General features: G+C 43.0%; 1 protein-coding gene across 1 annotated transcript; it reads left to right on the top strand.

The window, feature by feature from the left end:
* The first annotated feature begins 34437 nt into the window (after nucleotides 1–34437).
* On the top strand, nucleotides 34438–125994 carry LOC120991647 (227 kDa spindle- and centromere-associated protein-like). Its single transcript, XM_040420442.1, has 16 exons — nucleotides 34438–34531; nucleotides 53187–53272; nucleotides 55880–56084; nucleotides 63867–63994; nucleotides 69461–69587; nucleotides 79440–79634; nucleotides 82512–82732; nucleotides 83945–84062; nucleotides 88672–88739; nucleotides 95784–95829; nucleotides 99888–99952; nucleotides 108214–108290; nucleotides 108377–108459; nucleotides 111825–111923; nucleotides 115363–115485; nucleotides 125663–125994. Exons 1-16 carry the CDS (start codon nucleotides 34529–34531, stop codon nucleotides 125690–125692), a joined length of 1674 nt encoding a protein of 557 aa, XP_040276376.1. The 5' UTR covers nucleotides 34438–34528; the 3' UTR covers nucleotides 125693–125994.
* The last annotated feature ends 18185 nt before the right edge of the window (nucleotides 125995–144179 follow it).

Raw genomic sequence — 144179 nt, 5'->3', positions numbered from 1 at the left:
TTCAAGTCTTCTGTGTTTTGGACCCACTCCTGGTTTTGGCGCAAAAATACTGGGTGGTTGTAGCCCCTGGATACAAGGATTTTTCAATGCAACAGGGGGCAATATGGACAATCACAATACATTAGTAAGTGCCTTGTATTAGTTTTCTCTATATAAGAAATGAAATTGCTAAAAATGAGACAACCCCTTTAAATGTCAGGTTATATTTTTATACACAGAATGCTGTCCGCTCTCAGAAGATGTAGATTTTAGCAACTCAGAATCTGTTTGCTTTCGTGGGGGATTAGCTCTTCTCCGGGGGTTATTCACACAAGTATCTTCACCAGACATCAAGTTTAAGGTCCAAACATTTGATTTGGCACCTCAGCAAAACAAACATAATACAAAACAAACACCTGCCCGGCTGGGCTCTAACTAAACATATGGTAGAATCCCTGACTCACCTATAGAGTGCTGTTTAGACACAGTGTCAGGTCTGGCTCTCTCAGCCAAGTGTATACCAGCCCCCCAGGCTGTAACACGGTCAGTCCAGGCTATGTCCCAGCCTCGTGGTTTCTCAACCTAGCCCGGCTGGATCCACACACCCAGAGCCTCACTTGGCCTCTGTTTGCAACCACGCCCCCGACTGACAGTCTGGAATGGGCTTTTACTTCCCAGTAATGATCCCAGGTGATTACACCTGGGGATCCTTCATGCTAGGGAAAATATGCCCTGGAATGGGAGGGATGGATTGGCAGCTCCCTCTATCAACCTAGCTCCCGAACCAAGTAAAATCCAGCCCTTAAATACTAAACAAAATAGCTCCAGCAACTATGCCTTGCTGAAGCCAGCACCACTCTGGAACTTTACTTATCTCCCCCAGTTGAGGAACCTGGTTGAGATATACCCCTCTTCCGGGACCCTTATTCACTTTAGCGTACACATCACCACACTGTGTACAACTTAAATTTTTAAAGAAAGTGTGTCATCAGAAAATTACCCATTGCTTAAATAATGTTTTTATGTGTAACATATTTTAAAATAATGTTTGATGATGTTATTTAAAATTTTCCATGTCAATATTGTATCTATATTTAAACAAAAAACATAAAATCATGCAGTTTTGCACCGGCCACTAAGCCTAATAATAGCCGCCACTTCTTGGTCTGTACAGATCACTTTACCTGCACTTACAGTGCTACCCATAATTATTCATACCCCTGCCAAATTTTGACTTAAAGAGGACCTTTCACTACAATAAAAAATCTAAACTAAGCATACAGACATGGAGAGCGGTGCCCAGGGATCTCCCTGCACTTACTATTATCCCTGGGCGCCGCTCCGTTCTCCCGGTATAGGCTCCGGTATCTTCAGATTTTCGGCTCAACTGAGAGGCGCCTGCCGGCGTCTCCTTCTCCCAGGCTGTAGCGCTGGCCAATCGCAGTAGTAATTTTTTGACGGGAAAAGACATAGGTGTCTCCCAAAAGATAATAAGACGATGTACAAGAGGCATTATTGTGGAAAAGAAACATTTCTCAGCTTTTATTTACATTTGAGCAAAAAATACAAGATGTTCCTCACTGTGGAAAATCTCAGAGGAAGTGGTCGGAAGCCAAAAGTGACACCTGTGTTGGTCAGGAGGATAGTTAGAGAGGTGAAAAAGAATCCAAGGATCACCACCAAGGCCATCCTGGTGAATCTGGGCTCTGCTGGTGGCAATGTCTCAAGGCAGACAATCCAACGGACACTGCACAATGCAGACCAAGGAGGACGCCACTTCACCAGATAAGGCACACAAAAGCTTGCTTGGCTTTTGCAAAAGCTCATCTGGACAAAGAAGAAGACTTCTGGTCTTCTGTGTTATGGTCAGATGAAACAAAAATTGAATTGTTTAGTCACAATGATGTTTCCTTCATTTGGCATAAAAAAGGAGAAGCCTTCAACCCAAAGAACACTATCCCCACTGTCAAACATGGTGGTGGGAACCTAATGCTTTGGGGGTGTTTTTCAGCCAATGGACCAGGGAACCTAATCACAGTAAACGGCACCATGAAAAAACAGCAATACGTTTCTACAGAGAAACTTGGCGTTGGGCACCAGTGGACATTTCAGCATGAAAATGACCCAAAACACACAGTAAAAGTGGTGAAGAAATGGTTAGCAGACAACAACATTAACATTTTGTAGTTAAGAACAGCTCAGATAAGATGGCCGCCCCATAATCATATTCAGGAAATAAAATAAAAAAATCTACGGTCAAAAAATAAAAACAGATTAGATAAATATATGAGCTTCCCACACCTCAGTATATTATTTTTACATAGTTTTTTGTTGTATATTTATTAAATGTGCATGTTAAGCCCAAATGTTTAAATAAAAGTTTTATGAAAGTCTACATGGCACTCAAAGCAACTGCAATCATCAGGTTGACTGCTTTTAGGAAATGTATAGGTTTTGGGGGTGTATTTTCCTTTAAAGAAATGTAATCCCTGTGAGGCAATATACAGGCACCGACTGTATATACTCAGTGCTGCGGACCCACTGACTTGAATGGGTCTGTGATCCACAAAATATGACAAAACATAGGACATATCTTTTGCCATGCGGAGGCACAGACCCGAAATCCCATGGATGTGCTTTGTGGTGCTTCTGTGGGCTTCCAATCCGTGTCTCCACACCGGAAAAGATGGGAGATGTCCTATCTTTGGTAGGAACTTGCGGATAGCAGACTTAGTCAAGTCAATGAGCACTGCTATGTAACACCCCCTGTGCTCTGCACACTCCCCCCTCCCTTTGATTGACAGGTCTAGACAGCAGGCTGAGGGCAGAGCTGTGTCCTAGAGCTCTAAATATCATATACACTATGTACTATAGCTTCACCACACTGAGATCTGCTCAGAAAGCTAATATACAGGGTGGGCCATTTATATGGATACACCTTAATAAAATGGGAATGGTTGATGATATTAACTTCCTGTTTGTGGCACATTAGTATATGTGAGGGGGGAAGCTTTTCAAGATGGGTGGTGACCATGGCGGCCATTTTGAAGTTGGCCATTTTGAATCCAACTTTTGTTTTTTCAATAGGAAGAGGGTCATGTGACACATCAAACTTATTGGGAATTTCACACGAAAAACAATGGTGTGCTTGGTTTTAACGTAACTTTATTCTTTCATGAGTTATTTACAAGTTTCTGACCACTTATTAAATGTGTTCAATGTGCTGCCCATTGTGTTGGATTGTCAATGCAACCCTCTTCTCCCACTCTTCACACACTGATAGCAACACCGCAGGAGAAATGCTAGCACAGGCTTCCAGTATCCGTAGTTTCAGGTGCTGCACATCTCGTATCTTCACAGCATAGACAATTGCCTTCAGATAACCCCAAAGATAAAAGTCTAAGGGGGTCAGATCAGGAGACCTTGGGGGCCATTCAACTGGCCCACGACGACCAATCCATTTTCCAGGAAACTGTTCATCTAGGAATGCTCGGACCTGACACCCATAATGTGGTGGTGCACCATCTTGCTGGGAAAACTCAGGGAATGTGCCAGCTAGATGAACAGTTTCCTGGAAAGTGGATTGATCGTCATGGGCCAGTTGAATGGCCCCCAAGGTCTCCCAATCTGACCCCCTTAGACTTTTATCTTTGGGGTCATCTGAAGGCAATTGTCTATGCTGTGAAGATACGAGATGTGCAGCACCTGAAACTACGGATACTGGAAGCCTGTGCTAGCATTTCTCCTGCGGTGTTGCTATCAGTGTGTGAAGAGTGGGAGAAGAGGGTTGCATTGACAATCCAACACAATGGGCAGCACATTGAACACATTTTATAAGTGGTCAGAAACTTGTAAATAACTCATCAAAGAATAAAGTTACATTAAAACCAAGCACACCATTGTTTTTCGTGTGAAATTCCCAATAAGTTTGATGTGTCACATGACCCTCTTCCTATTGAAAAAACAAAAGTTGGATTCAAAATGGCCAACTTCAAAATGGCCGCCATGGTCACCACCCATCTTGAAAAGTTTCCCCCCTCACATATACTAATGTGCCACAAACAGGAAGTTAATATCACCAACCATTCCCATTTTATTAAGGTGTATCCATATAAATGGCCCACCCTGTACATATTTTTTACTTTATCCACAAGCACAATATATGATTATAAAAACACCAGCAATATATGTTAGCTTATAAGAATAGAAAAAAAATGGTTTATCTATGTGAAAAATATAGGTACTTGCATTTGAATGTAGGGATCTCAGGTTTGACTATTTTGAAAGATGTAAAGGTTTTTTTCTTCCACATTTAACCCATAATAAAAGTCTACCCACTAGCTTTGATCACCGGGTTATAATGAATATATAGTGCTGAGAGCAGCCCAAACAATTCAATGTACTAACCACACCAAAAATTAGCACCAAACACATGTACAGTCTTGTGAAAAAATTAGGACACCCTTTGAAAGCATGTGGTTTTTTGTAACATTTTTAATAAATGGTTATTTCATCTCCGTTTCAACAATACAGAGAGATTAAAGTAATCCGACTAAACAAAGAAAACTGAAGAAAAGTCTTTTCAAGATCTTCTGTAAATGTCATTCTACAAAAATGCCTATTCTAACTGAGGAAAAAGATAGGACACCCTTGCCCCTAATAGCGAGTGTTACCTCCTTTGGCTGAAATAACTGCAGTGAGACGGTTCTTGTAGCCATCTACCAGTCTTCGACATCGGTCTGAGGAAATTTTACCCCACTCCTCAATGCAGAACTTTTTCAGCTGTGAGATGTTTGAGGGGTTTCTTGCACGTACAGCCCTTTTCAAGTCACCCCACAGCATCTCAATGGGATTCAAATCTGGACTTTGACTTGGCCATTCCAGGACTCTCCATTTCTTCTTTTTCAGCCAATCTTTGGTTGATTTACTAGTATGTTTTGGGTCATTGTCATGTTGCATGGTCCAGTTCCGCTTCAGCTTTAATTTTCTAACTGATGGTCTCACATGTTCTTCAAGCACCTTCTGATACACAGTAGAATTCATCGTGGATTCTATGATGGTGAGCTGACCAGGTCCTGCTGCAGCAAAGCAGCCCCAAACCATGACACTTCCACCTCCATGCTTCACAGTTGGTATGAGGTTCTTTTCTTGGAATGCTGTGTTTGGTTTACGCCAAACATGTCCTCTGCTGTTGTGTCCAAATAATTCAATTTTGGACTCATCTGTCCAAAGAACATTATTCCAGAAGTCCTGGTCTTTGTCAACTTTATCGCTGGCAAATGTCAGTCTGGCCTCGATGTTTCTCTTGGAAAGCAAAGGTTTCCTCCTTGCACACCTCCCATGCAAGTTAAACTTGTACAGTCTCTTTCTGATTGTAGAGGCATGTACTTCTACATCAACAGTAGCCAGAGCCTGCTGTAGTTCTCGAGATGACACTTTAGGGTTTTTGGATACCTCTTTTAGCATCTTGCGGTCTGCTCTTGGGGTGAACTTGCTGGGGCGACCAGTCCTGGGCATGTTGGCAGTTGTTTTGAAAGCCCTCCACTTGTAGACTATCTTCCGGACAGTGGAATGGCTGATTTCAAAATCTTTTGAGATCTTTTTAAATCCCTTCCCAGACTCATAGGCTGCTACAATCTTTTTTCTGAAGTCCTCTGACAGCTCTTTTGCTCTCACCATGGTGCTCACTCTCACTTCAACAGTCAGGAGCACACCAAACTAAATGTCTGAGGTTTAAATAGGGCAAGCCTCATTCAACATGCAGAGTAACGATCTACTAATTATGTGCACCTGGTGTGATATACCTGTGTGAGATCTGAGCCAATTTAAGAGGGAATACATGTGAGGGTGTCCTATCTTTTTCCTCAGTTAGAATAGGCATTTTTGTAGAATGACATTTACAGAAGATCTTGAAAAGACTTTTCTTCAGTTTTCTTTGTTTAGTTGGATTACTTTAATCTCTCTGTATTGTTGAAACGGAGATGAAATAACCATTTATTAAAAATGTTACAAAAAACCACATGCTTTCAAAGGGTGTCCTAATTTTTTCACATGACTGTATATATAAACATGAAAGAGTCTTTATTTAACATACATTAATTTGACAGGATGTGATGACGTAGACGTAGTACGTCACGCTCTCCTCTCTCCGCGCGGCTCGGCTGCCTCGCTGCCCCGCTATCCCGCTGCTGTTGGCGTCTCCGTGGCCGTTCCGGCCTCCATGGACCTGGGGAGTGCTTCGTTCTCCTAGCTCCTGACTCCGATTGTTTCCTAGCGGTGTTTCTGCTTCCGGCTCCCCTGATCCTCCTGTCTCCCCCACCTCACCTCTGGGACTCACCTCGCTGGGACTATCTGGACTGAAGGATGGCTGGATAATATCCTTGTTTCCCCCTTGTTCACTTCTGCCGCTCCGGCTCCAATTGCCTCCTGGTTGGCGGGGTGAAGCATAGTCGACTGGCTCCTGTTGCGCCTGGGATCGCGGGCGTTTTCTGACTCTCCAGTCCCTGACGGTGACAGTGCCCTCCTCCTCTGTGTTCCATGACTCCGGTGGCAGGGGTTGACTGTGGTGGCTATAGGAGCAAGGTCGGCTCCTCCGCCTGTCCTGCATATTAGGCTATGCTCTGGCGGCCTCTACTTCCTTCTGCCCTGCCATCCCTCCATTGATTCCTGAGATCGAGGGGTCTTCCTTTGGACGTCCAGGTGGGGTCTTCAAGGATACTCTGACGATCAAGGAGTGGAAAAAGCTGGTGAGATTGTTCCTGTTTGTTCCTGCCTCAGTGTTCTCCCCTATGTCATTTTCCCTGCCTCCAGAGCTCTCCCCTGTATCATTTTCCCTCCTATACTAACTACTAACAAAATCCACTGAAAAGATTGAACGTGTATTAGACCATACTTATTCTATTTTTTATATGGTTTACTGTTGAGAGAACAAGGAGGTGAATACAAATATAAAAGATAACACAAATACAAATACAAAAGGAACAAAATACAGGAAAAGACAAAAAAAAAAAAAGGAAGAAAGAAAGGAGAAATATAAGGGGGGGGGGGAGGGAGGAGAGAGGGGGAAAGAGAAAGAAAAAAAAAAAAAGGGAAAAAAATGTCTCCAAAAGCCAGTAGGCGCTCGACAGACCTTGCCGGTCAGAAACCAAGCATTAAAACCTTTGAAGCGACAAAAATAGTTCAATTCCTGAGGTCTCCAAGGGTTAATACGAGGGGCGGACAAAAGGATATTGGCTCAAAAAAAAAAGATAATTCTGGGGTGACGGAAATAGAACCACAAAAAGTCTCTGGACACTCTCAAGAGGAAGAGGGCATAGAGGGAGAAGATGTCACAGTCGTTGCCTCTGGCTGTGACCTTCTGTCTATGCTCTCGCTGCAGTTCCGTTCCTGTGTGTTGTTTGTGATTCTTTATGGGTTAACTCCCCTGTGTTCCTATCTGGAGTTAATCCTCTCTGTCTGCTCCATGGGTGTGGCCTCTCTGCTGCACCCATGGAACCTGTATATAAGGCTGAGGTTTCCTCAGTTCTGGTCAGCTCTCCTGGTGTGTGTTGTCTTGTCCTGCTCCTTGTTTGTACTCACTCTCCCATGCTGCTGACCCATGGGATCCATGTATGTCTGTGCTCTGTGGGTTTGCTACTTGTATTTTCCCATCCTCTTTCCTGTCTTTCTGCTATCTGTTCTGCCAGTTATGTTTTAGTTACCTTGTGTGTATTCATATGTCTCTGTTCAGCAAGCCCTTGCTGCAGCGTGCCTTGCTGCAGAGTGCTATGGGCAAGGCCACGCAGTATACCACTGGTGGAGCTAGTCCTTCTCTGCTCATTGCCACTCCTGTTCCCTTGCGTGAACTCCTGCTTGTGTTTTTAGTTGCCTGCTTGTATTTGCCTGTATGTTATGTTTGCCTATGTACCGTCGGTACCTTCTGGTACCTGTTGTCCGTTTTCTCCTGTTGTCACTGTCTAGTTCACGCTCCAGAGTGGACCCTGGCAACTCCCTGCGGCAAAGCCTAACCCTACCATCTGGGGCCCAAGTGAATACCAGGAGTTGCTTAGTCACGCCCCTCTGGAGTATTACTAGACAGTGGCGCAGTGGGGGTTTTTCTCCCACTGTGCGGACGGTACATTGAGCACTCAATTTCCCTGTTTCCCTCCTTGGATTCTGTTTGTGCAATAAACTCTGTTGTGTCTGTACCGTATTGCTGTGTGTTTTTGCTTGACGACGCGGAGGTCTCTCCTGGGACCTCCAACTCATGACAGAATGAACAAGTGAACTTTCACAGAGTTTTTGTGTTCTGTTTTCTGCTTATTTGTGGTGTGTGCATTCTGTTTTTGTTTCCCTCTTCATGGTGCCATTAGGTATCGGATTTAGTTGCCTTGGTGTACTGGCTGTGGTGTTTTCTGTGTATGCTGGTTGCCAGGGGCAACGTCCGATGTTACCTTTTAATATGCAGCTCGTTCAGCGGCCATTTTCTCATTTCTGTTTTGACTCAGGTATCTGCTTGGGTACTCAGGCCTCCGGAAGGGGGTGTCAGCATGTTTGACCAATCAGTTCTTGGCAGACATGCCATTCTCCGGAGGGAGAGTGGAGGGGGAGGTGTTAGCACACTGCAGTTCACCGTGACTTTTGTGGCCGTGTAGACTGGCGGCATTCCCCTTGGCGTACTGGCTGCGTTTTTCGTGTAGGCTGGTTGCTAGGGGCTGCGTGCTGGCTGCGGTCGTCTTATGTGTTCTGCTTGTGTACCTCTGTACCCTTTTGATTCCGATTTTCTTTGTATTCGAGTCTGGTTCCCGTTCCTGGTCCCACTCCGCCGGAAGGCGGTGTCAGCATGTCTGACCAATTAGTCCTTGGCAGACATGTCATTCTCCGGAGGGAAAGTGGAGGGGGAGGTAACTTCTTGGTGCGGTTCACTTGACGTGTATGCCGTGTTGGCTGGCTATCTTCCCCTGGCGTACTGGCTGCGGACCCTCCGTGTAGGCTGGTTTTCAGGGGTTGGGCTGGTTGCGGTCGTCGTGTGTGTTCCTGCCCTTGTACCTCGTCACCCCTTTGATTTCTGTCCCCTTGCCTGGTTCTGTTTTGTTTGTTGCCCCACTTCCTCCACTTTTCTGTTTGGGGAGGAGAGGGGGGGGGCTTTGAGGGGTGGGAGTGTCACAGTCATTACCTCTGGCTGTGACCTTCTGTCTATGCTCTCGCTGCAGTTCCGTTCCTGTGTGTTGTTTGTGATTCTTTATGGGTTAACTCCCCTGTGTTCCTATCTGGAGTTAATCCTCTCTGTCTGCTCCATGGGTGTGGCCTCTCTGCTGCACCCATGGAACCTGTATATAAGGCTGAGGTTTCCTCAGTTCTGGTCAGCTCTCCTGGTGTGTGTTGTCTTGTCCTGCTCCTTGTTTGTACTCACTCTCCCATGCTGCTGACCCATGGGATCCGTGTATGTCTGTGCTCTGTGGGTTTTCTACTTGTATTTTCCCGTCCTCTTTCCTGTCTTTCTGCTATCTGTTCTGCCAGTTATGTTTTAGTTACCTTGTGTGTATTCATATGTCTCTGTTCAGCAAGCCCTTGCTGCAGCGTGTCTTGCTGCAGAGTGCTATGGGCAAGGCCACGCAGTATACCACTGGTGGAGCTAGTCCTTCTCTGCTCATTGCCACTCCTGTTCCCTTGCGTGAACTCCTGCTTGTGTTTTTAGTTGCCTGCTTGTATTTGCCTGTATGTTATGTTTGCCTATGTACCGTCGGTACCTTCTGGTACCTGTTGTCCGTTTGCTCCTGTTGTCACTGTCTAGTTCACGCTCCAGAGTGGACCCTGGCAACTCCCTGTGGCAAAGCCTAAACCTACCATCTGGGGCCCTAGTGAATACCATGAGTTCCTTAGTCACGCCCCTCTGGAGTATTACTAGACAGTGGCGCAGTGGGGGTTTTTCTACCACTGTGCGGACGGTACATAGAGCACTCAATTTCCCTGTGTTTCCCTCCTTGGATTCTGTTTGTGCAATAAACTCTGTTGTGTCTGTACCGTATTGCTGTGTGTTTTTGCTTGACGACGCAGAGGTCTCTCCTGGGACCTTTAACTCGTGACAGAAGATATGCCTAGTGGCAATTTCACTCCTCTAAAAGAAATATTGCTGGCGGTTAAACAGAACGGGGATTTTATACAGGGTATAACAACCCAACTCGGGTCCATCCAAGTCGACGTGGCATTGATTAGAGACGACTTGTCAAAAATTTGAGACAGAGTTAACAATGTGGAGAGCTCGATGGGTCTTATACAGAATGAATCCCAAAGAACTAACTCTGAAATTTCCACACTGAAGATAGAATTTAATCTTCTGAAGAGAAAGGTGGCGGATCTTGAAGATAGATCACGAAGATACAACGTGAGAATCCTGGGGGTTCCAGAGGGAGTAGAAGATAAAAATCCAACTCAATTTATACAGATGCTAATCCTTGAGAATTTTGGGAGGGATCCGTTTTCTCCACTATTTCTGATAGAAAGAGCTCACCGGGTCCCAGGAGGTAAACCGATCCCTGGGAGACAACCTCGGACATTTCTTGTTAAGTTCCTGGCTACAAAGGATAGAGATACGTTACTGAGAAGGGCGAGGGAATGCTCACCGGTGGTATATAATGGAAATAGACTGGCCTTTTTTCCTGATTTTTCAAAAGACATCCAAGAAAAGAGACGCTCATTTATGATGGTAAAAAAGATACTAAGAGAAAGGGATATTAAATACTCCCTTATGTTCCCAGCAAAACTTCGGATTATTTTTAAGGACACAACTCTATTTTTGGATACACCGGATAAAGTGACCTAATTGTTTTAGGATATGCGGGGAACAACAATTACTAGAGGGTGTTTATACCTGCATTATTCCTTTCTCCGTTATTTAACGGGGAGGTGCCGAGTAGGGGGGAGCGGGGGAGGGATGGTCATAGGAGAGAGATCTGCTACAATATGTGGTGGATTACCTGTACGGGGGGTGGGGTTTGGGCTGTGATGCGTCCTTTTCCTTTTTTTTCTCTTCTCTTTCTTCTACCCCACCTAACCGCTTCTTATAATGTCCATTAGAATTCTTGCTTGGAACGTACGTGGTCTTGAGGATAGAAGAAAGAGACAAGCGGTTTTTGATCTGACACGGATCCATCTTCCAGCAACAGTATGCTTGTTGGAAACGCACCTTACTGGGGAGACCTCCAGGGTGGTCGGCAGGGAATGGGCTGCGCACACGTATCACTCCACTTTCTCCAACTACTCCAGGGGGGTTACTGTTTTTATACATAGAATGATTGATTTTGTGTGTGAGGCATCCTCTGTCTACCAGCAGGGGAGATTCATCTTCCTATACTGCAGGTTGATGGGGAAGACATGCATCCTGGCCTTTGTTTATATCCCACCGCCATTCTCTTTCTCAGTCCTCAATTCTTTGCTATCATTCATGGATAAATGGCCAGAGTGTCCAACACTGATTATGGGTGATTTTAATTGTGTTATCAATCCTGTATTGGATAGGGTCTCCACGAGTGTCAGGGGAGATAGTCTTGTTCAGGGGTCCCCCCTGGCACGATTTTGTTCTGAGGCTGGGTTTGAGGATGTCTGGGGATATCTAGGACAGGGGAAAAGGGCTTTCTCATGCATTAGTAAAGCAGGCAAATCTATGTCCAGAATAGACCTTGCCTTGATGAATAGAAAATATGTGAGACTTGCAAAGCGAATGAAGTATGAAACAAGGTTATTTTCGGACCATCTGCCGTTACTCCTTGAACTTTGCTTGACCCAGGAGATACATACACAGAGACCCCCATTCAGATTAAACCCTTATTTGTTATCGGTAATAAAGAGACATGAAATAATTCAAGATGAAATTAATCGATTTTGGGATAACAACTATGGCTCAGCAAAAATCCAGGTAGTATGGGACACTTTTAAGGCCTATATGAGGGGAATGATGGTCAGTAATATTGCGAACCTCAGAAAGGAGTATGGGAGAAAACTGAAAAACCTAGAGGAATTAGCATCCTTAGCTACACAATCCTTCTATACAAATAAGACGGAGGAGAATAGGGAAAATATGCAAAAGACCACACAAGCATACTCAAATTTTTTGCTGGACAAGGCCCAACAAAGCTTATTTTTTAAAGGGCAAAAAATATTTTACAGAGTCAGGGCGATCTGGCAAACTTCTATCCAGGGTGATCTCGAGTCAAGAATCCAAAAAATATATAGACAATATCCGACTGGCCAATGGTAGGACGGTTAGTGGACAGGGACCTGTAGAGAAAGCTTTTGTGGACTACTTTTTAGATCTTTATAAAGCTGACTCCAAGATTACAGATGAAATGATGGATTCTTATCTTGATGGCATTGTTTTTCCAACTATTACTGTGGCGCAAAAGAAAGCACTTGAGGTAGAGTTCTCGATTCAGGAACTTGAGGGGGCAATTAAATTAAATTAAATTAACTTCGGCCAATTCTACCCCCGGCTCAGATGGACTCCCATACGAATTCTATAGTAAATAAAAGGAGTTTATTCTTCCTAGACAGACTGCTGGGGGTCTTTTCTGAATCAGTGGAGGATGGGAAATTGCCAGATTCAATGATGGAAGCCGTAATAACATTAATTCCAAAAAAAGGTAAGGACCCCGCAGATTTGGAATCATATAGACCGATCTCACTGCTTAATGCAGATGTAAAGCTCCTTGCAAGGATTTTGGCCACAAGGCTCTCTAGGGTTATCTCCTCCATTGTCCATCCAGATCAGAATGGCTTTATTCAAAATATGGGTACACATCATAATCTGCACCGGCTCTTTGCCAATATACAGGCCCCTGGGGGGACTACCCGCTCCATCCTGTCACTGGATGCCTCCAAGGCCTTTGACAGGGTGGAGTGGCGCTTCCTTTTGGAGGGTTCTGACAAGGATGGGCTTTGGGGAAAGATTTATAAATATCCTAAATTAGTGTATAAATCCCCCACGGCAAAATTGAGCCTCAATGGGATTTTGACCACTAATTTTGATTTAAATAGAGGCACGCGGCAGGGCTGCCCATTGTCCCCATTGTTATTTGATATCTACATTGAGCCCCTAGCTCTGGCCATTAGGCAGGATGATCAGGTTAAAGGATTTGGAACACGAGGAGGGCAAGACCGTATTTCGTTATATGCGGGCGATGTTTTTTTTTTATAGACCATACGGAAACAACTCTCCCTAGAACTATACAAATGGTTAGGGTATTTGGTGAGGTGTCTGGTCTTCTTATAAACTGGTCTAAGACCAGTTTGATGCCAATAGACCCGTTACCTCAGAAGGAGGCTCTTGTGACTCAGCTAGACATCGTTGATACTTTCCAATACTTGGGCTTGACTATATCACCCAGGGTTGAAAATTTTGTCCAACTTAATTTGATCCCCCTAATAACGAAAACTATAGCAAAAATAGGGACCTGGTTGAGACTTCCCCTATCCAGAGCTGACCGAGTTTCACTGGTCAAAATGGTGATACTACCACAATTTCTTTACGTGCTTAGGAATACACCTACCTGGATAGAAGATAAATACTTTAAACTTATGGAAAGAATAATTAATGATTTAGTGTGGGGAAGAAAACGAGTTCGGATAAAATTGGAACATCTGCTCAGCTGCTGATGTTATGAATAAAAAAATAGTGCACTTCTAGAGAGCTTAGTAGGGAGTTATGTACACAATAATACAAACCGGATTCCAAAAAAGTTGGGACACTATACAAATTGTGAATAAAAACTGAATGCAATGATGTGGAGGTGCCAAATGTTCTCTATAGGTGAAAGATCTGGACTGCAGACTGGCCATTTCAGTACCTGGATCCTTCTCCTACGCAGCCATGATGTTGTGATTGATGCAGAATGTGGTCTGGCATTATCTTGTTGAAAAATGCAGGATCTTCCCTGAAAGAGATGACGTCTGGATGGGAGCATATGTTGTTCTAGAACCTGAATATATTTTTCTGCATTGATGGTGCCTTTCCAGACATGCAAGCTGCCCATGCCACACGCACTCATGCAACCCCATACCATCAGAGATGCAGGCTTCTGAACTGAGCATTGATAACAAGTTGGGTTGTCCTTGTCCTCTTTGGTCCGGATGACATGGCGTCCCAGATTTCCAAAAAGAGCTTCGAATCGTGACTCGTCTGACCACAGAACAGTCTTCCATTTTGCCACACTCCATTTTAAATGATCCCTGGCCCAGTGAAAACGCCTGAGCTTGTGGATCTTGCTTAGAAATGGCTTCTTCTTTGCACTGTAGAGTTTCAGCTGGCAACGGTGGATGGCACGGTGGCTTGTGTTCACTGACAATGGTTTCTGGAAGTATTCCTGAGCCCATTCTGTGATTTCCTTTACAGTAGCATTCCTGTTTGTGGTGCAGTGTCATTTAAGGGCCCGGAGATCACGGGCATCCGGTATGGTTTTACTGCCTTAACCCTTACGCACAGAGATTGTTCCAGATTCTCTGAATCTTCGGATGATGTTATGCACAGTTGATGATGATAGATGCAAAGTCTTTGCAATTTGTCGCTGGGTAACACCTTTCTGATATTGCTCCACTATCTTTCTGCGAAACATTGTGGGAATTGGTGATCCTCTACCCATCTTGGCTTCTGAGAGACACTGCCACTCTGAGAAAATCTTTTTATACCCAATCATGTTGCCAATTGACCTAATTAGTGTTAATTGGTCTTCCAGCTCTTCGTTATGCTCAAATTTACTTTTTCCAGCCTCTTATTGCTACTTTTCCCAACTTTTTTGGGATTTGTTGACACCGTGAAAATTGGAATCAACGTATTTTTCCTTTAAAATGATACATTTACTCGGATTAAATGTTTGATCTGTCATCTACGTTCTATTACAAATAAAATATTGACATTTGCCATCTCCACATCATTGCATTCAGTTTTTATTCACAATTTGTTTAGTGTCCCAACTTTTTTGGAATCCGGTTTGTATATTTACCCTTTTAGAATCCGAGTTACTGAGTAGCCAAGAGCGGGGTTATAGAGAGACTATAAAACTACTTTTGAGAGTGTGGGCTACTACTAGAACATGGTTGAAGATAAAGGGTTCACTCACATTCACGCCTCTTTGGCATAATGTACACCTACAGATGTTAGATGGTATTGCAGTAGACACATTTTGGCAAAAGAATAGGATTTTTTACATTTCACAAGTAGTTAAGGATAGAGAGATTAAGCCATTTACAGAGTTATTACATAATGTAGAAAACCTTTCATGGTTTAGGTACTTTCAGCTGCGTTCAGCATTATTTAGTCTGGACGATAAATTGGTGCTGGATATAGATAGTTCATCTTTTTTGAATGACTGGATAGGGAGGACACCTTCAAGAATGAAGATTTCAAATATATATAAACTATTAGTTAAGGCACGGTTTTGTGATACACAGTCACCAGGACAAAGAGCCTGGGAGGTGGATTGTCCAAATATACAATTAGAAGGATGGAGGAATATCTTTGCGAATTTAGGATCACTATCCCAGAACTTCAACCATGTTCTAGTACATTTCAATATCTGTCATAGATTATATGTTACCCCTACATGGCTAAATAAATGCAGGCTAAGAGATACATCTAAGTGCCCTAGATGTGACACCTTAGGTGCGGATTACCTTGATATGATCTGGACCTGCCCAGAACTTACAAAATACTGGAATAGTATTAACAACTTTCTTATCTATAAACTTAAAATACGAATACCTTTTGAACCACAAGTGTTCTTGCTTAATGAGTTTTCCACAATAAGCAGCCATAAGTACCAAAAGATTTTCCTAGGCAGGATATTGATGCTAGCTAGAATTTTGGTTAGTCGGACCTGGTTTGCTCGGCACACTCCAGAATTGAATACATGGATAAACTTAGTTAACAAGATAAAGAACTACGAGCAAATGTTGTACATGCAGAGAGATGGGGTTGAGAAGTGGAATAGGATATGGGGCGGTTGGAAGACTTGATTGGTTGTAATAATTTATGAAACTGTCTAAAAAAAATCCTTTTCTTCTTTTTTTTTCCCTCTCCCCTCCCCCCCTGTCTCTGCCCCCTTTTTTTTCTTGGGGGGGGGGGGGAGGCAGGGGGGAGGGGAGGGTGGATGCATCACAGGTTTGGGGTGGGGGGGAGGGGGGGTTGGTCTGGGGGAATAGGCATAAGGGGAAAATATATTGAATATGTGGAGCGTTTATTCAATTCTTCTGTTTATTGTGACTGGGTTTGGTATATTAACCCCTTAGTGACCAAGCCTGTTTGGGCCTTTATGACCAAGCGTTTTTCTTCCTTTTTTCATGGTCTCGTTCCAAGAGCTATAACTTTTATATTTTTTCGTCTATATAGCTTTATGAGGGCTTGTTTTTTACGGGACAAGTTGTAGTTTTTAATGGCGCCATTTTGGGGTACACATAACTTTCTGATTAACTTTTTTTAACTCTTTCTGGGAGGGAGATGGGGAAAAATAGCAATCCTGCCACTGAGTTTTTACATTATAAATTTTATGGCGTTCATTTTTCGGTACAAATAACATAATATCTTTATTCTCTGGGTCAGTACGATTACATTGATACTAAATACTTATAATTTTGTTTACGTTTTACTACTTTTTTTGCAATAAAACCCCTTTTATTAACCAAAAAAATGATTTTGCATTGCCACTTCACAAGACCCATAACTTTTTTTTTTTTTACATGGAATTGTGTGAAGGCTTGATTTTTGAAAGACGACTTGTATTTTTCATTGGTATGATTTTGAAGTAAATGCCTCTTTTTGATCCCTTGTTATTACGTTTTTTTCGGTGGAAACTAAGAATAAATTCGAAATTCTGTATTTTTTTTTATTTATTTTTTACGGCAATCACCATAGGGGATAATTTATGTAATATTTATGTAGTCCCGGTCGTTACGGGCGTGGAAATACCAAACATATGGGGGATATTTTCTTTTTGCTATTTTTTTCATTGAAAAGCGTATTTTCAATGGAAAAAAAAGCATATTTTTTTATTTTATAGAATTTTTTAAATTTAATAAATGTGTATTTTTTTATATTTTTTTTTACTACTTAATAGTCCCACAAGGGGACTATAATATACAGTATTTTGATTGCTTTTAAAATGTAATGCATTATCTCTATAATGCATTGCATTTCAATAGCAATGCTATTCAAACATTGACCAGCAGGCTGCGCCAGAGAGGCACAGCCTGCTGGAGATAACTGAAGACAGGCTCAGGGCCCTGATCGGAAGCAAGGTAAACTTCCCAACACATCAGCACCCCGCGATCGCATTTTCGGGGTGCTGATGGGAGACAGAGGGAGTCCGCTCCCTCTGTCACCACTTTACATGCAGCGGGCGCCACTCCTGCCGGTCCGGGCTGTTAGAGCAGGGCCCCGGCTCTCATGTGAGAGCCAGGTCCGCACTCCCCGCTGCCGTGCAGCGCTTAGACTGGGCCGCTGTAAAAACGCAGCGGCCCAGCCTAAGGCCCCTTAGTGACCGCCGTAAAAACACGTATGGGTGGTCACTAAGGGGTTAATAAAGATAGGAGACGCAGATGGGAACATTTTCTGCAATCTGGTTGGAACATAGTACCACCTGGACATTATCTTGTAACCCGCCTCCTGGAGATTATATCTTTTTATGGAACAACACTGAAGATATGTAAAGAAGTCAGTGTACAGCTGGTATAACAGTGTAAATTTGGTGTGCCCTTCAAACAACTCAATACACAGCCATTAATGTCTAAACTGTTAGCAACAAAAGTGAGTACACCCCTAAGTGAAAATGGACAAATTGTGCCCACAGTGTCAATATTTTGTCTGGCCACGATTATTTTCCAGAACTGCCTTAACCCTTTCTACCCCAGGCCGGTTTTCACCTTCCTGCCCAGGCCATTTTTTGCAAATCTGGCATGTGTTACTTTATGTAGTAATACGGCTACTTTCACACTCGCGTTTGGGGCGGATCCATCATGGATCTGCACAAACGCATCCGTTCAGATAATACAACCGCATGCATCCGTTCAGAACGGATCCGTTTGTATTATCTTTAACATAGCCAAAACGGATCCGTCTTGAACACCATTGAAAGTCAATGGGGGACGGATCCGTTTTCTATTGTGCCATATTGTGTCCCCATTGACTTACATTGTGTGTCAGGATGGATCCGTTTGGCTACGTTTCGTCAGACGGACACCAAAACGCTGCAAGCAGCGTTTTGGTGTCCGCCTCCAAAGCGGAATGGAGGCGGAACGGAGGCAAACTGATGCATTCTGAGCGGATCCTTATCCATCCAGAATGCATTAAGGGCAAAACTGATCTGTTTTGGACCGCTTGTGAGATCCCTGAACGGATCTCCCAAACGGAAACCAAAACGCCAGTGTGAAAGTAGCATAACTTTGGTAATAACTTTTAAGACAGATAGTAATACCTCATAAAATAGTTATCAGTCATCATTCCCCATATGTCTACTTAATGTTGGCATCATTTTGTAAATGTCGTTTTTTTTTTTTTTAGGATGTTAGAAGGCTTAGAAATTTAGAAGCAATTTTTGAAATTTTTAAGAAAATTTCCAAAACCATTTTTTAAGCACCAATTCAGATATAAAGTGATTTTGAGGAGCTTACGTAATGGAAACCACCCATAAATGACTCCATTTTAGAAACTACACCCCTCAAAGTATTCAAAACTGATGTTACAAACTTTGTTAACCCTTTAGGTGCTCCACAAGAATTAAAGGAAAATGGAGGTGAAATTTAAATTTTTTTGCAGATTTATCATGTTCATCAATTTTTTCTTGCAACACAGCAAGGGTTAACAGCAAAATAAACCTCAATATGCATTACTCTGATTCTGCAGTTTACAGAAATAGCCCATATGTGGTGGTAAACTGCTCTATGGGCACGTGGCAGTGGTCAGAAAAAAAAAAGAGCACCATATGGTTTTTGGAGGCAGTTTTTGCTAGAATGGTTTTTGTGCACCATTTTGTATTTGAAGAGACTCTGACGTACCCCGTCAGTGGAAACCCTAAAAAAGTGACCCCATTTTGGAAACTACACCTCTAATTTATTAAGGTATGTACTGAGCACTTTAACCCCATAAGCGTTTTACGGAATTTAGAAACACTTGGCTGTGAAAATGGGGAGGGGGAGACACACACACCGGTCATCTATTGCCTGTATCTGGGCTCCTACCCCTGGAGGGTCTCGATTGAGGGACACGATATTGAAGATCTATATTATGAGACATTGCTGTTGGAGCATCATTCTCCTCTTCCCCTGACGAACCAGTCCGAATTCATACTGGCTGGGGAAACGTAACATTGGGATTTGTTTTCTTCGTGTTTTCTATAGTGTCTTAGTTATGTTATCTGCCTAAGGTCATTGAGGATAGGGTTATACAGGGTGAACCAGGTTAGGCACGAGGACAGGGAGCCTCTACCTTCAAGGGGTGTCCCTGGGCTGAGTCCAGTTAGGGCCACGGAGGGAAATGTGTAGGTAGGATTTCCCATACTGACTTCCCAAGGAAGTGCCTTAATTTATTGGGTACTATTCCTCAGAGTTTTATCATCATCACGACTGCCTCTGGACCACCCTGGATTCCATCAGTGCTAAATGACCACCTGATTGTTTTTCTCACCAGTGTTGGATTACCACCTGGTTAAGAAATACCTCATCCATTGGTATCTCAGCTAATCGTGAGTAACCACAAAACACTTCATATTTAAATTGACCATGCTGCATAAATTTTACTCCATGATGGTCTTATAAATATCAGGTGATCATTGAGTTTTAAACATTGGTTTTGTGTATTTGGATTGACTCCTCAGCTGTTTGTGAATCAGATACTGAGCAATTCTATGTGGGTGTATTCACGTGTACTACCATTACACCTCTTGACTCTATAAATGATGACATATACATAATATGTATTGTATATGTTTTTTCCTGACTCTCCTGTTATATATAGTCCGGCAGTAGGCCAGATTTTAGTCGATTAAAAATAAAAGGTATATTTTAATTGGGAAGGTGTTCCAGTGCATATATTATTATTTTTTTTGTGTAGAAGTGGCCAATGTTTTCTAATGCTGTTGAGGATCTTATTAGTGCACAGGTGGAAAGTATGTATAAAGGCCATGCGTTTTTCCGAGTTCCTGGGCCTCGCTTCTTTGGGTTGGTCAGAAATCTGTAAAAGACGTGAGGGATATCCTCTGTCTAGGAAACGTTGTCTCATTTCAGCTAGTCTCGCCTGGCAACTGGTGTTGTATTTGACTATCTGTCTAACCCTCTTGAATTGGGAGTTCGGAAGGGATTTCTTGGTGTTTGGTGCATGAAAGCTGGAAAAGTGTAAAAGGATATTGCGATCAGTGGGTTTACGGTATAGATCTGTGATAAGGGTGCCGAATGTGGTCTTTGTGACTGTGGTGTTGAGGAAATTAATGGCATTGGAGTCATGGTTGATAGTGAATTGGAGTACAGGGTAAATTGAATTGAGAAATACAGTCCTGATCAAAAGTTTAGGACCACTTGAAAAATGGCAAAAAATCATATTTAGCATGGCTGGATCTTAACAAGGTTCCAAGTGGAGCTTCAACATGCAACAAGAAGAAATGGGAGTGAGACAAAACATTTTTTGAGCATTCAATTTAATGAAAACAACGAATAAACTGAAACAGGCTGTTTTTCAGCTGATCAAAAGTTTAGGACCACACCTCCAAAAAAAATATAAACCCCCCCAAAACAGAAATCAAACTTCCAAACATGAACTCAGTAATGAGTTATCACTTCCAAAATTCGTTTCAGCATGCTTGATGCAAGCGTTTTCATGAGGTGAGTGGGAACATTTCTCCAAGTGGTGAAGACGGCCGCACGAAGATCTACTGTCTGGAACTGTTGTCCATTTTTGTAAACTTCCCTTGCCATCAAGGTTACATTTTTTCTCATCAGAGAATAAAACTTTCTTCCACCTTTGAATGTCCCATGTTTGGTGCTCTCTTGCAAAGTCAAAATGAGCAGTTCTGTGGCGTTCAAGGAGACGTGGTCTTTGAAGACGTTTTTTGTTTTTAAAGCCCTTCAGTCTCAGATGCCGTCTGATGGTTATGGGGCTGCAGTCAGCACCAGTAAGGGCCTTAATTTGGGTCGAGGATCGCCCAGTGTCTTGACGGACAGTCAATTGTCGTTGTTACATCACCTCCATTTAAGTTTATTTTTGTTAAACACATTTCTATCAGATAATGTGACTTGATACATTTAAAGCTTGTGACGAATTATTATCATATTAAGCTGACCACTGCCATGATGTACTTTGTCAAAATATTATGTCTATGTTATTTTCTCTATTCTGTTGTAGTTTGATAAAGGCCAAAATTGGCCGAAACATAACATCAGCCGCAGATCCAATAAAAACATTTATTCACTGAGCTACAATTCATTGTGATATTTCTGGAGTTCTTCTTCACATAGTTTTTGTGTTGCCATCTTTTTTTTTATTTTTTGAGTGATTGTCTTATGAAATTACAGTTTTATTTGTACAATTTTGGGGTAAATACAGCTTTCTGATCCCTCGGTATTACACTTTTAGTGAGCAAGGTGACCAGAAAATGCAGAAAATGGCTGTTTTGGAACAGTTTATTTTTATTTTTCATTTTTTTTCAGGATTCACCTGGGGGGCATATCTCGGGCTTTATTTTTGATAAGTTTTACACAGTAAAAGCATTTTTAAAAATAATATAAGTGAAGGAAAGGTAAAGGACGGCTCACCTCTGGCTCTAGATGGCAAGGTGCACCAACCAGATGTCGTACCCTGATCACCAAAGAACAATTGTAAAGTACAAAGGATGGGCACTCATATACCTGATCCACAGAGTTAGCAAAGCGACAGTAATTTATTAATAGTATATATGCAAAGAGATGACAGTATACAGATATATACACTTGTCACCATACACAAATAATGATATATAACCTATACAGAGCTATAACCCCAAAATAGGTATTAAAAAAATAAATATGAAATAAAATATCAAATATCAGTCCACTGATATAACTGATAAGTAGAAAACCGGGAATACGGTCCAGCAAACTAAATGGAACAAGGTCTGTCCAGACAGTATATGAACTAGCGGGCTAGTTGTCCTCTGTTAGTTAAGACAGTGGCTAATACCGAATAAATCTCCACAAATGAAATGCAATTCAAAGTGATAATAAACCAACAAGTGGATATAGATACCATGTGACAGCAAAACATTAAATCAAGAGTGATAATACAATATAAGCAGTAACATAATAGTGCATTGCGTGATAATACCTGTAAAATAAATATATCGATATATATATATTACAAAGAAAAAAATAAGGGGTTGGGTCAGCACAACCTGCCTGTAGGTGCAGATCACTATGGCGAAATACATATATAAACGGAAAATGCAAATGTGATCGCACACTACATCCAGCACTCTGCCCTCCATGCTGGATGAGACATTTGTTTATATTTTGGCCAAAGCATAGTAAGCCACTCACCGCGTCAAGGTCGTCTCATGAGTGGTCCCTAACTCTTGTTCCTACCTGTTCATGGGCCATGACAGCCACATAAAATCCAGGGAATGCAGGTCAGCATGCAAGCCAAGTACACTTTGCTTGTAACCCCGTCCGGTGCCATTACAGCTTTCATCGGATCCAGGGATGCAAGTACCAACATGCATGCTGAACCCACCATATACTTCTCCTGGAGCCAGATGGCTAATGGTAGGTTCTATACAAGCAGACTCAGTTTTATACTGACTTTAAAACCAGCCTCAATGACAGATTAACTGGTCAGGTGTGCAATGACTCCAAGGAGGTCGCCACGCCTCCAATATATACTACAAAGAAAAAAATAAGGGGTTGGGTCAGCACAACCTGCCTGTAGGTGCAGATCACTATGGCGAAATACATATACAAACGGAAAATGCAAATGTGATCGCACACTACATCCAGCACTCTGCCCTCCATGCTGGATGAGACATTGGTTTATATTTTGGCCAAAGCATAGTAAGCCACTCACCGCGTCAAGGTCGTCTCATGAGTGGTCCCTAACTCTTGTTCCTACCTGTTCATGGGCCATGACAGCCACATAAAATCCAGGGAATGCAGGTCAGCATGCAAGCCAAGTACACTTTGCTTGTAACCCCGTCCGGTGCCATTACAGCTTTCATCGGATCCAGGGATGCAAGTACCAACATGCATGCTGAACCCACCATATACTTCTCCTGGAGCCAGATGGCTAATGGTAGGTTCTATACAAGCAGACTCAGTTTTATACTGACTTTAAAACCAGCCTCAATGACAGATTAACTGGTCAGGTGTGCAATGACTCCAAGGAGGTCGCCACGCCTCCAATATATACTACAAAGAAAAAAATAAGGGGTTGGGTCAGCACAACCTGCCTGTAGGTGCAGATCACTATGGCGAAATACATATATAAACGGAAAATGCAAATGTGATCGCACACTACATCCAGCACTCTGCCCTCCATGCTGGATGAGACATTGGTTTATATTTTGGCCAAAGCATAGTAAGCCACTCACCGCGTCAAGGTCGTCTCATGAGTGGTCCCTAACTCTTGTTCCTACCTGTTCATGGGCCATGACAGCCACATAAAATCCAGGGAATGCAGGTCAGCATGCAAGCCAAGTACACTTTGCTTGTAACCCCGTCCGGTGCCATTACAGCTTTCATCGGATCCAGGGATGCAAGTACCAACATGCATGCTGAACCCACCATATACTTCTCCTGGAGCCAGATGGCTAATGGTAGGTTCTATACAAGCAGACTCAGTTTTATACTGACTTTAAAACCAGCCTCAAGGACAGATTAACTGGTCAGGTGTGCAATGACTCCAAGGAGGTCGCCACGCCTCCAATATATACTACAAAGAAAAAAATAAGGGGTTGGGTCAGCACAACCTGCCTGTAGGTGCAGATCACTATGGCGAAATACATATATAAACGGAAAATGCAAATGTGATCGCACACTACATCCAGCACTCTGCCCTCCATGCTGGATGAGACATTGGTTTATATTTTGGCCAAAGCATAGTAAGCCACTCACCGCGTCAAGGTCGTCTCATGAGTGGTCCCTAACTCTTGTTCCTACCTGTTCATGGGCCATGACAGCCACATAAAATCCAGGGAATGCAGGTCAGCATGCAAGCCAAGTACACTTTGCTTGTAACCCCGTCCGGTGCCATTACAGCTTTCATCGGATCCAGGGATGCAAGTACCAACATGCATGCTGAACCCACCATATACTTCTCCTGGAGCCAGATGGCTAATGGTAGGTTCTATACAAGCAGACTCAGTTTTATACTGACTTTAAAACCAGCCTCAAGGACAGATTAACTGGTCATTGCACACCTGACCAGTTAATCTGTCCTTGAGGCTGGTTTTAAAGTCAGTATAAAACTGAGTCTGCTTGTATAGAACCTACCATTATCCATCTGGCTCCAGGAGAAGTATATGGTGGGTTAAGCATGCATGTTGGTACTTGCATCCCTGGATCCGATGAAAGCTGTAATGGCACCGGACGGGGTTACAAGCAAAGTGTACTTGGCTTGCATGCTGACCTGCATTCCCTGGATTTTATGTGGCTGTCATGGCCCATGAACAGGTAGGAACAAGAGTTAGGGACCACTCATGAGGCGACCTTGACGCGGTGAGTGGCTTACTATGCTTTGGCCAAAATATAAACCAATGTCTCATCCAGCATGGAGGGCAGAGTGCTGGATGTAGTGTGCGATCACATTTGCATTTTCCGTTTATATATGTATTTCGCCATAGTGATCTGCACCTACAGGCAGGTTGTGCTGACCCAACCCCTTATTTTTTTCTTTGTAGTATATATTGGAGGCGTGGCGACCTCCTTGGAGTCATTGCACACCTGACCAGTTAATCTGTCCTTGAGGCTGGTTTTAAAGTCAGTATAAAACTGAGTCTGCTTGTATAGAACCTACCATTAGCCATCTGGCTCCAGGAGAAGTATATGGTGGGTTCAGCATGCATGTTGGTACTTGCATCCCTGGATCCGATGAAAGCTGTAATGGCACCGGACGGGGTTACAAGCAAAGTGTACTTGGCTTGCATGCTGACCTGCATTCCCTGGATTTTATGTGGCTGTCATGGCCCATGAACAGGTAGGAACAAGAGTTAGGGACCACTCATGAGACGACCTTGACGCGGTGAGTGGCTTACTATGCTTTGGCCAAAATATAAACCAATGTCTCATCCAGCATGGAGGGCAGAGTGCTGGATGTAGTGTGCGATCACATTTGCATTTTCCGTTTATATATGTATTTCGCCATAGTGATCTGCACCTACAGGCAGGTTGTGCTGACCCAACCCCTTATTTTTTTCTTTGTAGTATATATTGGAGGCGTGGCGACCTCCTTGGAGTCATTGCACACCTGACCAGTTAATCTGTCCTTGAGGCTGGTTTTAAAGTCAGTATAAAACTGAGTCTGCTTGTATAGAACCTACCATTAGCCATCTGGCTCCAGGAGAAGTATATGGTGGGTTCAGCATGCATGTTGGTACTTGCATCCCTGGATCCGATGAAAGCTGTAATGGCACCGGACGGGGTTACAAGCAAAGTGTACTTGGCTTGCATGCTGACCTGCATTCCCTGGATTTTATGTGGCTGTCATGGCCCATGAACAGGTAGGAACAAGAGTTAGGGACCACTCATGAGACGACCTTGACGCGGTGAGTGGCTTACTATGCTTTGGCCAAAATATAAACCAATGTCTCATCCAGCATGGAGGGCAGAGTGCTGGATGTAGTGTGCGATCACATTTGCATTTTCCGATATATATATATATATATAACAGTGCTCAAATCATTTAGGTGTTAAATAAAATAAAATAGAATTAAATATAAAGTGTCTCTGGAGAGTTGGCAATATTTGATAGACACTTCGTCCCACTAGTAATTCCATTCCTAAAGCTCAATCTTTCTGTAGTGTTAGAGCAGGTCTCCTGGGAACCGGCTTTATATTTCAATAGTAAGTCCACACAGTTCCTAGGAATACACTAAGTTTCACACAGTTGCAGTCCTGCAGATATCTACTTAAGCGAGCTTTGGATTCAACGGCAACAGTGCAATAGATACGGTAAGGTAGTTATGCAGCGGTACATATAGATGCAGCAGTGTTAAGTTTGTTACTCACGTACAGTCCTACTATTCCCACCTTGGCGTCCCACGTGGTGTAGATTCCGGATGGACTTGTCTTTGGGCAGCGCAATCAAAAGCTGCCTTACTGCTGTATAAACGTGTTAAGCAGACTAGTATTATAATTTTGTAAGTCCGGCTGTAAACGGGAGCGCTTGCTGTGTCACGCTACAAGTCCACATTAGGTTTCCTTGATTAGAGTAGGTGTTCCACCTGTCTGGATCAGCACAGGTGGTTGAATCTCACCCATCAATTGCTGCACTGTGTCCAAAGAAAGCCGCAGTTCATTTCTCCTTGGAAAGCGCTTTCTTAGTCCAGCAAATAAAAAACAAGCTATTATAGTTGAAAGTTAGCCGGTATTTTGTCAGGTCCAATTCCTCCACGCCAGACGCGTTTCGAAGGTTATCCTCCTTCTTCCTCAGTGGCTCTGTTGGATCTGACTAACTTGCTGGCTATTTATTCATTTTTACATCCAGGAGGCTCTATGTTAAACCCGAGATGGATCTAAAAGATCTGGATTTCACAGATACAGCTTTCATATGTTGCGGTATTCCTGCGATACATCTGCGGTTTTTTAAACATTCATGTGTTTTTTTGTGTTATGTGGTCTTGAATCCACCAGAAACATTACTCATATCTAGTTTTTGTTGTAGCTGGTTGCATTTTGATCTTATATAAATAATTAGATCAAATGTCATAATCACTTACTTGATGTTACACATTCTCAAGAACACATTTCTGCATATAATATAAAATCTACCACAATCTATAAGAAAATGGTATATGATATTATAGGGTCCCTAGACATTTTATTCCTATAGATGAAATATACCTTCCTTCTATTCACTCTGCCCGAAACACTTTAGGGGATGAGCCCCAATGGCTTCAGAATGCTGCTTACTAAGAGAATCAGGCCAGCTGGTCTCCTGGTTTGAACTATCTCTGTGTCACTCTCAAACTATAATATGTATATTTATATATGGGTATATACCCTACAGTTGATATAATACCTCATAATATTTTATATTTTATTCCACACATTTTATGAATTTTTTAAACCTAGTACAGATGTCCCCTACTATTTAATATATTTATAATATATTTTTAATATATTATTAAATAAAGGAAGTTTAAAGTTAATATAATATCACCATATATACTAGTTAATATAGAAAACAAAGAAGGAATAAAATGTCTAGGGACCCTATAATATCATATAACATTTTCTTATAGATTGTGGTAGATTTTATATTATATGCAGAAATGTGTTCTTGAGAATGTGTAACATCAAGTAAGTGATTATGACATTTGATCTAATTATTTATATAAGATCAAAATGCAACCAGCTACAACAAAAACTAGATATGAGTAATGTTTCTGGTGGATTCAAGACCACATAACACAAAAAAACGCATGAATGTTTAAAAAACCGCAGATGTATCGCAGGAATACCGCAACATATGAAAGCTGTATCTGTGAAATCCAGATCTTTTAGATCCATCTCGGGTTTAACATAGAGCCTCCTGGATGTAAAAATGAATAAATAGCCGGCAAGTTAGTCAGATCCAACAGAGCCACTGAGGAAGAAGGAGGATAACCTTCGAAACGCGTCTGGCGTGGAGCAATTGGACCTGACAAAATACCGGCTAACTTTCAACTATAATAGCTTGTTTTTTATTTGCTGGACTAAGAAAGCGCTTTCCAAGGAGAAATGAACTGCTGCTTTCTTTGGACACAGTGCAGCAATTGACGGGTGAGATTCAACCACCTGTGCTGATCCAGACAGGTGGAACACCTACTCTAATCAAGGAAACCTAATGTGGACTTGTAGCGTGACACAGCAAGTGCTCCCGTTTACAGCCGGACTTACAAAATTATAATACTAGTCTGCTTAACACGTTTATACAGCAGTAAGGCAGCTTTTGATTGCGCTGCCCAAAGACAAGTCCATCCGGAATCTACACCGCGTGGGACGCCACGGTGGGAATAGTAGGACTGTACGTGAGTAACAAACTTAACACTGCTGCATCTATATGTACCGCTGCATAACTACCTTACCGTATCTACTGCACTGTTGCCGTTGAATCCAAAGCTCGCTTAGGGCTCTTTCACACTTGCGTTCTTTTCTTCCGGCATAGAGTTCCGTCATCGGGGCTCTATGCCGGAAGAATCCTGATCAGGATTATCCTAATGCATTCTGAATGGAGTGAAATCCGTTCAGGATGCATCAGGATGTCTTCAGTTCCGGAACGGAACGTTTTTTGGCCGGAGAAAATACCGCAGCATGCTGCGCTTTTTGATCCGGCCAAAAATCCGGAACACTTGCCGCAATGCCGGATCCGGAAATAATGCCCATTGAAAGGCATTGATCCGGATCCGGCCTTAAGCTAAACGTCGTTTCGGCGCATTGCCGGAGCCGACATTTAGCTTTTTCTGAATGGTTACCATGGCTGCCAGGACGCTAAAGTCCTGGCAGCCATGGTAAAGTGTAGCGGGGGAGCAGCATACTTACCGTCCGTGCGGCTCCCCGGGCGCTTCAGAGTGACGTCAGGGCGCCCCAAGCGCATGGATCATGTGATCGCATTGGACACGTCATCCATGCGCATGGGGCGCTCTGACGTCATTCTGGAGCGCCCCGGGAGCCGCACGGACTGTAAGTATACTGCTCCCCCGCTCCCCGCTCCTACTATGGCAGCCAGGACTTTAATAGCGTCCTGGGTGCCATAGTAACACTGAACGCATTTTGAAGACGGTTCCGTCTTCAAATGCTTTCAGTACACTTGCGTTTTTCCGGATCCGGAGTGTAATTCCGGCAAGTGGAGTACACGCCGGATCCGGACAACGCAAGTGTGAAAGAGGCCTTAGGCTACTTTCACACTTGCATTGTTCTTTTCCAGCATAGAGTTCCGTCACAGGGGCTCTATACCGGAAAAGAACTGATCAGGTATGTCCCCATGCATTCTAAATGGAGAGTAATCCGTTCAGTTTGCATCAGGATGTCTTCAGTTCAGTCGTTTTGACTGATCAGGCAAAAGAGAAAACCGTAGCATGCTACGGTTTTATCTCCGGCCAAAAAAACTGAAGACTTGCCTGAATGCCGGATGAGGCATTTTTTCCCATAGGAATGTATTAGTGTCGGATCCGGCATTCAGAATACCGGAATGCCGGATCCGTCCTTCCGGTATGCGCATGCGCAGACTGAAAAAAAGGTGAAAAAATAAATGCCGGATCCGTTTTTGCCGGATGACACCGGAAAGACGGATCCGGCATTTCAATGCATTTTTTCAACTGATCAGGCATTTTTAAGACTGATCAGGATCCTGATCAGTCTTACTAATGCCATCAGTTAGCATACATTTTGCCTGATCCGGCAGGCAGTTCCGGCGACGGAAATGCTTGCCGGATCTCTCTGCCGCAAGTGTGAAAGTGGCCTTAAGTAGATATCTGCAGGACTGCAACTGTGTGAAACTTAGTGTATTCCTAGGAACTGTGTGGACTTACTATTGAAATATAAAGCCGGTTCCCAGGAGACCTGCTCTAACACTACAGAAAGATTGAGCTTTAGGAATAGAATTACTAGTGGGACGAAGTGTCCATCAAATATTGCCGACTCTCCAGAGACACTTTATATTTAATTCTATTTTATTTTATTTAACACCTAAATGATTTGAGCACTGTTATATATATATATATATATATATATATATATATATATATCAATATATTTATTTTACAGGTATTATCACGCAATGCACTATTATGTTACTGCTTATATTGTATTATCACTCTTGATTTAATGTTTTGCTGTCACATGGTATCTATATCCACTTGTTGGTTTATTATCACTTTGAATTGCATTTCATTTGTGGAGATTTATTCGGTATTAGCCACTGTCTTAACTAACAGAGGACAACTAGCCCGCTAGTTAATATACTGTCTGGACAGACCTTGTTCCATTTAGTTTGCTGGACCGTATTCCCGGTTTTCTACTTATCAGTTTTATCAGTGGACTGATATTTGATATTTTATTTCATATTTATTTTTTTAATACCTATTTTGGGGTTACAGTTCTGTATAGGTTATATATCATTATTTGTGTATGGTGACAAGTGTATATATCTGTATACTGTCATCTCTTTGCATATATACTATTAATAAATTACTGTCGCTTTGCTTACTCTGTGGATCAGGTATATGAGTGCCCATCCTTTCTACTTTAAAAATAATATAATCTTGTTTTTGTGTTGCCATTTTCTGAGAAAATACTTTTTTAATTTTTTGAGCGATTGTCTTATGTAGGGTCTCATTTTTTGCGGGATAAGATGAAGGTTTGATTGGTACCATTTTGGGGTACATATGACTGTTTGATCATTTGGTATTAAACTTTTTGTGAGGGAACGTGACAAAAAAATGGCTGTTTTATAATTGTTCTTTTTTTTTTTTTTAACGGCGTTCAGCTGAAGGGGTGGATCATGTGATATTTTTATAGAGCCGCGTTGTTGGCTCAGCATGTATGTGCTTTTCTCCCCTTCTCCTGGTTTCTCTCCTGTTTGGTATCTTTGGGGTTAACTATCTGGCTGGGTGTGGCCACTGGTTTATACCTGCCTGTGGCTGGCAGGCAGGAGTAGTTGTCCTCCAGCCTTGGTGTGTGCTGGAGTTGCTCCAGTTTTGGGTATGTCATTGGTCCAGTTTGAGGGCCACCTAGTTGGACATCGATGTCACCTTGATGTCTTCCCTTTGTTCCCTCTGTTCTGTACCCTTCCTTACATGTTTTGCATGTTTGGTGTGGGTTTATGTTTTGGGTGTGTTGTAATGTCTAGTTTGATGTTCCATGTCTGGTATTTTTGGTGTTGTTATCCAGCATGGTTGCTAGACATTTCCCATGTCTGTTGTGTCCTCTGGAAGGGGGTCCCTGGGTTCCCCGGAGGGGGAACTACAAGTCAATCAGCAGCTCTGCCTGGGGCCGCCATGCATCCTGTCCGCATGGGGGTCCAGGCAGTTTCTGGTTCACTGGACTCCGTGTTTGTTGTCTTTGTGCTGTGTCCTGGTAGGTGATTGGGTTCCAGTACGAAGGCACGGGTTCCAGTCGTTGTTGCCTTGGCAGGTGAGTGCTTGTTGTTGTGGGCACTTACCTGCCTATCCAGTTGCTGTTTTCTGCCTTTGCTTTTCAGGCAGCTAGGCCAGTGAGACTCCTGTTCATCCGTGTCTAGGATGAACAGGTTGTCTCAGCCCCTTTCTCTATTTGAGGGATTATCTGGGTGACTCAGGGTCCTTTTTTTTTTTTGGTATGAGCCGTCCTACCATCCAGGTCCGCTCATACGGTGAGGAGTTAGGGGCGAGAATTAGGGACGCTATAGGAGGTGACCTGCTCCCTTATCACAGCCTCTGGCCTTGTTGCTATCCCGTCTGCTTCCCCATTGTACAGTGGGGGGTTTCCCCCACTCCCTACCTTGACAGGTCAATATGCATCTGTATTGTAATGCATTGGCTGTAAGTGTATTACACAGTGTAATACACTTACAGCCTGCTTACAGGGAAGGCAGCCACGATGCCTATGGAAGGCATCAGCCTGCCGTCCCAGCCATCGAGTCCCCATCACCGCAGCACGGGGGCCCGATGGGGACAGGGGTTCTCCCTCCACACACCTTGCACATGCCGCGGTCAGCGCTGACTGCGGCACAGCAAAGGTTAATGTGCCGGCATCTGTGTTTTCACTGATGCCAGGCATATAGCAGGGGTCCAGCTATCAGAGACTGCCAGACCCTTACTGCTGATTGGGAGGGCACAGCTCCTGCACCCACCTAATCAGCACGCCATAGCAGTACGTCATTGGTTGGGAAGTCACTTCCGGGAGGACCATACTATTACGGCGCTTGCCGGGAAGGGGTTAACTCTCTTGTGCATGGAATTCACTAGAGCTTCACAGGTTATCACTGGAATCCTCTTCCACCCCTCCATGATGACATCTTTTACCCTCAGTTTTTCGCAAGGCAGTGGATGTCTTGAAGGTGTGTTTGGGGTTGTTATCATGTTGGAATACTGTTCTGCTTCAGTATGTCACAGTACATTTTGACATTCATGATTCCCTCAATAAACTGTAGCTCTCCACAGCCAGCAGCACTCATGCAGACCCAAACCATGACACTCCCACCACCATGCTTGACTGTAGGCAAGACACACTTGTCTTTGCACTTCTCACCTGGTACTCCTCACCTGGTTGCCGCCACACACGCTTTGACACCATCTAAACTAAATACAGTAAGTTTATCTTGGTCTCATCAGACCACAGGACATGGTTCCAGTAATCCATGTCTTTAGTCTGCTTGTCTTCAGCTAACTGTTTGCGGGTTTTCTTGTGGTCTGAACACTGACAGGCTGACCTCACACCCCTTTAACCTGGATGCATCAATTTTCTATTGTGTCAGAGAAAACTGATCCATTCCCATTGACTTACACTGTGTGTCAGGACGAATCCGTCTTGCTCCGCACCACATCGCGGACTGAAAAACGCTGCTTGCAGTGTTATTCTGTCCACGATGGGGACACAACCAAATGAAACGGAATGCATTCTGGTACATTCCGTTTCGTTCAGTTCAGTTTTCTCCCCACTGACAATGACGGATCTCAATAGCGGAAAGGGAAAGCGCAAGTGTGAAAGTAGCCTTAGTCTGTGAAAAGACGGATGTCCAGTATATCGCAGCCTGCCAACCCTATGCCGCACAGCCTGCGATGTGCGGGCAACATGCAATGCGATGGCCATTTTTTCCCCTGCACTGTGTTCACCCCATAAAACGCACTAACCCCCCCCCCCCCCCCCCAACAGGTCGCAAAGGGAACAAGTTACCCTAGCTTCACCAGTGGTTATTGTGAGCCAAAACCAGGATTGGAGCCTCCACAGACATAAGGTATAAGGTATATTTATAAGGTAATATTTAAGGTATAAGGTAATATTTAAAAGAAGAAAAACTACTACAAGAGGACACAGTTTTAAATTAGAGGGACAAAAGTTTAAAAGTAATATAAGGAAGTATTACTTTACTGAGAGAGTAGTGGATGCATGTAATAGCCTTCCTGCAGAAGTGGTAGCTGCAAATACAGTGAAGGAGTTTAAGCATGCATGGGATAGGCATAAGGCCATCTTTCATATAATATAGGGCCAGGGGCTATTCATAGTATTCAGTATATTGGGCAGACTAGATGGGCCAAATGGTTCTTATCTGCCGACACATTCTATGTTTCTATGTATAAGCACCTGTTTTGTGTTTAGAGCTGCACCTGGTATTGGTTCATGATCACTGATGTAAATCACTGACCAAAACACTGATGTGTGAATGAGGTCACAGGGTAATAATAGGTTTCAATAAGTGGCCAACAATCAAGTGCAACCTGCTGGACGTTGCTTACAACTTCACATATTGCCTTTCTCCTCTGGTGGGAACTTGGGGTCTTATGGGGTCAGTCTGCCTTAGATTTCATATTAAATAAAAAGATTCATAGCAAAATGATATTACTTAATTTGTAATCACCATCAGCAAAAGTCTGTATTATAGCCCTAAGATGCATTCCGTATGAATATATTCCTATGAATATATGATGTTAATGACTGAACAGAGACTGTAGATTTGCATTTGCATCTGTAGATTAGCATTTTGGGAAGTGTGGTCATATATCTTACACCTGGACTGCACCACCATAATATCTGACCTAGGCAGAACTCTACCACTCTAATTTAATAAAGGGGTTCCGAAAGGGCTCAAAGTGGAATAAAAAAAAAATACATACTCGCTATCTCCTGTCTTTGATTTTTTTTATTCCACTTTGAAATCTTTCTAAAAAAATTTCCCCTATGGACAGGATATTTAAGACTTCAACCTTGTTGCCTACTGTATGTGACTGTTAACAATCACAGTCAAAACTGTAAATGAATCTCTGGGCTATAATACAGGCTACAACTCAAGATCCACAAATAATAAGTAAAGCAACACATTTACAAAACCAACAATTTACCCAACTTTTTGCATATAAGATATAAAGTGTGATGGTGCTAAAATGTGGAAAAGCCTTAAGTAAATCACGTCTGCCTCATGCTCATTCGGTTATGAAGCAATGTTGTCGTAAGGCACGCATTCACATTCTTGTTACTGAACTTGGTCTCTTCAATGTTTAACTTGGGAATAAAGCTTGACTGATCTTGTGTTGGTGGGTGGAGCATCTCTCCTGGAGACGGATCCCTTTGATAACTTGTAAAGAATTGAACTAGCATAATAGTGATTGAACTGGGAGAGGGCAACACATCAGCTGTTAAGAGCCAAGTTAAGAAAACTGGGGCATAGAATTCCATCATGGTAAGTTACCATTTAAAGATTTGTCAAATGTGTATATCTTATAGACCACCTTTGTCTAGGAGAGATTTGCATAAAATATTAAAACGGAAGAAACAGACTGAACTGCCTGCAAATTCGCACACATATAAAGTGGCAATTAGGATTCATTTTGGTTGCAAAATCACTTCACATAAACAGGATGAGTTAGCCACAAATCACACACGTAATATGGATTTAAAGGAAATATGAAATAACAGAAGGATTCATACCTCCCCTTCTGCTGGATCTACTTCAGACGCTGGTTCAAAAGACTGCATCAAAAATTGCACTTCAAACTTAAAGGGATTCTGTCAGCAAGATTTTCAATGTAGAGCTGTTCATATCATCCTATTAGTCTCCATTATCTAATAAAAAATATACTAGTTTTACCCCCACCTGTCCTTTCATTTTTGATAAAACTAGTTTTTATCTATATGCTAATTACCCTACTAACGTGCCCAAGGGGCTGTCCCTCCGGCCGTTTGTACCCAGTCGCCCCCCTTATCTCGTAGCCCAGCACCGCCCCACTGCTAATTATTTACTCCTCTCATCGCTTAAGGTGCGGCGTAATCTGACGCATGTGCCCTGGATCGACAGGTCAGTGCCCGCGAGCGAAGTGCGGGCACATGCGCGCTTTGTTTGCTGAGGCTGCTGCCAGGACACCGCGCAGGCGCTGACCAGTGGATCCAGGGCGCATGAATGAGATTACGGCGCACCATCGGCGATAAGAGGAGGGAATAATTAGCAGTGGGGCAGTGCTGGGCTATGAGATAAGGGGTGCTGCTGGGCACAAACGGCCGGAGGGACAGCCCCTTGGGCACTTTACTAAGGTAATTAGGATATAAATAAACCGATTTTTATCAAAAGTGAAAGGACAGGTGGGGGTAACACTAGTATATTTTTAATTAGATAATGGAGACTCATAGGATAATATGAACAGCTCTATATCGAAAATCTTGTTGACAGAATCCCTTTAAAGGGGTTGTCTTACTTCAGCAGGTGGCATTTATCATCTAGACAAAGTTATTACAAGGCACTTACTAATGTATTGTTGTAGTCCATATTGCTTCTATTACTGGCTTTACTTTATTTTTCCATCACAGTATACACTGCGCATTTCCATGGTTACGACCATCATGTAATCCATCAGCAGTGGCCAGGCTTGCACACTATAGGAAAAAGCACCAGCCTCTCTGTTGGCCAGAATTGTGGGAGTACGCATAGGGTGTTGCAAGCACGGCCACCACTGATGGATTGCAGGGCGGTCGTAACCATGGAAACGAGCAGTGTATGATGTGATGGAAAAATGAATCCAGCTAGCAAATGAGGAAATATGGATAATCCCAATACATTAGTAAGTGGCTTGTATTAATTTTCTCTACATGATAAATGTCATTTGCTGAAGTGACATTTTTACAATTAGACAGCACTCCAACTGGTTGGTATGATAGTGAATTTATTCAGCCGGACATGATGGTTCACAAAAGTACAGTTATGGAAACATTTCGGGATAGAAAGAAGCCCTTCATCAGGCCCGGTTGTGACCACGAGCAGAGCCACGCCGGTCATTCCTATTATACCAACATTCCACAGAGTTGAATATAGTTTGATGAGTATTTTTTCCTGATTGCCGCCAAGTTGCCCCTGTTTTATCAGTGTGTGCTGAGGAAGCTGGATATATTAGTGAAAGTAATGATAGATTAGATAGATAGATAGATACAGGGGCAGAGTGGGAACTTAAGCTTGCCTTGGAAAAAATTATTAAAAGTGGGACTTCCGGTTCCGGTGCTGGGATGCAGGACACAGAGTAGGAAAGCTCCGGTCATCCCTCATCGATATCTCGGCTCCACTCACGAATGAGCACCAGAAAGGGGACCCGCTGAGTGAGAATAGGTCACCTACAAACCCGGCCACATCGGTCCATGTTCCGGTAACTCCTACGGAACGGAAGCCGAAAGATAAGGAGCAGCAAAGGTACAGCCGCAGACAACATGCTGCCCCCACATAGTAATTTCGCCCACATTGCCCCCATATAGTTATTTCCCCCACACTGCCCCCACATAGTAATTTCCCCCACAGTGCTCCCACATAGTAATTTTCCCCACATTGCCCCCATATAGTAATTTCCCTCACATTGCCCCCATATAGTAATTTCCCTCACACTGCCCCCATATAGTAATTTCCCCACGCTGCTCCATATAGTTATTTCTTCCACACTGCCTCCCATGTAGTAATTCCCCCCACAAAGTAATTTGCCCCCCACACTGCTGCCATCAAGTAATAACCTCCCACACTGCAGCCCATTAGATAATTTGCCCTGACACTGCCATCCATTAAGTAATTTGCCCCGACACTGCCATCCATATAGTAATTTGCCCCCACACTGCCACCCATTAAGTAATTTGCGCCCACACTGGCCTTTATTAAGTAATTTTCCACCACACTGCCCTTCATTAATTAATTTGCCCCCACACTGCCCTTCAGTAAGTAATTTGCCCCCCACACTGCCCCATCAAGTAATAACACCCCTTACACTGCCCACAATCAGATAATTTGCCCCGACACTGCCATCCATTAAGTTATTTGCCCCCCACAGTATTAATTTCTCCACACTGCCCCCACAGTATTAATTTCTCCACACTGCCCTCACTGTATTAATTCCCCCCACACTAGTAATTTGCCCCACAGTATTAATTGTCCCCCACACTGCCCCCACAGTATTAATTTCCCCCACACTAGTAATTTGCCCCCACGTAGTAGTTTGCTCCCCACTGTCCCTTCAGTAATGTCCTCCAAAGTTGGCACACAAAATAAAAAAAATAAAAGCTAATACTTACCTGTGTCCCAGTCAGCGATCACTCATAGATGGTGCAGGCGCGCAGCACACACACATTAGTGTGCTGCGTCCGGGCACAGGCGCCGAGATTTTGCTACCGCATAGGCTTCAGGCCTATGGTGGTGATCGGCGGAGGATTTACACCTTGCAAGGGCAAGGGTTTACACTCAGGGTTACCTTTCAAAACCTTTTATGCTTAAGAAGGGAACACCCCTCCTGTTCAATTTGGCACTAAAACCGCTAGGCAGCAACTTGTGCCAATCGAACATATTTGAAGGGATAATGGTAGGAAAATCACTGCAAAAAATGCACCAAAATGATACGCAACTGACAATACTAGCTAATTCCTCAAGCCGATGTTAAAAGCTGAGAACTTTGCCAATATCTTCCAGTCAGGAACATATCGGAGCCCCTCATGCACCACGTCACGGTGTCTCAGCACGCATGGGGTCCTACCACTAAAACGCCTGTGGTGTGTGAACAGGGTCTGAATAGAGCTAGAAATTAACTCACAGTCAGGCTCTCACATGCCTCCATAGTGGTATCACCAATGCATTGTGAGGTAAAATAAAGCTGTGAGCCACACCCACAACAGACCATGTGACACAGAAGCCGCACCCACAACAGACCATATGACACAGAAGCCGCACCCACAACAGACCATGTGACACAGAAGCCGCACCCACAACAGACCATGTGACACAGAAGCTACCAGGTGCAAAAGAATGTTACCAACAAAATAAAGTGGCACATTCCATACACATAAAAAAAACTCACTGAAAAAAGTGGCCTAAACAGGTGGAAATGCTCCAAACCCAGACACTGTAGCGTGTCTATAACCGGGGGAGCAATTCCTCCGCATGGTTCCAGCAATCCCCAGAAAAAAATGCATACAATGGAGGATGCCGGAGCGGACCGCATGCACCACAAGGACATCTTACACAAAATGGTACATTGTGCAGATGAAAAAATATATAAATACAAAAATCACTGCAAACAATGCACCAAAATTATAAGCAATTGACAATACTAGCTAATTCCTCAAGCCGATGTTAAAAGCTGAGAACTTTGCCAATATCTTCCAGTCAGGAACATTTCGGAGCCCCTCATGCACCACGTCACAGTGTCTCAGCACGCATGGGGTCCTACCACTAAACTGCCTGTGGTGTGTGAACAGGGTCTGAACAGAGCTAGAAATTAACTCACAGCCAGAATGGTAGATGGTAGATCTGCATTTTTGCGGACAGCAAAAAGCATACGGCCGTCTGAATGAGCCCTTATGCTAAGCACCTGGAAATGGTCTGGGAAGACAAAAGGGGGTGTATAGAAGGTACTACCTGTGTCTGGATGGTGTGCAACAAAAGTGTTGGAGATGCTCACGCTTGTCGGTGGATCAAATTGCTCTCTAATGGTCATTTGTCTGGGCTGTTTGAAGCCTGTTTGCCCTAAGTGCTTGGCCTCACTTAACAACTGCTCATAACAGCTAGGTCAAAACAGCATAGATCAGGGATGGCCAACCTGAGGCTCTCCAGCTGTTGCAAAACTACAACTCCCATCATGCCCGGACAGTCTACAGCTATCAGCCTACAGCAGGGCATGGTGGGAGTTGTAGTTTTACAACAGCTGGAGAGCCACAGGTTGGCCATGCCTGGCATAGATGGCGGGCAATTTGTCAAAATAACTATCCTGCTTCTTTTAGTCCAATGATGTACTCTTCTCACAGTCTAAAAAACTGAGCAAAATGTATTTGAGTGCCTTGTAGAGGCTTGTCTAGCAGTCGACAATCTCTCACCATGACGTACACTACCTAAAAGTAGCTTCTGAGACCCTTTTTATAGGGCACCAGGGAAATCATGTTTATAGCAGTTTTTTTTTACATATAGACAAGACTGAGCTGCAATAGCTCTGATGCCAGAAACAAGCATTGGAACTACAAGGCTCCATCCACTGTGTAGTTCTGTTGTGCCCTGGTGCAAGGGTACTTTGGAGTTTGGCTTTTATTGACATTTGCCCCTATTGCTGCTATGCAAGCCATCAACTCACTGTTTTGGTGTACTTTGAAAGATTAATTTGCACTATGATTTATGTAATTGTGTGCACTTATACTGTTTTATATTGTTGAAGTACATTTTATGTTTATATGGATTACATGGTGCTGTGCCCGACTTAGGCCACAGTTTACTGGACCTTCTTTGTGTTATTCATCTAAAAGGGAGGTGACACCATCAGGGTCATGCAGATATTGGGGATAATTCCTCTACCTATATTAGACACTTGGATACAGACTGATTTTCCATTTTTGCTTTTCATTTTTACTCCTTGCCTTCTTGGAGCCATATCTTTTTCCGTTCACATAGCCGTATGAGGGATTATTTTGCACAAAAAGTTGTACTTTCTAATGGCACCATTTAATATTGCATAAGATGTAATGGGAAGCTGGAAAAAATTCCAAATATGGTGGAATTGAAAAAAAAATGCAATTCCGCCAAAGTTTTATGGGTTTTGTTTTTAGAGCGTTTTCTATGAGGTAAAACTGACCGGTTACTTTCATTCTCTGGGTCAGAACGATTATGGCGGTACCACATTTGTATAGTTTTTTCTTGCATCGTCGATTTTGACTTTTTTGCAGTTTTGCCTTATGGGTGTTTAATAGTATGGGTGTTTTCACACATGGTGATGCCCATGATGCTTATTTTTTTATTGCTTACCTATTTTTATTTTGGGGAAAGGGGGCTGATTTAAGTTTTATATTTTTTTAATTTTAATTTAATATTTTTTAAAATATGTTATATTTTATTTTTTGCACTTTTTAATAGTTCTCATATGGAACTTTAATAAGCAATCGTCAGATTGCTTCTCTCATATACCCCAGCATTAGCATTGGGGTCTATGAGAGTTACACTATATTCCTATGGAGCCCTGCCATATGCCAGGATTACAGTGGCTTCTTCACACACCATCCGGCTCCCCTGAACCTTGCTAGGGGGAGCAGTACACACCTGAGCTTCCGTGGTTTTGCACTCCCAGATGCTGTGGTCACAGTTGACCACGGCATCTGAGGGGTTAAATGTCTGCGATTGGCATTACCGCAGATTGCGGACATTAGCCATGGGTGTCTTCTGTGTGAAACAGCAGTCACCCGGTTGCCTATGGCGCCCACTCCGCTCTAATTGGAGGTTAGATGGAATCCATCACCCTGATTAGTAATACATGAGTAGTACTGCAGATATGGAGTTCAAATTGCTCTTTTTTATTTTCCTAGCAGCAGAAGGACCCGGCTTTGCATGGGTATATTTCATCTATTTCATTAGATTTTTGTGTGTGTCATTAAAAGATATCGACAGTATCCAATATAAAGATGACATCTACAGTACCCCGCCCCTTTAAAACTGACCTACAGCAGCGAAGAAAAATGGCTGGGTTGTTATGGAAACCTGGTGTAAAACTGTGTGTATGTGGAGACTAAGGGCCTGCAAGCTTCTATTGGCTGATAAGAGTCATGTGACCAGGCTTCTATTGGCTAATGCATTTTTTGGGAATATCTCACAGAGGGATGTCCTTTTGAACAGTTCACACTCAGACAGCAGTACTGTGCTGTCTAAGCGTGAGCTGCAGGAAGAAAGTCACCGTCCCTCCCACCCCTGAAGCTGATAGAAGTTGATTTTTACCTTCATTTTTCCAATCCCTGTCGGCTGAGGCGTGGGGGCGTGGTCTAACCAGATTGGAGGTGTGGCTTATTGGGTCCTGGGGCGGGTTTTTTAAGTCCGTCTTTTGAGGGTAGCCTGAATGCCCACCCTACCTGGCCCCTGAACTGTTACCTCCACAGTACTCCGCTCCCTTAACATTGTCATTCACAGCACCCTGCCCCTTTAAAGCTGACATGCTGATGTGTATACCAAGTTTCGTTGAAATCGATGGTTGAATTTTTGAGTGATCGCGGGACATACATACAGACATACATACATATTTACATACATATATAGGTCCTTCTTTATATATATATAGATTGCCCCGTTCCCCCACTGTCAGCACTCAGAACTGTTTTGAAATACATTGTCAGGACTGCCATGCATGTGCACATGCGTCCTCTCCATTATGTTAGAACAGCACAGCAATCCGGACTGTGTATTTAAGTGAAGCTTTAAGGTGACAGTGGAGGAACAGGGTTCAATAGGAAAATAAAAAATAGTGATCTGGACTTCATATCTGTGGTACTTTGCATGTATAACTCTAGATAATAGTCCAATATGGGGGTGACGGATTCGCTTTAAAGTATAAACCTAAAACCTCTTTTTGATAAATCTATCTACCATTTTTCATGATTACCAGCATACCCCCTTGGCTTTTTGGTCACTTTGATCATAATGTCATGACAAATGAAATTATAAATATCTTAATATTGGACTTGGAAGGACAGTTTTCATATCCTAGTTTTTATCAGTATGTGGGCAGTTAGAACTATCTCCACCATTTGGCAGTAGTTTCTATTTGAGCCCTGATGCACTGTGTGTGACATCATAGGGAAACATGTTGTGACGCCAACACTCATACTTATACAGTGGTCCCCCAAGTTACAATATTTATTGGTTCCAGGACGACCATTCTATGTTGAAACCATTGTAAGTTGAGTAATCGGTTCCACAGCCCTAAAATGTCATCCAAGATAAGAGAAAGTGAAGATTTAAGAAAAATAAGCAGATAACTAAGACAGATAAAGCAAGTATTTACATATAACAGTCAGGAATAGCTGCTAACTAGCTACTAATGAAACAAGTTTACCAGAGAAGTGCTCTTGAATGGTTGGATCTGGGTCTGAGACATTGTATGTTGAGTCTACTTTCAACTTACGATGGGTCAGAAAACACCATTGTATGTTGAAAATATTGTATCCCGAGGCCATTGTATCCTGAGCTATCACTGTAATTGAATAAGTGTTACTTTATCCTCTCAGTTTACACTGACATAACCCCTGAAGTTACTTGAGACTCCAGTATTGATCTATAGAGGACTGTCTTTGTGTATTTGTTGTAAGGAAAAAGTGCAGATATTTTTTGATTATCAGAGGACATACAGTTTTTACTTTGAATTAATGGGAGACACTTGTATATACTGAATGAACATCTCTGTGTACCCATAGCGTCATCTTTGTGGGTGGCTCTTTTCCCTGAACAGGGCCTCCATTGGGTGTTGTAGAAGGTTCCTGACATGGCATCGCCCTTATCGAAGCAGCCATTCCATTTTGATAAGCAGAGCCAGTATAGAATAGGGAGATACTGTATTAGGGTGAGTCTAACCCATCCCCAGTTCTGCTGGATTGATAACATTAGTATATTTAAATTATAATATCAATAATGGTTACGTTTTATGGTGGACATTCTCTCCTATGGTTAGGTCATCAATAGTTCAGTACCAAAGAACCCCCTTAAGCAAAAAATATTAGCTCCAATTATATAACTGTGCTCAACTCCTTTTAAACAACATTATCTGCTGTTATACTTGAAGATTTGCATAAGTGAGTGGATGAAAACTGTTCTATAATGACAGTAATTTGTTCCCATTTCTGAGGGTTATAACAGGCTGTTCTATTCTTCTAATTTGATATGATAATCCAGAGACCAGCACCAATTATGTTTGTTTGTACAGAGAGTAGTAAACTGTTTCATTGGTGGATGCCGTCAGGATTTATTTTGCAGTATTTCATATTCACATTACTGAAGAAATTCATATTTACTGGTATGAGTTAAAAATACCAGGTTAAAATATCAGTTTCTACAAGATGCAGAAAGGCCCAAATGTTATATGAAGGAGGTCGTGCCGGTGCAAAATACAAATGAACATTCACTAACACACCTTAATGCAAATATCTTCTTGGCCCTGAGTATTATGTGTCACTCTCCATTCTAGGATGGTAGCTAGTACAGCAAGCCCAGGAGGAGCCAGAGCAGAGGATGGGAGTGGTAGTTGTGCTTGCTGTTACAGTCAATCATAGTGGCTTTCCTCACACCGTTGCTCCCTAGGGCCTTACAATGAAAGCAGGGTGCACCCTTTCTTCCCTCCGGGGCACACCTTGAGGTTGGGGCTCCTACCGGATAGTAGTTGCGATGCTTGTGATGTTGAGTGTTTGTATAGATGCAAGTCAGGGCATGTAGAATGCAATGGCCAATGTATGGTGCAGGAGTCAGGAACCAGGTCAGATGTGGCAGAATAAATGTCTCTCTTTATTGAAGTGCACATCCAACGATACATTTACTAAAGTTGTAATGTATCTAACAATAGCAATACACAGTTACAACTGTACACAGTGCATTTCTTCCCAAATGACAATATATAGATTTAGGCAATGATGGGAGTTATGACCCTCTTTCCTCTCTATCTGTCTTAAGTCTCTTCCTGCAGAATCTATGCTCTTGCAATGGTGGCTGTAATGTCCACTGAGGAATACAGGGTTTTACAGATATAACTGGCCAGGTCATGTCCAGGTGTGAATAGTGTCTTAACAGTGTCCCTCACTGCAAAAAAATCTTAATAGCTTTTTGAAGTTGTTTACTTTACTGACTCCCAATGCTCGGCCATGCAGATCGGTTAGACTCTGTAGGTTTTTGGGCCTAAGAAGTAGGATTACAAGTCACAGCTTCCTCTTGCTTCCAAAACTTCAGTGTAGATTAGAACTAGGGGTAGTGATAGTCCACACCTATCCTCCTACAAGGGCTAAACCAGGATTGTTAACTCCAACTGTTGGATCCATACATGGTTATACTGGGTGCAATACATACAATGACATAACATTATATTACATAACATAAAGAAATGAACAATTTGCAGACCCCCCCCCCCCCCTTGCTCTGTGTACTGTGTACTGTGTAAGGAAAAAGACAGACACAGAAGTAATTTAACCAAGGTGGAATTTACTTGGCTCACTTGGGGGCAAACAAGCATAAGGGTTACTACAGTCTTTTAGCAGTCGTAGTGGTTAAAGGCTACAAGAAGCAACAAGCTTAATGGTTTAAAAATATCTCAGTGATACATGACTGTGGCAACAGCCACACAGAAGACTGTTCCTTAAAGTACGCTCACTCTCTCTGACTCCAATATTGATCTATAGAGGACTTTCTTTGTGTATTTGACTGTCTATATATATTTGTATATACACTGATATGCAAAAGGTTAACAATGTTTTGAACTTTTGACTTTCAGGCTCCATATCTCACCATCCACTACAGCTTCGAACATGAGATCACTATCATTTTATATACAATCATCTTGGCTATCTCATACATAAATAGGACTTGCAACTATTTAGCATATGATTAGTTATGCAGCTTCTTGTCATGTAACTGCATTGTTACTGTTTTGCTCCTGGTGGTGGAACAATCTTTTTCTTCTGGTATACTACAAATTACAACCTGTTCTCACATTCCCTAATAGCTCAGTGTGTTATTAGGTTGATTCCCAAGTGAAAGGTCACTGGTTCGAATTCAGGAGCAGCCATGAAGAAGATTTCCCAAGAAAAGAGAAACAGCATCATCCAGCCCATCGACAACGGTATCTCGGCCAAGAAAATTGCCAAACTTCATCATGTGAGTGCCATGACAGAATACAAAATGAAGTCTGTCCATCCATTCCAAAGCCAAGGTGGATGTCCAAGCAAAATTTCGGAATCAATAAGTTGGCTCATCACAAGGTCTATCAGTTCTGGTGCGACAAACACGGCAGTGGAGGTGGCTTGTATGCTTCGTAATAGTGAGATCACAGACATCCATGCAAGCACCTTGAAACGCGTGTTACACAGGTCTGGAATGGTTGCCTGAAAAAAGGTGAAGCGTTGGCTCGAGTTTGCAAGAAAGTATGAACAGTAGAAGATTGGAAACGGAAATAGACTGGGCTCTGATGGGTGCATATGAGTCTGGAAGAAACAAGGGAAAAGGGGTCTAGCAGATCAAGAAATTCAAGGAACTGTCAAGTTCGGTGGAGGAAGCCTGATGATAGGGGTTGTTTCACAGTCAAAGATCTTGGATACTTGACCAGGATTGATGGTGGTTTTGCAGTAGCAGGGTTAGTATTGGTGGTACACAATACAATACTAACAAAATAAAAAAAGGAAAAATTTTAGGAGCAAACTAGTAAATTACAATGCAGTTCCATGAAAATAATCTGCATAAGTAATCATATGCTAAATAGCTGCAAGACCAATTTATGCATGAGATGTTTGTCTATAAAATGATGGTAGTCTCACATTCAAAGTTGTAGTGGATGGTGAGATATGGAGCCTGAAAGTCAAAAGTTCAAAACATTGTTACCCTTTTGCTCATCAGTATATATATATACAGTACAGACCAAAAGTTTGGACACACCTTCTCATTCAAAGAGTTTTATTTATTTTCATGACTATGAAGGCATCAAAACTATGAATTAACACATGTGGAATTATATACATAACAAACAAGTGTGAAACAACTGAAAATATGTCATATTCTAGGTTCTTCAAAGTAGCCACCTTTTGCTTTGATTACTGCTTTGCACACTCTTGGCATTCTCTTGATGAGCTTCAAGAGGTAGTCCCCTGAAATGGTCTTCCAACAGTCTTGAAGGAGTTCCCAGAGATGCTTAGCACTTGTTGGCCCTTTTGCCTTCACTCTGCGGTCCAGCTCACCCCAAACCATTTCGATTGGGTTCAGGTCCAGTGACTGTGGAGGCCAGGTTATCTGGCGCAGCACCCCATCACTCTCCTTCATGGTCAAATAGCCCTTACTTTCCCAATTTTTCAGCTGACTGACTGACCTTCATTTCTTAAAGTAATGATGGCCACTCGTTTTTATTTACTTAGCTGCTTTTTTCTTGCCATAATACAAATTCTAACAGTCTATTCAGTAGGACTATCAGCTGTGTATCCACCTGACTTCTCCTCAACGCCACTGATGATCCCAACCCCATTTATAAGGCAAGAAATCCCACTTATTAAACCTGACAGGGCTCACCTGTGAAGTGAAAACCATTTCAGGGGACTACCTCTTGAAGCTCATCAAGAGAATGCCAAGAGTGTGCAAAGCAGTAATCAAAGCAAAAGGTGGCTACTTTGAAGAACCTAGAATATGACATATTTTCAGTTGTTTCACACTTGTTTGTTATGTATATAATTCCACATGTGTTAATTCATAGTTTTGATGCCTTCAGTGTGAATCTGCAATTTTCATAGTCATGAAAATAAAGAAAACTCTTTGAATGAGAAGGTGTGTCAAAACTTTTGGTCTGTACTGTCATATATATATATATATATATATATATATATATATTAGCAGAAGGACCCAGCTTCGCACGGGTATATTTCATAAATTTTTATTTTATGTTTCCGTGTGTCGTTAAAAGATATCAACAGTTTCCCCCATAACAGTGACCTCTACAGTACCCGCCCCTTTAACAATGACCTCCACATTGCCCGCTCCTTTAACATTGACCTCCATAGTGGCCGCCCCTTTAACATTTCCCTCCACAGTGCCCGCCCCTTTAACATTGACCTCCATAGTGGCCGCCCCTTTAACATTTCCCTCCACAGTGCCCGCCCCTTTAACAATGACCTTCACAGTGCCTGCCCCTTTAACATTGCCCTCCACAGTGCCCGCCCCTTTAACAATGACCTTTACAGTGCCCGCCGCTTTTGCAGAGCCTGCCCCTTTAACAGTGACCTCCACAGTGCCTGCCCCTTTAACAGTGACCGCCAATTTAGCATTGACCACCCCTTTAACAGTGACCTTCATAGTGGCTGCCCCTTTAACAGTGATCTTCACAGTGCCTGCACCTTTAACACTGACTTTCACAGTGACCGCCCCTTTAACTGACTTTCACAGTGACCGCCCCTTTTACAGTGATTTTCATAGTTACCGCGCCTTTAACAGTGGCTGCCCCTTTAACAGTGTCTTTCACAGTGGCCGCCCCTTTAACAGTGACTTTCACAGAGACTGCCCCTGTAACAGTGACTTTCACAGTGACCGCCCCTGTAACAGTGACTTTCACAGTGACCGCCCCTTTAACAGTGACTTTTACAGTGGTCACCCCTTTAACAGTGGCCGCCCCTTTAACAGTGACCACCCCTTTAACAGTGATTTTCATAGTTACCGCGCCTTTAACAGTGGCCGCCCCTTTAACAGTGTCTTTCACAGTGGCCGCCCCTTTAACAGTGACTTTCACAGTGACCGCCCCTTTAACAGTGACTTTCACAGTGACTGCCCCTTTAACAGTGACCGCCCCTTTAGCAGTTACTTTCACAGTGGCCGCCCCTTTAACAGTGACTTTCACAGTGACCACCTCTTTTACAGTGATTTTCACAGTGCCCGCCCCTTTAACAGGGACCTTCATAGCGCCCGCCCCTTTAATAACAGTGACCTCCACTGTGCCCGCCCTTTTAAAACCTGGAGTAAAACTGTGTTTATGGCAGTTGGGATTTGAAGAGAAAGACTTGCAGGCCTCTATTTGCTAATGCAGGTCTTTTTTGGGGAATATCTCAGGAACGGTATGTCCTAGAGAGCTGAGTTCCTGTGTGCCAAATTTGTTGAAGATCGGTCCAGTCGTTTGGTCGCGCATAAAGAACGTCTATGTAACGGTCGCGTACACACACACACAGGGGGAAGGGAAGTGACCACTGCGCTCCACCTTTACCCCTGGCCCTGCCTACTTGCCTCGCGAGTCCTAATGACAGGGGACAACTGGACGGCAATCCCTAACTTGGAGTAAGTGCAGGGATGACAGACAGACAAACAACAGGACGTGAACGGACCGAGACAATACCAGGAAAGCTGCAAAGTACAAATGGAGCAAGCAGAGAATTGTCAGGAGAAGCCGGGGTCATAAATACCAGGAGAGCAGAGAAGTACAAGAGGAGTCCTAAGAGAGTAGTCAGGTGGGAGCCGAGCTCACAATACCAGGACGGATGCGCAGTACAGGAGGATCAGGCAAAAGGATGGTCAAGGAACAGGATCAGGTAAGTATTCAGCAGTCCAACAAATACCAGGAACCTAGAAATTAACAGGCAACCTGTAGCCAGCAGGCTGCCTGTATTTATAGTGGGGAGTGAGGGTCATGTGACCGACAGACCAACCAGTCGAGCACCGAGTGATCAGCTCGGCGCTCAAGGCAGACTTAGGAGCAAGGAGCCACCCAGCTAGTAAAGCCGCCCTGGGAATGAGGTCAAACACAGAACCTCATTCCAAAAGCTAAGCAACAGTTCTGCGGGCAATGGGGGACCGAGTGCACCTTCGGAACCCCGTGACAGTCTAGACGTCTAGTCAGATAGACAGATAGACAGACAGACAGACAGACAGAAACTCATTTTTATATATATAAGAGATACACTGCTCAAAAAAATAAAGGGAACACTTAAACAACACAATGTAACTCCAAGTCAATCGCACTTCTGTGAAATCAAACTGTCCACTTAGGAAGCAACACTGAGTGACAATCAATTTCACATGCTGTTGTGCAAATGGGTTAGACAACAGGTGGAAATTATAGGCAATTAGCAAGACACCCCCAATAAAGGAGTGGTTCTGCAGGTGGTGACCACAGACCACTTCTCAGTTCCTATGCTTCCTGGCTGATGTTTTGGTCACTTTTGAATGCTGGCGGTGCTTTCACTCTAGTGGTAGCATGAGACGGAGTCTACAACCCACACAAGTGGCTCAGGTAGTGCAGCTTATCCAGGATGGCACATCAATGCGAGCTGTGGCAAGATGGTTTGCTGTGTCTGTCAGCGTAGTGTCCAGAGCATGGAGCTGCTACCAGGAGACAGGCCAGTACATCAGGAGACGTGGAGGAGGCCGTAGGAGGGCAACAACCCAGCAGCAGGACCGCTACCTCCGCCTTTGTGCAAGGAGGAACAGGAGGAGCACTGCCAGAGCCCTGCAAAATGACCTCCAGCAGGCCAGAAATGTGCATATGTCTGCTCAAACGGTCATAAACAGACTCCATGAGGGTGATATGAGGGCCCGACGTCCACAGGTGGGGGTTGGGCTTACAGCCCAACACCATGCAGGACGTTTGGCATTTGCCAGAGAACACCAAGATTGGCAAATTCGCCACTGGCGCCCTGTGCTCTTCACAGATGAAAGCAGGTTCACACTGAGCACATGTGACAGACGAGTCTGGAGACGCTGTGGAGAAGGTTCTGCTGCCTGCAACATCCTCCATCATGACCGGTTTTGCATTGGGTTAGTAATGGTGTGGGGTGGCATTTCTTTGGAGGGCCGCACAGCCCTCCATGTGCTCGCCAGAGGTAGCCTGACTGCCATTAGGTACCGAGATGAGATCCTTGTGAGACCATATGCTGGTGCGGTTGGCCCTGGGTTCTTCCTAATGCAAGACAATGCTAGACCTCATGTGGCTGGAGTGTGTCAGCCGTTCCTGCAAGACGAAGGCATTGATGCTATGGACTGGAATCCAATTGAGCACATCTGGGACATCATGTCTCGCTCTATCCACCAACGTCACATTGCAGCACAGACTGTCCAGGAGTTGGCAGATGCTTTAGTCCAGGTCTGGGAGGAGATCCCTCAGGAGACCGTCCGCCACCTCATCAGGAGCATGCATAGGCGTTGTAGGGAGGTCATACAGGCACGTGGAGGCCACACACACTACTGAGCCTCATTTTGACTTGTTTTAAGGACATTACATCAAAGTTGGATCAGCCTGTAGTGTGTTTTTCCACTTTAATTTTGAGTGTGACTCTAAATCCAGACCTCCATGGGTTGAAAAATTTGATTTCCATTTTTTTTATTTTTGTGTGATTTTGTTGTCAGCACATTCAACTATGTAAAGAACAAAGTATTTCAGAAGAATATTTAATTAACTCAGATCTAGGATGTGTTATTTTTGTGTTCCCTTTATTTTTTTTGAGCAGTGTATATCCCTCCTATTGTTCTAGTATATAATGCTCCTCCGTCCCCCCACTGTAGTGATAGTGTGTGTGTGTATATATATATATATATATATATATATATATACCCCTTGTAGTGCCAGTATATATTTCTCCCCGCCCCCCCATAGTGCCAGTATACTTATAATGCCCCTTGTAGTATCAGTGTATAATACTCCTCCCTATACTGCCAGTATATAATGGCCCCCTGTAGTGCCAATATTTAATGCCCCCTGTAGTGCCAGTATATAATGCCCCACTGTAGTGCCAGTATATAATGCTTCCATCTATACAGCCAGTATATAATGCAACTCCATAGTGCCAGTATATAATGCTTCCCCCTCTGCAGCCAGTATATACTTCCCCCTGTAGTACCAATATAAAATGCTTCCCCCTGTACAGCCAATATATAATTCCCCCCTTAGTGCCAATGTATAATGCTCCACTCGTAGTGCCAGTGTATAATGCTCCAACCTGTACAGCTAGTTTATAGTGTTCCCCTGTAGTGCCACCCCTAGTACCAGTATATAATGCCAGGTGGTGGCAGGTATACATAATGCTTTTTAGTCTCTTCTATCTTCCTTGGTGCCCCCGGTGGTGCCATTGTTGAGTATATATAAAAATAAAACAACCCTTATCTCACTCCCATCACCTCTCTTGCACCAGGTCTCATCCAATGATGTGATCACACGAGACCTAGTACAGAAAGTCATGGTGACATAATTACAAGGTGGTGTTCTAGACGGACGTCTACCCGCGTCCCCGACATTACCAGCCTAACAGAAGAAATGCGGTGTGAGTCTCAGATGGCACCAGCTGGGCGTAGTTTCTTGGGCACTAAAATGCCATATCTGTGAAAAAATTAAAATTTTTATTTTGCACGATCCACTGTGTTAATTTCTGAAAAATATTTGTGGCTTCCAAATGCTCACTCCACCTCTTAATACCTTGCAGGGTGGAGTTTCTAAAATAGGTTACTTCTCGGGGGTTCCATTTATTATTTTAGAGCCTTTGCAGCCTCTACTCAAATCACCACTTTGAGCCTCAAAATGCGCATAGTGCTTTTTTAATCCTGAGACATCTCATACATTCAGCCAAAAGATTAGGGCTACATGTAGGGTGTTTGTAAACCTAGGAAGCACTGCTGAACGTTCACACTGGCACATGTTGGACACAACATATTAGGCAGTGAAATGCCATATCTGTGGATTAATTTTTGCAAAACAACTTTAGGGTAAAAATCCTCACTACACCCCTTGATGGATATGGTTTGTAAAAGGGGGTCATTTCTTTAGGTTTTCTTTTTTTGAGTTCACCTCAGGGCCTCTATTATTGTCAGCCAGCGCTGTATAAATCACCAAACTTGGCCTTGAATGCGCATGGTGCTCCTTCTCTTTGGACCCCTGCAGTGTGCCCAAACAGCACTTTATCCCCACATAGGAGGTATTGACATTATTGGGAAAAATTATGCAACACAATTTGGGTTGCTTTCTCTCCTATTACCACTTGTCAAAATAAAAAATCTGGGGCTAAAGCAACATTTAACTGGAAGCAATAAAATTTTACTTTTTCAAAGCCATGTCTTTCTAAATTCTTTGAAACACTTGTAGGGGGGATCAAAGCATGACACCCCTTGATAACTTCCTTGAGGGGCGTAGTTTCCAGAATGCATTCACTTTTGAGGGGTTTCCACTGTAGGATTTCCATTCTGAGCCCTATTGTGTGCCCATACTGCATTTTACACAAACATATGGTATGTTCCCTTATTCAGCAAAAAAATGGGTTGCGAATTGTAAGGTGACTTTCTCCTGTTACCGCTTGTGAAAATGAACAATTTGGACCTAAAGTGAGATTTTATTGTATGAAACAGTTGTGGAGTTAAAGTGCTCACTACACTCCTTGATAAAGTTTCCAAAATGATGTCGCTTTTGGGGGGATTTCTACTCTAGGGGTACCTCAGGATCTCTTCAAATGTAACAATGCACCCATAAACCATTCCAGCAAAATCTGCCCTCCAAAATTATATGGCTTTCCTTCCCATTTAAGATATGCAGTGCTCCCATACAGCAGTTTACAACCACATATGAGGTGTTTCTGTAAACTGCAGAATCAGGGTAATAAATGTTGAGGTTTGTTTTGCTGTTAACCCTTGCCATGTTACAGGAAAAATGGATTAAAATGGATATTCTGGAAAAAAATTAAAGCATCATTCATTTTGCTTTAATTCCTGTGGGACACCTAAAGGGTTACCAAAATTTCTTAAATGAGCTATGAATAATTTGAGGGGTGTATTTTCTAAAATGAGGTCATTTATGGGTGGTTTCTATTACATAAGCCCATCAAAGTGACTTCAGAACTGAATTGGTCCTTATAAAAGTTGGTGTTTGAAAATTTATTGAAAATTATATCGACCTGAATTTACCATGAACATGAAGTACAATGTGTCACAAAAACAATCTCAGAATCACTTGGATAAGTAAAAGCATTCCAAAGTTATTAACACATAAAGCGACATATGTCAGAATTGAAAAATTTGGCTTGGTCAGGAAGGGACATAAATGGCCTGGTCTGGAAGTGGTTCATTTAAAGGGCTAGTATAGGTTTAGAAAAACATGGCTGATTTCTGTGTTCTTTACCATTTAAATCTATTGCTGGGTGAATTAAAGGAAGAGAAAAAAAATGCTGAGTGAATTGAAGGAAGAGGAAAAACAACACAGCTCTGAGCCTTATAAAAATATATATCAGACAATAAATCAGCACAGAATTTGCAGTAACTGAGTAAGTTATTGGATTTGAACTGCTATCCCCAGGTTCTGCAAGGCAACAGTCTAGGAGCCATTATGCCTTCTTCTACCATGTTTCAGTGTCAGTAATAAAGTTTTCATAATTTATATTTCCAGAACCTTGTGGATGCATTTCAGCACACATCACTAAGGAAGAACATTTCAGTTTACAAATCTGATGAATTTGACAGTGGGTTTCCAAGGTAACCGATCTTCATTTTGAAAATAATCTTATTGCATTGTGACCACATCTAAACATATATAAATATACACTGAACAAAAATATAAACGCAACACTTTTGGTTTTGCTCCCATTTTGCATGAACTGAACAGATCTGAAACATTTTCTACATACACAAAAGACTCATTACTCTCAAATATTGTTCACAAATCTGTCTGAATCTGTGTTAGTGAGCAATTCTCCTTTTGCCGGGATAATCCATCCCACATTACAGGTGTGGCATATCAAGGTGCTGATTAGACAGTATGAATATTGCACAGGTATGCCTTAGACTGCCCACAATGAAAAGCCACTCTGAAATGTGCAGTTTGATCACACAGCACAATGCCACAGATGTCGCAACATTTGAGGGAGCGTGCAATTGGCATGCTGACTGCAGGAATGTCTACCAGAGCTGTTGCCCGTGCAATGAATGCTCATTAAGCCGTATCCAAAGGTGTTTCAGAGAATTTGGCAGTACATCCAACCGGCCTCACAACCGCAGACCACGTGTAACCACACCAGCCCAGGACCTCCACATCCAGCATGTTCACCTCCATGATAGTCTGAGACCAGCCACCCGGACAGCTGCAGCAACAATCGGTTTGCACAACCAAAGAATTTCTGCACAAACTGTCAGAAACCATTTCAGGGAAGATCATCTGCATGCTCGTAGTCCTCATCGGGGTCTGGACCTGACTGCAGTTTATCGTCGTGGGTAAATGGTCACATTCTATGGCGTCTGGCATGTTGGAGAGGTGTTCTGTTCATGGATGAGTCCCGGTTTTCACTGTTCAGGGCAGATGTCAGACAGAGTGTATGGCGTTGTGTGGGTGAGCGGTTTGCTGACGTCAATGTTGTGGATCGAGTGGCCCATGGTGGCGGTAAGTTATGGTATGGGCAGGAGTATGTTATGGACAACAAACACAGGTGCATTTTATTGATGGCATTTTGAATGCACAGAGATACCATGACGAGATCCTGAGGCCCATTGTTGTGCCATTCACCCACGACCATCACCTCATGTTGCAGCATGATAATGCACGGTCCCATATTGCAAGGATCTGTACACAATTCCTGGAAGCTGAAAACATCCCAATTCTTGCATGGCCAGCATATTCACTTGACATGTCACCCATTGAGCATGTTTGGGATGCTCTGGATCGCCGTATACGACAGCGTGTTCCAGTTCCTGCCAATATTCTGCAACTTTGCACAGCTATTGAAGAGGAGAGGACCAACATTCCACAGGCCACAATCAACAACCTGATCAACTCTATGCAACAGAGATGTGTTACACTGCGTGAGGCAAATGGTGGCCACACCAGATACTGACTGGTTTTCTGACTCCCCCCCCCCCCTTCCCAGTAAGGCAAAACTGTGCACATTTCAGAGTAGACTTTTATTGTGGGCAGTCTAAGGCACACCTGTGCAATATTCATGCTGTCTAATCAGCACCTTGATATGCCACACATCTATGAGGTGGGATGGATTATCTCGGCAAAGGAGAAGTGCTCACCAACACAGATTTATACAGATTTGTGAACAATATTTGAGAGTAATGGGTCTTTTGTGTATGTAGAAAATGTTTCAGATCTTTGAGTTCAGCTCATGCAAAATGGGAGCAAAACTGAAAGTGTTGCGTTTATATTTTTGTTCAGTGTAATTATTAATGTATCAGGAATGACAGCTTTAACTCTTCCATGCCTGGAAAATAATCACAAAATAATCACATACAGTAAGGCTACATGCACACGACCGTCATGTGATGCACATTTTTTAACTGCCATCACACGTCAATTTTAAGACCAATAGTAGTCTATGGGGTTATTCACATGGCAGTTTTTTGGATGGTCAGTGAAAACGGAGGTAAAAAATATAGAACATGTTCTATCTTGTCCGTTTTCACTGACGGACTGCCCCATACATATTTTGCACGGTATCTTCAATCAAGATGGCTGCGATGGCCTCTCCGCAAGCAAATGGATAAAAGTGTTTATTTTTATCAACCTTATTACATAGAAACCTAGAATGTGTCGGCAGATAAGAACCATTTGGCCCATCTAGTCTGCCCAATATACTGAATACTATGGATAGCCCCTGGCCCTATCTTATATGAAGGATGGCCTTATGCCTATCCCATGCATGCTTAAACTCCTTCACTGTATTTGCAGCTACCACTTCTGCAGGAAGGCTATTCCATGCATCCACTACTCTCTCAGTAAAGTAATACTTCCTGATATTACTTTTAAACCTTTGCCCCTCTAATTTAAAACTATGTCCTCTTGTAGCAGTTAAAAAGTGCAAGGCCTCATTTGTAGCATCAGATGCCGCGATCAGAGAGGTGTTCAATAATGGGGCGTGGCTCGATCGTTGTTCCTCGTCATTGCCCCTGTTACAATACAAATGAATGCGCTTCGTGACGACAAAAGGATATCGCTAATATGAACATAGCCAAGTATTTTGAAGCATTTAATTTTCTCTGCAGAGCATTCCCAGTAAATAATCATGCACTTTTGAGAACTGTCTTGTTGATGTACATGTAAGTTTTATATTGCAATATAAATACATATTCATTTCTCATTTTAAGTTCTAGCACATCTTCATGTTATGAATTTTTGGAAAGCAAACTAAAAAATGAGTTAATTCGGTCTGAAAAACGAAGATCAGCTCTGGCAGACAGTCTTAAGAGTGCATACCATGCTATAGAATATCAGAAGAACTGCTTAGAGTGGCAAGACCACGATATTACTAGTAGTAAATCAACACTTGAGAGTCTGCTGATGAGACAGGAGGTATGTTTCTGAGTAAAGCAATGTAGAGCAATAAGGTTGATCTGTGTTGTAAGATAGGAAATTGCAGGGGCTATGCTATTAGGTATAAAGCCACTCTTCTGTATGCTTCACTATCAACTAAAATATAATGTGTCATGAGAAAACAGACTCTGAATTGGTTGGATAAGTAAAAGCATTTAAATGTTACTGCCACATAGGTTGATTCTAAATAAATTGAATATTGGAATGCCTTAAAATGTATCTTTTTAATAGTACCGTTTAAAATAATAGGCCCAACAGTAATGAAAATAAACAATACCTCACTTGGAGGTTGCATACAACTGCCAACCAAAGATGAACTGGTAGGGAGAAAAAATTACAGCCAGGAGGTGTGTACACTGGCTCACTCAGAGGGTGAGTTAGGAAGAAAACAAGGATAGATTATAAGAGGGAGACAGATGCTGGGTCTCTTCCCCTCAAAGTGTCCCTGTATCCTAACTATAAACAGAACCCTCTCTGACTGTCCCTAGATGGCCCTCAGACCTATCCGTTGACTGCCCAGCTTCGTCGGAAGCAAAAAAGACCAGTCACTTGCTAGGGCAGGCAGACAAATAAAAAATAAACAATGTCCTTACGCGTTTCACTGGCGGATGCCAGATCATCAGGGGACCAAACAATGCCAGGATCGCAAACAGTGACAAACAATATGTGCCTGTCACAGCCTAAATTATAGGCTATGGCAATTAATAAGACAGTCCTATCGATATATCAGGATGTACTTAGCTTGTCAGGTAGTTAGATTGCGTCCTCGGTCCGCACCTCTCCTGCGTATGGCAGTGGGAGCGGGTTACTAGCGCTGGCGTCCTTTTTAAACCTCGTGCGTCGCATAGGCTCCTCCCCCCCGCAGCACATGATCCGTCACGTGACGCATGACGTATGCCGTCACGTCACTATCGGGAATCACACGATCGGGTGCGGCAGAAAGCCATCCATTCTATTGCGGCTGTATCTCATCAATATCTGATAGGTCCAGCAATAATAGGGGGGGCGGATGCCAAGGTAAACTGCTGGCGATGTGGAGGTGGGCTAATTCCACTCGCCACCAGTTACCTAGTATTCCGGCTAGAATAGCCAGATAGAGGTGCGTCGCTCCGTACAGTCACAGGAGGCGCTACCTAGGGTATTTAAATAGCAACTTAAATGGTCAAAGGCTGGATGGGTATACAGGGAGTGCAGAATTATTAGGCAAGTTGTATTTTTGAGGATTCATTTTATTATTGAACAACAACCATGTTCTCAATGAACCCAAAAAACTCATTAATATCAAAGCTGAATATTTTTGGAAGTAGTTTTTAGTTTGTTTTTAGTTTTAGCTATTTTAGGGGGATATCTGTGTGTGCAGGTGACTATTACTGTGCATAATTATTAGGCAACTTAACAAAAAACAAATATATACCCATTTCAATTATTTATTTTTACCAGTGAAACCAATATAACATCTCAACATTCACAAATATACATTTCTGACATTCAAAAACAAAACAAAAACAAATCAGTGACCAATATAGCCACCTTTCTTTGCAAGGACACTCAAAAGCCTGCCATCCATGGATTCTGTCAGTGTTTTGATCTGTTCACCATCAACATTGCGTGCAGCAGCAACCACAGCCTCCCAGACACTGTTCAGAGAGGTGTACTGTTTTCCCTCCTTGTAAATCTCACATTTGATGATGGACCACAGGTTCTCAATGGGGTTCAGATCAGGTGAACAAGGAGGCCATGTCATTAGATTTTCTTCTTTTATACCCTTTCTTGCCAGCCACGCTGTGGAGTACTTGGACGCGTGTGATGGAGCATTGTCCTGGATGAAAATCATGTTTTTCTTGAAGGATGCAGACTTCTTCCTGTACCACTGCTTGAAGAAGGTGTCTTCCAGAAACTGGCAGTAGGACTGGGAGTTGAGCTTGACTCCATCCTCAACCCGAAAAGGCCCCTCAAGCTCATCTTTGATGATACCAGCCCAAACCAGTACTCCACCTCCACCTTGCTGGCGTCTGAGTCGGACTGGAGCTCTCTCCCCTTTACAAATCCAGCCACGGGCCCATCCATCTGGCCCATCAAGACTCACTCTCATTTCATCAGTCCATAAAACCTTAGAAAAATCAGTCTTGAGATATTTCTTGGCCCAGTCTTGACGTTTCAGCTTGTGTGTCTTGTTCAGTGGTGGTCGTCTTTCAGCCTTTCTTACCTTGGCCATGTCTCTGAGTATTGCACACCTTGTGCTTTTGGGCACTCCAGTGATGCTGCAGCTCTGAAATATGGCCAAACTGGTGGCAAGTGGCATCTTGGCAGCTGCACGCTTGACTTTTCTCAGTTCATGGGCAGTTATTTTGCGCCTTGGTTTTTCAACACGCTTCTTGCGACCCTGTTGACTATTTTGAATGAAACGCTTGATTGTTCGATGATCACGCTTCAGAAGCTTTGCAATTTTAAGAGTGCTGCATCCCTCTGCAAGATATCTCACTATTTTTGACTTTTCTGAGCCTGTCAAGTCCTTCTTTTGACCCATTTTGCCAAAGGAAAGGAAGTTGCCTAATAATTATGCACACCTAATATAGGGTGTTGATGTCATTAGACCACACCCCTACTCATTACAGAGATGCACATCACCTAATATGCTTAATTGGTAGTAGGCTTTCGAGCCTATACAGCTTGGAGTAAGACAACATGCATAAAGAGGATGATGTGGTCAAAATACTCATTTGCCTAATAATTCTGCACTCCCTGTATATCAATGGTGTGAAGATGATGCATATCGATAGATGAATTAAGTCACCCCATACATATAGATCTTACATGTCAGGGGACTGAACGGACAGTATATCTATCGGTGACCAATAATGATCACCGAAAGAATAAGTCCCATGTGGACTAATACGTGGGCAAGGAAAAAGAAGTAAGAAACTGGCGTGGTCTTGAAGGGATTAAACAAGCAATTGATAGTGCTCATTAATCTGGAAAGGATTAGAAGGCCATTTCCAAGCCATTTGAGGTTCATCATTCTACAGTGAGAAAGATTATTCACAAGTGGAAAACATTCAAGACAGTTGACAATCTTCCCAGGAGTGTATGTCCCAGCAAATTCACCTCATGATGTGGAATGCTCAGAGAAATTTGAAGAATGCAAGAGCAGCATAAAAGTTTCTACAGGCCTCACATATTAAATGTTCAAGTTCAAGACAGTAAAATTAGAAAAAGACTAAACAGGTAGGGTGTGTTTGGAAGGGTTCCAAGGAGGAATTTTTTTTTCTTTCTAAAAAAAACATGGCACCACGGCTTACAGTGGCACTGTACTTTCATTAAACTTTTGACATATTATAAAGACATATCAAAAGTTGTGGTTGTGGTGAAGGTTTGAGTGCTGAGAAGCCCATGATCTCTAGAACAAGTTGAGAGAAGCACGTGCTTAACACATTTTCTTTCTTCACTGTAAGGCAGGAAGCAAGACAGACTCAATGGAAAGCCTGTGGACCCATCTCCCTTCCAACTTGCACAGCGAGGAGAGATAGCTAAGTCTATGCTTCTGTCCTCTCATTCTAGAGATCGGTAAAGGTCTTAGTGTTCACAGCCCCACCAATCTAAACTTTTTACACCTCATACCAATTGTTAACCCCTTCCCGACTGCAATCCGTTTATATACGTGATATTTGCACATGCCCCGTGCAGCTACCACGTGTATAAACGTCAAGCCACCTCTTTAATCCAAGCGCCACAAAGCACTTGGATTAAAGCTTCTGCCCCTGTCCTGCTGCTGTCACGGACAGCATACAGTTCAGTAATGCCGGCAAGGGACCAATCAGAGTGGCCCCTTGCCGGCAATCGATCCGATTGGTTAGTCTATGCAGACTAACCAATCGGATTGCGGCAGTGAAAAAATGCCGGTTTCAGGCTCTGATCTGCGCTCTGCAGATCAGAGCCTGAAATCAGGTAGTGTCCTCTTGCCCCCCGATCTGTGCCCCCTTCCTGTGCGCCTCCAAGCCCCCCTTGTGTCCGCCTGCCCCTGAAGCAGTTTCCCCCGCTCATCTCCATGTTCATGCAGCCTGCCCAGTGCCCTGATGCGGTCCGCCCCCTCCCCGCCCCATACATTCCTTCTGCCCCCCCCCCATTTGTGCTGCCTCAGCCTCCCTCAATGCTGGCCATACCCCCCCCTTTCCAGCGCTGCCCCCTGCCTCCGATGCGGTCCCCCTGCTGTGTGTGATGGCGGCGGCTCCATTCATGAGCCGCCGCCATCAGCAGCGAGTGTCAGCTCTATGCTGACACTCTGCTGTAACCCTATAGATGCCGCGGCAGTGGCATCCATGTGGTTAATAGAGGGAGGGGGCTCCCTCTCTCCACCATCGGGGCTGCCGCGCTGCAATGGCAGCGCCCGATGGTTGCCGTGGCAACCGGACGCTTTGCAAAAGCATCCAGTGTTGCCACCTACAGGACATCTGATAGTATAATACTTTGCATGCAAGAGCATTGCAAAGTAAAGTACAGCCATCAGCCCCACTGGATCTTCAAGATCCAAGAGGGACTTGATAAAATAAAAGTGAAAATAATAAAAGTAAAAATAAAGAAATAAATCAAAATGTAAAATTAAAAAAATAAATTGCTTTTTCCTATAAAAAATGAAAAAAAAAAATTACACATATTAGGTATCACCGCGTCCGTAACGACCGTCTCTATAAATATATCACATGATAGACCCCATCTGATAAACACCATAAAAACAATAAAATAAAAACTGTGTAAAAAAAGCCATTTTTGTCACCTTACATCACAAAAAGTGCAACACCAAGCGATCAAAAAGGTGTATATCAAACAAAATGGTACCAATAAAACCGTCACCTCATCCCGCAAAAAATGAGACCCTACATAAGAAAATCGCTCCAAAAATAAAAAACTTATAGTTCTTAGAACATTGAGACACTAAAACATAATTTGCTATTATGATATTATTGTGTTAAAGTGAAATAAAATAAAAAAAGAGTACACATTAGGTATCACCGCATCCGTAATAACCTGCTCGATAAAAATATCACATGACCTGACCCCTCAAGTGAACACCGTAAAAAAAAAAACTGTGCCAACAAAGCCATTTTTGTCACCTTACATCACAAAAAGTGCAACAGCAAGCGATCAAAAAGGCTTATGACCCCCAAAATAGTACCAATCAAACCGTCACCTCATCCCGCAAAAAACTATACCCTATTTAAGACAATCGCCCAAAAAATAAAAAAGCTAGGGGTCTCAGACTATGGAGACACTAACATCATTTTTTTGGTTTCAGAAATGCTATTATTGTGTAAAACTTAAATAAATAAGAAAAAGTATACATATTAGGTATTGCCACATCCGTAACGATCTGCTCTATAAAACTGTCACATGACCTAACCCCTCAGATAAACGCTGTAAAAATAAATAAATAAAAACTGTTCCAAAACAGCCAATTTTTTGCCCCATAAAGTGTAATAATGAATGATTAAAAAATCCTATGTACCCAAAAATGGTACCAATAAAAACCTCAACTCTTTCTGCAAAAAACAAGCCCCTGCACAAGAAGATCAGCAGAAAAATATAAAACATATGGCGTTCAGAAAATGGACACACAAAAACATCATTACTTTTTCAAAAATGCTTTATTATGTAAAACTGAAACAAACAAACAAAGAAAGTAAACATATTTGATATCATTGCGTCCGTAACAACCTGCTCTATAAAAATAGCACATGATCTACCCTGTCAGATGAATCTTGTAAAAAAAAAAAAACTGTGCCAAGTTACCTTGCCTCACAAAAAACTTAATATAGAGCAATTAAAAATCATATGTACCCCAAAATAGTACCAATAAAACTGGCACCTTATCCCCTAGCTTCCAAAATAGGGTCACTTTTTGGGAGTTTCTACTGTATGGGTGCATCAGGGGGGCTTTAAATGGGACATGGCATCTAAAACCAGTCCAGCAAAAATCTGCCTTCCAAAAACCATACGGCGTTCCTTTCCTTCTGCGCCCTGCCGTGCGCCCTTACATCAGTTTACGACCACATGTGGGGTGTTTCTGTAAACCGCAGAATCAGGGTAATAAATATTGAGTTTTGTTTGGCTGTTAACCCATAATGTGTTAAAGAAAAAAATGTAATAAAATGGAAAATCTGCCCAAAAAGTGAAATTTAGAAATTTCATCTCCATTTTCCTTTAATTCTTGTGGAACACCTAAAGGGTTAACAAAGTTTGTAAAAATCAGTTTTGAGTAACTTGGGTGTAGTTTCTACAATGGGGTCATTTATGGGGGGTTCTACTTTGTAAGCCCCACAAAGTGACTTTAGACCTGAACTGGTCCTTAAAAAGTGGGTTTTGGAAATTTTCTTAAAAATTTTAAGAATTGCTTCTAAACTTCTAAGCCTTCTAACGTCCTAAAAAAATAAAATGACATTTCCAAAATGATGTCAACATAAAGTAGACATATGGGAAATGTTAAGTAATAAATATTTTATTAGGCACGACTTTCTGTTTTAGAAGCAGAGAAATTGACATTTTGAAAATTGTGAATTTTTCAAAATTTTTGGTAAATTTGGGATTTTTTCATAAATAAAGGTGAAATATATTGACTCAAATTTATGACTATCATGAAGTACAATATGTCACGAGAAAACAATCTCAGAATGGCTTGGATAAATAAAAGTGTTCCAAAGCAATTACCACATAAAGTGCCGCATGTCAGATTTGTAAATTTTGACCTGGACACTGGGGCATCAATGACCCTTGGTCATGAAAGGGTTAAGCATGATGGTGGAGCGGTAATAACTTGACTTGTCTTACAGTCAAAGGACCTGATCATGATCTTCTCTGTATACCAAAGTATTCTAGGATCTACTGTGATTCCATTAATCCAAAAGTAAAAGCTTGGCTGAAACTGGTTCATGCAACAGAATAATGATCCCAAGCACACCAACAAATCTACAACAGAATGGCTGAAAATAAAATAATAAACTTGTTGCAATAGCCCCAAGTCCAGACCTCAACTCAATTGAAATGCTGTGGAGGGACCTTAGTAGAGCTGTGCATAAACAAATGCCCACAAACCTCTATGAACTGAAGCAACATTGTAAAGAAGAGTGGACCAAAGTTCCTCCAAAATGATGTGAGACTGATAGTCATACAGAACATGATTACTTCATGTTATTGCTGCTAAAGGGGTTTCTACAAGCTATTGATTTATGGGTGCTCTTCATTTTTGTTGAATATATTATGAAACGGTGGAATCTGCTGTGTGTTGTTGTTCATGTGAGGTTGTATTCACCTAATTTTAAGACTTCCTAAGGACCTTCTAATGCTTTTTTTTATTATGCCCTGGTAAAAAAAAAAAAATAATCATATACAATGTACTTTGTTTTTCTCATGACTAGCTTCATCCAGCACCTCACTGTGACTATTTTCTGGGTACAGTGTAGAACAAATTTTTGAGCACATTAATGTATTATTACGTAGGAATGCTGTACCATTATCAACCATAGTTCATCATTAGAGGGTTATTCAACCATATATGGCTGAAAATGAAATACCCATCACATGTGGCAGCCAGAGGTGAATAGTGTTACAGCAACAGCTAACTGTGCCACACTGTTTCTGTAATTCTCATAGAGGTAATGACTGGGATGGGAATGCCCCTTTATGCATATTCAACATTTCAAAGACTACGAAAAAATCCAACAACAGAAGCTAATATTTTTCTTTCTTTCCTTTTTTTGCTATATTTCACAGCTTTTAGAGTCACGATTTTCTAACTTGAAACATTACAATTTATATCCACATGTTTTCAGTTTGGGTGTTAGTGAAAAGCAAGCACATCAGTCTTCTAGATACCCATCTGAAGCCACACATAATGGCAGGTATGTACCCATGTAATATGAAATAGCAAACAGTACTGGATTTACATATTAAAAGCTTGCAGGCTCAGATCAGCACTTTACACTCCACCCATCAAGTAGATCACACCTAAAACAAACAAACAAACAAACAAACATAACATTATGGTGCCTCTCACAATATCTAGAACCCTTGCCTTCTCCTTGCCCTCATTATATTAATATAATATGGTCACATAACTCTCCCACTGGTAAGAGAACATGGCAATGTGAGCTGTGCTGCATTTTGAAGTGCTAACAGTGGGGTAATGGGGGGCAGTAGGAAAATAAAAAATAAATAAAATAAAAAATAGTGATCTGAAGTTCTTTGCATGTATTGGTGTAGCTAATAGTCCAAAATCGGGGCAACAGATTTTCTTTATGTCACAGTATTCATGACATGGTGCATTTGCAAGCTACATATAAATGCTCTTTCAGAGCTCTCCAGTGTCCCTCGTTCGGAGGAAAATTACTTCTCCAGTATTCCTGGCTCCCATATTTGGCACACAGGTACATCAGATGTCCGGGAAGGTTTTAGACCGGGTCTCAGCTCTGTAGGTACGTACCGTTCCTGAGAAATTCCCCAAAAATTACCTGCATTAGCCAATAGAAGCCTAACTGCCATACACATGGTCGCATGTCCCTTATCAGCCAATAGAAGCTCGCAGTCGCAGGCCCTTAGTCTCCAGATACACACAGTTTTACACCAGGTTTCCATAACAGCCCAGCAATTTTTCTTCACTGCTGTAGGTCAGCTTTAAAGGGGCAGGGTGCTGTGGAGGTCACTGTTAAGGGGGCATGGGCCACTATTAAGGGGGCATGGGCCACTATTAAAGGGGCAGCTGCTGTGGAGGTCAGTGTTAAGGGGGCAGGGGCCACAATTAACGGGGCAGCTGCTGTGGAGGTCACTGTTAAAGGGGCGGGCACTGTAGCGGTCACTGTTATAGGGGCGTACACTGTGGATGTTACTGTTAAGGGGGCGGGGGCCACTATTAAAGGGGCAGCTGCTGTGGAGGTCACTGTTAAAGCAGCAGGGTACTGTGGGGTCACTGTTAATGGAACGGGGTACTGTGTAGGTCACTGTTTAGGGAATGGGGTACTGTGGCAGTCACTTTTAAAGGGACAGGTGCTTTGGAGGTCTTTGTTAAGGGGGCAGGGAACTGTGGAGGTCACAGATAAGGGGACAGTCCCCTATGGAGGTCAGTCTTAAGGGGCTGGGTGCTGTAGAGGTCACTGTTAAGGGGGCAGGCCCCTGAGGAGGTCACTGTGAAGGTAATGGGGTGCTGTGAAACTCACTGTTAAAGGGGTGGGCTGCTGTGCAGGTCAAAGTTAAGGGGATGGGCTGGTGTGGAGGTCCCATTTTACGGAGGCAGGGCACTTTTGGGGGGGTCAGTGTTAAGGGGTGGGAGGCTGTGGAGTTCACTGTTAAGGGGGCGAGGTGCTATAGATGTCACTGTTATGGGGGATACTGTCGATATCTTTTAGCGACACACACAAACGTTAAGTGAAATAGATGAAATATACCCGTGCGAAGCCGGGTCCGGCTGCTAGTAAATATATATATATATATATATATACACTGCTCAAAAAAATAAAGGAAACACTTAAACAACACAATGTAACTCCAAGTCAATCACACTTCTGTGAAATCAAACTGTCCACTTAGGAAGCAACACTGAGTGACAATCAATTTCACATGCTGTTGTGCAAATGGGATAGACAACAGGTGGAAATTATAGACAATTAGCAAGACACCCCCAATAAAGGAGTGGTTCTGCAGGTGGTGACCACAGACCACTTCTCAGTTCCTATGCTTCCTGGCTGATGTTTTGGTCACTTTTGAATGCTGGCGGTGCTTTCACTCTAGTGGTAGCATGAGACGGAGTCTACAACCCACACAAGTGTCTCAGGTAGTGCAGCTTATCCAGGATGGCACATCAATGCGAGCTGTGGCAAGAAGGTTTGCTGTGTCTGTCAGCGTAGTGTCCTGGCGCTACCAGGAGAAAGGCCAGTACATCAGGAGACGTGGAGGAGGCCGTAGGAGGGCAACAACCCAGCAGCAGGACCGCTACCTCCGCCTTTGTGCAAGGAGGAACAGGAGGAGCACTGCCAGAGCCCTGCAAAATAACCTCCAGCAGGCCACAAATGTGCATGTGTCTGCTCAAACGGTCAGAAACAGACTCCATGAGGGTGATATGAGGGCCCGACGTCCACAGGTGGGGGTTGTGCTTACAGCCCAACACCGTGCATTACGTTTGGCATTTGCCAGAGAACACCAAGATTGGCAAATTCGCCACTGGCGCCCTGTGCTCTTCACAGATGAAAGCAGGTTCACACTGAGCACATGTGACAGACGTGACAGAGTCTTGAGCTGCCATGGAGAACGTTCTGCTGCCTCCAGCATGACCGGTTTGGCATTGGGTCAGTAATGGTGTGGGGTGGCATTTCTTTGGAGGGCCGCACAGCCCTCCATGTGCTCGCCAGAGGTAGCCTGACTGCCATTAGGTACCGAAATTAGATCCTCAGACCCCTTGTGAGACCATATGCTGGTGCGGTTGGCCCTGGGTTCCTCCTAATGCAAGACAATGCTAGACCTCATGTGGCTGGAGTGTGTCAGCAGTTCCTGCAAGACGAAGGCATTGATGCTATGGACTGGCCTGCCCGTTCCCCAGACCTGAATCCAATTGAGCACATCTGGGACATCATGTCTCGCTCTATCCACCAACGTCACGTTGCACCACAGACTGTTCAGGAGTTGGCAAATACTTTAGTCCAGGTCTGGGAGGAGATCCCTCAGGAGACCGTCCGCCACCTCATCAGGATCATGCACAGGCGTTGTACGGAGGTCAAACAGGCACGTGGAGGCCACACACACTACTGAGCCTCATTTTGACTTGTTTTAAGGACATTACATCAAAGTTAGATCAGCCTGTAGTGTGTTTTTCCACTTTAATTTTGAGTGTGACTCCAAATCCAGACCTCCATGGGTTGAAAATTTTGATATCCATTTTTTTATTTTTGTGTGATTTTGTTGTCAGCACATTCAACTATGTAAAGAACAAAGTATTTCAGAAGAATATTTAATTAATTCAGATCTAGGATGTTATTTTTGTGTTCCCTTTATTTTTTTGAGCAGTGTATATACAGTACAGACCAAAAGTTTGGACACACCTTCTCATTCAAAGAGTTTTCTTTATTTTCATGACTGTGAAAATTGTAGATTCACACTGAAGGCATCAAAACTAGGAATTAACACATGTGGAATTATATACATTTTGCTCTGGCCATTCATAAAATACTTAAGATCAACCTGTTTCCTTCCTTTGCTATATAGGCACTGTGGTATATCTAAAAGCTGCGCCATAAGTATGTGTTTGCAGGGCCGTCTTTACCAAGGGGCAAAAGGGGCAGCTGCCCCGGGCCCAGTTGCTCCTGGGGGGCCCAAGGCAGCTGCCTCTTGAGCCCTGCTAGCCACTGCTCCGGGTGTCAGGCTGTCAGCTCTACCAGGATTCCAGGCATCATGATCGTACTGTGTTAAAGTTGTGATTTAGGACCTTAATGACATCATCACCATGTGACCAGTAACCTAGCAATTACTGGTCACATGGCTATGAGGTCCTGTGGAGTGTTGCAGAAGTTAACTTTGGAGCTTTTTTGTGTGAAGATTACATCAGAAAAAGGTGCCAGGGGCTGTTATGTTAATATATGGTAAACTACTGTATAGTGGGGTGCTGTATACTGTGTGGGGGCCTGTATACTGTGTGGTGGGCTGTATACTGTGTGGTGGGCTGTATACTGTGTGGTGAGCTGTGTACTGTGTGGTGGGCTGTATACTGTGTGGTGGGCTGTATACTGTGTGGTGAGCTGTGTACTGTGTGGTGGGCTGTATACTGTGTGGTGGGCTGTATACTGTGTGGGGGCTGTATACTGTGTGGTGGACTGTATACTGTGTGGTGGGCTGTATACTGTGTGGGGGCTGTATACTGTGTGGTGGACTGTATACTGTGTGGTGGACTGTATACTGTGTGGTGGGCTGTATACTGTGTGGGGGGCCTGTATACTGTGTGGGGGGCCTGTATACTGTGTGGGGGCCTGTATACTGTGTGGGGGCCTGTATACTATGGGGGGGGGGGCTGTATACTGTGTGGGGGCCTGTATACTGTGTGGGGGGCCTGTATACTGTGTGGGGGGCCTGTATAGTGTGTGGGGGGCCTGTATAGTGTGTGGGGGCCTGTATACTATGGGGGGGGGCTGTATACTGTGGGGGGGCTGTATACTGTGGGGGCCTGTATACTGTGGGGGGCTGTATAGTGTGGGGGGGCCTGTATAGTGTGGGGGGCTGTATAGTGTGGGGGGGCTATACTGCCGTACTGTATACTGTGGGGGTCTGTATAATGTATACTGAGGGTGCGGTATAGTGTGGAGTGCTATACTGCTGTACTGTATAGTGTGGGGGCTGTATCGTGTATTGTTTGGGGTGCTGTATACTGTGAGGTGTTGTATACTGTGGGGTGCTGTATACTGTGGGCTGCTATACTGCTCTACTATATACTGTGGGGTACTGTATAGTGTGGGGTGCTAAACTGCATACTGTGTGGTGCTGTATACTATAGGGTGCTATACTGCATACTGTGGGTTGCTGTATACTATAGGGTGCTATACTGCATACTGTGGGATGCTGGGGTGCACTGGAACACTAGGGTGAGCCGAGCCCTGGTCTCCTTCCTGCAGAGTGGTGCCTACTTCCAGCCTGAGCCCAGCTGCACAGAGCACTGACCCTGAGCCGCTGGAGTCTTCAGAACTGGAAGTATTTACAGTAATTTACTGGACTCTACCAGGTGTGTGGATTTTTTGTGTGTGTGTGTTGTGGTGGAGGGCGTGATTGCCTGCTAAGGTGTGGGAAAGCGGGATCCAGGGGGCCCAAGTAAATTTTTGCCCAGGGTCCAATCAATATTAAAGACGGCCCTGTGTGTTTGTATACGTACGGTATCTGTATAGAAAGGCTGTTTGGCGTGTGGTTTATGCTCCCTCCATATATAGTTTGCTATATACAAGAACATCTGGAGAAAAGAAGCCCCTTAAATGTATTGTGAATGTCCATATTGCTTCAGTCATCTTTCCATATTCTTTCCATATTCCATATATTGATATTGGATAATCCCTAAAAGTATAAATCTAAACATAAAAAAGGAGCAACTCCTGTAGGAGTTTTAATAACTGAATTTCATTTTGACAAAAAATTAAATAAAAATAAGATACTGTGGTATAACTAAATGTCATCAAATATGGAAGAAAATATGGTGATTATTTTAGCTTTTGTAATGAAAAAATGCCTGGTTGCTATTAGATACTTCAGATTTCTTACACGGAATAAATAAATTAAACCAGAGGATTATTTTTACATCTCCTTGGCAACAAGAAATTGCATTTTCTGACTGTCATATTTTATAGGATTAATTCTTTGGAAAGGGAAATTATTCACATTAAAGATAAAATGAGAAGCTATGGCTCAATATGGGCAGAAAGCAATGTAAGCACGCAGAATGTGTGTCAGGACAGAAAAGGTGATGAAGCTGAGGTATGTATCAAAGGTTCATTCTGTTTCAGTATTTATAGTAAAACATACACTGTATACAGTATATGTAGCTGTGTATTTCCACATTCATCTGTGTGGGAACCTGCCACATTGATCATAGTGCATGATTTGTAAGTATCATATTATGTTTTACAGTAGAATGAGCTAAGAATATATATATATATATATATATATATATATAGAAAGACAAAAAGTTCAGTGGCAGCACCGTCGATGGAAAAAATGCGGGTGCAGCTGGCCCAGTGTGGATATAAGCCAATCCAGATAGATAAAAAATAACAAAAAGGGCAGCACTCCAGGAAGTAAAAAATGAAAAAATACTTTATTTACCCATATGGGACAAGCGACGTTTCGGCTCAGTATGTGAGCCTTTCTCAAAGGCTCACATACTGAGCCGAAACGTCGCTTGTCCCATATGGGTAAATAAAGTATTTTTTCATTTTTTACTTCCTGGAGTGCTGCCCTTTTTGTTATTTTTTTTATATATACTCACAAAAAGGGATATTTGGCTTTCGGGGGAAATTTATGGAAAAAGTAAAAAGTTCACGCTACAGTGATATTACATATATTATATCATGAAAGTAGGGCATTTAAGTAGAAGCATGCAATTGGGATTTCCTCATCTCAAACAATTTACTGAAACAAAAGCCAACAACCCCCACAAAAAATGTCAATGTCTTAAAAACTTTATGTACGGTAGCCTTGTGCATCAATTACAGCTTGACAACGACGTCTCATGCTGTGCACAAGTTGACTTATTGGCTGCTGAGGCATGGTATTCCACTCTTCTTGCAGGGCGGCCCTCGGGTCATTGAGGTTCTAGGGTACAGAGTTACGAGTCTCTACATGGTGACTCAGCTGATCCCATAGGTTTTCAATGGGATTTAGGTCTAGGGAAAGTTTAGGCTACTCCATTTGAGGTACCCCAGTCTCCAGCAGCCATTCTCTAATGATGCGACCTTGATTAACTGGCACATTGTTATGCATGAAGATGAAATTAGGCCTGTGTTGTTCATGCAGAGGCACAATGACTGGATTAATGATGTTATTCAAGTAGTATTGGCTTGTCACTGTACCATTCACAAAATGTAGGGTAGTTCTGTATTGACTAGACACACCTGCCCACACTGTTACACCACCACCACCAAAGTCTCGTCTGGTGACAACAGTGACTGATGCATAGCACTCTCCTTGACGTCTCCAACATCGTTGGCACCCATCATTTCTGCTCATCATTAATTTTCTTGGTCTCATGATGTCAAAATATGAACAGCATGATGAGGAGGATTGTTTAAATACCAATTCTAATTTAGCCAGGAAATTTATTGGATGATTCATGGATCAAACACCTGTTATTAATTTTACTGTTAAGCTCCTTGTTAGAGAACAGCAAGTTGTGCAAAAAGTACTGAAACATTGAACAGTTGGACATGTGCATTCAAAAGTTTAGAGAAGGTCACGTTATGTTCACATGTAAAGGTTAGTTGCATTATAGATTCATCCTGAAAATTCGCCCAAAAGCCAAATATCCCTAACTTTTTGTGAGTAGTGTATGTAATCTAGTTTTGTGGGAAAGATTCAATATAACTTAGAATTCATTGATCTCTATGTTTATTAATATAGTGGGTGTAGTGACTAAATGATTGACAGCCTAGATAGTTGTCAGTCTCTTAGTAGAAATAAATCAACAAGCTGGAATTTCATTAGACAAAATATTATAAACGGTTGAATTGAATCTTTTACCACAAAACTTAATATAATTATCTTAAAGAGTTTCTCCGAAATTTTGATATTGATGGCCTATCCTCAGGATCTTGATATTGCCAGTCTTGATATCCTCTATGCCACTGGAGAATGAACCTAATTTATGACCAGGAGTATGTCTCGTCATAATTTAGGTGCATCCTCCTGCAGTGCATGCAGAAATCTACGACAGCTTAGAGCTTCTGTAGATTTATGGCTTCATTTACACAAGAAAGCTGGCGTAAAGGAAGATAAATTTGTCAGGGGGGCTGGCCAGCCATGCCCCCTTCCCAACCTTACCATGTGTCCTTTAGGGAAAAGGGGTGGCGTAAAACTGATATACAGGTGGAACTAAAAAAATTAGAATACCGTGCAAAAGTCCATTTATTTCAGTAATGCAAATTAAAAGGAATTGCATTAATGCAGCTTAAAATTAGAATTTAGTGAAAAGGTTCAATATTCTAGGCTCAAAGTGTCACACTCTAGTCAGCTAATTCATCCATATCCCCTGAGCAAAGGATACCTCAAAATTGTGACTTTGGGGTTTCATAAGCTATAAGCCATAATCATCCAAATTATACCAAACAAAGGCTTGAAATATCTCGCTTTGCATGTAATGAGTCTATCTCATATATTAGTTTTACCTTTTAAGTTGCATTACTTAAATAAATTAACTTTGCACGATATTCTAATTTTTCAAGTTTCACCTGTATGTGCTAAGTTAAAAAGTCCCTGTGCAAGGGAGATGATAAATCTACCCCTAAGACTCGAATTTTCTTTATGTTTTGTACTTAACAATCTACATTCAATCATAACCACACTCATAATAGTATTTATAGTATCCATGTGAATTCATGTGAGGTCTCTATGGCCTCCTTCAGTATATGGTTCTCAATCGCTTATTATTATTGCGAAATACTACTGACATTTTCAAGATCTGCATGTTTAGACTTGAATAATATATTTGCCACAAGAGAACTCGCCCATTTGAAGAATGTACTTACTTCACGTTCCAAACCTTTTATGCATATAATGGGATTACACAAAGTTGCATTACTACCAGACTGCAGTAGAATGTCAATATAGGAAATTAAATCACTACATCATTATTTTAAATGTGTTTCTTGCTACACCAGAGATGGCTGCAGATATATTTAATTCATAATTAAAGTTTCTATGAGGTTATTACTAGGTGTACTAGTGCTGTGAAACCTTCATTTCACAAAGTCTTCCTGGCATATTTCAGAAATATGCCAAAACTTATTTTTTATGAAACATCTTTACCTGTGGATGAGATTTTACGTAGAAATTGACCTGTAATGTGTATTTTAAATCCATAGCATATCAGTTTATGCTGTGGATTTCATCCATTGCGATGCATAGGGTGAAATCCAAAGTAAGGGCTCGTTCACAGGAGCCCTGTGCCCGTCCTGTGGACCGCAAATTGTGGTCTGCAATGCACGGGCATCGTCCGTGGGGCAGGTGCATGGGGATCGCAGACTCATTCACTTGAATGGTTCTGCGATCCTTCCGTTCCGCAAAAAGATAGAGCAAGTTCTATCTTTTTGCGGTACGGAAAGATGGAACGGAACCCCAGAAAGCACTCCGTAGTGCTTCTGTACTGTTCCGTTCCGTTCTTCCGTTGCACACCGTTCTGCATATCTGGATTTGCGGGCCGATTGAAATTAATCCATGATGCGGAATGGCCATGGAACGGTGCCCGTGTATTGCGGATCCGCAAATGCAATCCGCAATACGGCAACGGGCATCACACGTTCGTGTGAACGAGCCCTAAATCTGGAGCAAGATCCACAACAAATCCTGAGTGGAATTTCCACTGTGGAATCATGACAAGATCCACTCTGTGTGGCCATACCCTTAACCGCCTACGGACCGCCTAACACAGGATCGCGTTCCGGTGGTGGCTGTCTCAGGCAGCGTCACGCATCTACGCGTCATCTCGCGAGACGTGAGATTACGCTCACAGCCGCTCACAGGTGTTAAATGGCTTCTGTGCTCCTTTTCGTCGGTTGGTCCCAGCAGAGGAGCACAGATCACAGTGAGTACACCCAACACCACACATAGCCCCAGATCACCCCCATCACCCCAATTAACCCCTTGATCCCCCCTTGATCGCCCCTGTCAATCACCTAGTGAAAGGGAAAAAAGTGATCAGTGTAAACTGTCACTTTTTTTTCCCACTGGTATTGACTGTTAGGTTTTAGGATAGTTTAGGCCCTTTGGTTAGGTAGTTAGCGATCGTTTAGCGCCCAGCCCACCGCACCGCAGTCACTGATTCGCTGATTAGCGTATCGCTAATCAGCATTTGTACTTTTATAGTATCTGTAAGTGATCAGAACTGATCACAGTCAGATCTATAATAGGTATTAGTGTCACCTTAGTTCGCCCTCCACCCAAAACGCAGTGTTTGCCCGATCAGGCCTGATCAGTCGCCCACACTTGCGTTCACCCACGCCCGCCCCGCCGCAGTGACAAAAATTTTTTGATTTTGTGATCACTGCACAATCACTTCACAAGCGCTGCGGCGATAAAAAAAAATCAGTTTTGATATTTTTTATCAATCGCAGCGGCTTCCGGTACTTCGCTAGCCTCCCATTTGTAAGACAGGCTTGCTTTGTTTCTTGGGTAGTCTCAGGGAATACCCCCTAAATTTAGTTGACCAAATGGCAAATAAGGGGTATTTTTCTGAAGAGGCCTACAGGATTCTGACCCAGTCGGATCAGGAATGGGAACCCTCATCTGACGAATCCAGCGGGTCAGAATATGAACCTGTAGAAAGCAGTGGCAGTCTGACCCAAAGTTCGGACGAGGAGGTTGAGGTCCCTGATACCACCAGGCGTACCCGGCCCCGTGTTGCTAGACCACAGGTTGTGCAGGATCCGCTTCAAGGGCAGCAGAGTGGGGCTGGCGCTGTCGGATTACGTGGTGAGGCATACACCAGCAGCGCAGCCCACCCTGGACCTAGTACCAGCACTGCCGTACAACATGGTGAAGTGGCGAGCACCAGAAGGGCAGTTGAAGCTGGTACGGTGGCACGTGCAGTAGTTACCCCGTCGCAGCCACCGCACAGACAGGCCCGTAGAGCCCCTAGAGTCCCTGAGGTGCTGGCAAACCCTGATTGGCAGCCCCCAACTTCAGCCGCACCAGTAGTTCCCTTTTTCACCGCCCAGTCTGGAGTTCGGGTTGAGACAGCTCAGATCGGTTCGGCACTGGGATTTTTTGAGCTGTTCTTGACTGCGGAGCTCTTGGACTTAGTCGTGGCAGAAACAAATCGGTATGCCACTCAATTTATAGCCGCCAACCCGGGAAGCTATTATGCCCAGTCTTTCCGGTGGAAACCCGTCCAAGTTTCCGAATTAAAGAGTTTTCTGGGCCTTCTCCTCAACATGGGTCTAACCAAAAAGCATGAATTGCGGTCATATTGGTCCACGAACCCAATTCATCACATGCCCATGTTCTCTGCTGCCATGTCCAGGGCACGATTTGAGGCCATCCTGCGTTTCCTGCACTTTAGCGACAACAGCACCTCTCGTCCCAGAGGCCACCCAGCTTTTGACCGGCTCCACAAAATTCGGCCCCTCATAGACCACTTCAACACCAAATTTGCAGATTTGTATATATAATGTACTTCGCCACATCTTTAAGCGCTTTGCGCTTTGCACATTGTCCCATGGGGAAGGAGAGGTTTGTCCTTTAAAGGTAAAAAAAAATAAAAAAATCACCGGTAAGCAAAAAAGTTAATGTTCTGTTCAAAAAGTTAAAGTTTATAAAAGTTAATGTTCCGTTCAAATGTTATATAATGTTAATAAATTTATTGTGTTGCGGCCTGGTTTTTTCTTTTTTTTTTACCAACCGATGAACCAGCTGCAGCACTGATGTGCATTCTGACAGAAGCATTGCGCTGCTGTCAGATTACACAAAAGTTGGTGTATGCAGCGCTGCAAGACGAGATTTCTCCTCTGCAGTAAAAGATACGTTTGCCGAGGCATATGAGCTGAGGGGCGCGGTGTTCATATGCTTTGGCAAACACTTTGTATATAAAAAAAAATAATAATAAATCCCGGCAATGATGTATTCATCCACATCGATTGATGTGAATGGAGAAATCGGGTTTGCCAGGGCATACGAGCTAAGTGGGTTTGGATGTTGGGCGGAGCTCCTATGTCCTGGCAGACGCCTTTCCCCTCCTTTTTTTTTTTTGGCAGAGATTTTTTCATCCACATTGATCGATGCGAATGAAGAAATCTGTTCATTTTTTCTTTCAGCCCAGAGGCTGAACGGAAAAAAAATATATCATTACCCGTATGCTCAATATCAGGAGAATAGCAGAAACTCCTAATGCTGGCCATACATGTAATGATTGTGGAGACCCTCAAATGCCAGGGCAGTACAAACACCCCACAAATGACCCTATTTTGGAAATAAGACACCCCAAGGTATTCGCTGAGGGGCATATTGAGTCCATGAAAGATTGAAATTTTTGTCCCAGGTTAGCGGAAAGGGAGACTTTGTGAAAAAAAAAAAAAAAAAAACATTTCCGCTAACTTGTGCCAAAAAAAAAAAAGTCTTCTATGAACTCGCCATGCCCCTCATTGAATACCTTGGGGTGTCTTCTTTCCAAAATGGGGTCACATGTGGGGTATTTATACTGCCCTGGCATTTTAGGAGCCATAAAGCGTGAGAAGAAGTCTGTGATCCAAATGTCTAAAAATGCCCTCCTAAAAGGAATTTGGGCCCCTTTGCGCACCTAGGCTGCAAAAAAGTGTCACACATGTGGTATCGCCGTACTCAGGAGAAGTTGGGCAATGTGTTTTGGGGTGTCATTTTACATATACCCATGCTGGGTGAGATAAATATCTCGGTCAAATGCCAACTTTGTATAAAAAAAAATGGGAAAAGTTGTCTTTTGCCGAGATATTTCTCTCACCCAGCATGGGTATATGTAAAAAGACACCCCAAAACACATTGCCCAACTTCTCCTGAGTGCGGCGATACCAGATGTGTGACACTTTTTTGAAGCCTAGGTGGGTAAAGGGGCCCACATTCCAAAGAGCACCTTTAGGATTTCACAGGGCATTTTTTACACATTTTGATTTCAAACTACTTCTCACGCATTAGGGCCCCTAAAATGCCAGGGCAGTATAACTACCCCACAAGTGACCCCATTTTGGAAAGAAGACACCCCAAGGTATTTCGTGATGGGCATAGTGAGTTCATGGAAGTTTAAATTTTTTGTCACAAGTTAGTGGAATATGAGACTTTGTAAGGAAAAAAATAAAAAATCATCATTTTCCGCTAACTTGTGACAAAAAATAAAAAGTTCTATGAACTCACTATGCCCATCAGCGAATACCTTAGGGTGTCTACTTTCCGAAATGGGGTCATTTGTGGGGTTTTTCTAGTGTCTGGGCACTGTAGAACCTCAGGAAACATGACAGGTGCTCAGAAAGTCAGAGCTGCTTCAAAAAGCGGAAATTCACATTTTTGTACCATAGTTTGTAAACGCTATAACTTTTACCCAAACCATTTTTTTTTACCAAAACATTTTTTTTATCAAAGACATGTAGAACAATAAATTTAGCGAAAATTTTAAATAGAAATGTAGTTTTATTTGAAAGATTTTACAACTGAAAGTGAAAAATGTCATTTTTTTGCAAAAAAATCGGTAAATTTCGATTAATAACAAAAAAAGTAAAAATGTCAGCCGCAATGAAATACCACCAAATGAAAGCTCTATGAATGAGAGGAAAAGGAGGTAAAATTCATTTGGGTGGTAAGTTGCATGACCGAGCAATAAACCGTGAAAGTAGTGTAGTGCAGAATTGTAAAAAGTGGTCTGGTCATTAAGGGTGTTTAAGCTAGGGGAGCTGAGGTGGTTAAGGGGCTGTCTCACTTCAGCAAATGGCATTTATCAGGTAAAGTTAATACAAGGCACTTACTAAAGTATTGTGATTGTCCATATTGCTTCCTTTACTGGCTTCATTAATTTTTACATCACATTATACACTGCTCGTTTCCAGCAGTAGTGGCCGTGCTTACACACTATTGGCCTATTTATTTCTGGCCAAGTATGGACATGGTTACTCTCATGGCTGCAACAAATGACTGGCTTCCTCTGTGATGTGTTATGTAGTGCTTGGTGACACGTCGTTGCTGAAGCCAGTCATTGGCTGCAGCACACGTGATCATATCCGTATCCAGCCAGAAGATAGTCAAACAGCAGCGAGGGTGCAGGACTGGAGTGGCGGCGGAGCAGGTAAGTATGAATAGGTCATGCATGTTAGGTGGGATAACTGAAAACTTTAATAATCCTTAAAACCCCTGTTTTTGGTAAAAATAAAAACACTGTTTTGGTAACATTACCATGAACAGTATACAGTCTTGTGAAAAAATTAGGACACCCTTTGAAAGCATGTGGTTTTTTGTAACATTTTTAATAAATGGTTATTTCATCTCCGTTTCAACAATACAGAGAGATTAAAGTAATCCGACTAAACAAAGAAAACTGAAGAAAAGTCTTTTCAAGATCTTCTGTAAATGTCATTCTACAAAAATGCCTATTCTAACTGAGGAAAAAGATAGGACACCCTTGCCCCTAATAGCGAGTGTTACCTCCTTTGGCTGAAATAACTGCAGTGAGACGGTTCTTGTAGCCATCTACCAGTCTTCGACATCGGTCTGAGGAAATTTTACCCCACTCCTCAATGCAGAACTTTTTCAGCTGTGAGATGTTTGAGGGGTTTCTTGCACGTACAGCCCTTTTCAAGTCACCCCACAGCATCTCAATGGGATTCAAATCTGGACTTTGACTTGGCCATTCCAGGACTCTCCATTTCTTCTTTTTCAGCCAATCTTTGGTTGATTTACTAGTATGTTTTGGGTCATTGTCATGTTGCATGGTCCAGTTCCGCTTCAGCTTTAATTTTCTAACTGATGGTCTCACATGTTCTTCAAGCACCTTCTGATACACAGTAGAATTCATCGTGGATTCTATGATGGTGAGCTGACCAGGTCCTGCTGCAGCAAAGCAGCCCCAAACCATGACACTTCCACCTCCATGCTTCACAGTTGGTATGAGGTTCTTTTCTTGGAATGCTGTGTTTGGTTTACGCCAAACATGTCCTCTGCTGTTGTGTCCAAATAATTCAATTTTGGACTCATCTGTCCAAAGAACATTATTCCAGAAGTCCTGGTCTTTGTCAACTTTATCGCTGGCAAATGTCAGTCTGGCCTCGATGTTTCTCTTGGAAAGCAAAGGTTTCCTCCTTGCACACCTCCCATGCAAGTTAAACTTGTACAGTCTCTTTCTGATTGTAGAGGCATGTACTTCTACATCAACAGTAGCCAGAGCCTGCTGTAGTTCTCGAGATGACACTTTAGGGTTTTTGGATACCTCTTTTAGCATCTTGCGGTCTGCTCTTGGGGTGAACTTGCTGGGGCGACCAGTCCTGGGCATGTTGGCAGTTGTTTTGAAAGCCCTCCACTTGTAGACTATCTTCCGGACAGTGGAATGGCTGATTTCAAAATCTTTTGAGATCTTTTTAAATCCCTTCCCAGACTCATAGGCTGCTACAATCTTTTTTCTGAAGTCCTCTGACAGCTCTTTTGCTCTCACCATGGTGCTCACTCTCACTTCAACAGTCAGGAGCACACCAAACTAAATGTCTGAGGTTTAAATAGGGCAAGCCTCATTCAACATGCAGAGTAACGATCTACTAATTATGTGCACCTGGTGTGATATACCTGTGTGAGATCTGAGCCAATTTAAGAGGGAATACATGTGAGGGTGTCCTATCTTTTTCCTCAGTTAGAATAGGCATTTTTGTAGAATGACATTTACAGAAGATCTTGAAAAGACTTTTCTTCAGTTTTCTTTGTTTAGTTGGATTACTTTAATCTCTCTGTATTGTTGAAACGGAGATGAAATAACCATTTATTAAAAATGTTACAAAAAACCACATGCTTTCAAAGGGTGTCCTAATTTTTTCACATGACTGTATATGAGGATATTTGTGCTTTTTAGTAGCCTATTAAACAGTACAGTGCCTAATTTCTGCAGTCTGGTTATAGGCAATGGAGAATGAAGGATTAAGACAACATGCAGAACTTATGGAGGCTAAGTGCAGCAGTGCACAACGAGAGAGAGATGTCCTGGAACTACAGATCGCATCACTTCATTCTGGACTCCATCAAGCAAAAGTTACCTCTAAAGAATTGGAAAAGGAATGTGTTAAGCTCCAGTCTCAAATAACAGCCAACAGAAATGTAAGTACAATATTACAAATCCTGTTTTATTATTGCTGGCATTGATTTTATTTTCTGGAGAATAGACCTCCCGAGATGTAATAAAATGAATAGGAGGCACATCTTTTGTCCATGCAGGCGTAATAATTTATCGCCTACGCTGACAAAATCTTGTTACTTTTCTTTTTTTTATTAAAGTGAATCTGTCACCACCACTGACCCTTTTTTTACTGTTTACATGGCCCTATAGCTTTACTATAGCCATGTGTAAATATACCTGTATGTCCACATTCCCGAGAATTGGCCTGAACCTTGGGCCATGAAAACCCAGCATAAGGAGCAGAAACCTAATTCTAATTCTTTTATGGTATAGCATGTTTCCTTTGTGGTTGTTTGATTTGTCATAAAGTGGTTGTCTGAGATTATAAAAAATGTGGGCAAAGGTAGGCAATGTGATAAAATAACAAAAGAACCAGAATAGTCACCTGTTACATCCCCCGCCGCTCCATAGCCACCACTCCAGGTCCCCTGCATGCCTTTGTTTACTTGCATAAACATGCTCATCTCCACATGTGACCACTGCAGCCAATAGCTGGTCTCAGCCGTGTACAGCACAAGACAGCTGGAGTTTGTAGATGGGCACATCATTGCTGCATCTAAGGAAACAAAGAAGGGAGTGGTGGGAATCTAATTGGTGAGTATTGAGTTTTTTGTTATTATATCACACTAGCAGAAGGACCCAGCTTTGCACGGGTATATTTAATCTATTTAATTTAATATTTCTGTGTGTCGTTAAACGATATCGACAGTGTCCACTATAACAGTGACATCTACAGTAACCCGCCTCCTTAACAGTAACCTCCACAGTCCCCACCCCTTAACACTGACCCCCCCCCAAAGTGCCCGTCTCCTTAAAATGGGATTTCCACAGCAGCCCACCCCCTTAACTGTGACCTTCACAGCAGCCTTCCCCTTTAATAGTGAGTTCCACAGCACCCCAACCCCCTTGACAGTAACCTCCACAGAGGTCCGGTTTTAAGCTGGACAGTCCAACTTTCAGACTCCCTGTCCTCTGTCCGGAGCAGGGCCTGCATGGACACAGGGATGTCCTTTTGAACAGCTCACTCTCAGACAGCAGCACTGTGCTATCTGAACGTGAGCTGCAGGAAGAAAGTCACCGTCCCCTCCACCCCTGCATCTGACAGAAGTTGATTTTTACCTTCATTTTTCAATCCTCGTTGGCTGCGGAGTGGTAATGGGACATGGCCTAACCGGGTCAGGGAATTAGCGGGACCTGAATGGCCACCCTGCCTGTTCCCTTAACTGTGACCTCCACAGCACTCTGCTCCCTTAACGGTGTCATCCACAGTGCCCTGCCCCTTTAAAGCTAACCTACAGCAGTGAAGAAAAATGGCTGGATTATTATGGAAACCTGGTGTAAAACTGTGTGTATGTGGAGACTAAGGCCTGTGAGCTTCTATTGGCTGATAAGGGTCATGTGACTGTGTGTATGGCAGTTGGGATAGGAGGAGAAAGACCTGCAGGCTTCTAATGTAGGTCATGTGATGTGCCATATTTGAATTTTTGGGGAATATATCAGGAATAGTACATCCTAGAGAGCTGACCTTCCTGGACACCTGATGTACCTGTGTGCCAAATTTTGTGGCTGTAAATGCGACGGTGTGGATTCCTTTAGCGGTCATACACACATACATACACTCAGCTTTATATATTAGATTGCCTTTTCCCAACTTTTTTTGACTATCTCAGACAACCCCTTTAAAGCAGATGCACTGCAAAGAGGATACCCAGGACTTTTATATTGATGGTCTATCCTTAGTATAGGTCCACAATATCTGATCCGCCAATCAGCTGTTTTTGAGTACTGGAACCTAAAGTATGCACTGAAACTACACAGAGCCGTGTGGTGGATGACTCTCGTTAATGCAGTGCTTCTTACATTCACTGCAATTGAAAGGATATCCTAAGAAAACCTGTTACCATGAAAATACTATCCAATCTACCAACATCAATTTATAGAGCAGAAGAACTGAGATTGGAATATCATTTTGTAAGACAAGGATTGTAATTAGAATTCCCTGCTCTTTTTGTGCTTAGGTGTCCAATGGGTGGTGTCACTCAGTGATTGGAAGCCTTTCCAGTATGACTGTCCACCGGACTCCTAATCAGAGAAAGTGTAGGTAGTTCAATCAATAAGTTACAAGTGTATGCTTTTCCCCATCCATATGTCTGCTCCTCAAAGAGATAGAACATGTCCTATACTTGGCCTCAAAATGAGATCTATGGATCCATTATGCCTGCAAAAAAAAAACTGATGTCATCCATATTTTCTGGATCTGCGTTTTGAAGAGCGCAAAATACTGTACATGCAGTCATGTGTATGAAGCCTAAGACTCATCTGACCATTGGTAGAGGAACTGTTAAATGTTCCTAATTCTCTCTTTCTTGTTCCTCATATCCTATAATTCCTTTTTCCAATTTGGAGTTCTAAATACATAGCTGAGATCCACTTGATGATATTAAAATAATGTAAATTATAACCACAAGGCCTTATGCATATGGCCCTATCGGTCCATGCTGTACCTCTGTGTGTCTCTCATTCTGCACAAAGGCAAATATTTTATTAGGATCTGGAATTTTTGCCATATAAAGAAGATCACTGCAAGGAGAGCTTTATACAGTAGTCTCATACTGTGGACCCATAGTGCTGTGTGTACAGCAATGTACAAGTTTGCACATGGACCCTTGGATGTAGTAACTCTTCCCAGAATATTCCTAAGAATGCTGTGATAAGGCATGTTCAATGGTGCAGTAGATTTTATTTTCTCAGTTATAATCAGATATAAATCACATTCTGGATTTTCATTTTACAAACAGATCAATGAAAGTCTTCATCTTGAGGTATCAGCGTTGAAGCAGAACAATCACACCCTAGAAAACGCTGTCAAAGGATCTGAGAGTGAAAAAAAATCTCTTCATGTACAAGTTGAAAGCCTGCAAAAAGAAAAACAGATTTTAGCATCTCAAAAGGAGCTGCTGTTCGAAATTATGAAGAAAAAAGGAAAACAGAAATATCATTCTGAAAAGCTGAACAGAAGGTCACTTAACTTTTCTGGCTTATAAAGAGGGATAATTTGCAAACACTGGGTCTTTAAAGCAGGGTCCATCCATGCTGCACAATCCACAGCATGTTCATATTAACTGATTAGAACCAAACAACGAAACACTCATTCAAAAATTCTGTTTAAACCAGTTAATATAATCCCACTGTTGCTTGGACAGCCGCGTCCTAACCGTGGTGCGTCTGAGCTGTGTATATTAATGATCAAATGGATGCGCTTCTAATTTTATGGATTTTGTCTGTTATTGGTTAAGAAAAAAGCAAAAACACATTTGCATAGCTCATTCAGGTCCTGCTTGTATTTAGCCTCTCCCAAGGCCTTAAACGAGTTGCGCCATGGAGCTTTTTAACTAGTTTATTAAAAGTTATGTTTTATGTAACTTAGGTGCTGGATCACTCCAAATTTCTTTTTTGGAGTCTATTACACCACTGAACAATGATTTTTCTACTGAGAGAAAAACATATGATCTATACTAAAATGAGCGCTCTGATTCCAAATATGAACTCGGAATTTGCCTGACACACTTAGATTTTAACCCCTTAAGGACCCTGGGATTTTCCATTTTTGCGTTTTCGTTTTTCACTCCCTGCCTTCCCATAGTCCTAACTTTTTTATTTTTCCATTCACATAGCCTTATGGGGGCTTTTTTTTTGCAGGTCAAGTTGTACTTTCTAATGGCGCCATTTACGGTTGCATACCATGTAGTAGGAAGCGGGAAAAAAATTCCAAATGGGGTAGAATTGGGAAAAAACGCAATTCTGATAAAGGTTTTTTATTTTCTTACACTGTACACTATTCGGTAAAATCGACCTGTTATCTTCATTCTCCAGGTCAGTACGGTTACAACGATACCACACTTGTATAATTTTTCTTGCGTTTTAATACTGAAAAATAAATTACAACTTTTTTTAATAACCATATTCTGACTCCTATAACCTATTTTGTAGTTATGTGTACGGGACTGTATGAGGGCTAATACGCCTGTCTATGACAAGTCCCCTCCAACGTGCCAATAAAACAAAAGCTCCTATTTCATGTATCAAGCAGATATCTTGGTAAAGTATTACAACCAAGATACTCCAATTATAAATCAGAACTCTAATTATAAAGCATTTGTACATACAACCATAGCATTTCTTCACATGAACCAAACATCTTCAACAGTTAATTGCAGATTATATCTTTCAGAACCCCTGAAATTATCCAGACCAATGCCAACAGTGAAAGAAAATACATGAGCTCTACAAGTGGAAGCTCAATTTCTCAAGTCCCCAGCTTGAGACATTCCAGGAGAAGGAGAAGAAAGGTATTTATATATAGTGTATATATATATATATATATATATATATATATATATTTTAACATTCATTTAATTCATAACAATGAGTTACAATAGAAAATTACCATCCTCATTATATGTGATGCTCCTCAACCTTATGACTTTCTGATGTCCAGTGAATTTTCACACCATTGTAACATTTGGAACTACAGAATATTTAATAATCTTTTATCAGGGTTTCTAGAGCTAAATAAGTAATTTACTGCTTGAAAAGATTTGCATATATTTTATATATAAGCTCACTTTAACTTAAAGGCATTTTTCTAAATCGCATGTAAAATATACAGTAATTCATATAGAGGGAAATTATTATATATATATTATTATATATATATTTTTTTGCAAACCCTTTAACCCCTTAAGGACCCGCGCCGTACATGTATGGCGCTGGTGGACGTGACTTAAGGACCAGCGCCGTGCATGTACGGCGGGCTGATTGGGCGGGTTCAAGAGCTGCACCCGCCCGATCAGTGGCACGGACCCGGCAGTTACTGAAAGCCGGGCCCCTGCTGCATACGCCGGCATTGGTGAAAACATCGATGCCAGCGTGTTAACCCCTTGTATGCCGAGGTCAAAGCTGACCGCGGCATGCAGAAGGTTCACTGAGGGTACGGGTGCCCTCCGCTTCCCCATTGGGTCCCCCTGCTGCAGTGGGGGGGACCCAATGGCCAAGAAGGAAGCCTGATGTCTTCCAAAGGCATTGGAGTTTGCCTTCTTACGGAAGCCTTCTTAGGCTGGGTCTCACAGGCAAGCTGTCAGGAAAAAAGCTGACAGCCAATGCATTACAATACAGGTTGTAGTATAATGCATTGCAGAGGAGATCAGACCTCAGAAGTTGAAGTCCCAGAGTGGGACAAAAATATAAAGTGAAAAAAAAGTGAAAAAAATGTGTTTTTCATAATAAATAAAAATTCCCGAAATAAAACACATAAAATTGTCCAAGAAAAAAGAAAAAAAAGAAAACCAGACATATTGGGTATTGCTGCATTGGTAACGACTGGCTCTACAAAAATATTACATGGTCCATCCCCTCACCTGAACTCCATAGAAAAAATAAAATACAAACTGTGCTAAAACAATATTTTTTTTTGTCACCTTACATCACAAAAAGTGCAACACCAAGCAATCAAAAAGGCGTAGGCCCCCCACAATAGTACCAATCAAACCATTGCCTCATCCCGCAAAAAATTTGCTCCTACATAATACAATCGGGGGGAAAAAAAACTATGGCTCTCAGAATATGGAGACACTAAAACATGATTTTTTGTTTCAAAAATGCTGTTATTGTGTAAAATTTAAATAAATAAAAAAAGTATACATATTAGGTATCGCCGCATCCGTAACAACCTGCTGTATAAAAATATCACATGAACTAATCCCTCAGGTGAACACTGTAAAAAATAAAAACAATGTTAAAAAAGTCTTTTGTGTCACCGTACATCACAAAAAGTGTAATACTAAGTGATCAAAAAGTCATATGCACCCTAAAATAGTACCAATCAAACCATCATCTCATACCGAAAAAAATGAGCCCCTAGATAAGACAGTCGCCCAACAAAAAAAAAAATATGGCTTTCAGAATATGAAGACACAAAAAAATTTGAAACAAAAAACAACCAAAAAAGTTGTCTTATTTGGTATTGTCGCGTCCATAACCTGCTCTCTAAAAATAGCACATGATCTAACATGTCAAATGAACATTGTAAAAAAAACAAAAAATAAAAACAGCTATTTTTTGTTACCTTGCCTCACAAAAAGTGTAATATAGAGCAGCCAAAAATCATATGTACCCTAAAATAGTACCAACAAAAATGCCACCTTATCCCGTAGTTTCCAAAATGGGGTCACTTTTTTGGAGTTTCTACTCTAGGGGTGCATCAGGGGGTCTTCAAATGTAACATGGCAACTTTTCCCAGTAAAATCTGCCCTCCAAAAACCATATGGCGTTCCTTCCCTTCTGCACCCGGCCGTGTGCCCGTACAGCAGTTTATGACTACATATGGGGTGTTTTTGTAAACTACAGAATCAGGGTAATAATTATTGAGTTTTGTTGGGCTGTTAACCCTTGCTTTGTTACTGGAAAAAATGGATTAAAATGGAAAATCTGCCAAAAAGTGAAATGCTAGAATTTCATCTCCATTTTCCTTTCATTCTTGTGAAACACCTAAAGGGTTACCAAAGTTTGTAAAATCTGTTTTTAATACCTTGAGGGGTGTAGTTTCTAAAATAGGAATTCTTCATCAATGGAAACCTCAAGGCCACTGGATATGCGAAATTGATGATGTGTTTCCCTCTTTATGCACTGAAGCTGGCACGTTCCCTGAGTTTTTCCAGCAAGATGGTGCACCACCACATTATGGGTGTCAGGTCCGAGCATTCCTAGATGAACAGTTTCCTGGAAAGTGGATTGGTCGTCGTGGGCCAGTTGAATGGCCCCCAAGGTCTCCCGATCTGACCCCCTTAGACTTTTATCTTTGGGGTAATCTGAAGGCAATTGTCTATGCTGTGAAGATACAAGATGTGTAGCACCTGAAACTACGGATACTGGAAGCCTGTGCTAGCATTTCTCCTGCGGTGTTGCTATCAGTGTGTGAAGAGTGGGAGAAGAGGGTTGCATTGACAATCCAACACAATGGGCAGCACATTGAACACATTTTATAAGTGGTCAGAAACTTGTAAATAACTCATGAAAGAATAAAGTTACGTTAAAACCAAGCACACCATTGTTTTTCTTGTGAAATTCCCAATAAGTTTGATGTGTCACATGACCCTCTTCCTATTGAAAAAACAAAAGTTGGATTCAAAATGGCCAACTTCAAAATGGCCGCCATGGTCACCACCCATCTTGAAAAGTTTCCCTACTCACATATACTAATGTGCCACAAACAGGAAGTTAATATCACCAACCATTCCCATTTTATTAAGGTGTATCCATATAAATGGCCCACCCTGTACTTCTTTTTGATAGCTTGATGTTGCACTTTTTGTGATGTAAGGTGACAAAAATGGCTTTTTTTACACATTTTTTTTATTTTTATGGTGTTTATCGGACGGGGTCTATCATGTGATATATTTATAGAGACGATCGTTACGGACGCGGTTATACCTAATATGTGTACTTTTTTTTTTCATTTTTTATAGGAAAAGGCAATTTATTTTTTTAATTTACATTTTTTTTTTTTTACATTTATTATTTTCACTTTTTCTTTTATCAAGCCCCTCTTGGATCTTGAAGATCCAGCGGGGCTGATGGCTGTACTATACTTTGCAATGCTATTGCATTGCAAAGTATAATACTATCAGATGTCCTGTAGATGGCAACACCGGATGCGGCCATCGCAGCGCAGAAGCCCCGATGGTTGAGAGAGGGAGCCCCCTCCCTCTATTAACCCCATGGATGCCGCTACCGCGCCATCTAAGGGGTTACAGCAGAGTGTCAGCACAGAGCTGACACTCGCTGCTGATGGCGGCGGCTCAGGAATGGAGCTGCCGCCATCAAACACAGCAGGGGGACCACATCGGGGGCAGGGGGCAGCACTGGAAAGGGGGAGGTACGGCCAGCATTGAGGGGGAACAAATGGGGGCAGGATACATGTATGGGGCGGGGAGGGGGCGGACCGCATCAGGGGCAGGATACATGAATATGGATGGGGCGGCGGGGAACTGCAACAGGGACAGACGGGGACAGGGGGGGGTTGGAGGCGCACAGGGGGCACAGATCGAGGGGCACCAGGACACATTACCTGATTTCAGGCTCTGATCTACAGAGTGCAGATCAGAGCCTGGAACAGGCACTTTAACACTGCAGCGATCCGATTGGTTAATCTGCACAGACTAACCAATCGGATCGATTGCCGGCAAGGGACCACTCTGATTGGTCCCTTGCCGGCATTACTGCACTGTATGCTGTCCGTGACAGCAGCAGGGCAGGGGCAGAAGCTTTAATCCAAGCGTTTTGCATCGCTTGGATTAAAGAGCTGCCTGACGTCTACACACGTGCTAGCTGCACGGGTCATGTGTAATTAGCACGTATATAGACGGATTGCAGTCGGGAAGGAGTTAAAAATTGTGCTTTGGAAAAAAAAATTATAAAATTTTTAAATTAAAAAAAAAAGTCATTTACAAAATGATCCAAACATGAAGTACACGGGAATGTAAAGATATAACTATTTTAGAAGGTATCACTATCTGTTTTAAAAGCAGAGAAATAGAAATTTAGAAAATTGCGAATTTAAAAAAATTTGGGTCAATTTTGTATTTTTTTTATAAATAAAAATGAAATATTTTGACTCAAATTTACCACTGTCATGAAGTACAATATGTGATGAGAAAACAATCTCAGAATGGCCTGGATAAGTAAAAGTGTTTTAAAGTTATCACCACATAAAGTGACACTGGTCAGATTTGCAAAAAATGCCTGGTCATTAAGGGGAAAAATGGCAGGGCTCTGAAGGGGTTAAAAGGATTGTCTCTGCAACTTTCAGAATTTTCTTTTATTTCCTTCTTGTTCATTGTATGAAAATTATAAATATCAATAATAAACAGCAATAATATCTGCCAAGCATTCTTTCTACAGGAAAAGAAATGTCACCCAAAGGAACATAAACGCTCACAAAGTAATGACTGTCAGATAGACTGTGATAGGTACAGTGCATTTTGTTTTGTATTTTTTTACTCTATGTACAGTGAATGTCCGCCTGTCATATCACAGTGTGTTATCTATAATATTCCATAGTTTAAGGAAAACTTAACCTATCCACATGTCGAGCCCGCTGATTTTCTGCAGTGGGAAATCCGCAGCAGATCAGAAGGAAAACTGGATAGCAGCGGATTATGGACAGCACCCGACGGTTTAGGGAGGGTGATGAGGGACTGGTGGTTCCCTTACCCCTTCCCTGGTTGTTGATAAATAAAAGCCCCCTCCCATAACACTCAATGTTGGCCTGACGGGCTGTAAATGGGGTGAGAAGGGTGTGAAGCTGGAGAGGGATCTAAAGGGTTAAAGAAGAGTGCCGGAGTTAAGGAACAGGAAAGGGAGGTGGCAATGGGAAGTGTTAAATACTTCCTCTATGCTTCTGGCCCTTCCTCTTTACGGCGAAGGCAAGCTGGTAAGTTGTGCTGGAGGCCTGTCCCCACAAGAGATTGCGGCAGGAGACGCTGAGCTGCGCAATGCGCTCCTGGCGAGATTTAGTGAGGAGAGGGAGGGCTGGCTTGGCTCCTTTCTGGGAAGTTTGTCTGCCCCCCCTTCCTCTGTCCCTCATGCGCCTGTCGTTTCGGCTGCGGTGGGGACGCCGCAAGTAGTAACCCCCTCCGCCCCTTCCCCTGTCATACCTGGTGAGCGGCGGTCGGCTCGTACTCACCGCCTTCCTGTGCGATAAGGGCATAGTCCGGCCTCCTCCCGGGGTCCTGTTTCGGCTCCTGCTGGGAGTCGCAGGAGCGCTGGTTCAATGCGCCGGCCAGCGGCGGTTTCGCGCTGCCGGGAGTTAGCTCCGCCCCTTCCGGTTCCGCCGCATCAGCCACTGTGGTCTACGGCGTGGCAAGCGGAGGTAGATATTAGTATGGGGGCTAATGGAAGTTCTATGGCGGCAGATGACCGCCCATTAACCCCTCCTGAGTCCCAGCCAGCTCCACCATCCTCATTAGGGGAGACTTTGCCCCCCCCTTCTGAAGGGGTTGGGTTTCCACTGCTGGTGGCCCCGTTTTTGGAGGCTTCTGATGCGGGTACCTGCTGGGCCTTCCCACATGGCCCCTTTGCCTCCCCCTCGGCCCATTGCGGCTTCCCCTGTCCGCTCATGCAGGCGCAGGGAGGTATCCTTGTCCCCCTCCTCATCCAGGGACCACAGGAGTAGAAGCAGGCATGGCCGCCCTAGCAGCCGCTCGCGTCATGGTTCCAGATATAGTCAGCGGTCTAGATCCTCTCGGTGGCGCTCTCCGTCGTCCTCGGATGCATCGGAGAAGTCTGTGCGAACACCGCGTTCTAGAAGGAGCAGACCAGGTCCTGCGGATGGGTCCAGGGCCCCTAGCCTGGCTACTTCGGCAGTACACAGGGAAGTCGTGCCTGTACCTGCAGCTTCGGCGCTGGTGCCTCCTTCAGCTGGTGAGTAGTAGTACCAATATGCGGGGGCTTGGGGGGTGGGCGGGTCAAGTACGGGTTTAGAGGTGTTATTGAAGTCGTTGTTGGATAAGCTGCCCTCCTTGTTGCCCCCCACGGCTCCTGTGCCTGACCCGCTGGCGTTGGGATCTAATCTGCCTGAGGCCTCGTCGTCTTCCAGTGGGGTTCCCCCAGCGTTGGCGGGTGTGCATAAGGACTCATTTTTCTGCGGTGTCAGTCCTTTAGGTTCTCACTTAGATGAGGCGGTGAAAGAAAAAATTTGGTCCAATCAATTCGTGGTTATTTGGTCCCTGATATCAGTGGACCAGCATACGGTAGATAGGGAGAAACGTTTTTTGGATAAGCCTAATGACCGGAGGGTTAAGGTGTCGAAGTCAATGAACAACTGGTTACAGGCGTTTTCTGTCCTGGGTTGTGTTATGGGTCAGCGTCACCCTGAGCGCTGTTCGGAGTTGTTCATTTACTTGGACACTATTTATAGCGCATATAAGGCCCATGGAGGCAGTGCATGGTGGAGATAGGATGAGGAGTTTAGGAGACGTTTGGCGCTGCAGCCAACGCTGGGGTGGGGGGTTAAGGCGACGGATGTTTGGCTTTGCCTGATGGTGTCCCAAAGACCACCTTCCTTTCAAGGGGCGGCCACTGGGGCCGAGGCCTTCGCAGCCCAGTGGCCGTCCGACGACCAGGTGCGTGCTGGTTGTTTAATGAGGGATTCTGCAAGTATGCTGGTTTGTGCAGATACAAGCACGAATGCTCGGCATGTGGGGGCTCCCACCCAGTGGGCCGGTGTTCCAGGCCCCAAGTTAAGCCCGGGAAACCTCCCTCCCCTTTTGAGCAAAAGGACGCCGGTCAGCGTGGTAGAGATGGGGCCGTGGCTAGACAGGTATCCCAATAGGGAGGCAGCTTCCACTTTGAGTACTGTATTTTTTGGAGGGTTTTTTCATTCCGTTTGTTCTTCAGAGGTACCCGGTTTTTTCTGATAATCTTAAATCGGTCAGAGAAAATCCGGAGGTACTGGAGGCTAAGTTGCGGAAGAAGTAATCAGCTGGGAGGATTGCCGGTCCGTTTGTTGCCCCTCCTTTCCCTAACCTGCGGGTTTCGCCATGGGGTGTGGTTCCCAAAAAGGGGACTGGTAAATTTTGGCTCATTCATCACCTATCTCACCCTCGGGGTTCATCCATTAATGATGCTATCCTACAAGAGGAGGCGTCGGTGACGTATGTCTCGTTCGATAGGGCTGTGGCTCTGGTGAGGGCGGCAGGTCAGGGGGCTCTCATTGCCAAATCTGATATAGAGTCGGCGTTTAGACTTTTGCCCATCCACCCTGATTGTTTCCATCTGCTGGGGGGTTGTTTTGAGGGACTGTTTTATTATGATATGTGTTTGCCTATGGGGTGCTCCATTTCGTGCCATTATTTCGAGATGTTCAGATCATTTTTGGAATGGGTGGTGCGTGTCGAATCGGGAATGTCATCAGTGATTCATTATCTTGACGATTTCCTGTTTGTAGCACTGGGAGATGGTGACGGCTGCCGTTTTCTCCTGTCTACGTTTCTGGAGCTAATGGCGCGATTTGGGGTCCCTATTTTGGCGGAAAAGACAGAGGGTCCGGTGACTTGTCTCTCCTTTCTGGGCATTGAGATAGATACGGTTGCTATGGTGTTCCGTCTCCCTTTGGAAAAATTGAACACTCTCGTTTGATTGATGGATTTTTGGTAGTGAAGAAGGTTTCCTTGCGTCAACTCCAGTCGCTCTTGGGTTTGCTTTGTTTTGCTTGCCGAGTTATGACCATGGGCCGGGTTTTCTCGCGACGCCCCTCATTGGCCACGCGGGGGGTCCGGTCCCCTCGTCATCATATTCGGCTTACGAAGTCTCTGAAGGCTGATTTGAAGGTTTGGCGTTCCTTTCTAGGTTCCTATAACGGTCACACTTGCTTTATTTCTGCAGAAGTTTCAAACTCGGAACTGGCATTGTGGTCTGATGCGGCTGGTTCCTGTGGTTTTGGTACAGTCTTAGGCAAGGAGTGGTGTGCAGCTTCGTGGCCGGAGGATTGGTGCGATTCAGGGCTTGTTCGGAACCTTACGTTGCTGGAGCTGTTCCCTATAGTGGTGGCGGTGGAGATTTTGGCAGGAGCGTCTGGCTAATCATCATGTTTGTTTTTGGTCTGATAATTTGGGGACTGTTCAATGTATTAATCATTTGTCTTCTTCATCCCTCCCGGTTTTATCGTTGCTGCGGCACCTGGTCCTCCGTTGTCTGGAGCGTAATATCTATTTTAGGGCCAGGCATGTTCCTGGGGTGGAAAATCGTATTGCTGATGCTCTTTTTCACTTCAATTGGCAGGTTTTTCGGGAACTGCTTCCGGAGGAGGAGCTGGATGGAGTGGAATGCCCTCTGTACCTGTGGCAGATAGTGGTCAGCGATTAATGTCCCTTGTGAGTGCGTCGATGTCTCCGGCGACGTAGCAGGCACATGGTAAGGCCTGGGCGGACTGGTTGGTGGTGCATGGGGTAAGAGATGTTGCAAGGAGGGATGATCTTCGCTTGGAAGTTACTGTGGAATGGCTGTTAGGGTTGAGGTCTCTGGGGGTTTCTGCCGGGGTTGCGCGGCAACGGTTGGCGGGGGTGGCATTCTACTTTAAGTTATGTGGATGGACGGATGTGACGAAGAATTTTGTGGTGAGGCAGGCTATGAAGGGTTGGCAAAGGGAGTACGTAGTATGGGATATCAGACGGCCTATTTCTTTCACCCTACTGTGCAAGTTGATTGTGAATTGCGGGGCGATTTGTTCATCGGCATTTGAGCGTTCTATGGCGGCGGCTAGTTTCAGTCTCGCCTTCTTTGCAGCTTTGAGGGTGGGGGAACTCGTGGCTCCTTCCGGCACCAGACTTGGTGGCCTGTTGGATGTGGATGTTGTGCTTGGCAATAATGCCCTCAGGGTCCTTATTAGAAGATCAAAGACGGACCAGTTTTGGAACGGGGTGTGGTTGCCGATATCACCAGTGCCGGGTATAGCTTGTCCGGTCCGGTTGGTATCCGAGTATAGGTCGGTTAGGATGGGGAGAGTTAATTTTTTCGCGCATGCTGATGGGTCCCCTTTTACAAAATTTTAATTCTCTTCGGTGTTGCGCAAGTGCTTGCGGCATTCAGGGGTGGATCCGGGTGAATTCGGTACTCACTCTTTTCGCATAGGTGCTGCCACGGAGGCGGCGAGGGCAGGTTTATCTGAATCGGATGTGATGCGCATTGGTAGATGGCGGTCGGCTTGTTTTGCGAGATATATTCGCCCTGATTTGCTGCTGTGAAGTTGCGGAGTTTGCAAAGGTTTAAAAAAAATAAAAATAAAAAAATCGATATGTGTTCATGATTGGTGTGTGTCTAATGGTTTTTCTCTTTCAGGGGCTGTTCGTCCAGTGGTGTGGCTGTTAGGCCACTCTTATATCTTTTGGGCGGCGCAAAGGGCGGATTGCAGGCCTGGAGGTCGGAGCCTTGGAATCAGGGAAGTTGAAGTTTTTTGGAAGGGTATACAGGGGCTTCGTTGGTCTCAACTGTTACCTGAAGTGGTGGATTTAGGTCTCTGGTCGGCGGGACCGGTTATATTGGTGATGCATGCGGGTGGAAACGATCTCTGTGCCCTGCGGCTGACAGAGTTAATGGTGCTTATGTGTTCTGATTTGGAGAGGTTTCCGGCCTTCTTTAAAGAGTTGGTGATCGTATGGTCGGAGGTGGTGCCCCGAGTGGTGTGGCATGGAGCTCGGAATGGGGAGGCACTGGAGAGGTGCTGTAGGACCTTGAATGCTCGGATTTCTCGTTTTGTTCGCTCCCGAGGTGGGGTGGTGGTTAGGCACCATCAGTTGAAAGGTGACAATAGGGCGCTGATGAGACCGGATGGGGTGCACCTTACGGACATTAGTATGGACATATTTTTGTCTGGCCTACAGGATGGCGTTGAACAAGGTTTTTGTTTGCTGGGTGGTGGTCGGAGTCCCGTGTAGATGGCGGTCCTCCTCCGTGGCGGCAAGTTAGACAAAAGGAGCTGGTGATAAAAGATTTGGCGCACTTGCCCCCTGGGGTCCAGGGGTTGGCACACCGCACCGAAGGAATGGTTGGGGGAGGAGCTTAATTTTAGTTTAGCTGTGGCGGATCATCACCCAGTAAAACAAGTTGAAGTTATAAAACGGTGTCCGTGTCTTTTGTTATGGTAAAGGTGGATAAAGGTGGGAGGCGGGCCTGTGGTAGCTCTCTCATCCTAATCCCTGTTCCTGAATACCAGCAGTGTTTGTTGCTTTCTTCCTTTCCATTGCATAAATTGACAATCCGCAGATTGAAAACCCAAAGCATGTTGGGTGATTCTTCGCTTTACACAACATGTGAACCCGCCCTCTAACTTTAAGCAAACCTAATGAATTAACTGAATTCAGTGAGTTCCCATAGTACATACATGAAGCAATGACAAAATCCGCTACATACATGCATTTTTGCTCCTTTTTTTTATGTAGTTTCAGACATTTATATTTGCTTTTCAATGTTAGGGCAGTTAAATGTCTGGTTTGGCTCTCTGGGGCGCAGAAGAAACTGATTGATGGCGACAATCGATTCAGGCTGTTGGAATTTGATGCCCCGTGGCATGTTTTTATATGTTTTTTCACCTGTTCTTTGTGATTATGAATAAACACTAAAAAGATTGTGTGGCATTACTACACTACATCTTCTCTTTAGGCCTCATGCATATGGCAGTATTCATCTTAGCGGTCCGCAAATTGTGGATCTGCAAAACACGCATACAGGCCAGTACGTTCTGCATTTTGCGGATCCAGTATGTCCTGCACTCTGTTAGAAATGCCTATTATTGTCTGCAAAACTGACAAGAATAGGACATGTTCTATTTTTTATTTTTTTTGCGTGGTGGGGGAACAGACATACTTATGCAGCTCCATTAAAATGAATGGGTCCACATCTGATCCACAAAAAATGCGGATCAAAACTATGGTCGTGTGCATGAGGCCTTATTGTTCCATTGAACAGTGGAGATAAGAATGGTGTAGACATCGCTAAATAACTGACAATCCAGTTCTGATAACCGCTTCTTCACTAAGGGCTCATGCCCTCGGCCATGTGGCAGCTAGGCCCATGCTGCATTCACTTGGATGGGGTCCGCGATCCGCATCCTACGGACCGCATGTCCGTGATTGCGGACCCATTGAAGTGAATGGGTCCACGATCCGTGGTGCGGGGTGCACACAGCCGATGCCCGTGTATTGCAGACCCCCTGTATGCGGACCGCAATACGGCCACTACCGGGCAACGGCCGTGTGCATGAGCCCTAACACTGCATCTGATTTGGTGCAATTAATATATTTGAACTGACAAAATATATCTTTCTGCACCTAACACTACATTTTTTTGTGTGAGGAACATAGCTATTAAAAGCATTTTGCCCCATATATTTAAAAAATATAACACAATTTACCTATTTTTGGGAACACTGATACAATGATTTTACTATGCATTAAATGAAGTATTACACAATCACCTAATTTTGCATATTTATTGTTATATTATTTTACAAATATAAGCAAAGAAAAAGCTGGAAACAGTGGGATTAAAGAAGAACAAGTCTTGGTAAGTGCTATTTCATGATTATTTTTAGCTGTTTTTTTTCCCAAGATTACTTTAAAAAGATGTTATTTGTACATTTAAAATGATGACTATTTAAATTTTATTATGTGTTGGTAAAGATTTAGTAATACTGGCACCATGCACCAAACAGTGCGCCCCAGGTTGGACCGATGTTTTAGAATAGGCTCAATCTCAGCTGTAAAAAGGAGTAGCTCTGAAGTCCTGCTCACTTTTATGCTACATTTACAGAGGTTAAATGTATATGGGGTTCAGGCCTTATGCTGTATTTGAAATGTTTTAAAATGTATTCATGACAGATAACTGATGTAAATACTTCTGCTCAATTACTGTATGCCCAACTAAAAATGGTTAGGCCCATTCTTCAATTCTTAGGTCCCACAATGCGGAGATCTGGAAGACTTTCCTTGCATACTACTCCACCACTAGACCATGTTCTAGATTTTACAGTATTCTTCTAGACCTCATTACACGGTAGTGCAGTAGCGTTACCCTCGCTTATATATTAAGAAAATTACCTGAGTATAATTTGATCACAAACTTCTCTAATATACTCCAGAAATAAAAAATGACTTTTTGCCAGCTCATAAGGCTTACCACAGGCAGAAAGCAGACTACAATGTTCTGCAAGCAGATATGTAATGAAACAGAACTGGATCTCCTGCACCTTTATTGCAAGTCAAGAAACATTTTATTACATTTAATGTGATTGAATTATTTCAGAGTGGATTGCTAGTTTTGCTACTCAGAACTTAAAAAATGTGTATGACATTGTTTATCCAAGTGGTCAGACATCAGACTAGATATCTAATAACTCCTGAAACACGCTGGATTTTGACTTTTTAGGAATAATATGCCATAATTACAAATAACCACAAGATGGCAGAAGTGGCTTGAAATTACAAAATTTGTGTACATGATGCTCTAAAAAGTAGGAAACAAAAAATAAATATTGTGCCATTTGACATACTGAAATCTATGACATAGATAGCTGCCATATATTTAACCCCTTAAGTACCGGGTACATTTTTGTTTTTGCATTTTAATTTTTACTTCCCCACGTTCTAATAGCCATATCTTTATTTTTTTCAGTCAAATAGCCTTATGAGGGCTTATTTTTGTGAGACAAGATGCTTTTTTAATGGCACCATTTAATTTAACATATCTGATATTGGAAAACGTTATTGAAAAAAATTATTTGTGGGGTTAAATTGAAAAAAAAAGACACAATTCCACCAAGTTTTTTGGGCTGATGACTCCCTGCATGACCACTGCATTCAACTATGTAGTAAATGTAGTGGAGATAACACACATGCTTAACTAGACATGTAACTAAACTAGTTGTGTTAAGCCAACACCTTCAATTACTTTTTAATGGATTTTGTTTTCGATATCACGATGAGTTAAGAAATTTGAGTTAAGAGTTTAAGTGTTAACCGTGCTACATCCGTAGTTGAATGCAGTGGTCAAGCAGGGAGTCCTCAGCAGTCTGCTCCACCATTCACTGGCCTGTGCACTACCAGCATGCAGACAAAATGCAGTGACATCATCGCACCCGATGAACTGTGCAGGAGAACGCACAGGTTGGAGAACTTCCCCTGGCCTGTGTGCTCTCCTTGTCAACTTCCGGAGGTTTGATGATGTCACTGCATTGCACCTGCTGTTGGTGAGAGCATAATGTTCATTGGGGAATGGCACTAGGTTTATAACTACTGTGTGGGGCGCTGAGGTGGAATAACTACTGTGTGGGGGCACTAATGTGGAATAACTACTGTGTAGGGGCACTAAGGTGGAATAACTACTGTGTAGGGGCACTAAGGTGGAATAACTACTGTGTGGGGGCACTAAGGTGGAATAACTACTGTGTGGGGGCACTAAGGTGGAATAACTGCTGTGTGGGGGCACTAAGGTGGAATAACTACTGTGTGGGGGCACTAAGGTGGAATAACTACTGTGTGGGGGCACTAAGGTGGAATAACTACCTGAAAGAGATGACGTCTGGATGGGAGCATATGTTGTTCTAGAACCTAAATATATTTTTCTGCATTGATGGTGCCTTTCCAGACATGCAAGCTGCCCATGCCACACGCACCCATGCAACCCCATACCATCAGAGATGCAGGCTTCTGAACTGAGCATTGATAACAACTTGGGCTGTCCTTGTCCTCTTTGGTCCGGATGACATGGCGTCCCAGATTTCCAAAAAGAACTTCGAGTCGTGACTCGTCTGACCACAGAACAGTCTGCCATTTTGCCACACTCCATTTTAAATGATCCCTGGCCCAGTGAAAACGCCTGAGCTTGTGGATCTTGCTTAGAAATGGCTTCTTCTTTGCACTGTAGAGTTTCAGCTGGCAACGGCGGATGGCACGGGGGATTGTGTTCACTGACAATGGTTTCTGGAAGTATTCTTGAGCCCATTCTGTGATTTCCTTTACAGTAGCATTCCTGTTTGTGGTGCACTGTCGTTTAAGGGCCCGGAGATCACGGGCATCCAGTATGGTTTTACGGCCTTGACCCTTACGCACAGAGATTGTTCCAGATTCTCTGAATCTTCGGATGATGTTATGCACAGTTGACGATGATAGATGCAAAGTCTTTGCAATTTTTCGCTGGGTAACACCTTTCTGATATTGCTCCACTATCTTTCTGCGCAACATTGTGGGAATTGGTGATCCTCTACCCATCTTGGCTTCTGAGAGACACTGCCACTCTGAGAAGCTCTTTTTATACCCAATCATGTTGCCAATTGACCTAATTAGTGTTAATTGGTCTTCCAGCTCTTCATTATGCTCAAATTTACTTTTTCCAGCCTCTTATTGCTACTTGTCCCAACTTTTTGGGGATTTGTTGACACCGTGAAAATTGGAATCAACGTATTTTTCCTTTAAAATGATACATTTACTCGGATTAAACGTTTGATCTGTCATCTACGTTCTATTATAAATAAAATATTGACATTTGCCATCTCCACATCATTGCATTCAGTTTTTTTCACAATTTGTTTAGTGTCCCAACTTTTTGGGAATCCGGTTTGTATAAAATCCAGTACTTGCAGCATACATATACAGGAATAAAGAAACGGGACCACATATAAAGTGTCATATGTCAATCTATAAAACCCCTAGATGAAAGGTATTCATGTTCAATTTCCTTTTACACCACCTAGACCAATGGGAGAGAGGGGCATAAAGTTTACTCCAAACTGCAAAGTGCACCCTCCCTAGAAAGTGTGGGTCAGAGGAAAAATTCCCATATCCATATCTAATAAAGCGCGTAGTGCAATAAATGAACAATTCTTTAAAGAGTAATACTGTAGTATAGTATCGACCAATGTAGTCCTGACCCCGACGCGCGTTTCGCAGTCGCTTCTTCATCCCCTGGCTCATCTATTTGCGGCAGCCCCGTAGAAGTGAATGGAATAACGACCACACTTGCAGTTTCTATGGGACTTCTGAAAATGGCAAAAATTAGGTGGTTGTGCAGCAGTTGCCTAGGGGTTTTGATACTGATGACCTATCCTCAGGATAGCTCATCTATATCGGATCAATGGGGGTCTGACACCTGGCACCCCCACGATCAACTATTGGAAGAAGTGACACTCCTTGTGAGCGCTGCTTCCTCGTCGTTACACTGCCCAGCGTCTCGGATGTGAATGTAATTACAAGTACTCGCTCCATTCACTTGAGTAGAGCGAATACTTGTAATTACACTACGCAGCTGCCGCAAGAGAGATGATGCTTAGTGTAATGAAGACAAAGCCGTGTACTGGGTGTTGGACCCCCACCAATCAGATAATAATGTCCTAGCCTGAGGATTAATCATCAATCTAAAACCTCTGCACAACCCCTTTTAAAGGGTCAATATTTATGTCTGTTTTATAGCTCCTTTAGTTGTATTTTGTAATGACTATTGTAATTGAATGAATACATGCGACACAATTACTGTCTTGGTCCATGTAATAATCATCTGTCATATACATTAAAGACGGTCCAGTGAAAATATCTGCATTTTGTGCTACAAATTTTCTTTTAAACATTCAGGAAGAAAGTGAATTAAATGTGAAGGATGGGAATTCGTTGGAGAATGACACTCACAGATATGCAAGGTAAGGCACAAAATCACATTCGTTTGTTTAGAGTTCAGATTGTATTGTCTAAGCATGGAAACCATTACTAGGTCATGAACACACATTCAGGTTTCTTGATGCAGTTTTGGAAGCCAAAATCAGGAGTGGATCATAAAAAGGAGAGAAAGTATAAAGCACAGATAATACTCCTCTTTTTAATTCACTCCTGGTTTTGGCTTCCAAAACTACATTAAGAAACCTAAATGTGTGGCTGTAACCCTGAGGTCAATAATAATTCTTTAAATCATTCCATTCGAATATAAACTATTAGAGAGGTTATCTCAACGTTGACATTTGTTACATGTTGCTAGGATATGCCACTAATGTCAGAAAGGTGTGGGTCTCACCTCTGTGACCTGCACCTATCTCCAGAACAGGACCCCCATAGTGAGCTGAGAGCAGCTGCATAGGGGCGGTCGCCCGTCATTCATTTATAAGGTGGGTGCCAAAAATAGCTGCACACTGGCTAGGCGGTCTCCGGTAGTGCCATAGAAGTGAATAGAGTGGTGGCCGTGCTTGTGCGGTGATTGCTCTCCACTCATTTCTATGGCACTTCCGAAAATAACCAAGAGCAGATTCCCATAGAAGTGCATAGAGAGGTGGCCATGCTTATGCAGTGCACTCTTCATTAGTTTCTATGGGACTCTTGCTCGCTCAGCTACATATTTTTGGAACTTCCATACAGGAAAAAACAGACATAGTGAACTCTTGACTGTCTGGTTAGGCTCTGTCTAAACTAAGTGTTAGTCAGCTCAATACAAGGATCTGGAATTGCAACAATATTTCAATTAGGCGGTGGTTCTCCACTCCATCGCTCCCACTAGAGGGTACTAGTTCAGGTACAAACTGTATAAAAGTGAAACAGTCAGAGCCCCTAGTTCCAGTGCTTAGTAGGAGAGACTCTGCCAGACTGCACAAGTGACCAAAAGAAGGCTCTGAGATGGGGATACTGAGCCAAAGACCCGGGTCAGCAGCCTTTTGACCAGGAATCCAGCCTGATGACTGAGCCACAGACCCTGGACCACCAGCCCTTTGGTCAGGGAACCAGTCTTTTGAATGAGAGAGGGACAGCTAACTCAGGCCTTTCCTCAGCATGGCACCTTCTTCTGCCAGGAGACTGGAGAAGCCACCTCAGGGCCTGGCTTGCATTATTTTGCACTTGAGTTCCGGTTTACTGCAAACCCTGATTCTCTGGACTTTTTTCCCATTGGGGAGCACCATTCCTTACCATCTCTTTTAGAGACCAGCAAAACATGGTGAAACCTCAATGGTGTCCAGTGGAACCAGCTTGGTGTTGGGGCCATCCCATAACCTGGCCAATGCATCCTCACTAGCAAGAGATGAAAGCTTAGGTGGCAGCTGCATTCCAAACCTGCCTCCATCTTGCATTGCCTTGACATCAGTGGGTTTGTTTTCTTGGGGGTGGTTGGGTTTTCAGAACTGGAGCAGTGCTAACACAGAAGGACTACAGTGGCAAGACTCAAGCATGTGTTTCTTCTCCAAGGTGTTTTCTTCTGCTGACAGGAGCTATTCTATCGGAGACTGCAAGCTTCTCGCCATTAAATTAGGTCTAGAGGGGTGTAAACCTATTCTGTGGAGGGGGAGGTTGGTGCCTGTCACCCAGTGGTTATCTATACTGACCACAAGAATTTATATATCTCCAGGTAGCTCCGTTCTGTGAAGGCAGGTGGTCACTATTCTTTGGTCACTTCAGTTCTATTATTGTCTTGTGCTGCAGAGAACTTCAAGGCAGGCGCCCTCTAGCAGTCCTTTGACCCAACAGATCAGGTTGCTGAGCCTTAACACATCATGATCTGACCTGAATTATGTCTGTTGCTCCTGTCTTGTTTAAGAAAATTCCCTCAGGAATAATTACTTGTTCCTCTGGCAAACAAAAATCAGATACTAGGGTCTGAAATGACTGGGGACCCAGGATTCCACAAGTCATTGAACTTCATTTACTGACTCTATTGGTGGCTTATGCTTTCCTATGATGTCTATAAGTATGTTGCCTACTGTGCCACTTGTGCACAAAATAAGTCCTCCCATCAGAGACCTTCAGGTCTTTTTCTCCATTTCCCTGTGCCAGATTCTCTGCAATATTGCTGTGGACTTTATCATGGATATGCCTCCATCCTCCGGTGGTACTATAATCTGCGTAGTTGTACCATGTGTCTCCAAAATGGCTTCTTTTGTTCCTTTGTATGGTCTTCCTACTGCTGTTCATCTTGCTAACCTACTAATCGAGCACATTTTGTCTGCATAGTTTGCCCAGCACATTGTTTTCGGAGAGGTCAAATCACATTCAGGTTGTGAAGGCCTCTCTGTGCTATGCTAAATGTATTAGCCAAGTGCTGGAGAATTATCTGAGCCACATAATTTCTGCTCATGATGACTGTGTAAGGCTACTTTCACGTATGCATTTTGCATTCTGGTTTTAATATCCGGCAGAGGGTCTCAAAACTGAGGCAAAACACTTCCTTTTTATCCCCATTCATTGTCAATAGGGACAAAACAGAACAAACCAGATCAGGATGCATTTCGTTCCAGTTTGTTCAGTTTTTTGACTGGACACAAAACCGCTGTAAGCTGCGGTTTTGTGTCTGGTTTGCGAAACTGAACAAACCAGATCCGGCATGAAAATCAATGTAAGTCAAAGCTGCCGGGTCAGTTTTTTTTCCATCTGCTCAGTTTCTATTTAATACAACCAGATCCAGATGAAACGGATGCATCTGGATGCATTAATTGAAACTGAAGCGTCCTGTGCCGGATCTCCAAACCTGAATAAAAAATGCTGATGTGAAAGAAGCCCAACTTTGCTTTCCCTGGCTGAATTCTGTTATAATTATCACTCAGGCAAATTGACTGGCAAATAACCATTTTACATTGTATACAGACAATATATGCAAATTCAACTTGCTGTTTTAGTTTCCTCTAAGGTGTCAGCATCTCATTCTGCTCTGAAATACTTCTACCAGGCAGGAGACTAAATCTTCCCTGATCCAGGTGACTGGTCCCTAGGATAGATCTACAAACTAGAGACCAGAGTTACCACATCTCTCCTCTATTTAGATAGTGGGCAGTCACAGACAGGAGTGTGTACAAGTGAGACCTGAAGTTAACTCCAGTCCTGCAGCAAATTCAAACTGAGTTTGAGACCCAAGTAAAACAGCGATCACGCCAAACCCCGTCATTTAACCCCTTTGTGACGTAAGACAGAAGGATGCTGTCCTCTCTGCCTGTTGATCAGAGCTCCTACAGTGAAATTGCGGGGTTACCAGGGCAGTCATATTAACCTCCCTGCTAAGCTGTACATGATCCCAGTCACCCTAACAGAATCTCTATTAGGGCAAATGGGATAAGGGATAAAAAGATCCCAGGTTCTAGCTACCTAAGCGGGCGAATAGTTACTGTGAAAGAACAAAAATATATATAAAAAAAACCACAAAAATATTAAAAGTTTAAATAACCCCCTTTCCCAATTTTACATATATATATATATATATTTATATAATCTTTAGGACAATGAAGCATAAACCATACAATCTATGGTGTACAAAAAACAAAAATCATATATAGCCGAATGGTCTACATTGCATAATATTTATCATAGTGCAATACAGTGTACATATATATTTGATCATTATGATAACGATCAAATGAAATAATTGACCAATATCTAGTTAATCAAAAAAGTGTAACATCACCTGTGCAAATGAATAAGTGCATGTAGTTTAAAAAAAGGAACTCACACCGGATCGTATGGGACGGCGCGCCAAACTTCCGCGTCCTCACCGTCAAAGTGCGCATGTCCCAAGTGCCTGCCACGTCACCAGACGGACGCTCCAAGCCGAGGAGCCAGGCGTCATCACCATGGAAACGTGTGGGCACATGACCACAGAGATAGACACGTGACTCCTCAGGAGGACGCGCCGGGTAGAAACACGCCCACAAGGCCGGCCCCGCGTCGCTAGGCAACAATGAAACATTGCTCCCCCAGCACCAGCAGTCCCGCAGTGTGTATCGTGGTCCACCAACCGGCCACACGGCAGGCACAGGTACCCGGGCACATAAAAAAACGGCAGGAAAGGGGGAGTTAACAGACGAGAGGAGAGAAAAAAAAGGGGGAGGACACTGGCATCGCAACAATGAACTATGTGGGTAGAAGGACCAGAGCAGGTCACTGTAGTTTGTATATTTATATATATAAATAGATAAAAATCAGAGTGAACGTGGCTTGCATAAAGTATATCAGCACTGGAAAAAAGTAATAACCCGTGCCATACTTCAAAAATAGGACAACAGGCCGGGGATCAAAAGGTCCCGCCGTTGTCACGGCAGAACCCTTGTTCCATGGAAGGCGAGGGATCAGCGACACGTCCATGCCACAGGTCCCAAACCCAGACACCGACCCTACAGTCCAAGATGAAATAAAATAAACAGACCACCACTCCAGATAGACAACATGATTATAGTAAACCCACACGTTACATGGCAAAGCCAATACAAATGCATCCAGGGATCTCTCCCATCATCATAATCCCAACATGGATAAGCAGAAGAAGGCGCATACCGTCCACAGAGAACACCAGCGGAGTGCCAATGATCTAAAGAAAGAAAGAGTAGAATATAAGCAATAAGACAGAGAATTATACATCTGTATGTAACAAATTGGTTATATATATCAAAAAAGTGACACCAATACGGAATTCACATACACCAGGACACGACATGGAGAGGGGCAACAGGGAATAGCAAAAAAAGGGCCACATCCTATACTACACTCCACTTAAAATCAACATTGAGACCATGGGGTCTCAGTGTGTTGAGACGATGGATCCATCTAAGCTCACGTTGTTTGAGAGCCAATGTCCTGTCACCTCCCCTTCTAGACAGAGAAATATGATCCACTAACATAAATTTCAAATCCTTCTCCTTGTGGTTGGCCTCGACAAAGTGTTTAGGCACGGGCATATATATATATATAAACAATAAAAAATAGACATAACAGGTATTGCCGTGTCCAAAAATGTTTTAACTATTAAAATCAAAAAATATTTTTCAATAATTTGAAATCTGCTTACAACAATTGGCAGAATATTATATTGCTTTTTACAGTTTGACAGTTTACAGTAAAAATAGATGAAAATGATTGTGGCGAAACCAACCTCGCCACTGGGTGGTGGAGAAGCCTGGTTGCCAGTCTCTTGCCCCAGGATTATGGGCCCTCTCATCAGCCTATGCTAAACTAAAACCCCATGGCGATTTGACTGTGTTTGTGGCATCTGAGCGCTGTTTGGATATTTTGAGCGCTCAGATCCAAGCCATCTGGGGATATGTTAAATGTCTATGTTACTGTAATGGTTGGGACATTGTATATTTAAATAGTGATGTCTGTCCTATTGTCCCCACGTGTGTATTGGCGATTTCCCTTTGTCCTGAGAGATAATTGAATTACTCCTCGGTTGTCTCCAGGACAGAAGACATTGTGTATTCTCCTGCCTGTGATAATTACATCAACCCATTGTGTAAGGTAATTGTATCACAGGCAGAGGGGAGGATTTTGTGTGGGAGTGTTTTACTGTATTGTATGTGTTTATTGGTTGTTTTTACAAAACCCTGTGGGTGGTACTAGTGTGTAACAATGTTATATAAGAACAATAAACACACAGCTCTGGCTGACCACTGCTTGACCCTCAACACGGAGCCTCGTCTCGTTCTTGGGGGGATTCACTGTATGCTGTTAGAGACTGATTGCTAGGAGTGTAAGCCTCTCGGGTGCGTTTCCTATTCGTCTGCTAGCAGCTATTCGTGAGGTTCCGTTCGGAGTTTGGAGCATACCCTTGTATGCCGTTACAATGATCATGTTTCCCATGAGATAAAATACAATTGTGATGATGAGAGATTTCAAGAACTGTAGGAGAATGCATGATAAATGATAAGTCTTTGACAAAGAATATAAATATCATTAGAAATTCTGATCATGTTAGACTCCAATAAGTTTACTCTGAGTATAAGAAAATGCAGCTAGAATTGTTTTGTAGAATTGTACTCTAGGCACTAAGCTCAGGAAAGAAAAGTTAACGGGATTACACATTCTTTTAAAATTGATGGCCCATCCTTCCAAAAGCCCACACATTTTAGATTGGTGGGGGCTAATCTTTGCACACATAGCAATCTGCTATTTGAAGGGTCTGGGGGAGTGCAGTGTATTCCTTATTTACATTGGTGCAGGCACTGTACCGCCAAACGCCTTACTTTTATTAGCGGTGGTGCAGGGTATTTGAGCTTTGTCCCATTCAAGTGAGTTGGACCCCCAGCCATCTAATGTTGATAGTCTATCCTAAAAAGAGGCCATCAATTTTAAAGGCTTTAAAACAATGTCCAAATGAAGTTAACCAACTTGGTCTGCATACAAAATATGTAATTTACAGTGCACCCTTCTACAGTATTGTTAGCATGAGAACTGGATTGAAATTATTTTGGAGTTAAAGGGGTATATCCATCTCGACATTTATGACATATTCATACTATTTGCCATAGGTGCAGGTCCAAATTCTGGCCTCATTCTTGATATAGGTGTGGGTCTCAGAGTTAGGAACTGTACCAAATGGATTTGAAGGGCATATCCTATAGATATGCCCTAAATGTCAAGATGGGTATACCCTTTCAAAGACTCTTTAGCTTACCAATGAGCTTCAGAACGTGTGCTGAAACATTTAATGGCTATGGTCAAGTTGCATGCAAGAAGTAATCCTGTAGGTCCATGCTTCAGCCAAATGAAATGGATAGCAAAGAGCTAATGGGCCTAATATGTTATGGTTAGTGATCTGTGTGGTTGACGCAGAAAGCAACTTTAATTGACAATAGGAAACTGTAGTTCACATAGGACATTATAAATGACATCTCTTTGGATCAGCTGTTTGGAGAATATGCAATGCTCCGTTGAGTGCTGTGGCCTCTTCCCAGGCCAGTGGCGCAGAAATTATTGGTCAAATGGCCTATGTACACCTAATTCCCATTCTTGTGGGAGGGCCTGGGCTGCAATACCAAGCGCAGCCACTATAAAATGTATGGCACTGTGTATTGTGTTTAGTGGGGTATATCTTCCTTATAGTGTATTACATGTAAATGTGATATAGCCAAAATGGGAATCCTTGTGCATGTCCTGAGTAGCATAATAGCCTCAATGGCCTTATAACATTGAGACGATTACACAGTCAAGTCACATTATTATAATCACCACCTGATATCCAGAGTAACCGCCGTGTGCAGCACGGACAGTAGCTAGATGGGCTGGAAGTAACTCAATAAGGTCCTGGTTAATTGTTACAAGTATCTGGAGCCAAGCTGGTTGCAGTGGATCCCACAGCTGCTGAAGGGTTTGTAGAGTAGGATCCATAGATGAACATGACGATTGAGGTGGTCTCACAGATGCTCAATCTCGGTTCAAGTCTAGGGAATTAGAGGGCCAAGGTAGCACTTGGAAGTCTTGGTTATGCTCTTCCAACCAATGTCAGACATTTCTAGCCATGTGACATGTCACATTGTCTTACTGGAAGATTCCATCCGCCCCAGGGAAGACAATCAGCATGTATAGGTGTACGAGATCTGCAAGGATGGATTCATACCAAAATTGGTTGAGAATGCCTTCCACATGGATTAGTGGGCCCACACAATGACTCAAAAATTCCCCAGACCATAACACCGCCACTGCCAGCTTGTGTTCTTCCAGCAATGGTTGCAAGGAGTTTGTTCTCTGATGTTTCTCGCCTCTCGCCTGACACGTCAATGTCCATCCATTCAATGAAGCAGAAAGTATGACTTATTGGAGAAGACAGCCCTTTGTCATTCAGTGGAGGTCCAATTCTGCTGCGAAAATTGAAGCCTTTTCTGCCAATGCAACTTTGTTAGCAGAGGTCCAGTGACCATCCTTCTGCTTCGATGTCCCCTATACAGTAGAGCCCCCTGCACAGTAGAGTCCCCTCAAGTACCTTTGTAGCCAATGTTCACCTCACACATCAAGGGCAGATGGTTCTCCGCAGTTTCCATGTCGCTTATTCACAAGGGTGCTATTTGTCCATTCACAATACACAATTAGGAAGTAGTCATGATAAGGTGACTCGACTGTGTATATACTGCAGTTTACATAATAGTACAGTCCAAATAAAAAAATACATGCTGGAGTCAGAACTGTTTATTTCATTTTTGGATGTTAAGACATTCTGTTTTCTCTTCAGCACAAGATCAGAACTGAATACAGACATTATCTTTGCCTGCTATCAACATCTGGCAGATTTACTCAATCAATTAGAATGTAAGTTTATGCATTATACCCACTGAACATTATGTCAAATTTTGACTGCATTTGTGTCACCTCATTTGTCCTTTTGTCCTTTTAAGGTCTTAAGATGAGTAATGTGAGATTAGACAATGAAAAAGAACAGATTTTAACATTTCTTCTAAGGTCGATAAAAGACTTCCAGGTAAAACATACAGACGCAAAGACAAAGAACACACTCATGTAAAAAAAAAAAAAAATACAAAAGCTTCCATGCTTGGGCTTATACAGGGAGTGCAGAATTATTAGGCAAGTTGTATTTTTGAGGATTAATTTTATTATTGAACAACAACCATGTTCTCAATGAACCCAAAAAACTCATTAATATCAAAGCTGAATATTTTTGGAAGTAGTTTTTAGTTTGTTTTTAGTTTTAGCTATTTTAGGGGGATATCTGTGTGTGCAGGTGACTATTACTGTGCATAATTATTAGGCAACTTAACAAAAAACAAATATATACCCATTTCAATTATTTATTTTTACCAGTGAAACCAATATAACATCTCAACATTCACAAATATACATTTCTGACATTCAAAAACAAAACAAAAACAAATCAGTGACCAATATAGCCACCTTTCTTTGCAAGGACACTCAAAAGCCTGCCATCCATGAATTCTGTCAGTGTTTTGATCTGTTCACCATCAACATTGCGTGCAGCAGCAACCACAGCCTCCCAGACACTGTTCAGAGAGGTGTACTGTTTTCCCTCCTTGTAAATCTCACATTTGATGATGGACCACAGGTTCTCAATGGGGTTCAGATCAGGTGAACAAGGAGGCCATGTCATTAGATTTTCTTCTTTTATACCCTTTCTTGCCAGCCACGCTGTGGAGTACTTGGACGCGTGTGATGGAGCATTGTCCTGCATGAAAATCATGTTTTTCTTGAAGGATGCAGACTTCTTCCTGTACCACTGCTTGAAGAAGGTGTCTTCCAGAAACTGGCAGTAGGACTGGGAGTTGAGCTTGACTCCATCCTCAACCCGAAAAGGCCCCACAAGCTCATCTTTGATGATACCAGCCCAAACCAGTACTCCACCTCCACCTTGCTGGCATCTGAGTCGGACTGGAGCTCTCTGCCCTTTACCAATCCAGCCACGGGCCCATCCATCTGGCCCATCAAGACTCACTCTCATTTCATCAGTCCATAAAACCTTAGAAAAATCAGTCTTGAGATATTTCTTGCCCCAGTCTTGACGTTTCAGCTTGTGTGTCTTGTTCAGTGGTGGTCGTCTTTCAGCCTTTCTTACCTTGGCCATGTCTCTGAGTATTGCACACCTTGTGCTTTTGGGCACTCCAGTGATGTTGCAGCTCTGAAATATGGCCAAACTGGTGGCAAGTGGCATCTTGGCAGCTGCACGCTTGACTTTTCTCAGTTCATGGGCAGTTATTTTGCGCCTTGGTTTTTCCACACGCTTCTTGCGACCCTGTTGACTATTTTGAATGAAACGCTTGATTGTTCGATGATCACGCTTCAGAAGCTTTGCAATTTTAAGAGTGCTGCATCCCTCTGCAAGATATCTCACTATTTTTGACTTTTCTGAGCCTGTCAAGTCCTTCTTTTGACCCATTTTGCCAAAGGAAAGGAAGTTGCCTAATAATTATGCACACCTAATATAGGGTGTTGATGTCATTAGACCACACCCCTTCTCATTACAGAGATGCACATCACCTAATATGCTTAATTGGTAGTAGGCTTTCGAGCCTATACAGCTTGGAGTAAGACAACATGCATAAAGAGGATGATGTGGTCAAAATACTCATTTGCCTAATAATTCTGCACGCAGTGTATAACAAAAAATTCAATGTTGCAGTAGTAATCTAATGTCAGAAAAACTTCTCATCTTCTGTGAAGTTGCCCTATGACTCTGCCAGCTGAATTCTACTATTTTCATTTTAAACTTTTTAAGTGACTAGAAATTTAATTTTAAAGGGAGACTGTTCCCTATAAACTATAAGAAATATAAGCTAGATTATTGATATCAAGCGATGATCCAAGAGGTGCATGGTGCTCATTCTCCTGATGAGTGGCCAATAGGGAATAGCTAATTCATAGGGTATAGCTTTCATCCCTAGAAAGGGACCTGCTCTACCATAAACAATGCAGCTTCTTAATTTTCTCCTCTTTTCTGGGATACTGTGGTATATAATATGTGGCTACAATTACAGCTGTGAATAAATTGATGTGTTATAAATGTGTGTGTCTATCCACCGACCCGGTCTTGGCTCAGCGTGACGTGCCACCCTTTGATGGAGGCAAGGTCTGCATTTAAGGCCCCTGCAAAATGTCCAGGTAACCACCATTGAGCTACATTTGTGCCTTCTTCACAATTCCCATTCAGTAATGTTGGTGGTTAAGCAGACAAGTACAATGTTACGCCAAGAGTGACTCTTTCCTAGCAATGGAAGAATTTTGGATGGCAACCAGTCGCAGTCTTTACCACCACGAAAATATGTGGGGCCCTAGAAATCAGGGGGCCCTGCTGCCCTCAAGCAGTTGGCTGAACAAAATGAGATAAAAAATTATTAGACAAGTGTCACTTCAACCACAGGGCAAATTGTACATGTGACAGGGACCCTGCAGCCACCCCACCGGACAAGCAGCACAACTTTTGACTGTGTCTGTGTCCATAGGTTATAGATAAAAATGAAAACTATAGGAGCAGTGTCTCGCCATTATCTGTAATAGTTCACAGGCATCTGGGATACAAAAGTGGGAAGCGTCAGGCCCTCTGACACTGTCATGTGACCACTTTTGTCCGCAGTGCAGTGCTGCTTAGTTAGGATGCCCTGTCGCACTGTCTGCGTGCTCATTGATAGTGGGCAGAGAGAGTGAGGGGCGGAGTCAGACACACGCAGAAAGCATACTAACCTGCCGGCCTAGGGCATTAAGACAGTGGTATAAGCCTAAGTCAATCAGTGTTAGACTTATTTTTTCTCTGCGGAATCAGGCCGTCAGCTGCCAAGCTTGCTGTGGGCTGCACTACAGGGAGAGACAGAATGGAGCAGAGGAGAGGAACTGGAATCATAACTCGTAAACAGAGCCTCAGATCAACTAAAGAAAAAGAGCGTTTTAATCAGGACAACTACAGCTATGTGTCTATGCAAAAAGTGGAGGTCACTGGTGTCAGGTTCCCTTTAAAAGTAGGGACAGCATAAAAGCTTAATATAGCTCTCAGTGCTTGGGGTCACCCCCCTTCATTGTTAAAACACTGACACAGCCATATTTGGGCTCAGAATAAAAACATCGGACACCCAGAAAGCAGAGAAGTGACTCCTAAGACAGAGCAAGGACACCTAAGCAGTGCTGCAAGGAATTACTAGCACTTTAATGGGGCGGTAAAAATCAAATACTGACACCGGTCTCTTGCCACAAATACTGGCTGGGCTGTAAAGTGGAAACCCTAACTACAATAGGGAAAAACTGGCAGAAAGTGTTTGAGTATAAATCTCTCTCATTATATACTGTCAAATAGTCTTAATTTTCTTTTATTACTTTTTACCTTAGGACTGGAAAATAAATAATGAAAGTAGCAGAGAACAAGTGGAAAAGCTTCTAAATCAACGCATGGACCTGAGAGAAAACAATCATAAAAGAATGAATCAGGTACAATAAAAAAAATCGGAATATAAAAAATACTACAGCATTAAAGTATTACAGCATGAATCCTAATCTTTTGCAAATATAAATTATACAGTTATCATTTAGACTTCTATTATGCATTGACAAGATTGCTGTTGGACTCTTATTTGTAAAACATGCAAAGGGTCTGAGAAAGTGTCCATGCTGACATGATTTTTAGGCGCCATGTTGCACTTAGTTGCACTAAGAGATCCTGAGATTTAAGGAATTTTTCAAGGGGTGTCGTGAGCACAAAGACCCCACAGGTGTTTTATAGAATTTAGAAACACTTGACTTTAAAAATGAAAGGTTTTATTTTTTAAGTAAAATGTTGCATTAGCCCCAGATTTTTCATTTTCACAAGGGGTAACAGGAGAAAAAGCTCCCCATAATTTGTTACGCATTCTGTTCTGAATATGGCAACACCCCCTATGTGGTGATGAAGTGCTGTATGGGCACACTACAGGGGTCAGAAGAGAAGGAGCACCATGTGTATTCAACCTAATGTGTATTAGTTTGGTGATTTATACAGCACTGTCCATCAACTGCAGAAGCTCTGAGTTTAAATAGGTCCTGTCACCGCAACATGCAGTGCACCATATTATAGAGCAGGAGGAGCTGAGCAGATATAACCTGTACCAATACCTCTTCATATGAAATAGAAAAAGCAAATGTGTAAATCTATATACCGTATATACTCGAGTATAAGCCGACCCGAATATAAGCCGAGGCCCCTAATTTTACCCCAAAAAAATTGGAAAAATTATTGACTCGAGTATAAGACTAGGGTGGGAAATGCAGCAGCTACTGGTAAATTTCAAAAATAAAAATAGATACCACCTAAATGCAGAGTGTGTGCATATATATGTGTATATAATGCACACACTCTACATTATATACACACATCTGCAAGAGGGTGACTCAGATTGATGGGAGTCTGACTCTGACTCCCTGTATTTAATGCAGAGTGTGTGCATTATATACACACACACACTCTGCATTAAATACAGGGAGTCAGACTCCCATCAACTGGGCATTTATTTATTTATTTATTTTTTTTTATATTTATCAGGTTGTTTATTTTTATTTTTTTTGTTCCCCCCCTCCCTACTTCATACTTGGCCAGGGAGGGGGGGCTGTCCAGGGGGAGGGGGGGTGTCCAGGGGGAGGGGGGGCTGTCCAGGGGGAGGGGAGGCAGTGCAGGGGCCGGTACTTACTGCCGGTGTAAATATCGCGGTCTGCTCCCAGTGTAAATCTCGCGGCCCGCGTGTCTCGCGAGATTTACACTGGGAGCTTAACAGAGGTGCCGCGCGGACGTGCTGGGAGCTGACCGAAGCAGCTGTAAAGGTAAGTAACAGCTTCTCCGGCCCCCAACATGTCATGGTCTGTATTATGGCAATGTAAGTTGCCATAATACAGACCTAGACTCGAGTATAAGACGAGGGGGCTTTTTGAGCACAAAAATATGTACCAAAAAACTCGTCTTATACTCGAGTATATACGGTATTACAAGTTTAACTGAATCTTTTACCACAAAACTATATATCAATCTGCTCAGCTGCTCCTGTTCTATAACATGTTGCTTTCATATTGCATTGCATTTTGTGGTGACAGGTCCTCTTTACATTGAAAAAAGAAAGCCCCAAGAAGTGATCCCATTTTAGAAATCACACCCCACACAGAAGTTAATAAGGGGTGTAGTGACCCCACTGGTGTTTTGTAAAAAGTAATGCACAACAGATGGTGCAAAGTGAAAAATTTGAATTTTTCCAGAGATATGCCATTTCAGTGCCCAATATGCTGTGCCTAGCATGTGCCAATATGAAAAGTCAGCCCTCTTAATATTATTCTGTGCTTCCTGGTTTTAGAAACACCTTACATGTGGTCCTATTCTTTTCCTGAAGATATGGGAGGGTCAGGCATAAAGGAGCACCATGTGCACCTGAGGCCCAGTGTGGTGATTTATGCATCTCGTGCTGACACCTGTAGAGGCTCTGGGGTGTAATAATAAATAGAGCCCCTTTTTGGAAACTCCACTCTTTTTGATTATTATGCTTTTTGTGAGGAGAGGTGACCAAAAAAGGGTCTTCTTCTTTGCCCTATTTTTTTTTTACAGCGTAGATCTTGTCATATTTTTAAAAAGCCAGTCGTTACAGCAACACCTGTTCGTCCCCCTCTAATTTTTCATTTTTTGTAAATGGCTTGATGAGGAGAAAAGTTATTTCTTTACTTGAAACTTACATTTTTTTATTTTTATATAACACTTTTTTCTTAATTTTATTTTGTCCCACTAAGGGACTTGAACTTTTGATGGTCTGATCCCTTTTCCACACGTTTACACTGACAGTTGCATAGAAAGAGCCAGCCTGGGGCTAAGGGTTAATCTGCCAGCATAGGAGTTTTCAGCAATGCAGGTGAATACAGCAGGGTCTCTTGCCACTGATCGAGCAAGCACAGCTTCTGTGCTCGCTTGATCACAGCGTTATTCATACAGGGCACTAGTCCTTAACTCCCTTCAGAGGGGCTAAATATCAAATTAATATACATACAAAATTGTGTAACTTTGTAAATACATTGCAATACTAAAGGGGTTTCCGGTTTGCTTTAACATCTTTAAAAATAATAATTTATGAAGGAAGTTGCAATTTTGTAATGTATTTCTTTTACCTTTACTGCTCCTATGTCTGTTCTGGACTCTGGTCACATGACCGTGTCCATGCAGTTATTTCTTATCTTATTTCCTGCAATGTTTTTTTTTTTTTGGTGGGGGGGGCAGAGATAGGGAAGCGTCTATGTAACTACCTGGGTGGGAGGAGCTATAAACTAGCTGGGTGTTAGGGGCAGTGATAGAGGAGTGTCTATGTAACTAGGTGGGTGGGAGGAGCTATAAACTAGCTGGGTGTTGTTAGGGGAAGTGGTAGAGGAGTGTCTATGTAACTAGCTGGGTGGGAGGAGCTATAAACTAGCTGGGTGTTAGGGGCAGTGATAGGGCAGTGTCTATGTAAATAGCTGGGTGGGAGGAGTTATAAACTAGCTGGGTGTTCGGGTGGTGCTGGAGCTGTGGTAGAGAAAGAAGTGCATCATGGTTTTGGTTGGATACAATAACAGGAAGTGCTACATACAGGATGGAAACAAACCAAAGTGATTTATTTACATGGTAAAAACAGGTCAGGAGATTCCAAACTGGAATAAAAAACATGGGTAAGATGAGGTAAGCAACTACACGAACATATCTGTTAAAGAGGTTATCCTAGAGTCTAAACAGGCCAGCAGGAAATGTAATAAATTAAGTAAGATCAACAGTTCCAGCATGGATTCTCTGGTGTTTCCCTGCAGTCCTATCTACTCCAGCAGCCATTGCATCCCATAATGCTGGATCCAGTGCCCATTTACAGATTCTGAAAGCTGTTCATTATTACAATAGATTACAGCTGTCATAATTGAGCTGAAGCATCTCAGGCAAGCCTACAACGGACTTTTCAGGCATTCTCAAGATCCCGATGACAAGAAGGCAATGCAGTGGATAAGCAGAGTACAGGCAATTAAGGTAAGACAGCATACAGGTTAGAATGCCACATTAAGACATATATGAGCAGTGGTGTGCATGGAGCAGAAGAGGGCCCCATATAAAAACTCTCCTACTCCCAACACTCCCATTTCATACATGAAAGAAGGTGGGCATTTAACAGTTTCAAGTCCACCATTGAGACAGACCACACGATTGCCATGGGGCCTCGGGGGAAGAAGGCCCATCGCAGACCCCCTTCTCTTCCCAAAACAACTTTTTCTGGCAGCTGCCACTAGGAGAAGTTCAGTGCAAAGAGATTTTTACAGCTTCCATTCATTTCAATGGCAACTGTATAAATTGCTCTGCACAGAGCTCCCCTTAGTGGTGGCTGCAGAAAGCCAGTTTATTCACGCACTGAAGGGAAACAGGAGACAAAGAGCTGTATAGGAAGATCTATATTGTATATTAATGCCTGTTCCCCATTTTCCCACATACAATTTGGGTAAAGTCAATGAGGCAGAGGGGAAATTTTTTTCTCTCCAAGATCGTACATTTGTCAGAAATCTGACAGGCTGGCATCACCTGTTGGTCTCCGGGTGTGGAGCCTTGTGTGAGTAGCTCAAAACCTTCTTAAGGAGTCTTCTCAGCTGGCAGCTAATACTCATTAGAAAGCACAATACTCTAGCAAAATATATCCAAATGATTACACTTTTTGCATCTTAGTACCTGTACTGCTACCATATGTATATATATCAAGTCTAGTCTGAGAGAAAACGTAGGTGGCGATGTGGTAATAATTAGAGATGAGCGAATTTTTCGGTTTGATCAAAATTTATTTGCGGTGAATTGCGTTAAAAAACGGCTGTTTCCTGGCTGCAGAAAGCCTCTATAGTGGTGTAGAACACTGTGCCTCGTAGTAACACGCATATGGAGACTGCTGTGGTAGTGAAATAATACTGTGAGTCAGTATGACATGCAGATGACAGGCGTCGCTCTTAGAATCACTGCACACTTCACTTATTTGGGCAGTCACGGGGCCAAAACTGACCAAATAACTCAAGTATGAACTCAGCCTTACAGGTCGATGTTAGCGCCAAGAAGAAGCGCACTCCTTATACACCGTGGTCAGATGATTCCACATAGATCTCTACAGAACCTGTTCTATTAAGCGCTTATACAAGTAGAGCCCCCCGACAGAGTGGAGAGGGTATCAGCAGTAAGTTTGTTTTGACGTCACTGATTATTTTGCCCTTCCTCTGATCTGTCAGAACAATAACCCCCAAAAATCGGATCCTGTCTGTTGAGCATCCGCCTTAACTCGGTCAGCATTTGGTCAGTAATCCATCAGTACTGCTAAAGCCCCAAAATAAACAAGAGAGGTACCAAAACAGAGATGACACGTGAATGGAATATTTGCATGTCTTCTGTGTTTTGTGCCCACTGCTGCTTTTGGCTACCAAATCAAAAGCCAATTCTGATGGGACCATACGGGCTTTACAGCTGCTACACAGACAGGATCTGTTGTGCGTCTCATTTTTTTTGGGTAGAGTGGGAACAGCATGAGATGTCCACAGAGTGGCCCTATGACATAGTGGTGAGGTGGAAGCAGCATAAGGAGACCACAGAGTGGCCCAATGACAGTGTGGAGGTGGCAGCAGCATCAGGAGGAGGCCACAGAGTGGCACAATGACAGTATGGAGGTGGCAGCAGCAGCATCAGGATACCACAGAGTGGAAAGGTGACATAGTGTGGAGGTGACAGCAGCATCAGGAGACCACAGAGTGGCAAGGTGACATAGTGTGGAGGTGACAGCAGCATCAGGATACCACAGAGTGGCAAGGTGACATAGTGTGGAGGTGACAGCAGCATCAGGAGACCACAGAGTGGCAAGGTGACATAGTGTGGAGGTGACAGCAGCATAAGGAGACCACAGAGTGGCAAAGTGACATAGTGTGGATGTGGCAGCAGCATCAGGAGACCACAGAGTGACCCATTGACAGAGTGGGGAGGTGGCAGAAGCATCAGGAGATGACAGAGTGGCAAGGTGACATAGTGAGGAGGTGGCAGCAGCATCAGGAGACCACAGAGTGGCAAGGTGACATAGTGAGAAGGTGGCAGCAGCATCAGGAGACCACAGAGTGACCCAGTGACCCGGCGGGTGGCAATACGAGTACCAGCTGAAGATGGTGGGTGAAAGAATGAGCACTTGGCATCAGATGTGTGGCATCAGGTGGGTGGCAGCATCAGAATAGCAGTTGAGGCAGGTAGCCAGAAAAAAACGGTCTATTTTGTCAAAGTGTTGGTGTGGCACCATGGATGATCTAGTCCGATGCATCAGGTATTGGTGGGTGGAAATCCTGGCTGATCCACGCCTGATTCATCTTGACAAAGGTCAGTCTCTCCACATTTTGGGTGGACAGGCGAGTTCTTTTTGGGGTAACTAGGCCCCTGCCGCACTAAACACCTGCTCTGATGCCACACTACTGGCTGGGCAGGACAGCTTTTCCAGGGCAAACTATGCTAGTTGCAGCCACAAATCCAGTTTGGCTGCCCAGTAGTCCAGTGGATCTTCAATGTAGGGTGGCAGGGTACTGTCCAAGTATGCCACCACCTGGTGGTTCAGATCCTGCTCCAGGTCTAGCTGCTGCTGCTAGTGAGTAGTTTCTTCACTAGGCGGGTAAAGAAAGCTGCTCATCAGCGACTCTAGACTCAAGTTGCTGCTGATGGAGCTGGAACTGCTCTTACCCCCCCCCCCCCCACCCTGCCACAGCAGCCATGGCAGAGGAATGTGAGCGCAGAGGGGCCCCCCGGTCAGACCTGCGAGAGGATGGACGATGGCGCAGATAGGCAGAGGCCAACTCACTACATAGGATGTCTCTATAGTAGTTCAGTTTGTCCTCCCTCTCAGTGGGTGTAAAAAAGGCCCCCATTTTGGACCGATAGCGAGGGTCAACCAAGTTGGAGAGCCAGAAGTCATCCCTCTGCCAAATGGTGACAATTCAGCTGTCACTACACAAGCAAGTGGGCATGCATCAGGCCATTTGTGCAAGTCACTCAGAGGGACTCCCTGCCTCCATCTCCACTGCATACTGCCACAGTGAGTCTGGGTCCTCTGCCTTGTCTTCCTCATCACCCTGTAGCTCCTCTGGCTGCTCCTGCTCCTCTTCTCCTGTCACCTGTGTTTAAATCAGAGCGGAAGAAGAAAAAAGAGGGTTAATCACCATACCTTCTGTTTGAGGGTCCGAGAGAAACTTTTTCAGGGCGCCAAAAGAGGGCAGAGATAGGAATGGAGGTCTAATAGATCTAGGTGGGCAGGCTGCCACTGGTCACCACCTAACGCTGATGGACACAGGGTAGGTGGTTTGGAGAAGAAGTGGTTGTGCGTGGGAACGCTAAAAAAGACCAGGTGGATGGCGCCAAAGCCCCTTGGATACAGATAAGGGATAAGAGTGGACCCCTTTGCGGACCCTTGGTGTTGACACACTTTAAATGAATAAGTGTGTGCCCAAAGAGTATATAGAATCATGTGTTAAAATAAATGATAACATATAAAAATTGTATCATATAAAATCACATGTGACCACATAAACGTATAAAAAAGATATATATATATATAAAAAAAATATTTTTTATATATAAAAAATTATATATATTAAAGATGACTCACTTCACCCAGGAGGGTAATGTGGGATAAAGCTCAAGACACCCACACCACACCTCCTGCGCCTGGTGAAGGGGACCCATACAGAGGCCCCGAAACGCGTTGAGCCTTCCACTCCCCCCCACCCTGGCTTTGGAATAAAGAGAAAGAAAAAGGATAAGACTCCTGAGTGTGTTTTGATCCGAATCTGACATCTCTACGGGCGACCCAGGCGCAGGAGGTGTAGTGTGGGTGTCTTGAGCTTTATCCCACATTACCCTCCTGGGTGAAGTGAGTCATCTTTAATATATATAATTTTTTATATATAATTTTTTTTTTTTATATATATCTTTTTTATACGTTTATGTGGTCACATGTGATTTTATATGATACAATTTTTATATGTTATCATTTATTTTAACACATGATTCTATATACTCTTTGGGCACACACTTATTCATTTAAAGTGTGTCAACACCAAGGGTCCGCAAAGGGGTCCACTCTTATCCCTTATCTGTATCCAAGGGGCTTTGGCGCCATCCACCTGGTCTTTTTTAGCGTTCCCACGCACAACCACCTGTGTTTAAAACCACCCATTTTGCTACACATTGCTTGTGCTCCAATGTCCTCCTCCTCCAGTTCAGCCCCCACAGGGCTCATGTGGCCGTGAGATCTAGCCGCCACGTCTCCAGTCCCCTGACCAGCCAGATTTACCAGCATCTGTTCCAGGACATGAAGCAGTGGAATGACGTTGTTGATCCCATAGTCCTGGCGATTGACAAATAACGTGGCCTCTTCAAAGGGCATGAGCAAATGGCAGGTGCCACGCATGAGCTGCCACTGGCTGACATCGAAGTTACACAGAGGAGTACTCCTGTCCGCTTGGATCATCAAGAAATCGTTTATCACCTTTCTCTGTTTGCATAGTCAGTAAAACATATGGAGGGTGGAATTCCAACGGGTGGAAACGTTGCATATCAGCCTATGTTGGGGGATGCTGTACTGCCACTGCAGTTCAAGGAGGGTGTGCTTTGTGGTGTACCAGTGGCTGAAGTGCATGCAAAGTTTCCTGGCCATTTTTAGGATGTTTTGAAGATGGATGGAAGACTTCAGGGACCGATTGACAACCAGATTGAACATGTGTGCCATGCAAGGCGCATGGCTCATCCCTCCTTGACGTAGCGCCGACACCATGTTCTTCCCGTTGTCCGTCACCATGGTTCCTATTTTGAGTTGTCATGGGGAAAGCCAGGATGCGATTTCTTGATGAAGGACACGGAGAAGTTCCTCCCCTGTGCGACTCCGTTCGCCCAGGCAAACGAGGTGCAGAACAGCGTGACACCACCATGCCCTGCACATGTGGTATGCTGGAGGGGCACTGAATTGTCCCTGCAGTGGAGGCTAAGGACACGGTGGAGGATGAGGAGGCAGAGGCGGACATTGTCGCAGGACCAACAGCGTGACAACGTGGAGGCGGAAGCGGCGTCACCTGACCAAGTTGCTGGTGTGGCTGTGCAGGAACCACATTCAGCAAGTGGGCCGTAAAGGACATGTATTGTCCCTGACAGTAGTTACAGCTCCAGATGTCAGCGATGACATTGCACTTTGGCAGACACCGACAGGCTCAAGGACTGGCCCACCTTCTGTTCTACATGTGTGTGCAGGGCTGGTGCTGCCTTTTTCGCAAATAAATGATGGCTTGGGACTCTACACCTCGACTTGGCACAAGCCATCAGTTCTCTGGAAGGTGCAGAGTCCACCACTTAGAAAGGGAGGGACTGCAGCACCAGCAACTTGGCCAGGAGCACATTAAGCTTCTGCGCCGTTGGATGAGTGCACGCATACTGTTGTCTCTTGGCAATCGCTTCGGTGATCGATTGCTGACGAAATGACTGACAAGGAGTAGGAGGAGGAGCAGGATCTTTAGGACCAGCAGATGATGGGAAGGACAGACAGCTCTCTTCGGCTGAGGTGGTGGAGTCTTGACTGCCTGAAACCGGGTGCATGCCACTAGGTGATGCAAAGGTTGCTGTGGCAGGCTGGACCAACACATCGGAGCCACGGTTATCCCAGGCCAATTAATGGTGACGCTGCATATGTTGAAGCAGGGCTGTGGTGCCAACATTGGCACCTTAGCCACGCTTCACATTCTGCCCACAGATTCGACATATGGCCATGTTCACCTCCTCCGGAGGCTTAACAAAAAATGCCACACCGCCGAGTAGGTGATTTTATCCCCAACACTACACACTGACTGCACGGGCAGGTAGGCTCCTGCAAAGCGGGTTGTCTACCCCGGGCACGTTTGGCTACCGACCTCCCACTGATGCCACCCTGCTGACTCTCGGCCACACTAGCGACTTGCTGGCTCTGCCGCTGCCTCACGGGCAAGCTGCCACCCTCTTCTTCTGATGATGATGAAGCCCCTAATTCACCTGGCTTCCAAGTAAAATTAACTACATCATCATCCTCGAGTACTGTCTGCACATCACTGATGTCCTCCTCAATGGTCTCTGTGTCCGGAGCCTCAGCGCTCGCAACACCAGCTCCAATGCCACTCTCCTCATCACTACCTGCCCGTCTAGCGGAGGAAGTGGCAGATGTCTCCTCCACATGTTGGCTGGCCAGTAGCTGCTGACTGTCCTCTAATAGCTCGTCTTCGCTGTATAGTGGGGCTCAGCCACAGCATATAATACTTCTCTCGCTGAGGGAAAATAAAAGAACAGAGGCAGGTTGAGGACAGGTGAGGGCACAGGGCCTGCTCCCGGCCATGCCAACTAAGGGTTGTGTCTGATGAACCCACCGACTCTTGGCTGGAGGTGTCTGATGTCACTTGGGACGAAGTGGATAACCGAGTCAACCATTCAAGAACCGCTGGGTTGCCGGGAGCTCAGGCCTCTTACTACGACTCCTGGTGCCACGTCCCCTTACTCTGCTGCGACTTGTGCCTGTGCCAGAAACATTTAGGCCTCTGCTACTCCCCTGTGCAGGGCCTGGCATTTCTCTGTCTGACATACTGTTTGATCAAATAAATAAATAAAAAGAAAATTAAAACACCCCAAAAAAGTCAGCAATTTTCTCACTTTACCACAGCCCTTTTATTCCCACTAATACACGCCAAAAAGGGCTGCAATTTTCTCACTTCAACACACAACGGCAAATACTTTTCTTGTGCCACTAATACATGCAAAAAAGGGCTTTAGAACATATAACTGCACCGATGAACGGCAAATATATTTTTCTTTTTTCCACTTATACACTCCACAAAAGGCTTTAGAACATATAGCTGCACGGCAAATATATATATAATTTTTTCCAATTATACACTCCACAAAAGGGCTTTAGAACATATAACTGCACCGCTGAATGGCAAATAGACCCTTATTTTTTTCCACTTATACACGACACAAAAGGCTTTAAAACATAACTGCACTGCTGAACGGCAAATATATTATTCTTTTTTCCACTTATACACTCCACAAAAGGCTTTAGAACATATAACTGCACCGCTGAACTGCAAATATATTTTTCTTTTGCCCTAATACATAACAAAAAGGGCTATAATAATTGTCGGAGTCCCAATTGAGGTGTTCTTATGAGCGCTAAGAGAGCTGACACAGACACACTGCTGAATCAAATTCTCTCTCCTTTATTCTATACCAGCATACATCTTTATAACACTACAGATAATCACAGACAATTCTAGCACATCACCAAGGGGGTGGAATTCGAAACTAATGATTTGATTCGTTATTCATAAAAGGCAATACTTCTGCACCATACTAACAGAATTCTAATAATTAAAAAGTTTCTGCAGCATCTTATCTCAAAGTTGACATTCTTCAGCTGTATATCCCAAAACTCAGAAGGAACATAACTCTCTCTTGTATGTCAAACTCTGATAAGAAAACGAGGGAGCTGCTTTCTTGACCTTGCAGCTAGGAACTTCTGATCTATATACATAGAAACTCCCTACATCCTTCCAGGTGGCTCATAAATTTTTCCACATATGCACAAGATGGAGGACATGTTTATACAAAATGGAATCTCATCCCTCACAACGGCAAATATATTTTTCTTTTTACCACTTATACACGCCACAAAAGGCTTTAGAACATATAACTGCACTGCTGAATGGCAAATATACCGTATATTTCTTTTGCCACTAATACACAATAAAAAGGGCTTTAGAACATATAACTGCACTGCTGAACGGCAAATATATTGTTCTTTTGCCACTAATACATGCCAAAAAGGGCTGTAATTTTCACACTTCACCACACAACGGCTAATAAGCCCTTTTTGCCCACTAATACAAGCCAAAAAATGCTTTAGAACATATAACTGCACCACACAAGGGCAAATAAGATATAGAAATATTTCCTTGTAATAAACCCTGTTAATGGCTGTATCAAACAGCACTTGCACCCCAATAACAAGAACGGTTTGCTGGAATTACCGAGCTGTATAATGGCAATTTGGATGCCCAGTCAGTGCAACAAGGTGTAATAGAATTGTTCCTATTACCCAGGCTGTAACCTCCCCTACTGAACCCTGTTCTACATAAATGCTGTGGAATGATTCCTCCCTATCCTTTCCCTACACCTTGAATAATCTTTCCCTGAACTTGTAAATAGTTTTTTTTAGCACAATGAAGTCTTGCCTAGCACTGTCCCTAGCGCCTGCTGACATCTCTCCCTGCACTAAGTACACTGGAAAATGGCAGAATCCAAGATGGCTGAGGCTATTTAAAGGGCTGTGGCATCACAGGGCTGGCTGGCTGCTGATTGGCTGCATGCATGGCATTATGGGAGATCCCGCGTTCCCAGAGTTCCTTGATCCATGCCCTCACATGTGCAGCAGCCATTTTAGGAAAAAATATGATTCGTAACCACAAAGCGTGAGGAAATTCGGATACGGTGCAAATCTAATTTTTCCTGAAATTTGGATCAGATTCCACTTCGTCAACTTCGATTCGCTCATCTCTAGTAATAATGGTAGATGCTTCAGTACATTACTCTATTGCGGATTATCATTTATGCCACTGGCTTTATCTGCTTCCATCAACACTGTCTCTGTGTATCTGTGCTAAAGGGATGTGCCATTCATGCTGTTATTCTTTTGTATTAGGCCTTGTTCACACATCAGTTATTTGATCAGTTATTTACATCAGTTTTTGTGAGCCAGGAGTGGAGGCTACACAGAGATAAGTTATAATGAAAAGTTCTGTGTTTTTTGATCCGCATCTGGTTTTGGCTCACAATAACTGATGGAAATAACTGATCAAATAACTGAAGTGTGAACAAGCCCTTACTGTGGCTGTGAGTAGTACATACATTATTGTGACTCATGAGGACCAGTCAATTTAGATATGTCAATGGTTGGATTATATTGACAAGTAACTTTTTGTACCTAAGTGGCCATTCATATCTGTACCCACTGCAGTGGTATTGTGTGCGTATTTGTGGGATAAAATGGCCTATTTAGAATCACATGCATATTGATGCAGCATCTTGCTAGTACCTGGCACAATATCCCATATACTTTGTGTTAACCTTTTGGAGACATGTGTGGCTTATATAACCTTCCTGGCATACTCTCTCAGCTATTTATTTAGCTATTAGATTTAAAGTAGTTTCCGGGTGTTTATATTGATGGCCTATCCTCAGGATAGCTCATCAATATCTGATTGGTGAAAGTTCGACTAGAGGCACCACCGCCGATCAGCTGTTTGAAAAGGCAACTGCCTCTACCTAGGCCTGTCATGCCATGGTCATCTCTCACATTGGCCTAGATGCAGATCAATCCCATTCAAGTGAATGGCGATGAGCTGCAATACCAAGCACATTCTCTATGCAATAGATGATGCTGTGCTTATAAGCTGCAGGGAGGTAGCGGCACTCACCGGAGCGCAACTGATCATATATCGGTGATCCGAGTATAGGTCATCATTATTAAAACCCTGGAAAAGCCTTTAAAGGACCAGATATTATGAAATAAGTAGGATGTTGTGTAGGGCATAGTGCAGGGATGTAAGATCACTTACGGCGCTCCGATTGGACCGCTCTACAACCAGGGAAAAGGAGACACCCATTGAGAAACAGGGCAGTCTCCTCTTCCCTGTACCATTAGCATATCAGGCCGGCAAAGTGAACGGGGGCAGTAAGCGATATTACATACATGAATTATGCCCTACACAACCCCCTACTTATTTATTTTTAACCTCTTATTGACTGAGTATATATTGCACCAGTGAGACTAATTTGGCCTAAACAATATTCCATATTGATGCTATGAACTAATGGTCTAGTCTGAATTAATTATTGTATTATTACTGTTCAAGTCTCATTGCTGTACATAGATATAATTTGATACTTTGTTATTCCATTACTCACTGGTTTGTGGGTTCCTACCTATAGCAGTATATATTGTGAATTATGAATGCACTTCTATTTTGATTTTTCTACTTTTCCATAAGTATACTTGCCTATACGTGTCTGACATTTATTCTGATCACCTTCAGTTTTTGTTTTCTTGCACGTATCAAGTATACTATAACAGTGTTTCCAATTTCAGGATTCTTTGAAACTCCTTCAAGAAGCTTGAATCCTCCCCTTTTAATGAAAAAACATCATGAAAGAAATGGAAACAAATGAAAGGTTTAATAAACAAGTTATTCAATAGTATTAGGTGCGAACACACAGGCCGGTCATGTCGCGGGTTACAATGTGGATGCGCTGCACTGGAGTACCCCGTGGCCGTAAAGGCTCTTAATGAACACTACATCATTTAGTCAGTTTGCATTGTTAATGACTGCACAGTTTTGAATATTGCAACCGACATGACTGTCCCGTGTGGTCGTACCCTAATTGTGTTATATTAAAGTGGTAGTGGTAATGGACATCACATGTGGGCTTTTAAGGGGTATGGAACCAGACAAGAAAAAGGCCTCACTTATAATACCATAATTGAGGGCAAACAAGAAAAAACAACTATATAAACCTAAAGTGTTGTCCGACAAACAACAAATGGATGCCCAATATATAAAAAAAATATATTTTATTTCATAATAATAGACAATACATAATTATTGGGATATTTAGGATAACAGAAGAGAGAGATATGAAGAGTCAGCAGAAAGTCCCCGGATGCCGTAGTCCCCCGGCCGGTGTATCTGTAACCCACCAAAAGATGGAACACATGTCAGGTGTGTATAAGGTATGCAATATGGTGATTCACAGAAAAAAAGAGGGTTATATCATATACAGACCACTAAAAAATAATAATGCTAAGGCCTCATGCACACGACCGTTGTGTGCATCCGCGGCCGTTGTTCCGTTTTCCGTTTTTTTTCGCGGACCCATTGACTTTCAATGGGTCCGTGGAAAAATCGGAAAATGCACTGTTTGGCTTCCGCGTCCGTGATCCGTTTTTCCAGTCCGTGAAAAAAATATGACCTGTCCTATTTTTTTCACGGACAACGGTTCACGGACCCATTCAAGTCAATGGGTCCGTGAAAAATCACGGATGCACACAAGATAGTCATCCGCGTCCGTGATCCGTGTCCGTGATACGTGTCCGTTTTTCCTATCATTTTCAATGCAAACTTGACTTAGTTTTTTTTTTCACTTTTCATGTTCGTGGATCCTCCAAAAATCAAGGAAGACCCACGGAAGAAAAAACGGTCACAGATCACGGAACAACGGAAATCCGTTTTGCGGACCGCAAAAAAAAACGGTCGTGTGCATGAGGCCTAACTGTGATCATCACCTATGTGCATAACCGCAGGATGAGACTCAAGCGCTGGATCCTAATATATGACAAATGGGAGCATAGACAAAAAATATTGTCCATATGGGATACTCAACATAAATAAATAAATGAGACCCCAAACACCAGACCTTCATGAGGGCTGTAAGCAGAACTCATCCGTGGATATCAGATAGAAAATCACAACATACCATAAGACATGATGGAGGGCAGAGACAAGCAGGCACAGGACAGGCAAAAGACCCCGACGCGCGTTTCGCCTCAGCTTCGTCAGGAGGTAATGTAAGTGTGGCCATAGACTCCTATTTATATCCCCCATGTGGCTTCAGGGCACAGAATAATTAAATACAGCAGCTGGTACTTCCTATCGAGCGCTCCTGCCCGATGATGCATGCCGAGTCAAACATGGCGGCGCCGCATTAGTCAGGAGGAGGGGTGGAACGCAAGCCATGCGTTCTAGCCCGCCTCCCAAGGAAGAGTAGCGGCGTCCCCACGTGACCCGGCGCACATCGCATCATAGCGTAGCGCTGTATCAGCCAATCAAAGCAGGAAGAGGTCCGAACTAAAACAATGTCAGAACCGCATCCACTTCTAGACACTATTATTCACATTAAAGAACCCAGTATACGGAGTCCACATAGGGGATATTGTAGATTTAGGACAATAGTGGAAAGCTGAATACATCTGAATACATATATACTGTATTTCATTTAACAGGAGAAAGGAAAATAAACAATATATCAATAGATATGGGGCTGAATACATTAAGGCACATCCCAAATAGACATAATTTCAAAAAGATATATATGTCGCCATACATCATCACTATACTGTCACGTGGCGGGGCATAACGCATACCTCACATCATATAATCCACCAAAAACTGCAACATCGCCACCATATAGTCACTACGTATTCTACAAGTCGATAAGACACATGTTCATACCACATAAAATACCGTATATGCTCATGAAAATATCAATGATGTAGAAATCACAATGATGCATGCCACATACGCGTGCCCCACCACATGACAGTACAATCAGGATGCGCATCACAAATAGACATCATACGTTGCTAGAGAAGTACCCTATTACAACATATCATGACATGGAAATGTCTCACAATAGGATCATCATACACATAGGATAATTATCAAACATGATCACATAAATTATCTAGCAAAATTTATATCATGTATGCTAAATACAAAACATGACTACCAGCAAATTAAAAACATCACACAGTGTATAGAATATATTATGTAATTGTATAATCATCGTAATCCCTAATAGTGTCCCACTATTCACTACCTGAACAGGATAGCAATAATCATTAACATACAGTGATACAACTTATTGTCCAATCAGTGTGACGCGGTACCACAACCAAAAATAATGCATCACACTGGTTCTCCAATAACTAGAATAACCACACCAATCAGGTGTCAAAGTGATAATGCTCACCCACCATTAAGTGAAAAGAATTAATATTCAGCTAATATGACCGAGGCATCAAGGCCTCCATATAATAGGTCAAACCAGCTATCTAGTGACTACAATGGCATAAGCAACCATAACATTATAGCAAAAAATACATAAGTGTCATTCAGGGGGATATAAATAGGAGTCTATGGCCACACTTACATTACCTCCTGACAAAGTTGAGGCGAAACGCGCGTCGGGGTCTTTTGCCTGTCCTGTGCCTGCTTGTCTCTGCCCTCCATCATGTCTTATGGTATGTTGTGATTTTCCATCTGATATCCACGGATGAGTTCTACTTACAGCCCTCATGAAGGTCTGGTGTTTGGGGTCTCATTTATTTATTTCCATATGGACAATATTTTTTGTCTATGCTCCCATTTGTGATACATTAGGATCCAGCGCTTGAGTCTCATCCTGCGGTTATGCACATAGGTGATGATCACAGTTAGCATTATTACTTTTTAGTGGTCTGTATATGATATAACCCTCTTTTTTTCTGTGAATCACCATATTGCATACCTTATACACACCTGACATGTGTTCCATCTTTTGGTGGGTTACAGATACACCGGCCGGGGGACTACAGCATCCAGGGTCTTTCTGCTGACTTCAAATCTCTCTCTTCTGTTATCCTAAATATCCCAATAATTATGTATTGTCTATTATTATGAAATAAAATATATATTTTTAATATATTGGGCATCCATTTGTTGTTTGTCGGACAACACTTTAGGTTTATATATTTTAAGGGGTATGGCCTGCCCTCCATAACTGCATGCAGATTACCTATGATTTCTGAGTTGCACCCGGCTGGTCTACACTATGTGTGCGGACACCCTTACTATATTCTAAATATGTATTAATGTAATCCCAGCACACGGTTCAACATAAGTTCTCTTCCAGAAGCAAGCTCATTACATAAACAGAGAACCAAGTTTAGTACATACAGTAAATCCAGCACCAGAAACCTGCACTTACACTGCAGATATACAGCAAGCGACACACATCTAATAACAACATTCTGGCATACAAAATTAAGCATTTTCTACTACTGCATTCTCGGGTAACAAAGAGGGCGTTTGCACATTACATCAACAACCTCTGTTCCTCTATAAATATAAAGGCATGCAAAAGTTTGGGCAGCCTTAGTCAAAGTTACTGTAAACAGTTGAAGTTGAAATGATCTCCAAAAGGCATAACGTTAAAGATGACACATTTCCTTTGCATTTTAAGCAAAAACATCTTTTACATTTTCAAAATAAAAAAGGAAAAGGGCCAGAACCAAAACTTTGGGCACCCTGCAGGGTTACTACCTTGTAGCGCTCCCTTACAGCGCTCCCTTGGCAAGTATCACAGGTTGTAAATGCTTTTTGTGGCCAGCTACAGTTTCTTTCAGTTCTTGTTTGAGGGATTTTTACCCATTCTTTCTTGCAAAAGTCTTCCAGGGCCGCCTTGCATGCACTGCTCTTTTGAGGTATATCCACAGATTTTTAATGATGTTCCAATCAGGAGACTGTGAGAGCTATGGTAAAACCTTCAGCTTGAGCATTTTGAGGTAGTCTATTGTGGATTTTGAGGCGTGTTTAGTATTATTATCCATTTGTAGAAGCCATCCTGTTTTCAACTTCAGCTTTTTTACAGTTGGTGCAGGGGCGTAGCTAGAAATGACTGGGCCCCATAGCAAAAAAAAAATTATGGGCCCCCCCTCCCGGATCTCCCACCCCCACATACCTCTCGGTCTCCCACCCAAACACCCCTTCAGGACCTCCCACCCCAACATCCCCACACCCCTCCTAGACCGTGTAGGCCGGTGTCCAGCTGAGAACATCCATCCGATCACCGCGCCTGCGCACTGGCCCATAATTTTTCCCTGCCCTAACCGCCGGCGAGGCTCCCAGCGCATGCGCACTCTGCTGTGAAATTTCCCTAACCCGTCGTTGTGCGCCTGCGCGGCGCGGCACACCTCCTCACGTCATGCGACCAGAGGTGACGAGGGTAGGGAAATCTCACGAAGTAGGGAAGTATAACGTTACACCTGCTGTACCTCACACACACAGATGAAATAACTCCAGTAATACAGACCCCTCAGATAGGATTAAGTGGCTGTGTCTTCGCCAAAATGCCATTAATAATGGCATTTTGGCAAAGACACAGCCACCTAATCCTATCTGAGGGGTCTATATTACTGGAGTTATTTCATCTGTGTGTGTGTGAGGTACAGCTGGATCTCAGCATCTTCCCTATTCACACATATACCTGCTCAAGCCTGGCAGGCGCAGCTGCATTAATTAATAGTGTGGTGTGGTAATGGTTAATGGCATTTTGGCGAAGACACAGCCACCTAATCATATCTGAGGGGTCTGTAATTTACAGACCCCTCAGATAGGATTAGATGGCTGTGTCTTCGCCAATGCCATTAACCATTACCACACCACACTATTAAATAATGCAGCTGCCCCTGCCAGGCTTGAGCAGGTATATGTGTGAATAGGGATTAGGGAAGATGCTGAGATCCGGCTGTACCTCACACACACAGATGAAATAACTCCAGTCTCCTCCACTTGTCCACTACACTAGTTTCCAGAGTGACTCCAGTTACACTACTACTCCACTCACGTCTCTCCACTGACTGACGCTGCCGCCTGCCACTTCGGTCGGACACACACAGTGTGCAACAGTGACAGACTCAGTCCCACTCCCCAGCCAGCCCTCATCCACTTGAAATTGAACCGACCGACACCGAACCGTACCCATACTGCGGGCCGGCCATGCCAGCCACCCACACTCCAGCAGCTCTACTCGCAGCTTCCTTGTACGTGCTTCTCCTAGTCTGCGCCTCCGCCTCCTCCTCTTCCGCCCAGATTGCCTCTCTACCTCCGGCTTCGAGTCTGACCGCCCCCTATCACAGCGCCACGCCTGGCCCACTCGCCACATTTATTTTTATTTTTTTTAATCCTGAGTCGGCGGCGGGCCCCCAGTGGCGTAGGGCCCCATAGCCATAGCTATGGCTGCTATGGCGATCACTACGCCACTGAGTTGGTGTTATGTTTGCTTCCAGAATTTGTTGAAATTTCATTGAATCCATTCTTCCCTCTACCTGTAAAATGTTCCCCATACCATTGGCTGCAACACAATGCCAAAGCATGATTCATCCACCCCCATGCTTAATGGTTGGAGAGGTGTTCTTTTCATGAAACTCTATGCCCTTTTTTCTCCAATCATACCTTTGCTCATTGTGGCCAAAGAATTCTACCTCAACATCATTGGTCCGCAGGACTTTTTTCCACAATGCATCAGGCTTATTTAGGTGTTCTTTTGCAAACTTCTGACACTGCATTTTGTGGTGAGGACACAGGAGAGGTTTTCCTCTGATGACTCTTCGATGAAGGCCATATTTGTGGTAGAACAATGTACCACAACTCCAGAGTCTGCTAAATCTTCCTGAAGGTCAATCAGGCGTTCTGATTTGCCTTTCTAGCAATCCTATGAGCAGCTGTCTGTGAGATTTTTCTTGGTCCACTCTTCCTGTTACCTGCCACTTCTTAATTACATTTCAAACTGAGGAAATGGCAACCTGAAAACACTTTGCTATCTTCTTATAGCCTTTTCTTGCTTCGTAGGCCTCAACCATTTTAATTTTCAGAGTGTTAGGCAATAGCTTAGAAGAATCCATGACTACTGTTATTTGGGACAAGGTTAGAGGAGTCTGAATATTTATATAGCTTTGAAATTTGCATCACCTTTCCTAACAATGATTGTGAACAAGCCTTAAAGAGGACCTTTCACTAGAATAAAACATCTAAACTAACTATACAGACATGTAGAGCGGCACCCAGGGATCTCCCTGCACTTACTGTTATACCTGGGCGCCACTACGGTCGCCCGGTATAGCCTCCGGTATCTTCATAGTTAGGCTCCACCCAGGGGAACCTGCCGGCGTCTCATTCTCCCATGCTGTAGCGCTGGCCAATCGCAGCGCTCAGCTCATAGCCTGAATTTTTCTCCCAGGCTGTGAGCTGAGCGCTGCGATTGGCCAGCGCTACAGCATGGGAGAATGAGACGCCGGAAGGTTCCCCTGGATGGAGCCTAACTATGAAGATACTGGAGGCTATACCAGGCGAACGGAGCGGATCTCCTCCTTTCGTCACCGATAGATTGCCATAATCTCGCGATGCGCAGTGCCGGTATAGTGTTCCTTCCCTGTGCTGGCATCAGCCTCAGGGAAGGAACTGCGCATGCGCGAGCTCACGCATCGCGAGATTACGGCAATCTATCGGTGGCGAAAGGAGGAGATTTGGAGGACATAGGCATGCGGGGCTCCTTCACAAGGGGGCGTGGCTGGGCACCAGGAAGGTTCGTACAGCCCCTTGGGCACCTTACAAGAATAATTTACATATCTCTAAAATCCTTTTTTAAAGAAAATAAAAGCACACAGCCCTATAGGACCGGTATATTGCAGACATGCTAGCGGCAATCTAGCCGTGCATGTCCGTATCTCTATAGCCTAAAACCTGGTGAGAGAATCCCTTTAAGTTCAGAGTGTGCCAGGTGGGTGCAAACACTTAGACTCTTGTTCCGGACTCTTAGCCCATTATTTTGAAGAAGGTGACAATTTTCTGTAGCAGATGGTGAAAAAAAATAGGTTTACCTTTACAAACCTGAAAGCAAGTGGCAGAGTGGAAGTGCCCATCATCTCCTGTAGCAAAGAAATTCAAGATATATCTGTTGGCAGGAAAGTTGATGTTGACCATCTTCTGGGAAGTGCAACGTATTGTGACATACCTCAGAGAGAATGGAAACCCACAATCTAGTCTAAAAGAAGAGAAAATCAGCCATGCATTGCCAAAGGCAGGTGACTATGTAGAAAAGTAATTTGTTTTTTTAATTCTTTATAAAGTGAGGAAACTTTTTGAAGACCCCTCGTATTTCTTGAGCAATGACCTGTGGAAAACGTTATGAGTTTTAAAAGAATCTGGTAATTTAGGGCAGAATAACACAGGATTAATAATTTCAATAACCTCATACAAACCAATAAATCAAGGGGCTAGCTTCCCCAAAGGTGCCTTCAACCATATATTTTTGGAGAAAAGCCATACTTTGTCTCCCATTAAAAAGATAAGCCCTGAGATAGTTTTCTATTAACTCCTTTTCTTTGAATATCATGAGCCCAGACTGTGCTCAGTTTGTTTGCAGCGATTTTAACCTCAGGGTTATCACATAGCCATGATGGCTTGTTTTTTGTTGACAATTTACCACATTTTTCACTTTATAAGATGTACCTGATGATAAGACGCACCAAGAATTTAGAGGAGGAAAATAAGAAAAAAATATTTTCATCAGACCTCAGAACAAACCCCTATATCAGACCTCAGATCAGACCCCCATATCAGACCTCAGATCAGACCCCCATATCAGACCTCAGATCAGACTCCCATATCAGACGTCAGATCAGACCCCCATATCAGACCTCAGATAAGAACCTCATATCAGACATCAGATCAGATCCCCATATCAGACCTCAGATCAGACCCCCATATTAGACCTCAGATCAGCATTTCTTTAACGGCACATATTCTCAGATCAATAAAAATACTTCTTATCCATACATTACTTGAGTTCGGTGTAAGTAATTGGATTTACATTGTGGATTCAGCACCAGTGATGGTCAGTTCGCCGTGTTCGCCCGCGAACACATGCGGGCTGCCATCTTAACTCACAAGTCCGGCAATGCACAGGTAAGCCCTTACCTGTGCCTGTGCCGGGAACCGGGAGCAGGCAGTTCCGAGAACAGCCCGATGAAGGCCCCTGGTGGCTGTTCTCGGAACTGCCTGCTCCCGGTGACCGCATTTGTTTCAGACCGGCTCGCGGCACAGGCACAGGTAAGGGCTTACCTGTGCATCGCCGGACTTGTGAGTTAAGATGGCAGCCCGCATGTGTTCGCGGGCGAACGCGGCGAACTGGCCATCACTGTTCAGCACACACAGCGTTTCCAAGCAGCAGACATGGAGCCACATTTCATACTACACAACTGCCATGGCTTAAAAACACAGTAAAACATTAATCTTTTAACCTATAACCTATATTATTAAAAGCAATGACAATGAATATATCTACAAGTACAAAACTGCAACATTCATTTAGTGCTTTAAGAATCAAAAAACCCAATTTCACTATCCAAAAATCATCCCATTGTATTAGGCGAATCTCAATCTGAGCAATATCATTACAAAAAAACATTTCCAAAACCACCCGTCTTAGTTCACATAAACTATGCCTAGCTTAAAAAATGTCTTGCAACAGTTGACTCACCATACGTCTTCTTCTATGCCACAGACACTATTGACCATGGCATCTGATGGGTTAAATGACTGGGACTGGATTTATCACAGATCCTGGTCATTGCAGCTGTATGTTGCACATCTTGCGTGTGCAGTTATGCCCAGGTGCGGGAAGGGGTTAAACAAATATTAACTTTATTGTTCAGGTCAAGATGAATTTGGGGATATATACTGTAATAAGGATATGGTTTACATCTTTCATTTGATTAAATAAAATTGATGCAAAATAATAGTATTTTTGTGATTTTTTTGTGTTGCAGCATATTTGTTGTTTGTAGTGTATTCATTGTTCACATGACCTGTACATAATTAGGAATGTATTAAACTGTAAAACGAAACTGGAAACGAACAGTGTATAATGCGATGGGAAACTAAATCAAGCCAGCAAAGTAGGCAATATGGACAATCACAATAAGTGCCTTGTGTTAACTTTTTCTACATGATAAATGCTATTTGTTGAAGAGAGAAAACCCCTTTAAAGTGTATGTTTGTTATTCCAAATTACAGTACAGATTCTGAGTTGTAATCTGTTTTAAATGTGTAACCTATAACTCCTGACCCTAAATGCAAATATGCAATAGGCCAACCTATTTACATTGTGCAATTTATAATACAAGTAACCATTGCACCCCATAGCAAAATTTTGAATAGATTCTACTTTACCATGGCTAACCTCAGCAGTAAGTTCAGAAAATAAAAATGCAAAAAAAAATTTGGATTGCCCCAATCAGTTTTCTATAGCCACCCCCTTCTTAGTCATCACTAACTGAACATTATCTTTTTATGGAGGTCGACCCCTTAGATAATGGTTCCTAGGGGCACAGCTGTGGTGTTCGAAGGTGGACATATGCTTAAGGCCTCATGCACATGACCTTTGTGTGCATCTGCGGCCGTTGTTCCGTTTTTCTTTTTTTTTTCGCGGACCCATTGACTTTCAATGGGTCCGTGGAAAAATCGGAAAATGCACTGTTTGACTTCCGCATCCGTGATCCGTTTTTCCAGTCCGTGAAAAAAATATGACCTGTCCTATTTTTTTCACGGACAACGGTTCACGGACCCATTCAAGTCAATGGGTCCGTGAAAAATCACGGATGCACACAAGATAGTCATCCGCGTCCGTGATCCGTGTCCGTTTCTCCTATCATTTTCAATGCAAACTTGACTTCGTTTTTTTTCTCCACTTTTCATGTCCGTGGATCCTCCGAAAACCAAGGAAGACCCATGGAAGAAAAAACGGTCACGGATCACGGAACAACGGAAATCCGTTTTGCGGACCGAAAAAAAATACGGTAGTGTGCATGAGGCCTAATGAGGACATCTAATACAGTACAATACAAGATATAGTAGATACCTACTGCTACTTTACCCCTTCAGAGGTAAATTTGAGTCAAAATATTTCATTTTTATTTATAAAAAAATACCAAATTTATCAAAACTTTTGAAAATTTTGCAATTTTCTAAATTTCTATTTCTCTGCTTTTAAAACAGATAGTGATACCTTCTAAAATAGTTATTACTTTACATTTCCCATATGCCTACTTCATGTTTGTATAATTTGTATAATGACATTCTCTTATATTTGGCACGTTAGAAGGCTTAGAAGTTTAGAAGCAAATCTTAAAATTTTTAAGAAAATTTCCCAAAACCCAATTTTTAAAGACCAGTTCGGGTCTGAAGTCATTTTGTGGGGCTTACATAATATAAACAACACATAAATGGCCCCATTTTTAGAAATAACACCCCTCAAGACATTCAAAACTGATTTTATAAACTTTGTTAGCCCTTTAGGTGTTCCACAAGAATTAAAGGAAAATGTAGATGAAATTTCAAAATTTCACTTTTTTGGCAGATTTTCCATTTTAATCGATTTTTTACAGTAACAAAGCAAGGGTTAACAGCCAAACAAAACTCAATATTTATTACCCTGATTCTTTAGTTTACAGAAATACCCCATATGTGGTCGTAAACTGCTGTATAGGCACACGGCAGGGCGCAGAAGGAAAGGAATGCAATATGGTTTTTGGAAGGCAGATTTCACTGGGATAATTTTAAGTTGCCATGTCACATTTGAAGACCCCCTTATGCACCCCTAGAGTAGAAACTCCAAAAAAGTGACCCTATTTTGGGAACTACTGGATAAGGTGGCAGTTTTTTTGGTACTATTTTAGGGTACATATAATTTTTGATCGCTTGGTATTACACTTTTTGTGATGTAAGGTGACCAAAAAATGGCTGCTTTGGCACAGTTTTTGTTTTTTACAATGTTCATCTGACAGATTAGATCATGCGTTATTTTTATAGATCAGGTTGTTACGAATGCGACATTACCAAATATGATTACTTTTTGTTGTTGTTTGTTTCAGTTTTACATAATAAAGCATTTTTTTTTTAAAAATATTTTATTTTGTGTCTCCATATTCTGAGAGCCATATTATTATATTTTTTGGGGCAATTGTCCTAGGTAGGGTCTCATTTTTTGCGGGCTGAGATGACGGTTTAATAGGTACTATTTTGAGGTGCGTATGACTTTTTGATCACTTGGTATTACACTTTTTGTGACGTAAGGTGACAAAAAATGGCTTTTTTACATTTTTTTTTTTTTACGGTGTTCACCTGAGGGGTTGGGTCATGTGATATTTTTATAGACCTGGTTGTTATGGACATGGCGATACCTAATATGTCTTTTAACACAATAAAAGCATTTTTGAAACAAAAAAATCATGTTTTAGTGTCTCCATATTCTGAGAGCCATAGTTTTTTGTATTTTTTGCCTGATTGTTTTATGTAGGGGCTTATTTTTTGCGGGATGAGGTGATGGTTTGATTGGTACTATTTTGGGGGCATACTCCTTTTGATCGCTTGGTGTTGCACTTTTTGTGATGTAAATAACAAAAAAATTGTTGTTTTAGCAGTTTTTATTTTATTTTTTTTCTACGGCGTTCAATACCAAATATGTCTGTTTTTCTATTTTTTTTTCTACTGCAGCGCGGGGACCTGATGGGGAAGCAGAGGGCACCCGTACCCTCCGGAGTATACAGCAGGAGCCCGGCTGTCATTGACTGCCGGGTCCGTGCTGTTGATCGGTAGGCTGCAGCTCCTGCATCTGCCCGATCATCCATGTACGGCGCTGGTCTTTAAGTCCCATTCAACAGCGCCGTACATGTACGGTGAGGGTCCTTAAGGGGTTAAACATCAAGGATATACACTGTATGCTTAAACATGAAGAGTGTTGCATTCTTTACCGCAGCTGAAAAAGAAGCTCTCATTAGCAGAAAATGCATGCTTGAATGATGTTTTCAGGCCTATCTGTTGGGTAGGTGCAGTAACCATATGTAGGCATCAACAGAGCCATTGCCTATCAATGAGCTTTTATTCCTGCACTGGACACTAGATGTCACTCTTTCCTTGCTTGTAGCTAGTGGTAAGAAAGTGTAAGCAGTGCAGTTCTTAAAATTTGTTTTGGGTCCGAATCGGCCTGCATATTACATTCAGGTATGAATAAATTTGACCTGAATTTAAAGTGCTCAGAAAAGTTGTGCATGACACTGGGGTCTCCTAGGACTGTATCCAACCCCTTTAAAGCTCTTTAGCACCAACACAGCATTAGTAATGTCAAAGTGACAGTGACATATATGGGTAAAATGATGGCAGATAGTAATAAATGAACACTAAAAACACACTGCACTGTTGGATTTGTTATGCATTTTAAAATAAGAAAAACAGTCTAAAAATTATGCCTTTTGGGGGAACATGTCTGCTGGTGTTTAAACACACAGCGGTACTAAAAGAACTAATGTTTTGTGCTAATGTACTTGTTTTGAACAAGCAGTCCAACAAATTATTTTTTTGTGGAGTAGCAACAGGTTATGCTAAATAATCTATCTATATATATATATATATATATATATATATATATATATATATATATACACTGCTCAAAAAAATAAAGGGAACACTTAAACAACACAATGTAACTCCAAGTCAATCACACTTCTGTGAAATCAAACTGTCCACTTAGGAAGCAACACTGAGTGACAATCAATTTCACATGCTGTTGTGCAAATGGGATAGACAACAGGTGGAAATTTTAGGCAATTAGCAAGACACCCCCAATAAAGGAGTGGTTCTGCAGGTGGTGACCTGACCACTTCTCAGTTCCTATGCTTCCTGGCTGATGTTTTGGTCACTTTTGAATGCTGCCGGTGCTTTCACTCTAGTGGTAGCATGAGACGGAGTCTACAACCCACACAAGTGGCTCAGGTAGCGCAGCTTATCCAGGATGGCACATCCATGCAAGCTGTGGCAAGAAGGTTTGCTGTGTCTGTCAGCGTAGTGTCCAGAGCATGGAGGTGCTACCATGAGACAGGCCAGTACATTAGGAGACGTGGAGGAGGTCGTAGGAGGGCAACAACCCAGCAGCAGGACCGCTACCTCCGCCTTTGTGCAAGGAGGTACAGGAGGAGCACTGCCAGAGCCCTGCAAAATGACCTCCAGCAGGCCACAAATGTGCATGTGTCTGCTCAAACGGTCAGAAACAGACTCCATGAGGGTGATATGAGGGTCCGACGTCCACAGGTGGGGGTTGTGCTTACAGCCCAACACCGTGCAGGACGTTTGGCATTTGCCAGAGAACACCAAGATTGGCAAATTCGCCACTGGCGCCCTGTGCTCTTCACAGATGAAAGCAGGTTCACACTGAGCACATGTGACAGACGTGACAGAGTCTGGAGATGCAGTGGAGAACGTTCTGCTGCCTGCAACATCCTCCAGCATGACCGGTTTGGCATTGGGTCAGTAATGGTGTGGGTGGCATTTCTTTGGAGGGCCGCACAGCCCTCCATGTGCTCGCCAGAGGTAGCCTGACTGCCATTAGGTAACGAGATGAGATCCTCAGACCCCTTGTGAGACCATATGCTGGTGCGGTTGGCCCTGGGTTCCTCCTAATGCAAGACAATGCTAGACCTCATGTGGCTGGAGTGTGTCAGCAGTTCCTGCAAGACGAAGGCATTGATGCAATGGACTGGCCCGCCCGTTCCCCAGACCTGAATCCAATTGAGCACATCTGGGACATCACGTCTCGCTCTATCCACCAACGTCACGTTGCACCACAGACTGTCCAGGAGTTGGCAGATGCTTTAGTCCAGATCTGGGAGGAGATCCCTCAGGAGACCGTCTGCCACCTCATCAGGAGCATGCACAGGCATTGTAGGGAGGTCATACAGGCACGTGGAGGCCACACACACTACTGAGCCTCATTTTGACTTGTTTTAAGGACATTACATCAAAGTTGGATCAGCCTGTAGTGTGTTGTTCCACTTTAATTTTGAGGGCGACTCCAAATCCAGACCTCCAAGGGTTAAAAAATTAGATTTCCATCTTTTTTTTTTTTGTGATTTTGTTGTCAGCACATTCAACTATGTAAATAACAAAGTATTTCAGAAGAATATTTAATTAATTCAGATCTAGGATGTGTTATTTTTGTGTTCCCTTTATTTTTTTGAGCAGTGTATATATATATATATATATATATATACAGTACAGACCAAAAGTCTGCATCCTATTCGCAAAAAAAACTGAACGGACACGGAAACAAACAACGTTTGTGTGCATGTAGCCTAAATATAAGGTTTCTTTGGTCCTTCTCTGACAGATGTCCTGTCACATCAATTAACCCCAAAGTTATTGGAAATTTGAGAAGAATTTGATTAATTTAAAATAGATTTTTCTCTAGTTGTTGAGAGTTTCAGAAAAAGAAAGAAACAAACAAACAAAAAGAAAACTAAACCATACAAAGTAACATTCTTGTGTCAGAAATACAGTCAATAGATACGTACCCACACTTTTTTCATACCGTACTTCAAATAATTGAATATGGTAGGTGCAGGCTCACACATGCATAATGAACACAAATGTGTATACATTATCTGTAAATATCCACAATATGCTGGGGTATAAATAGTAGAGATGAGCAAATCGGTGAGCTTTGTAACCAATATACAAAGTTGATTCGTTCCCCAACTTCGTTTTAATTCTGTGTGGAGACCTGTCTCTGTACAGCAATAAAATGTATGGGCTTCGCGGGTGTATGGGCTTCAGGGGGGCAAAATTCGTTGAGTTTGAAGTTTTGCGAGACTTTGGTGAAGAACTACGGGCTTCGATTCTACAACTTTAACCCCTTCCCTCCGGACGTGGCTTGCCGCCCAGCGCAGTACTATGACGGTGCGCTGATCGGGCCCGATCTGCGCCCGCCCGATCAGCTGCAGGGAACCGGCTGTTCCCGTTAGCCAGACCCAGCGCATTAACCCCATCTATGACGTGGTCAGCGTTGACTGCGACATAGAAGGGGTTTGCTGCGGGTGAGTGAGCCCATTGGGTCCCCGCGTTGCTGTGGCAAGGACCCTATGGGTGAGAAGGCAGCTCGATGCCGTGGACAGGCTGCCCAATGCCTTGCATGGCATCGGGACTTGCCTTCTACTTGTGCCCAGGAGATCCAGCCTTCGGCTCGGTCTCCTAGGCAACCTGTTAGTGTATTACTCTGTGTAATACACTAACAGGCAATGCATTACAATACCGATGTATTGTAATGCATTGTAGAGGGGATCAGACCCCCAAAAGTTAAAGTCAGAAATAGTTAAAAAATAAAAGTTTAAAAAGTGTTTTTAATAAAATAAAAAAAGTTTCAAGTAAAAAAAGAAAAAACGCCCCTTTCCCCTGATTTTATAATAAAAAATAGAAAAAAAAACCCACACATATTAGGTATTGCCGCGTCTGTAATGACCAGTTCTATAAATATATAACATAATAAACCCCGTCCGATAAACACCATAAAAATAAAAAAATTTAAACTGTGTAAAAAAAAGCCATTTTTGTCACCTTACATCACAAAAAGTGCAACACCAAGCAATCAAAAAGGCATATGTCCCACAAAATTATACCAATAAAACGGTCACCTCATCTCGCAAAAAATGTGCCCCTACATAAGAAAATTGCTCAAAAATTAAAAAAACTATAGCTCTCAGAACATGGAGACACTAAATCATAATTTTTTTGTTTCAAATATGCTATTATTGTGTTAAAGTGAAATCAATTTGAAAAAGTATACATATTTGGTATTGCCGCGTCCATAACAGCAAGTTCTATAAAAAATATCACATAAGCTAACCCCTTAGGTGAAAACCGTAAAAAAATAAAAATTGTAATAAAAAAAGCCATTTTTGTCACCTTACAACACAAAAATTGCAACACCTAACAACCAAAAAGGCTTTTGCTCCTAAAAATAGTACCAATCAAACCTTCAATCCCGAAAAAAATTAGATCCTACCTAAGACAATAGGTCAAAAAATAAAAAAGCTATGGCTCTCAGACTATGGAGACACTAAAACCTAATTTTTTGGTTTAAAAAATACTATTATTGTGTAAAACTTAAAGGGAACCTGTCACCAGTTTTATGGTGTCCTAACTAAGGGCAACATAAATAAGTGATTAATTCTCTTAGCAAAATGCTGGGTCACTTTCTTTAATTGACCCAGTCAATCTGCCAACATCTTGTATTGAAAAGCTCCAGCTCATAATGATGAGTCCTGAATATTCATGAGCTCCTGACTCTCCCTGCCTACCTGCTGCTGATTGACAGTTATTTTCCATATGAATCAGCAGCAGGTGGGCAGGGGAGTGGCTATAGCTGTTAATTAAATAAACGCTGGACTCAATGACATCGCGCTGGACTCAAATCAGCTCATTAGCATGTGGCATGTGGCATCTTTGTGTGTATATTATGAGGTAACCATCTGTCACTCCAGTAAGTGAATACATATAAGGTACGTTTTAGTAGTTAATGAATGTATATAATTAGTTAGATTATAATCAAATATCCACATGACAGGTTCCCTTTAAATAAATTAGAAAAAGTATACATATTAGGTATTGCCGTAACGATCTGCTCTATAAAAATATCACAGGACCTAACCCCTCAGGTGAACGCTGTAAAAATAAATAAACCAAAACGGTGCCAAAATTACCAATTTTTTGGTTACCTTGCCCCATAAAGTGTAATAATGAATGATCAAAAAATCATATCTACCCACAAATGGTACCAATAAAAACGTCAACTCTTCCTGCAAAAAACGAGCCCCTGCACAAGACGATCGGCAGAAAAATAAAAATGGGGACACAAAAACATATTTTTTTCCCAAAAATGCTTTATTATGTAAAACTGAAACAAACAAGCAAAGAAAGTAGACATATTTGATATAATTGCGTCCGTAGCAACCTGCTTTATAAAAATAGCACATGATCTACCTTGTCAGATGAATGTTGTAAAAAATAAAAAACGATGCCAAAACAGCCATTTTTTTGGGTTACCTTGCCTCACAAAAAACATAATATAGAGCAATTAAAAATCATATGTACCCCAAAATAGTACCCATAAAACTGTCACCTTATCCCATAGTTTCCAAAATGGGGTCACGTTTGGGAATTTCTATTGTAGGGGTGCATCAGGGGGGCTTTAAAGAGGACCTTTCACCATAATAAAACCTCTAAACTAACTATACAGACGTGTAGAGCGGCGCCCAGGGATCTCCCTGCACTTACTGTTATCCCCGGGCGCCGCTCCGTTCTCCGGTTATAGCCTCCGGTATCTTCATAGTTAGGCTCCACCCAGGGGAACCTGACGCCGTCTCTTTCTCCTATGCTGTAGCGCTGGCCAATCGCAGCGGTCAGCTCATAGCCTGAGAGTTTTTTTTCTCTCAGGCTATGAGCTGAGCGCTATGATTGGCCAGCGTTACAGCATGGAAGAATGAGACGCCGGCAGGTTCCCCTGGGTGGAGCCTAACTATGAAGATACCGACTCCAAACACTCCACTTGACACCGTCAGCACTGCAGACCCCACGAACCGCCGAAGCTTGGTAGAGGTCTCGCCGTCTACTACCCACCCTGGACCTACGACAAGGCTCCAGGCTCCAGTGGGTGAACCTCTCCTAAATGCAGAGAGCAGGAACCATGAACAAGCTCTTACAAGAGCTTATACTCAGGGGAGTATTGTGATATAGCAATCCCCAAGAGTGTAGTTATCCCATTCTCCAAACATGAGCCAAAACTTCATGAAGGTATAAAAACAGGAACTCTTTATTGAGGGCTACCCGCCCGTATTTATGCAGGTCCCCATCTGGTGGGGACCAGATAGAAGACTGTGACACAGGACAGATATGCAGCAATTCAGGATACACAGACACAATACATCCCCACAATGCATCATGGTTTCCTCCTCTCTGCCCTGGAGACACCCGAGGAGTAATTCAATTATCTCTCAGGACAAAGGGAAATCGCCAATACACATGTGGGGACCGCAGGACAGAAATCACCATTTAAACATACAATGTCACAACCCTTACAGTACACACAGACATTTAACATATCCCCAGATAGCTCAAGTCTGAGTGCATATTATTAGGTGAATGGCACTCAGACTACACAAATACAATAAAATTAGCTATCTGGGT

Source organism: Bufo bufo, chromosome 2 (genome assembly GCF_905171765.1).
Source record: "Bufo bufo chromosome 2, aBufBuf1.1, whole genome shotgun sequence".
Lineage (NCBI taxonomy): Eukaryota > Metazoa > Chordata > Amphibia > Anura > Bufonidae > Bufo > Bufo bufo.
This window is presented reverse-complemented; position numbering and strand designations above follow the sequence as displayed.

Coding starts and splice junctions, on each gene's coding strand:
- LOC120991647 (XM_040420442.1), top strand. Junction 63,995..69,460: donor GAAGCCACACATAATGGCAG/GTATGTACCCAT, acceptor CATATTTTATAG/GATTAATTCTTTGGAAAGGG. Junction 99,953..108,213: donor GACACTCACAGATATGCAAG/GTAAGGCACAAA, acceptor TTTTCTCTTCAG/CACAAGATCAGAACTGAATA.